Below are 144,179 nucleotides of genomic sequence, written 5' to 3'. Positions count from 1 at the left end.
TTATATATTGAAAAAACCCGACAAGTTTTTATCTCACATTTCAGAAATCAGATTTTTCCGTATACAAAGCACATGTCAGAAATTAGTATCTAAACAACATGCCAGTTGGCTTCTCCATGTGGCAGCTTGTAAACAAAAATATTCGGGGACTGCGCATTTGTGACATGACGAAATGTAATGCAGTGTACAAACACCAGTTATTTGGAACTATTCTGTTCCCCTACAATGAAAATAAAAAGATAAATCATGCTTGCATTGCTGTATCACAATTCAGCTGGTGGAACTTTCCAAATTCAGGTGGTACTGTTGTTTTTTTCCAAATAGGTGTACTGAAAGGTTAAGTATTTTATTAGGGACCTATCTTTGCATCAGAGCGATACCTCAGAACAGATGTGGTGTTTTGTGCATTTACCTGTAGGCTATTCGGAATTTTTTTCCCCCTATATTAATTGTGTTTCAATCAGAGACAAATTCTGGTTGTACTGAAATCAGTGAAACATTTTCCACTAGCTTCAGTGGGATCAGGAATCAGCCGTCAGAGGACAGGGGAAGAACACCGCTGCCTGCTGAAGCTGACCTGCACCCGTGCTGTTGCCAAAAGGGGAAGTCATGTTCTTGCTTCCACCGATGGCCATATTTCTGGTAGCATCTTTCATGCAGGCCTAGCAATCGTGTGGCTGTGCAAAAAGCAAGATCCGCTTGCTGATCCACCTGAAAAGTATCACAGGAAAGAAAAAAATGATTCCTGTTGTGATAATTGCTAGGGCAAACGGTGTCAGCTGTTGTTCACATAGGACAGGTTCCAAGCTGTGAATCAACATCCGTGAGATACTTAAATTCAATATGATAAGAACTGAGAACGCAAAATGCACTACTGCTAAGGTATTTTATTTCATGAAAACCAAAACAAACAGGCCAAGTCTTGTGGAGAAGATGTAAAGGCACATTATTACATTTTTCCAATGTAAGTGCAGCTGGAAAAGGCTAAAGAAAATCGTGTTTAAAGCACAAAAGGTTGAGCAGGATATAGGAAGAAAACTAGAATTAACTAAAAGTAGTTGTTATATGACCGAATGGCTATTTAAATAAGCATTGCAGCGCAGAAGCTTTCAAGCAGGGCTGAGGATCATCAACAGGCCTAACACATCATAAAGTACAGTGCATAAAAGTAATTTTAAAACCCCAAGCATTTTTATTATTACTTAGTCAATGATGTAGATTCTTTTAACATTTTATCCATTTTTTGTTTGTTGTCAAGCCTGCAAATATACTAAACATTTATAGGATCCTCTATAAAATTACTTCTTCTTGTTCTTTTGCAACTGCATCTAGTAAAATAGTCTCACATTTATGCTTATGTGTCTTGTTATTTCTTGTGCCACATCCATTTTTGTGAAATCAAGAAATACCAAATAAGAAAAATAATATTAATGAACTGTGCAAAAAAAAAAAGCTGGGTTTATTCCCCAGATATTCCCGTAAGTCAAAGTACTCGTGGAAATATCTGAACCTTATATCCTTAATTTGTTTTCATAGGTTTCAAAATCTGTTACTTTCAGCCAAGTGTAAACTAATAATGGTTCCAAATGCCTATATCTTATTTAATTAAAAAAGAGTAAGTTCTTTCTGCTATTTCAACTAAGTGATAAAAAACAGACTTTGTGGGGTGAAGGCCAGACTGCAGATTCTGATGTTCCTGAAACGTCATTATTTCAAGAATTTTAATAAATTCTTTATTGTTTCCTTCTTACCGTATTAACACACTCTTTGGTGTTTCCTCTTTACAGTAGATGTCCAGAATCCCAAATTCTGTTTCTGTCTAAGTTGTTTTTTGTAGGTGAAATGTTCTTTTGCTGCTTTTTTAGGTCTGGCTATCTTCCTAGTGTCTTTCTGTGGACTTTTTGTAGTTCAGACTTATTTGTTTAATTGATAAATAGTTTTGCATACAATTTTGTATTCCCAGTTATGCGTCCTTTGCATAGCTAGTTTTGTAATTATTTCAAAAGAAGAAAACAAACTTGAAAAACTCAGTAAACCTATCCAGTTACATGACTACTGAATAGAGAAACACAGGATTAGTTAGTGAAGTGAATGTGGCAAGTATAACATAACTGGGACTTCAGTGGAACATTTGACAATGTGTCATTCAGTTTTACATGGATTAAGTAAGGGTTACATGGAATGCAAGCACTCTCCTAATCCAAGGATGAGGATAAATGTCTTAGGCTGGAAGGAACACTGGGAGACATGGAGCGCTGTTATGTCCTATTTGGTATCTTGAGAAGTCATTGAGAAAAAAAGGAAGGAAGTTGATTATTATCAATTAGCATGAATTCTCGCATGCAGACACCAGAGAGGAATGCAATAATGCAAATGCAGGACTGAAAACAACAAATGGCAGAACTCTTGGCCAACTGCGACTTAGTGCTGCTAAAGCAATGCGATCAAGAACAACGCTGTTCCAGGGGAGGGACAAACCTGGATGACAGAAACACTGAATGGAACCTAGAAGCAGCATCGGGCCAATATATACAGCAAAAGAGCAATGCAATTCTGAGTAGCAAAGATACGACGTAAGAGACCAATGTGTATTGCCTTCTTTTCACAAGGTTTTTGCGATCACATTTGAAACGCTGATTTCAGTTTCATCTCGGTAGCAGAAAAATAACTAGGGGATTTACAAAAGAACAGAAAACTGACAGGGAGATTAAAAGTTATGATTTAAACAGCAAGATATAAAAAAACCCTAACACGTGAAACTGTTACCGATTATCCTAATTAACAATCTCTTGAGTGGACTGGGGTTAGTAAGCTGCCTAAGGTTTGGATCCCAAGGTTTGATGTTATGTGTTTACAGTTTCAGAGACTAAAATTGTCTGCAAAAAACAGCATATTGACCATATTTATTGTGCTTCCTGGTTATCCCATTCTCAAAATTTGCCAGGTGCTTGTGTGTTCTTCTAAAACAGGTTTAAATATTCAGGATTGGATATACAATTGAAATACAAAAGCTGAGGAAGCCCGACAGCATCAAGAAGGGAACTAGAGTGCAACTCATTAAATAAAACGAAAGAACATAGATTAAATTTAAAAATATAAGATTCAGGCTAATTATTAGCAAACATTTAGTTACTGGTGTCTACATGGGAGCATGAACCATTGCTTTGAACACTTAAAACTAGATAGGAAAAGACATGGAAAAGTCAGTGATTAATTCTGTATTGGTTGGATGTATTCGGATGACTAATAAAATAGGGTTTTAATATCTAAAATCTGTACTGCATCCAGGAAATTGAAACTGCATATACATGCATGCAAGGGATACCAGAATTTGATCCTATAATTGGTAAAATCCAATGACTTCAATTTGGCAAGACAATCCCAAAGTATTCTGTGCTGCATGAGAATGAAGACTATAAATAAGTAATGTATTTATGTTTAAATAAATGGGAAAGAGTAAATTTTCCCATATTCCTAAATGCTCATAAATCATTGTGATTTACTGTGTCAGTCTTATTTTTCAGTTCTGCCATCTATTTCAGTTCAGTTTAAAGGCTGTACATATGGAGAACTGACTACAAGATTTTCAATCTCTGGAAATCCAAATCTGCCAGAAAACATTTTCTGGAGGCCGAGCTTACCCCTTTACCTACAAGAAGAAGTGGCAGCACTTGTAATTAGGCATTGTCCCAATCAAGACTGTATTCTGTTTATTAATTCAGGGTCTACGGGATATAGCTATACCTTTGTATAAAGATGCATGTTGAGGATTCACTGGAAGGAAAGCAAATAACAGGGATCAATAGTAACATTTTACATAGTTTTGATGCTGTGGAGACGGGTGGCTCAGTTGGAGGTTACCCTGTTGTAAGAAGGGACCAAGAAGCACACAGAACCGGTCATCGGTTAGTATTTCTGCTGACCGGAGTGCTGGGAGTGAATAGGGAGACCGGAGCAGAGTTTCAGCTTTATAGCGTGTTTTCTATAAAAAGCTCCCTTTTGATGTCTCTCTCAGTTTCATTCTGCTCATTTTTCATATCAAAGCTAAAACTTCCTTTCCCTGCCTCCATTTCACATCAGTTTGCAGCAGAGTGAATTAACTCTTCCAAACCAGGAGTCGATAACGTCTTGCTTCAGGAGATGCCTAATCACTGTGATGAATTGTCCTAAAAAATCACAGACCTTTACAGATGACATTTTCATTTGCAGTAAGTTGGAGATGGGTTTAGCAAACAGCTGCTTTCCACAACAGCCAGGATTAGTCATCTTATTCTTACATCAAGCATAAAGTAGTTATTTTATATGGGGAATTATGAAAGAGCCAAATAATTCTCGATTATTGATCTATTTGTCTGCTGGGAGGTTGTGAGTGAAAAATCTTTTGCTCTGTTGTTCTTAATTCAGATGCCATTAGTGTAGAGCTTACTGTAGGATCGCTGTGAAAGAAATTGATATAATGCCCACAGTGCTGAAAAAATGTTTCTTTTCCAAATAAAAATAAATGGAAGTTAACATAGGAAAAAAATGTGGTGTTTGGTAACTTAGAAACCACAATGTTTTACAGTAGCGACATCAATCAAAAGCTGCTATAAAACATGGCTTAAGACCTTGTAGAATTGTACTTAATACTTTAGACATAAACAGCCTAACTACAGTGTAATCAGTAATTATTACCCCTGTCTTCTACAGGATCTGTTTCCACTTATTTTCCTTGACTATCATCATAAAAGATAGACTAGCTCAATTTTATGTGTGGTATAAATATGCTTTTTCTGATTTCACCATAATTGCCTATGGTCGTTTAATTTGTCACTGTGATTGAGATCTTTCCTCATTTACACTTCCAAAGTCCTATTGACTTGATGTAACAGTAATGTATTGTGTAACTATGAAAATTAGTGCAGGGTATGACGCAGTAAATAGCATTTGCAATAAAAAGTGGAACATAATTTGACCTTATTTATACCCAAGTAGCCGAGAGTGCTTTGTAGCAATTTCTACAGCCTGTTTTTCTATATTTAGAAAAACAACAATGTATCTTTTATAATAATGAATAAGAAACTGCAGAAATCTTCCAGCTCAGCGCAGGGTTTTTTTACAGCTTTTCGCCTCTCTCCTGACTTAGGTGGTGCCCGTTTGCGTAAGGGAGGAGCGGCCCTCCCACACGCACCTTTCGGGGGTGCCCAGCGGAAGCCCTCGAATGCACCCGCCTCCCTGGGTCACGCCACGCTCCCGCTACATCCCCTTTCTCGCTCCTCTACTCTACTTTGCTGCCTGTTTTAATTTTTTTCACCTGAAGAGCAGAAGCAATTTAGCTTTTTAATTTTACTACTTTTTTAAAGAATTCGTCATGTTTTTCTTTTTGGCTGAGTAGTTCTAAATGTCAGTTCAAAACCAGGCCAGAAAGTGTTTTGGCCTGATGGGAGCAGCCAGCAGTAGGGCCCCACGCTTTATTTCCCAACCAGCTCCGCGCAGCCGTGCTCACAGGTGACCGCTGGGACAGAGCATCGCTCCCGACCGGGCGGTCCTTCGTCAGGTTAGATGAAGTTGGTTCAGTGTCAGTTAGAAGCAATTTGTTTTCAAAATCCCCCTTTATTGGTACGTACGTCTGTATTTAAAACCAGGAACGGGAAGAGAGGGACTGCTGAGTAGTGGTCACAGCCAGCCAGGAGAGTCTCTGCCGAAGGCAGGTGTGCGTGCAGGCCTGTGCCCTGGGGAGCCGTGCAAATTTGGGAGCCAGGAGGGGGAATGGGACTGAATCTGTATCGCCCATCGAAGGGGGAAGAGGCGCACCAGGCTGCTAGACTCAGAAAGGAGGGCAACTCACTAGAGAGATAATCCTAGAGGCCCATCAAAAAGTGGGTCTTGGGACTTGTGGGTAGAGGAGAGGGTAGAGACTTCTGGGAGACAGAAACGTGAGCAGGTACAATGATTTGTGTTGGAGAAAAGGGCTTGACAAGACCTCACAGACGCGCGTGGGGTTTTTGTGTGTGTTTGGGGTGTCTTTCTCTAAGTGCTCTGGATATCTCAAATGGTCGAAGAGAGGACTTAAGAGCCATCTCAGGCCACTGGAGGTACCTTCTGAGATCAAATGTTCACACCCTTCAGTTTCTCCACAACAGATCTTTATTTACATACCTACGATGGACAACCTGCAGTCTATTCAAACTGTGCTCTCTTCTAGCACCTGCTTTGAGCAGTCCCCTGCATGGAAGCTGCTTACGTGTTTTACCTACGTCCACGTGGTCCCGAGTGTGAAATGATGACCCTTCATTTCTCTCTGAAGTTCAATGATGTGCTTGCATTCCTTATTTCAATATTGTTATTGCTTGAGCAACTTTCATCACAGTCTAGTGCTAGATAGAGACCTCAGCACTGCACAGGAATCTCAGTTAAGAATTTAAAGAGTTTTTACAAAGTACTATTAAAATTCTTTTGATGTCAGCATAAATTAATATGCAGAAGTGAAAAGGCATGATGCTATATGTTAAACACTGTTTGTACAAGACTGCCCTTTAGCAAAAACAGTTACTCAGAGCAGACTGCTCCATGTGAAAGGTACCAAAGGACTTTTTTACTGACTTTGTTGGAAAGAAATAAAAATTCATCTCATTTTTTCTTTATTCTGTGGAAGATGCCATTTATTTTGTGAACAGAAAGCAGCTGTTGGCAGCACTAGACATTAAACTAGGAACTCTATCTGTTAACTAAGAGACTTTAATAAGTTCACAATGTGAGTGCTAATGAATGAGTTGATTTTAATATGTATCACATTTCACTGTAGAAACATCCTTATGTTCTGTCTACCCACAGTTTAATTTTATCCTCATTTGACATTTCCAGTAGACAAGGCCAAAAGTAAACTGGGCTAGCCAGTATTACTGATCCGGATAAAAAAAGGAAGGAGAACCCTGGGATAAATCTGAGCCACCTGAGAGGACAGATTGATGCCTGAACCCGAAGCAGCGCTCCCCAGCTGGCAAGGATGAAGCGCAGGATCGCCTACCCCACCCCAAAAGTACAACAGAGTGGTCACGGTAGGCACTTGCTGGAAACAAGCACAGTGAGTTTCAGGCTCAGAAAGGGAGACGTGGGAGTAAAAAACACGGAAGGAGAATGGGGATCAGTTTTTCATCAGATTTTCTGACCTCTTGGATTTGCCAGTCCTCCTGCTTGCCAACTGGGGAAGTCCCCTGTTCCCTGCTTCTTTATGCTCATTCCCAGCCTGGCTTTGTGTGGCAAGGCAGCAACATTCATTGAGGGACAAATTTGAATTCTTTGATCTTAGTATCCTAACTTTGCATTTGCCGGGTAATTAAAAACAGACAAACATGCACACACACGTTAAAATACAGCAATGTATTTATAAGTGTAATTGAGCTGCGATTAATTCCTCACATTTCATTACAAACTAATAAAAATCCATTACAGAGCAATGAATGGATCCTGCTAGGAGCAGGCCCGTATCTCCTCTGTTCCGCATAATCTGTAGCCACGTGAAACTTTGCGAAGAATGAGCAAATGGTAACAGGACGATTTGGCAGTATTTCATATCTGCGTTGCACACGTGAAAGCGACAGTGTGCAAGCTGTGAGAACATTTAGCATCAGAATACCAGCAGATCTTTTAAGTCTTACGTGCACTTCTGCCTCTGTGTAGGATGAGATAAAGAGATAAAGAGAAACTTGTTTTTCTCTCCTTTCCTTCAAAACAGATGCTATAGGGACAGAGGGATATTATCGTCTTGCTAGTGGCATGAAGGCAGCATCTCGGATATGGATTACCTCAGAATTATCCTTCTTGACAAATGGGTTGTGAAACCATCGCTTAGTCTCTTGGCAGGTCCCAACCCTGCCTTCACCCACGGAACCCTGAGCAGCTGCTGCCTTCTCTCTACCGCTGACTATATGTACGCATTTTCCTTTCCCTTTGTTATCCTGTGCATTTCAGGGGGTTTTAATCCATCTGGTGCAAGGTGTGTAACTGCATAGAGCACGCACAGTTAGAGGGCTTTAGCTGCTCCTTGTTCGGGTAGCTCAGTTAAACACAGAAGCACCTGCCAGCTATTCCACCAGAGCCACAACCCATCTGCATGTAGCTCTAGCTAAGAAGTTCTTCTGAAATACCCCTTCTGTGCTAAATATACCGATTCCCTGATGGCATCTTGCACCATTTGCTCCTGCCCCCAAATTCGTGCAACGGTAGCATCCAGTTTTGCTCCTCTAACATTTGGGGAGGCAGGGAAAGGCACAAAGAGGAAAAAAACATGTATTTTTAGTTCTTTTTATTGCATTTCAGTATGATCACTTTCTCGTTTTAAAGGAAATGTAACTGAAACCCAGTGTGGTTATGGAATAAGAAAAATGTTAGATAAAAATTAACATTTTAAATCAGGGAAATGATTTGTGAATTAAAATACTTTCTTCTTGTGGCTTTGCAGAATCACATTCCCTTTGCTTTCAGGGTAGACAGAACCATTTTCCGGCCAAACCAATATTTGAATTCTTGATCTTCCCAAAGAAAACTAGTGGGTGAGTTTCTGTCTGGGAGCTAAACCAGAAATTTGCCCTCAGGTTTAGCTGCAGTTCAGCTTTGGGGAGGCCACCATCCTGTCCGTCCTGCTGGCTTCCACCAGTGACCGGCACGGGGTGCCATGTAGCAGACATAGGGATAGCGTTATACCAAAGTGGCTACTGTACCTGCTTTCGCTCTGATCATGCTAGAAACATGGTCTCCAGCAAACACAACTTCATTTTCATAAAGGAGTAATCCGCTGCTTTAGACTAACAACGCTTAGCAGTGTCTCCAGTTGGCTCTTCTGGCTAGTACAACCCGAAAGGAAACAGTGGGAATATTCAACAAGAGAATAGCCTGCAACAAGCTCAATGTTGCTTTTTTTTTTTTTAAAGTTGCTTGTCTTTTTGCTATGACACAGCCAACTAAGGGAGAGGTTTCTGTTCTTTGGTTTGATTAACAAATATGAACAACATTATAGTCACTTCCCGTCTTTCAGGCAACTGGAGCTGGCAATGTTAGTGTGCCATACCAAGCCAAGCAAGTAAGATAGGCTGTAGATATGCCTGGTGGAAAAAAAAGAGAAAAATTGCTGTGTCTTTTCTTGATACGTTTCCCTGCACTAAACCCCTTTTTGGGGCAGAATGGCTTTCAGTTCCGATCCCTTCTGTGGCCCGCTGGCAGCGTGGCAATGCAGGCTGCAGCGCTGGCATGAGGAAGGGCCGGGAAGCTCCAGCGAAGGGTCGGGAGGAAGGGGCTGCTCGGGGGGGGGGGGCAGGCACCACGCAGGCGGGCTTCCCTGCTGGAAGCGCAGCCTTGCCAGGCTGTGTCCCAGGTTCCCGTCCTCATCTCCCTGGGAGCATGGAGACCCGTGACTTTGGTCCTCTGGGGATGGAGGTTTCCAGTCAGATGTCTGCAGTGCCCTGCGGTGGCGGTGTGAGAGTACCCCAACGTGGCACTTTACCATAACGAACCTGGATCAAAACCAATGCAAAGCCGGGAATACAACTTCCCATTCCTCAGTCAACAACCATGACAGAGTTCTTAATTCACACTGCCTTTTGAACCCCATGCTACGATCATATGATATCGCAAAAGTCAATGATCAGCAAAAGATATTTCTGCAGGCCAGGAAACATGGAGCAGGAATTCCCACAAAGGAATCCTTCAGAAAAAATTACCCATTATTATTTTGTTCATCTAAGGTATCTAGCTAGCCCTGATCGCTATGGATTTGAGTTTTTCATTCTTTAAATTATTTATCCTGTTAAATTCTTTGTGAGATATATTGCAGCTAAGGCATAGAGACCCCCACCTAACATGATGTAGGAGGTCTGAGACAAAATAACACCTGAACTCAAATCCCAGGCTGTGGCCCAGTTGACTGCCAGGCCAACTTCCTCTATAATCTTGCTGGATTATGGAGAAAAATGAACAGTTCATTTCACCAATAATCTAATAATATAGATTTTACATTATATCTATATTTATATACACAGACACACAAAATAGAAATGCATGTACATTTATTTTAGGTAATATTTATAACCTAATGGCATTTATATAATACATGCATGGTTTATGTAACACTTAAATTATATATATGTTTTCAAAGTGCATTAGTATGACATTTAGTATGGCATATTGTCTCTCACTGCGGAATTAGTATTTTCTACTTTTCCCCCCCGTTCATTTCTTACTGCAATCCACAAGAAAGCAGCTTCATCAGTAACTTATTTTGGCTGACATGCACCTATAAATGTGTAGCGTTTATTTGCCATATTGCTGCTTACAAAAATGTTGCCATGCAATTGCACTCCTTTGTTTAAAGTTCTCCTCTAAAAGGCTCTCTGAAAGGGCTGTGTAGGAGGCTTTGCAGCAGGGAGGTTTGAAATTGTTTTTCTGAAAATTATTCTGAAAAGTCTGTCCTTTTCAAGGTCTTGGCCAGCTGCACAGCTGTTTTCCTCTTTTCATTTGCTTTACTTCTGCGGTACTGAATAATAGTCCCTATCTAATATTTTATATATAAAATATATAGTTGAATCTCTACCATATACTTCCCTCTTCAGCAACTTCTACTAAGCGCTGAGGCGCTTCCAGTGATTCTCCTTTTGCCAGTGTACTATTCAGTCCCTTAGAGACCAGCCAATTTAGGGACTAATTTTACCACCATTATGCTCATCGCACATTCCTTATATTGCATGTAGTCCCCCAGATGACAACAGGTCTCTCATATTTATGGAGTAAAGTGATACCATCTATGCCAAAACCTAGTCTTCAGCAGTTGTCTCTTGCTCACCTGCGATGCCAAAAACAGCCTCACAACGTATTTCCAGGAATCCTGACCAGCCGGCACCAGTACAGCCGCCAGTCTCCTGGCGGGAAATTGCCTCCAGTTTTGACCATGGCCATGGAAAGGACAACCAAACTCCCAGCACCGGTAATCTGCATGGGGTCTGACACTCAGCTCGTCCCAGCAGAGAAAAAGCACTAGACGTTGACTTATAGCCAACCTTTTTCACCAAATGTTTTAAAGTAGGTGTTTCACTGGATTGGCAGTTTGGTCCTAGGCTTCTAGCGGATAGAAGCGAAATGGTCCACAAATTAAAATCCTCGTCTGCTTCAAACTGTGCCGGTTCCTTTATTCACGGAGGTCACAAGCATCCTACACAAAACTCAGCACTGATCTGGTTCCTGCACACCCCCCGAGGCGATTCAGCCGTCTGAGCAGTGACACCTTCCTCAGCCTGTTCACCCAGGAAACCTACCGATGTTCAACAGTCCTTGTGGGATCCGTCCCCGGTTATGCTGTGGCGCAATGCATTTCACGTGAAGACAGGAGCAGCCTTAAGGTTTTTGCATACATTGACATATACATAAAAAAGTGGGTATTTTCTCTCGTTCCAGGCACTTGGACTATAAATCCATAGAGAACTTGAGTAAACAACTTTCTTAGTATGTTAAAAAGTTCAGACTGTGGAAGGAAGACATTTCGGAGAAACAGATTTTAGTCTTTGAAATAATTAGACTGAGCTGAACAGATTTTTGGCATTATTTGTAAGCCAGTCATTGTTCAGCCTCTGTACTTAGAAGAGCAATTATGACTCCTTTGGAAACATCCTTAGTTGAACTCTTAAAATAATAAAAACACTCCTCCATAAGACCACATCAACATATGGTTTTCGTAACGACAGCACAAACAAATCACCCACTCATCAAACACATTTAGGAAGAAGACAGGAACAAACAGAAAAAAACAAATTTTCTAAAGATTATATACTGGTCCTGATCAATCAGGAAAAAAAAAAACCAAACTAAACTGAATTCAGGAACCACCTATGGGATATAGAATACACATAAAATATGCAAAATACAAATAAGCAAAAACATAAATACTACCAAACACTGTAAAGCAAAGTTTATAGATAATATGCTGCGCGGTTGTATTTCAAAAATGCCGATGCCCAGCTTTATGATCCACTCACTAGTTTACTTTTTAACTTTGGTGATATGTCATGAGTAAGCAAGAAAGAGATAAAAGTATGTCTACACTAGTGATCGTTATCAGAACACCCTCCCTGGTTTCACCACCTTCCTGGTAACTCCCGGGTGAGGGGCTCAGCTGGGGCTGAACAAGAGCTGGTGGGTGATGTGCATCCCTGCTGTAGTTCCCTCTGGTAGATGCTGCTGCATGGTGACTACACGGGTGTTAACTATTTCAAGATTCACGGACCCCTGTCACCTTTCTGCGGCTCCAGCCAGCCTGGCGTAGCTCTGTGGTGCATGCTGACGAGTTAGTATCACTTCAGAGAAGCGGAGTCCCAAAGCACATTTATCTAGGCCTCTGGGGCTTAACGCTAACACAGAGAATACCCTGGCAACATAAGCATCCACGCTTCCCAGGAGCCCGGTCTTGGGGCAGTCCCAAAAGCATCCACATCTTTAGGAATGTGGAAGTTGAGGTAAATGGACACAGAAAGGTTTTGAACTATAATTCACTCCTGATCTTACCTCATGTAATATATAGAAATGTACGTGCACACACACATACAGAAAGCCTGTACCTTTTCATAGCTTCAATTTTCTCACCACTTTTGAGCACCTTTTGGGTACTAGTCAGGTTTTCCCGGAGCCTGGAAGGACTCCCCTTCTCCTTTGGGTCACGACATCTGTCTCTCTGCTTACTGCATCTTTTTATGCATATGCTGGAGACCGTGCCCAACAGCTGCTTCTCTGTAACCTCTTCCTCTGCCAGATGACATGCAGATCAATCCTCCTGCATGACCTATGTCTGTGCAGCACACATATGCCTTCCTGGAGCTAAGCACTGAGAAAAACCTTGGCTGCCAGCAGTGGCCAGTGCAGCTTCCACACAACTCCCTGTGAAAACTTCAGCCAAACCTCGGTGCACAAGAAAAAGGGAGCAAACAAGCCCCACATTCAAAATGGGGTTTGCCATCTGACAAATACCAAGAGACCGCCCTCGGTATGAAACAGAATTTAAAAAATTAACATAAGCAGATTCCTCCAAGAAGCGATCCTACCTGCACGTAGGTCTGTTGTTCTTGCTTGCCATCTTCCAAGTGAGTATGTGTTTTCTGAATAGAATATACTAGAAAACTCTACATGCTAGTTTTGATTCCAGTTGGAACATGGACCAAGCAAATCTCTCACACTTGTCATCCTCCTCCGAGTAACTCCAGATGAGAGTGAATGAGAACAGCATTAAAACACTGATGGCTGAACTGGAGTCCTTGCTACCACGCTCTCGCTGTTGCTGCAGCCTGTAGGACTGGGCAGATAGTGCCAGGAAATACATGGCAACCAAAACTTCTGCAGATAGAGCCAGAGTGTCTTGCTCGTTGTCAATGCAATGAGTTAACACCAGGCAGAGAAACTGGGTTTCCTGCTGTAGTCCCTACCCATGCCATTTTCAGGTTCCATCAAACTCAGGATTGCTGCTGCTACAGATGTTTAGCTCAGAATTACGTCTCAAATAGCTACAGCAGACGGCACTGCCTCTCTCCTGTCACGTGCTGAAAGCGCTGCATAGTAGTGCTTGGTCTTCTCTAGGGGGGCGTAGCTCTCACTCTGCAAAAATCATTGTCGAGTCCTTGGAGAGAGCAGAAGTGCTGAAGATGATCAGTGGTGATGAGTCACAGTGGGTGGAATACTTCCACGGAAACAAATATTAATGAAAATCAGGCAGAAAAGGTGAACATTATCTGTCTTTGAACAGCTTTATCAGAGGCGATGTCTGCTTTCAATTTTTGTCAAACTGTGTTACTATTTTATCAGAGATCAAGATTTGAGTATTTAAAAACTGGAAAATTAACAGTGCTACTGGAAACAATGCTGTGATATAGTCTACTTTATTATTATTGAGCTTTGAAAGGTAACTAAATGACAGTCTGATCCTTTGGGGAATTTTTCGAGACTTAATCTTTGTTATAAAGAAATTATTTAAATTTTATTTGACATTGCTGTTGTGAAGTTAGGAAAAGTCTTGGTGATGAAGTACCGTTACTCTCTAGGAGAGCAATAAGGAATGCCTCTCTAATTTGTCAGTCTGTCTCCCTAGTTGCCAGGGGCCTCAATCTTTGCAGGAAAATTTCCCTTGAAAAACAAATCCAGTTCACCTAATCTCAGGGCTGCTAAAGTCAGCTGGTCCTTTGGGCAGAGAAATGTTATTTTGAGATCTGCATCTAGGAAGGGGATACAGCCACAGGGAATGGGGCAGCTGGCAGCAGTCCTGTACTCTGGGAGTCTCGTGTTTGACTGTGTTGGCCATGTGCATGTTTTTGGTTATCTGGGGGAAATTTATTTAGTTTTATTTCAGGCAAAACCAGGAAGCACTGAAGAAGCTTTAGGAGGACTCTTCATAAGCTTGAGGTGGGCTGAGAGCAGCCAGGTGTTTCAGTGAATGTTACCTATGACTAGCAGAGCAGTATCTGACTGAAAGTTTTTCCTTGCCAGCAGTGATGACTCACATGAATTATCTTTCCTTTTTGTATACTGTCTAGTGTTTACTCATTACAGTTCTGTATTATTATTACCACATTTCCCTTCAGTTTAGAACTTTTAACCTTTTCTTGGTGTGGGGCTTCATGAATAGAAAAGTCTGAAATTCTTTGGGCTTGGCGCTGCTCAGATGGCGTTTTTGGAGGGTCCTCAACTTTTTAATTGTGGATTGTTTCTAAATCTGCCCTGCCCAGTTATTATCCTATTACTGTTAGCTTTGTGAAAAGCTATGCAAAAGAGTTTTATTTTTCTCTCAATTGTTTATATGCACTTACACTACAGAAATTTAATAGGAACACCTGTTAATTGTGGAAGTGGTATGTGTGATTGATTCATCATCATAGCTTCGCTAAAAAAGTAATTCCTTATATTTTCTCTCCATTGGTTTGTCCGAGTACTTGAGTGACAGTGGCAGGGAACTCCAGAATACCTACAAGATGTAACAAGGGAATCGGGTATTTGCCTCCAAGGAACAACTTAAAAATAAAATACATCACTATATTCATGATCAGGGCTAAGAGCTGTTTAAATAATTTATCTAAAATAATACAGTACTACAGTCAGTACCCTTTTCTGAAATTTTATAATATGGATATACAGTAGATGAAAGGTTACCTCCAGAAAGTTAAAAACCTTTTATTTTTTTACTTATAACAAAACTAAAAAATTAAGAACACAAACTTTGCAGAACCCTTTAAAAAAAAAAAAAAAGTCACTTCACATGTACATGAGAAAAAGTTTTTAACAAGAATATGACAGGAACTGCATCTCGTTGAGACCTGTATCACATTAAAGACAACCTTCCAGTGCCTTGCAAGACTTTCTGCTTTTTTAAGACTCTCGGTTCCCCTCCCCGCCCTCTATTTGCCTAGGTAATCACAAGAAGACTCAAATTTAGCTCAACACTCCAGTCTTTATTAAGCATTTTGACTGTGCAAGATTAACCTTCATGAGTCACAGTAGTCGTCTCCTGCAGTCTGCTCCCACCGCTTAAGTATTAGCTACCTCCCAGAGAGATCCTAAAGCAATAATGAGCTCAACTTCACCAGACGTGCACTTTACCGCAAAGCCCAGCTCCCCTCTCGCCACGGTCTCAGCATTGGCCGCAAGCATGGCATACAGACCGTCCAAACGCGTTGATGGGATTTATACAATAGCGTGAGGTCATGGTCAAAGCTCTGTGTTGCAGTCCAAGTCTAGTAACAGATCAGAGGTGAGATCAAAAGATTAATGGATAATCAGCTTGCATTATTAACAATGTTGTAAAGAAAACGAAGTGGAAAGATCAATCTTCCCCCTTAGCTTTTTATTTTTATTTCCTCACTTTTCCAGTTTAGGGTCATGGGAACGTATCCTGCCGCAGCCTTACCTGACACTAACCATCGTTTTTGTTTAATAATTAAAATGCAGGTGCTGTGAATCCGGTGCATCTTGCTTTGGAGATGCCTTTCATTCTTGCCTGTTCAAAAACCTCTCACAGCACACTAAACTTCAAGTTTTTCTTTTTGTACTTATTAGTTTAACCCTTCAGCAAGAGGCAATTTAAACTCCTGTGAGTTAATCTAGACAACAGACATCCCTTTCTCCACCCTTTCCTCCTCTCCTCATACATGGATTGTGGTGGGAATTTCTAACTGAAATTTCATTAGGATAAACAAATTAAGATGAAAGAGATTGTTATAGGATTAGAGGACTACAAAATGGAAAAGCAGAATTCATATGATGATCACAAAACAGAAAAAAATTCTCATAACTAAAGAACGTTTTACAAAGTTAAGAAAAGCAACACAGGAAGGTTGAAGACAACCAATACAAGCAAGCCATCAAAAGTCTCATCTGGAGACAGCACAAAACAGAAGGATATGTATCTCTTACGAGAGGGAGGAGGATCTTCATTTTAACATCTTCCTAGTGCAACACAGTTCAGATTATGGCCCCTCTCTGCCAGCCAAGCAAGAAAGAGCTGGGGTAACTCCTGGTGCAAGATTTCACTCCTGCTCCAAAAACAATCTGTTGCAGGAGGGTCATAACCTCCAAGAGTCAGAGTCTGCTGCCTTCCCCCAACAGCCCTTGCCCGGGATCTCGATGGACTGAGAACCCAAATCGCTTCCCATACCTGAGAAGACATTTCTCTGCCTTTTGCCAGCCTATCGAGCTTTGAATAAGAGCAAGTCCAGGTTTTTGAAAAGGAATCATCCACGCCTTCCAATATGTTTATTGCCAGGTTATTCAAACTGTATTTACTAGGTTAAATCTGCCGAGAATGTAAGTTTCACTCACATATATGGCCTAGTGAAGATGGCCTGCAGTGTGTGTTGCCTTTAGTTTTTAGAATTAGCCACACAAGATGGTTAAAAATTCAAGCATGTGTGTCCCAGCTTGGAAGTCTGGGCAGCAGCACAAAGGAGCTGTTAGGATTGGAGTCATGCAGGCGTTTGAAGTTTAGGGGACTCTACTCTGCTTTTTTGGGGGGTTGCTTATTGTGGGTTTTTTTAGTATTTGCAAGGTAAGCATGCCGTGTATGTTCTCTTGCAAGCCGTGGTAGTGAACTAGCCTGTCACAGGTACGTGGTCAGATGGTGGATGCACAGTCTGGACTTGTAGCCAGGAATTCTAGAGCAAAGAGAGAAATTTTTTTGTACCGTCCTGATGCTACAGGGAAACTCTTTGTTTCTAAAGAGCCTTTAAGGGTGAAGCCAAAATGTGGCCTGAGTTTAAACTGCCTACCTTTCCTTGAAAAATTTGTCCCCATGGATAGCTTGAAGAAGGCACCTGTGTGCACTTAGTTTGAATGGGCCTGGGTTTTTTTTATACCGCTGCAGAGCTTGAATAACATGTGGTCTCCTCAGTAAGGTCTGTCACAATTATGCCAAAGATGACAGTGGGGCTGGTCAAAAGCCCTGTAAAATATTCTGGATCTCTGGAGCCATTAGGTTTGCTGTCTCTGCACAGGCTGTGAAGTTCGCAGGAAGCAAGAGCAATCCTGACGGCGTTTTCTGTGCTGGCATCAAGCCGGTCCCGCGGGCAGTGTCCGCAGAGCCCGTGCAGCCGTCAGGCATGATCAGCAGCCACCCAGGAGCAGCTGAGGACCTGCCTGAACTACCCACCGTGGCTGCGGTCGCCAGAGACCTACTGCACCCTACACCACTGGCACGCCATTGGGAAATGTCTTGTGTTAGGAAGTGGGTGCGTCCTGATCCCAGAAGAGAGATACCAGGGTCCCGCAACCTGCTGAAAGGTCTTTCGCTGGCTCTTCCCCAAACTTCTTCCTTTCAGCTTGTCACACTGCCCTGACTCGGCGAGAGGGGTGCAGAAGGAGGCAGGGCTGCCTGGTGTAGTTGTGTGCCACACCCAGGCGGGATCCAAAACAAGTGCAAGGACGGTTTTGCCAAAAGTGCTGCAAAGGCTTGTGGACCGGGCGATGTGTAGTGCGAACGCCCTTGATGAGACGTGTGGGTATCCTGAGAGCGCAGCACCGTGGGCCATGGCCGAGAGAAGACATAGCAGGCGTAGCCATTTGTACCAATGAGGAGAGTGAGCCCCGAGATCAGAGGCACCTCAAGACAGTGGCATTAAGTTTGGAGTAGTAGTTGGACCGCTAATTGCGTGCGAGATGCAGACACAGCCCATGAGATAAGTCAAAAGACAACACTTAAAACTTCAGACCAAATTCAGTCCCCAGCATTTTGTCAATGCACACCTAAGTATTTAAGATAAACTCCGTTCAACAAACACACCACCGTTTTCTAGTTTCAGTTTCCAAGTTGATGCAAAACAGAAGTTGCATGTAGATTATAATGCAGTTTCTAATATTAATCTTTAAAAAGTATCGATCATATAAATCTCTCCATTTTGAAGGGAAGTTTATATAATTGTTTGCACAGACATGAGAAAAATCATCTAAGAAGTGCTGCTGCACGATCAGGTAAAAATAGTGAAAACAAATATTAAAGAATTTGAGCAACAGAAAGCAGAAAAACATCTCAACCAGCAGGCTCATACAATCCCAGCACAACTTTCTAGTTGCCTCCCTTACCTTGTTGGCACCTGACTTGGAAATCTTGCACAGACTTAAGACTGTCTCTTTCAGGTATGGGATAAGAAATTTCAGAGCACTGACTGAGATGATACGAAACAAGGTGGCTATAACCACCGTCCTGAAAATCCTTTCTCTCTATTGCCTCTTCTCCAGTCTCGTCTACACACTGAACAAGAGAAGCGAAAGGTTGCAGGAGCTCCGCAGGGATGCACTCAGCCAGAAGAGTAAACAGTAGTAAAAAATTATCTTCTGGGATCTCCCCGAGAGATAGAAATAGAGGTGAAAGCCAGCCATACAAACTGCTGTAGCATTTGCAACTGCATTACCAGTTGTGAAACTGAAAACAGCCAACAGGTCTGGCTGCATTAGTCAAAGCACTTTCCCTGTTCTCCTGGCCAGGAGATCATCTGCTACAGCAACCAACATCGTGCACGCATACGCTCAGGTATAAACCCAGAGTGACGATAATCAGGAAGACCCAAAATACCTAGATGATGAGAACCTTTTCGAGAGATACCATGGATGAGTAGGCTGGGTTGCCTTTTGTGCAGCCTTGGCATTGTGAAGGAAGCCAGGAAAGCAGAGGTTTTAGTTTTGTTAGCCTGCTGCCTTCTACTTTATAAGGACTGCGTAACACACTCCAAACTCTTTTTTTTTTTTTTTGACAAACTGCTAGTGTTAGAAAAAAGATTGTAATTCATTTAGCAACAACAGTCAACAAGCTTTTCATTACTGATTGGGAAATGAATACCAAAAAAAAAAAAATTATGCTTAAACATGAAAAGTCCAAAGATGTTAGGTGTTTGTCAAAACAAATTGTAAGAGACAAATTTGTGTTCCATACAGAAATAGATTTATTGAAAATCTTAAGGAAAACAATATATTACCTAGTTCTGTCTTGCCTGCTATCACCTGATTATCATGATGGCAAATGTTTGTAATAAAAATCAGGTAATAAGCAAGCTACTATTTTATACAGTAAGTTCAAATTTTATAGGCTAACTTCAATCTCAGAGCTGATTTAAGTAGTACCTTCAGGTAGAACATTTTTTTTTTTTAGCATGTCTGTTAAGGCTGGGGTGAATAAAGGGTTAATTAGAATCTTTTGCTTAGTTCGCATGTTGTGAGATACATCTCACTTCATAAAAATAGCTTTATGACATGGGAAAAAGCACCGGCTTTTTCATTATAATTGCCCGTCTTGGGTATTGGCAGCATGAGAGTCTAAATGAGAGACTGTAGACATTTTTAAATAATCCAATTTTATTTTATTATTTATAATAATTGAACTCTCTTGCTTTCTTGATGTTCATATTGCCACAGTGTTCCTGAAGCTGTACTTACTGTGTCAGCTGTCTCTGCACTATGGCTATAAAGGCTGTACGGAGCTGCACGCAATCAACGCAAAATAAATGCAGTGAAATAAAATCGTGTGCCTTGTAGCCCACCACAGCAACGCCAACAGCACCCACCTTTGCATTGGAGGGAGTAAACTGGGGTCAAGCGATTCCGAATTTCACTTTTTTTTTAATGTTTCACGGCTCACAACATGGACTTTAACCTCTGTTCTTGGAGGGGCCATGCATTTTGTTTTCTGGTTATTAATTTTTTATGGGACGCTTGATGCCCATGGCAACGCGACGCGCGCTTTCAGACGTCCCCGCTGCGCGCGGTGCGCTGCGGCTACGTGCGGCCCGCTGTCCAGCGACGCCCGCTGCCACCCCTTTACTCCTCATCCACAGAGGTAAAGTTACTCTGAGGCTTTTTGAGGACCTGGCACGTATCACCGGGGTGGAGAAGCCTCCCACTGCACCGGCAAGAAGCCCCAGGCTGCCACAGCGACTTGGCGGGGGAGGCGCGCCTCGGGCCTGCAGCCTTGAGCCTTCCAGGGCAGAGGGGCCGGGCCCCGCCGCTGAGGCGCTGACCGCAGAGAAACCGGGCCCGGCGCTGAGGGAGGCGGCGGGCCCGCCCCCGCCCAAATGGCCGCCCGCCCCGGGGAACTACAGCCCCCACAATCCTCCGCGGCGCCGGGGCCGCCGCCTCGGGGGGAGCCCCGCTGGGGGAGGGGGAGGGCGGTGGGCGCATGCGCGCTGCCGCCCCGCGGCCGCAGAGGGGGCGGCGCCGCGGCGCAGGGGGGAGAGCATAGAGCGGCGCGGCCGCGGGCAGCCCAGAGCGGCCCTCTGGGGGCGGGGCGAAGGCGGCCGCAGGCCCGGCTCCGCTGTCAACACCAGCCAAGATGGCGGCGCGGAGGCCCCGCACCGCCTCAGGTCAGTGGGCTCCCGGTGGCCTCGGGCGCGCCCGCAGCGACGCGTCCGGTCCGGTCCCCCTACGGGAAAGGGTAGGAGGCGTGGCGGCCGCCCTTCCTCCCGGGGGCGGGGGGCAGCCCGGTGCCCCTGCCGGTGCCGGCGCCCGGGGGCGGGGGAGGGATGGCCCGGGCTCTGCCCCTCCCCCGTCCGGCCCCCCCGTCCGCGCGGCCGGTGGGGGCGGGGCGCCTGCGCGTCGCCGTCGGCCCGTCCCCGGGCGGGCCGTAGCCGCGGCCCGGCGCCCCCCTCCCGCCCTTGCCCGGGCGCCGCGGAGGCGTCCCGCGGTGCGGCTGCCGGAGCCCCTTCCCGGCGGGAGTCCCGGCGTGACGGGGGCCGGGAGGACGCGGCAGCCCCTCAGGTGAAAGCCGCCCTGAAGGCGAGGTGCCGGCAGAGTCCTCACGGCGGCGGCGGGGCCTCGCCGGAGGCCGCGGGGCTGAACCTGCAGGGCGCGCTGGGGAAACGGGCAGCGCTTTCCCCGGCCGCCGCCGTCTCCACAGCTCGTAACGCACCGACCTTTAAGCGCATCGGTACAGCCGCACGGTGTGACGCCTTTTGGTGCAGGCACAGTTTTACGTGCGTGAAGAGTATGCCTAACATTGTCCTGCAAGGAGGGGAATATTTTTTTATCCATAGAAAATGCTCTAGCATTATTATTTTCCATGCAATGTGTTATACTTGTGTGAGTTTTGCTTTGAATAATATTAATTTAGGGGCAGAATTAACAGATCTAACAGTCTGACAGCGGTTTTATGTTCTCCGCCATTTAAAGGTGTTAAACAGTTTGCAGTCAATACCTCAAAGCTGGAAAGAAAGAAGATTCCGTAGCAACTTTTTAGCATTATGGGTCTTGCTATTTATGTTTTAGTACTCAGGAACACTTAGGTGACAAAAGGATTTCATACCTACATGTGTGTTTCTTGCATTCTCTAACCTTTCACCCATGCTTGTAGTAAGAGTTAAAAAAAGTTGCTGACATTCTTAATAGAATGTTTACATCCACGGTCTTTCTTTGTAATTCTAGCTAGTAACTTAACTTCTCTTCCTCTTTGGAATGTCCCAGCATCATTGCTGAATGTGTATTTCACCTTAAATGTACTTAACTGAAGTGGACTTTAATTTGTGTATGTATGTCCATAGAACTATGAGATGGTTTTAAAATACTTTTTAAAAAAAAAGATTTAACCATCTCCTCCCTTTGATGTTTGAGTACACAGGGTATTTAGGATCTCTAATTTGTAGTTGTAGGAGGCCTATTTTGAAAATGTTGGTGGAGTTGTACAGCAAGCATAGAACTTAAGTCCCAGCTTCATCCATTTCATCTGTTGTGGAAAAGGAACAGAACTGTCTGTTCTTGGCTTGTTAGCATATGCTAACGTCTAGCCCTCTGAGGAAAACACTAGGCCAGAAGTTCTCGATCTTTCAAAGTTTTGGTCTATCCAGAAGAGATGTGTGTGCTTTCTCTTCAGTTAAATGTGTTTCACATCGCTTAAGATTATAAAAGCAATTGTAGTAGGTCAGAGGAAAGGCCAGCATCCTGTGTCTGAAAGTCATCAGCTGCAGGATGAACTAAGAATGATTTAACGGGGCAAGCATGTAGTGATACTTTTCTCAGAATGTTTTTAATGGTTTTCAGCCCAGGACCTCATTAGCCATGGTTGTTGTCTTTGTGTCTGACAGCCTTTGATGGATTCCACCCCCCCTCCTTTAATTTGTTCTGTTGTTATTTGGAGTCCACATCAGCTTTTGGTATCTAAAGCATCCTGCAGGGAGCTGTTCCACAGGTTAACCGTGGCTTCTGGGGGTGGGGGGTGAAGGAGGGGAGAGGAAGACTTCCTTTTTTTGTGTTGAGCCAGCTGCCTTCCAGTTTCAGCTGATACCTCTTGGTTTCTGTACTTGAACAGGTAGGAGATTCCTGTTCACCTTTTCCATGCCAGTCATGGATTTTATAGATGATACCTTCCCTGTCGTCTTCTCTTCTTTACCTTGAAGATTATGGCATAAAATCTCAAAATCTTTTGTTCTGTGAGGTGCTGGACCATAGGTAGAATCATAGAATCATTTAGATTGGAAAAGACCTTTAAGATCATCGAGTCCAACCATTAACCGAGCACTGCCAACTCCACCGCTAAACCATGTCTCTAAGCACCACGTCTACCTGTCTTCTAAATACCTCCAGGGATGGAGACTCAACCACTTCCCTGTGCAGCCTGTTCCAGTGCCTGACTGCCCTTTCAGTGAAGAAATTTTTCCCAATATCCAACCTAAACCTCCCCTGGTGCAACTTGAGGCCATTTTCTCTTGTCCTATCGCTTGTTACTTGGGAGAAGAGACTGACCCCCACCTTGTTACAGCCTCCTTTCAGGTAGCCTGTATGCTGCAATTTAAACCATTGGATTAGCCAGTTAATACCAAAAACTGTTCTGTTAATGTTTGGGATTTTTACTTAGATTGTTAATTTACTGTATAACTGAGAAAATAACTTTTTTCTTTTTTTTCTTTTTAAGAACATGAAAGTGACGATGATTCCTATGAAGTGTTGGATTTAACAGAATATGCACGGCGTCACCACTGGTGGAATCGTGTGTTTGGCCGGAATTCAGGACCAATTGTAGAAAAATACTCTGTAGCTACCCAGATTGTGATGGGCGGCGTGACTGGCTGGTGAGGGAGCATCGCTTTTCATAACTGTGCTAGACCTTTTACTGTTCTTAGAAGATCCCTTTCCAAGGCTATTTGAAGCAGATAAATGTATCCTCTCTAATGGGATTTCCTTTATCATTGATCAACATTATTCATGCGTGAACAATTTCTTAACTCGTTACTCTGACTCATCGTTCTAAAGTGTTTTGTAGTATTGGTAAAACACCAGTTAGCGAAGGGAACTCGTCCCAGTTATTCTGAAAAGGATTTGGGGAAATGTCAGAACTCTAAAAATACAAGGAATAAATGGAAAATTACTGCATGTAACTTTTGTTTGTATGGAAAAGCATATTTCCTTACTGGTATAGATTTATAAACCTAGTTATGATATTATGGCTAAGACATATTTTCTAGGTAAAAGAAATGAAGAAAAAAAAAATTGTGGCAGAATATACTTTTTAATTAAGACCCCCATTTTATAGAGACTTTTTTCCCCTCTAAATTCAGCTGGAGCCATTTTGAACAAATTAATAGTCTGCTCTCCCGTTAACTGAAGAGAGATACCCCGCATAATTACACTAAAATAATTCATGGTGAAAGCTAGACAGTAAAGTGAGAACTTAAGCTGGAAAATGTGGCCACAGTCTTAGCAGCTACATCAAGGTATTTGTTATTTGTCAAAGGTACTTGTCTATTCCAGTATTCTAAAATATTAAGTTCAGTGAAAAACAACGTTATGGTAGCACAGTAACTTTTAAAAGAGAATTATGCAAGATTTGGAAGATGAAATAGACTAAAAATGAAGTTGTCATGTCCAGGCTCAGTATGGCTTTGGGGAGTGTAGGCTTAGCTTTCAGTCTAATTTGTTTGCCTCTGTAGCCTTAAAATTATTTTTAAAAGTTAGATGTGTATACATAAACTCTGAAGCTTCTAGGGAATAGTTCATCTGGCATATATAAAAACTGGCTTGTTGAAAGATCTGGGAACTGCATATTTCAGTATCTGTAGATGTATATACCTCTGTGTGTGTATTCATGTATACAAATATGAATTCACTCTTCATATGCGGGGCGGGGGGGGGGGGGGGCGGAATTCCCCTATGTGTGTGGGCTGGTGGGGGGCGTGGGTCAGACACCGGCAGAGTTGCCCAGAGAAGTTACGGAACCATCAGCCTTGGACACATTCAGCACTGGCCTGAGTCAGGACCCCGAGCAACCTGACGGAGCTTGGAGGTTGGATCGGATTTTGCAGCTGGCCCCATTCTGGGAAGGTGGCTGCACCAGATGACCTCCAGAGGTCCCTTCCCGCCCAAACTATTCTATGATATCGATATGTGTGCTGTTCTCTGTTTGATGTGGGAGTGTTTGGAGACTGCGAACAAGATACTAATTTTCTGGTTGCTTTGATCCATTAAAAATAGAGTAAGGCCGTTTCCCAGTAGAGGGGCCCTGCTGATTTTAACTCTTGTGGTAGGGAGTTTTTACTGGAGATATTTAAGTTACAGGTTTTGTAGTTAATATAAGTGATGGTATAGTATGTTTACCTTCCATTTGGGAACAGTTACAATGGCACTTTTATATTATTACATTGTGCTTTATTAACATGCTACATTTAATAGCAGTATACAGACAGCCATGAACTAGCAACCATTACTCATGTTGTCTTGTGTTAGATATTATTAATTAAATATCGTTTGTATTAAATATTCTGATTTTAAAATTTATAAATGTGAAATGATACATTTGCTTTTTTAAATGAAAAACTAGTAATAGTTGTAGTCAGAAATTTTGAAGTGTGATATCGTTCAGCAGACAACTTCATTGGACTGGGTTTTTTTGTTTTGTTCTCCTAAGGTGTGCGGGATTTTTGTTCCAGAAAGTCGGAAAGCTTGCAGCAACTGCAGTAGGTGGTGGCTTTCTTCTGCTTCAAGTACGTAGCATTTCATGCTTTATAAGTTGGCAAATGTTATTTACTAAACAATAGGAAAAACACAGCTGTTGGGTAAAATTTAATTAGGAAGGCTTCTTATCTACTTTCTCTTTTTAGTCTTATCAATCCAAAACTTAACATTTCAGCTGGAATACTGTGTACAAAAGAGACATTTCTAAAAATCAGTGGTAAATCAGAATCTACTCTATCCTGTAAAATAGTTTGTAGTAAGCCAAAAGAAACCTCTCTGCAGAAACTTGAGATGCTGTATGTGCTTCAGTATTGTCAGATTAGAGGAACTGCCTGTAAACCTATGGTTATGGAGATCAAGGAATTTAAGCTGTATTTATTTTAAATAGGTTTCAGAATTTTACCAGTGCTTTAGAAGAAGTAGGCTTCTTTGGCAGTTCCTTGGAGGGTGTGCTCTGGTTCCATTATGAAGCCATGTTTTTCTCTCTTCTCCCCGTGCTGTATTTACTAGTTATATCTGTTGAACCTCTGAAGCTTTGCTGACTTCTGATAGCTTCATTGCATTCCTCTGTTCAATTGGATTTCAAGTCCAAAATTTTTTAATTATGTTATCTGGCATGACCATTTGCATTTTTCATCAGATACTGTGGTTAGGGGAGGGCATATTTCCAAAAAGCCTTTAAATTAGATGAAGAAACTTTAAGTGAAGGAGAATTTCACATATTCTTCTGTAAGAGGCTAAGTAATTCTTAATTCTTTCACTGGCATTTTTCATGTCTTACTACCTGTGAGCTTTTCATTTTTCCTCAAATCAGTCTAGAGGAAATAGACTGGTGCCTGCTTAGGTTCATACAAATAATATACCATTTTTTTGAGGCAGGATGTTCAAGATATTTTTTTTATTATTATTCTTTCCAACATCACCCTGGAGGGTTTCTGAAAAGCATATCCCACTTTTAGTTATTTCTTTGATTGTAATGGCTGTTGCAGTCAACCATTGATCAGGAAGGCTTGGGTAGTACCTCTGATTGCTGCTGTGTAAGGTATCCAAATGTCACGGTTGTGTGAAGTACTCTTACTTCCTTGGTGATCATGTTCTCTACTGTTTTGGGGTTTGGTTTTGTTGTGTTGTTTTGTTTTTAACCCCTGGTTGAACATACAACTGAACTGCAGCACTTACATGAGAATGTATGCTCTTGGAACTATTTGGTGTAAGTTATTTTCAACAAATATAAAGTGTATTTTATTTTGAATGACTCAAAAGCAAGCATCAACAACAATATAAAAAGTCAAAGAGAAATAGTTTTGATGTGAAGCTTTATAGTATTAGCATTCATTCCACTTCACCATTGTGATGACCTTTTTAAATCTCCTGGAAATCACTGGTTATTGGGCTTGTACCTAAACATAGGGATGAATTTTACAAGGGTGTTGAATCTGAAATGGTTTAGAATCATCCAGATGTAAATTTTTGGCAAAATGTGGTATGCTAGCAAATGCTTCAGTTTCACGGAGTACTCTGGACTTCTTTAGCCCATAATGTATATTTCTGGATCATGAAGGAAGAATTAAATCTTTTTTTATACTTTATATATATATATGCGCGCAGTGGATCTTGAAGTACTCATCATGCTTTTCATCTAGTTGACTTAAAGATCAGAATCTTTCTTCCCATATTGTATGCCATTGGTCTTAATTCTTCTAATGACAATTCTTACGTAAATATGACTGAAGAGCCTACAGAACAGAGGCCTGGCATCCAGGGGCAGCAGGCAGAATGTTGCCTGCAAGTGCCTTCATTAGTACTTCTGACTACCGGAAGCTGAAAAGTTGAAACTAAGACCTATAGTCAAAGGAAAACAGAAATTGCTTAAAACACATTACTTGTGCAGTATTCTTGCTTGTTGAGCTGTGAAGTTTGGGGAGCTTTCCTGTACATAAAATAGATGCTGTGTGTTTTAGTGTCTGATTTCTTAGCTGATCTCATTTACAGTGTATGTGAAAAGGAATATTATCCAAGAGGAAAAATGAGTTGCATATTTTGATTGAGTTGTCTGTATCTTTAATTAAGTAAGATCAGATTCTCTTGGAAAGGAATGAAGTAAATGCCTTGGTCTTTCATTTTAATTCAAAACGTTTTGCATTTTAAAGCTGAGTCATAAATTCTATAGTGTAATTACATTTCTGTAGCCTTTAATTTTTTCATTTAAAGATCACACGTCGTGATTTTAATTTCCCTATGAATACATGCTCAGCGCTTCCCCTGAGTGGGCAGAGGAGCATTTCAGCACATGACTAGAAACTTCCTTTTTATCTGTAAATTTCTCTGAAGTTGCAGATTTCATTTCAACTCCTGATTGCAATATTGACATCGTAATTACCTGCTAAAACAAGAAGAACTACAGAAGGCAAGATTCTTGGGTAAAGCCCATTCAGTGAAACATTTCAATCCTGAAACTAAAAAAAATGCATTTTTTTCTTCAGCATGTGATGACTTCATCTCGAGAAATCGAATAGGAAACCGAAAGCAATACATTTTTGGAGTGTCAGTTTGTACAAGAAACAAAAAAGATTTTTCAGATTTTTGTAAGTGATCTAGAAATTTTTCAGTCTTAATATGGATTAAATGAAAAGTAGTCTGAGGAACAGAATAAAAATTACATTAAGGAATTTGCATAGTTTTTCAGAATTAAGATCTGTTATCACGTCTTTGTGCTGGTTATGCCAACAGCTTAATTTGATCAATTAACTATCCTTTTTATTGAAATAGATGTAGCTCTTCACATATGCTGGTATAAGACCAATACCCATGCGCTATATTAAGGAAAATATAATTAATTTCTCACAGCAAGCAAGGGATTTTCCTTGTATAACTTTTAGTTTATACAGCACAGAGTTTGGTGAAATCCTGCAGGGTAGGGAAGTATGAACTCATGTGGTTCTGCTATAATGAATTAGTTAAAAACAATTGTTCTTAATGAGCGCCTGTTCTCTCTGTGTTTTTAAACTCCTGTATCTTTAATAATGGTTTCGCTGCTTTTTGCTCTGCAGTCAACATACAAATTGTAGGTTTTTCCATTGTGTGTTGACTATTATTTAATCATAAAATTGTTTTTTTTGTTCGGTTATTTTTGCTTTCACTAATATATTTTGCCTCATTCCATTAGCATGCCGTTGAGTTCAATTCAGTTCTTCATTAAATTATTTTCTAACTTAAGGGAAGTAAATCTTTGAAAACAACACAAGAAGCAAAATAAACTCGTAAGATATCCTTGGCTATATATTGTACGGGGTTTGTTGATACCGTGCCATGATGATGCTGTGGCATCTCAGTGAAGTGGGGAGAGAACAACATGGCTCTGGGGGTGGGGACTTAATAAGAAAGAGTTGTATTCAGTTTTGCCTTGAATATCCCACTTCGCAGTTGATGTCTGCAGACTCTGAGGGAACATGCAGTGGAACAGCCAAAGCAAATGGTAGTTGCAAGTTAGCCTTTTAAAGAAATACCGTATTTCTGGCAGATCTTGACATGAAATGGAGGGGCATCGTTTCTCTGCTTTTGTAGACTGGAGTAGTTTCACTGGTTACAGTGGAGCTGTGCCAGCACATGGTGGCTGAAGATACAGCCTCTGCAGTTTAACTCTTACAAAAAATGTTGTATCATTTCTCAGTCCCTTCTTATTTGTGTATTGAAGTTAGAGACTTGTCAGATCTGTTCTGGAAACTGGTTGAGTGTGATAGGGGTTGCTACCTATCTAAATACCAGAAAATATGTAGAAGTATACATGGCTTCCGTATGCTGCACAAGCAGCTGAACACAGGGAGCTTGCCTGTACCTTCCGGGCTTGGTTGGGCTTTTTTTGGTAAGAGAGATTTTGACTTTGAGGAAATTAAAACTCTTTTGTCCCATCTTGCCATATAAATTTTTGCTCCTAAGTGGTTTTTGCTCGTTACTCTTAATAATGTATCACAGTAACAAAGTACTTGCATGCCTCTCTGGTATCACCCCCAAAATGAAGTCTTCCCTCTAAGTCTCTGTTTTCTTTGATTAGCGTAGAGAATGATGCACGTATTTTTAGTATTCTTGAATGGATGTATTTTTTCAATTGCCTTTTTGGAAGAAATCCATTATTTTTTCAACAGTTCTGGGAGATCTCAAACAAAAATAAATTTTACTAATGTGATATATGAGAGAGAGAGATGTATATAATATATATATTATTCCATTATCATATATACATACATACATTTCTTTATATATAGATATACACACACCCCTATATGGCTCTTTTAAGAATCTATATATAACCATATGTATAGACCTATATGACTCTCTTATATATATATGTATGGAACTGTTAATGGAATGTTATTATTTTAGTTTCTCTGTTATTGTAGGGGCTGGGTTTAAAAGTACTAATGAACTTTAAGAATTTGTGTTTATGTAAATTTACTGCTGTGAGCGAATCGGTTTTTTATGATGTATTAGGATCTCAAAGTCAAAGTCTATCTCACCAACATTTTGAGTTCAGTGGGATTATTTCTGCGCTTACATACAAAGTTATGTAATTAGTAGGACTGCAGCCAAAGTAGATGTGACACAGGCTCTGACTATCACTGCAGTGAAGTACAGTTTTGGGCTTTTTTTTTCCTTCTCCGTTATAATTTTTATATTCAAAACATTGTCTTCTCTTGCTTATTTCATAGATGTGTAGAAAAACTCAAAAGCAGAACTTAAGATTTCTGCTACTAAGTTCAGGGAGAAAAGTAGTATAATTTTTATTGTGTAAACTGGAGTTTTGATACAAATGTAAGTTGTAAATACTGGAGAGCTAAACAGAACTTAATAAAAAACTGCTGCCTCATCCTTGTACTGTATGGATAACTGAGCCAATTAAAGTAGTCTTAATGAAATGTTTCTTTTAAAGTCCCATTTGTTTATATTTTTTTTACAACTTTCAAGAAAGCAAATACATTAGTGTTTCTTACATAGTGTTGGACTGGGTGGATCAGTCCATATTTAGTTTTCAATTTTAGGAGTTACAAGGCAGCAATTCAACACTTGGGCCTTTTTGAAATTCTTGTGGTAATGTTAAATTTATAATATAAAAATTACCCCCAACACACAACTTTTTTTTTTTTTTTTTCTCCCCCCCCGGTATGTTATCCAGTGACTTGTTCATCTTTTCATACTGTATGGACAGTCCCTAATTAACTGTCCTTGCCTAACACTAGTGCCAGTGTGGATAAGTGGTTTTACAATAGACAGGCAAGGTCAATAAATTTGTTATATTCTGAGGTATGAAGTAAAGGGGAGTATAATATTTAATAAGTTCATTTGCATTTGTCCAGTGAATTGTTTACAAACTGAAGTATACTTTCTTATATAGGTGGCCTTTTAGGAGATTCGTTTAGGAACTTTAATTTAGAAAAAATCTGTTTGACACTTGCTTCATTTTAGTGTTTTTTTTATTTCAGGATCATGAAATTCTTATTTGTGGTAAAATATGTTGCTTAATGTGGCTGTTTTAAAACAAGTTAGATGGTCTAATTTTAGTTATTTGTTAGAAAGAACTATGTGAAAAATAAAATTCAGTGCCTGTAAGCAATGTCAAACATTTCATTTTATGCCATACCAAGTAAGTTGTATATTTAAATACCTGTTCCACAAAACTTCATTTTCTGTGAATTTTATTTGCTAATTGTACCATTTGCATAGAATGCTCTCACATAAGTTATATGAATTTGCCAAACATGACCCTAAGAAACATCTGAGAAATATTATTTTTCATAAACTGTTTTTCGATAACAGTCATTTACCTTTAAATTTAGTGGTCTGTATCTATTTGTTTTAGCCATAAAAAAAAAAGTAGTAATCCTTACTTTTGATTTTTCCTCTTTTTTTCCAATTAATGAGTTGTTTGTTTTAACTGTTCTCTACAGGATGCAGTAATTGCCCCCTTTTTTTTTTTTAAGCTATGATCTTAAATACATTTAAATGTGTATTTCTTTTGTGAATTGTCTTAAGGAAATTGGTGGGACTGTCAGTGTTGGTCAAGTAACAGAACATCTTACTTTTTTTCCAGGGTAAAATCTTAGTAAGAGAAAGAAGGCAAAGGGTTGGGATGACGGTTAAATGTGCTAAAAATGTTGTGGATGTTGTTTAAGTATTTCTGGGAGTCTAAGTGTAAATTGGTGTGAACAATCCCCCACAACTTATCCATTTTGCTGATGTTGCACAACTTGTGCTGTACACAGGCCATGTTATTTTTCTACTTATTGGTTTTGTAAAAAGTATGGGAATTCTCTTGTATTAAATACTTTTTTTCTTGGACAGTTCAAATGATGTGGGATAAAATAATACTTTTCAATATTTCTAGGGATGATTCTGATTAGTCCCAAATACCCTGTCACAAATCAGAATTCCACAATTCTGAAAGAAGCTGAAATGAAACGTTTTTTTCATTGTTGTCCCACAAATGTGCTTTTCTCTTTCCTTTTCCTACAAGTAAAGTTATAGTAAATGCTGAAGGAAAAATATTGTTATTTGAAGCTTTTATAACTAAACAATAGAGAAGTGGTAAAATTAACAGTAGTCTACTGAACTTTGTCATTGCTTGTTCTAATTTGAATTGTTATTGTGGAAAATACTAGTGTTTGAAGCCAAGTACCTGCTGTATTTGGCACAACGCCTTTTCCTATATCTGTAATTAAAAAAGAAAAAATTAATAAATGTGTAGACACTAAGATACTGTATTTTGACTCATAAAATGCTAACTACAACTGTACTAAATATCCTTTATTTTCCCAGATTGCTAGTCATAGTGGATATGTACAAGTTGACTGGAAGAGAGTTGAAAAAGATGTAAACAAAGCAAAAAAACAGTTAAAAAAGCGTGCAAATAAGGCAGCGCCTGAAATCAATACTCTAATTGAAGAGGTAAGTCTAAGGTGATAAACTGTTTTCTACCAGCCCGTTTTTCTTACCTTCCACACTGCAGGTGATGATTAGTTGAAAATGCAGTTGCAAAACTGGAAGGCATCAGAAATGGACTGGCTGTATATTTTATTAAAAGTTATCAGATTGTCCGTTCTTTCATTTATTCAGCTTTCTGTTTTGTTCACTCTCAAAGATGACACACAAACTTCAAAGTTAATGTGTTTCTACAGCTGATACAGCTTAGGGACTGCCATTGGCTGTGCCATTTAGGCTGCGCAGATTCTTGGCTAGTGAGAAAGCAGTAAGGTCATGACACGGTGAAAGGTCGAGGGTGTTGTGGTTAAAACATGGTAGCTACAAAGACAAAGCCCAAATCTTCTTTGTCTGCCGATAACAAAATTACTTGGTTGGGAAAGACCTTTATTTCTGGAGAAAAGCTATAACCACTTTGTAACTAGAGTGGTAGTTTTTGTCTCGTTTTTATACAGTTTGAAGAATATCTGTCTTCAGGATCTGTCAGTTACATACTATGTTGAAAAGAGGTAGCCTATGATACTGATCAGTGTCACTGGGGCTATTTCGTTCTGTCATTTGAAGTCTCTTATTTAATTGTTTTATCTTTCTTAAAAAAAAAAAAGTATGTTTAGCCTGTTTTTGCATATTTTCAAACTCCATACAGACAATCCAAGTTTCTTTCTCTGTAACTGTGAATCTTGACTTGGAATATGTTGCAGACAATGTAACAGCAGCCACACTAGCGCTCTGTAATTAAGAGACGCCTCAGATTTAATCTGTATGGAGTTGCATGTAGGTTGATAAAAATTACCTTAAATTTTAATGTGAATGTGAGGTGGAAGTTCAAGAGAGATGGTTTTCTAGCTTCTTCTATACCCCAAATAGCTTAACATGTCCTTCTCCGTCACCCTGCAGAAATGTGTGGGACACAAGATGGGGTTTTTGGTTGTTTTTCCTTTTTTCCTTCCTTCCTTCCTTCCTTTTTTCCTTCCTTCCTTCCTTCCTTCCTTCCTTTTTTCCTTCCTTCCTTCCTTCCTTTTTTCCTTCCTTCCTTCCTTCCTTTTTTCCTTCCTTCCTTCCTTCCTTTTTTCCTTCCATCTGATGTTACTTTCTTCTAATTGTGCACTACTAGCCAATCTGAAGTGTTTGAAGTGGAGGATTTATGAAATGGCACATGTTTGATACAACTATACCCTGTGCTATTACTTAATGAAATATTGTATACAAATGTCATCATACGTAAGTGTGTTTTGTAGCATTAAGTTGTTAGGAAACTGGTGCCTAATAGAGTGAAGTGTATTTCTTTTTCAATGATCTAGTCGTGCAAAACCCAGTATTTTTTAAAACCCTTTCCATGTGATTAAAATTTCAAGTGATGGTAGCGCTCATGATTTTTTTGCCAAGGGAGTTTGTAAAACATCTGTCTTGTTTTAATCAAAACAAGAGTGGTATTGGCATGAAATGGCTAGGACAATTCCTCTGTACTTTGACTTTTAAAATCGTAACTTTATTTTAAATACATTGTTAAAGACAGCTGAGAGCCAGTTTTCACTCCATTGGTGCCAGCAGTTGCGACCTAGCGTTACAGGTTTTTAAACGCGTTGCTTCCCCTCCCTCCATAATTTTAGTATTCTTGTTTCCAGGCAGTTGTGAGAAGTATTAAATGTTACAATTGGACACAACTGACTCGGTTCTTTACAAATATCATTTTTCTTCTCAGTCAACAGAATTTATCAAACAGAACATCGTGGTGTCCAGTGGATTTGTTGGAGGCTTTTTGTTAGGCCTGGCATCATAAGGACCTGGATCGTCTCTTCCCGATGGCATTCATGTCAGCGAAGAACAGTTGTGGTGACACGCTGTCTTTAAGCAGTGTGGGTCACTGGGCCTTCCAGAGCAGGACGAGTGGACTAGCTAGACAATTTGGAAGCTTTCACATTTCAGGCTTTTGCCTCTTGAAGCTTGGCAAAACTAGGATTTGCTGAAAAACTGTGCAGTCTGCTCATTATAGCATTTCTGGGCAAAACTGGTTCATCTTCATCATGACTCTTTTTATCTATGACCTTTCAAGATCTAGCATTTTTTTAAAATGTTATTCTTGGAATATAGATATGTAACCATACTGTAAGAGAGAAAGCTCCATTTCTATGTTTTCAGTTAAATACTGTTTATTTTAAAAGTATTTTTCTTCATGCTGTAGTAGATAATATCAATGACTACATAATGTATATGATATTGTAGTTTCAGCCTCCTGGCTGTCCATGTTCTTTAGAAGTCACTGCAATAATCTATCAATCTGTAATACCTTTTTACAGAGTATTAAATAACAAAGAATCATGAGCTTATTAAAAGTGAAAATTAACTTTGACTCTGGCCTTTGTGTACATAGAAAATAAGAAAGTCTCATGTTCATAGCCTGCAGGCATCTGGTACAAGTATTTGCAGAGATACTTGTGATATTTGTGTGCTAAGTAAACGTATATATTTTATTTTTCCCAGATGTGTAGCCATGCATAAACTCATTCTAAAACTGTAGTACACAGACAGCCGTTGCAAGCGCAGACTCCACAGTGATCTGATGCTTCGTTGTTTTATGCTCAGTAAACCGCAGAGGTTGTTTCAGACTTTGGTAGCTGGTGAGATGAAGAGAGGAGGCTTCTGTCTGAGCACTTTGCAAGGGCCACTACTCTGTAGGGCTTGGTAGCCCGTCAGTACGACGGGCCTTGAATGAACCAAAGGCTGCTCTTGCAGTCCATTTTAGCTGGAAGTGATGCTCACTTTCATATTCACCGCTCTCGCCACTATGTTCTTCCCCAGCTCAGACGTAATTTTTTTTTTTTTTTTTACAGTTGTCACTGAATTTGACTTTCACTATCTAGGGTGTCAGCTGTGGAAAAAGGAGGGTACAGATTGGCTTCAGTTACCTAGTTGGAAGAGTGCCTCTTTCTGCCAAAGTCTGGGGAAGCAAACGGGACTGAATCCGCTCGATGGGTTTGCTGCCTCCGCCTTTGATAGATCAAAGCAGGAAGCGGATTCTAAAGGAGATGGGAGGCATAACTGTGGATGGGCTGGGAAATGTATTCTCAAGTGGGTTTTTAAGGTGGTTTTGGTAATTTGTTACGAGGTTATTCTAAAGAAGTTGAGAATCTAAACAAATGCGTAATGCGTTTTTCTGCATGTCAAACTTGGGAACCTTTTAGAAATTTCTACCCAAGAAGGACTGCTCTGCCCCGATTTCTCTGTTTTTTATCGTACCAGCAAGTTAATGTGAAAGGAGTCTCTCGCACACAGGTTCCGTTGGGTTCTTGCTCACGCGTCTCAGCAGCGATAGTGAGTCATTCGCGTCGGATGGATGGGTGCGAGCTTCTGATGCACAGGACGTGGGATGAGCATCCATCCGCTGGGCTGTACCTGAAAGGCGTTGGACATAATAACCTAGTGTATATATTTAGATTAGCACATCTGTGGACTTCAGAGATCTGTGTTACAGGTTGGCTTCACATATGCGTGCTTCTGGCCAAGGTGAGTAAGTTACAAAGCACGTCATGCGTGTCTGTGAGGTTCAAGGGTTTAGTTAAGCTAAAGCCTGTTTCAGACTTTTGAAAATAAAACTTGACACACCCTCCTCCAACCAAACCCCCCAAACCAAGGAACATAAATGGCCGCAAATAACATGTTAGCATCCTCAATAGTTTGTTTTAAGGTGAACATCTAAAGCTACGTAAACACAAATCATTGCAGTTTATTGGAAATGGGAAGCCCAAGGAGAAATATGCATGCTGGGTCATCTGGGATTTAAAGAAAAGTTATGAAAGATGAAAATGTTAAAACGTGAACATTTCTTTGCCTTAGTGTTCAGTCCAAAGGATAATGGGAAGGTAACCAGTCAGCTCTTTTCTGCTGATGAAGCTAATGGATTTTTGGCATGTCAAAAGAGTTGCTGCAGCCAGCTGACGTGAGTCACCCGCCCTCACGGGAATGAACTCGGGCGTTCGGAAGGGCTTTGGGAATGAAGTGACCACCTCAGCACCGAGAACCCGTAAACTTGCATTTTCAAAAAGGGTCTGCTCCGTGAAAGGATTCCAAGGGAGCATCTTTTAGTGTGCTTGCTAAAAAGGCTGCTCATGTGAGCACGGAGTAGACTCCAGAGTTAAAAGCAGAACAAAAAAAAAAAAACCAACAACTTACATAGTAGTATGCAACACCGATTTTTTCAGAGGAAAGTTGTTCTGCTATTCTGTTACCATTATCTGACATTTTCGGTAAGGCAACGAATAAAGAACTATTGAATTAAATATATTTGGGGGGTTTATTATGATTTTATTTTTTGAAGCCTTTGGAATAAGAAGTGTAATGTTGTGGCAGGTGTAAAACTGTCTGAGGGACCAAAAAACAAGGAGAAAGGGTATAAAGTGAAAAGGTGAACGCTGGTGGTTTGTATTGGGATTGACCTTGCATAATGCATTCGTGACTTGAGAAGAAGAAGGGCTGCTGGCACAGCAACATTGGCTACGTTTTCTGATATAGCTCCTGAGGTTGGTGAGTCAGCGGGGATGCTACCAGGCGCTACAGCTCGAACTGACAGGGTGAGGAGATGATGGAGTGGCAGGCTTGGATAAGCATAAAGCACTGAGACAAATAAATGCAGCTTTTCTTGCAAAAAAATGAGATTTTTTCTATGCGTCGGCTCAGAGCAGAGTCTTGTGTATCACTGTACATAAGGGAATGCTCTATAAAGTTCATGTCAGAAGAATGAATGTTGGTGGGATGACCGAGAATTGAATGGAGCATAACAGAAATACTATGTTTCTGGTGGTAAGTTCTTCTCTGGAATGATTTAAAAGTTACTATAACCTCAGAAAAACTAATGCAGGCTAAGAAGATTCAGAGAAGGGTGAAATAAAGATTGAAGAAAATTTTTATGAAGAGCATTTTTTTGGGGAAAAAAAGGAGAACATCCATTTTAGAAAGCAGATTATTAAGCAGGAAAGTGTTAGAGATAGGTAAATTAATGAAAGGCTGAGCCAGCATTTCTATGCTTTTTATTGTATAGCTGAAGAACTTAACTGGAAGGTGGAAAATATGAAGCACAGGGAAACGCCTTCTCACATACGGCGTAATTGGTCCGTGGAACTCGTTTGCACAGCGTGCTAATGAAACCAGGGAACGGGCTCCACTCAGGGAAGGATGGGGCAAGGTTTAGGTAAATTGCAGGAGTGCTCAGTTGTATCTGAAGATGCAAGAAAAGCAACTGGATGTTTCTCTGGCCATAGCGAATAGTGTGTGGTGAAGTTCATGATAAAACCATTCTAGTGATCAGATTATCCTACCTTTGCCTTCTACAGGCTTGTATATTTTTCCCCTCAAACAGTTGTTATCAGTCGCTTTTCAAAACTGAATACTAAGCTAAATGATTGACTAAGGCAGGCCATGTATCCCTCTGTAGTGAACAGCTGTTCAAAGTTTACTAAATAATGAGTTTTGGGAGAGATTGCTAATAAATCATCTATTTGTTTTGTATTATCTTAATGGGATAATCCATTTTCTGAAATTATTTCTTTGTAGTTAAAAAAAAATTGGGCAAAAAGTTTTAATTTAAGATGACTGGCTGGTCAAAACCAGTGTGATCTTATTACTGAATTTTAAAAGGCCAGAATTTGGCTAAATCTTTGAAGGCTGTTTCTGTTTTAGCAGAAAATTAAAACTGAAAATTAAAATGTTGTAGTTAAAGATACAGCTGCCTCCTAAGTTCAAGTGCGTTTGTCATGAGGCCTTAAGAAGGGGGGATGCATACACAGTAAAATGGAGAAGTCAATACTGTAATTCAAAATTGGTGCCGGTGCACATTTCATAACATACGGTAATGCCAAGAAGCATCAGTAATACCTCCTCCTAACCTTTTTGTTGGAAATCTCAAAGCACTACTTTAAAATCAGGCTTTTGTAAGATGGAGGTGCCTGTGTGTGGTCTGTAGGTGATAGTGGAAAAAGATAACGTTCACTCAAATTCAGCACAACCAGAACTAGGTGACATTTTGGAAGGGAGATTGATCATAAAAAAATGTGGATTTTGGTCACCCTAGGAGTGTGCATGGGGCAGGTGGGTGGTGGGGGAGAAGGACTAGAATCAAACCTGCCAAGAGTAGGAGGTTTCATCCTCCCTTGTCTTTTGTATTACAGTTCAAAAATTAGACAGGAATGATCAGCTTAAAGAGCTGTTTTTCCCTTGTCTGATTGGGAAGCAGGTCTGATGCAACGTGGTGATGTCCCGGTACTGGGACAAATGGAAAAGTTGGCGTTTGTTATTTTGGGGTAATGTGGGAAGCGAGTGGTGGGTTCTTAACTACTGAGACATCTGACATTCATCAGGACCTGTCAGACCAGAAGCCAATTTTAATTAAGATAATTGTGGGGTGGGTTGGCACAAAGCATCCAGTGCTGATCCAGCGCAGCTGGAAACCTTGATTGAGTTTGGCCCCATGTTCAAGCTAAGAGCCCATCTAAACCCTGGAGTGCCGAGGAACATGGTGCAGAGACTTAACATGGGCTTTTGTGCTCGCGCACTGGGCTGGAAACAGCATGACTGGCCCTAGCACAAGTGGTGCCGTGCTTTCGCTAAGAAACCTTGCTGGACCCAAGCTGGCTCTCGTTTATAGCTTGGGTAAACCCATGCAGCGCTAACAGATTTGGCTAGTTCATGGGTTCAGCACCCTGAGGTCCTCAGCCTCCCTCACCCTCTTCTCTTGTCCCCTGACCTCTGTGCCCCCCCGGTTTCTCGGTGCGCTGCGTGTTCCTGCCTCCCTGCTTGTGTTGTGCCTGTCAGCTTTTTTCCACGGCTACCTAGAACGGAGCACCGCAGCACACGCTGTTGCTGACCTCTGAGAAAGAGGAAATGCCGTGCTTGGAAATGGGGTGAAGCTGGGGAATGACTCCCACAGGCCAGTTCAGCTGTCGGACTACCCGCCAGCTAATGCCTCTGGGTTAGAGAGCTCAAGGAATGAGGGACCCATTCTGTTGTGTAGATGTGTCTCAGCAGTCACGGGAGCGAGGACAGAAACTTGAGTTTCATCTCCTCAAAGTTTACATTAAATTATTGCTACATAATTAAATATGCTGCTTGAAGTGGAAATGCTCAGGAAGGGAGGGAGGGAGGGAGGCTACAGCCAGGGTATTTTGCTGCCTGTTTGGAAGGATGCTTACCTGAGAACTGGAATATATTGTTACACATCTCATCCTTGATACAAGAGTTTTTGGCTTCACCATCAACCCCCTCCCCCAAATCAACTGCCCACAGCCTTAAGCTGTAAAAAAACATTTCTGCATACGTGCACTGTATATTTTAAAAATACTTAATAGAAAATGTTAACATCCACAAAGGAAATTAATGAGTATTGAACCCCACAATTCCCATTTAACATAGATGCTTTGAACTTTCATCGCAACAAGAGGCTATCTACATACACTTGCCAATACATACTCGTGGGACCTAGAGAATTAAGAGCCAACATATATCTAGCATGATTTTTAATTAAACATCTTACTTTCTTGAAGTATTAATTGTGAAGTAAATGTTATGCTGTTTTCTCATGTGTTTAGCAGACAACAAACTCATACTGCAGCCAAATATACAGATTTTTATTTTCAGATTTCAAATCCTCTCCAGTGAGACAATAGAAATGCTTTGATAGTTGATGTTGCTCAGGCAGAAACCTAAGCCAAAATACATCTGAACAAATCTGTAAGCCTAAGACAAACCTGCAGATGTATGAAAGGAAAGTATGAAAATCAAATGTTGCCAAATATAGTTTCAGAATCCACTTGGGACAATAAAGAGGAGGAGTGAAAATTAACAGCAATAAGGGAGTCTAGATTTTAATGCTGCTACGTGTCTGATGATTGTTAAAGCTAAAAAATTTTGAGAAATTGCCTTTAGAAAGACTGATAAGATTTTTTTTCTATTTCTACGGCATCAAATATGATACTTAATTTCCAAACTTAAAAGCTTCTTGTGCCAGCTAAACCGCATGCTGGCTCCTGTAGGAGCTTTGTTTTGAGGCTGCTTGTGCAAGTAAAGCTAAGCATATGCTTCAATGACTAAGTGGTTTGTATGTGAAAGCGAAGGCAGAACAAACATTGGAAGTGACATACACATTCTTTCTCTTTTCACATTGCTACAGGAATCTCTAGTTAGGCTTTGAGACCCTCAGGTATTCTGCAGAAAATCAGAAAACCGTGGACTGCACAATGTATAGGAGGTGAAGGGAAGGCACAAGAAGTGGAATTTGTCTGTCTGAATACGGATGTCGAGCTAGGTACGCTATGGCCTGCTTATATAAATGAAAGGAAACAGGCATTTCTGCGGCAAATTTACCTTATTCTAAAACTGACATCTACAGTGGCTCAGATGAATCTGACCTAGAAGGACTCGCTTTTCCTCACCGTTTTTCAAGGCAGCCCAGGCCATGACTTGCTCACCTGTAGGTACAGAAGGTTGGGTGAGATGAATTCCACGAAACACATTTGAACTGCCAAGGGCATGAAGGACGAGAAGGTGATTTACCAAGGGCAAATCATGCTTGCCTGGCCTGTTCTCCTCCTCTGATGAAATGACTGGCTATATAGAGAAGGGGATGCTGGTGGAGCAGGCTCTTACGTGGGCTGAAAACCGCCTGCGCTGCCAGGCCCCAAGGGCAGCGATCAATGTCTTGGTGTCCAGCTGGCAGCGGTAACAAGCGGAGTACATCAGGGACTGCTGCTGCATGAAGATTGTTCAATATCTTCATCAAAGACCTGTGTGATGGGCCAAAATGCAGCCCCTTAACAAATCCGCGGGCGACACCAAATCAGGAGAGGCATTTGGCACACTGAAGCATACAGCTTCGATTCAAAGCCAAAGCTGGGGAAGTTGAGCATTGCACCAAGAGCAGTCTCGCAGAGTTCAGCAAGGAGAAGCAGAAAGTCCGGTGCCTGGGGCAGGTGAACCCCATAGACAGGCACTGGCTGAGTAGCAGCTATGCTGGAAAGGGCGTGGAGGCTACGGGGGACCTCAGACTGAATTTGAATGAACGCTGCAAATGAAGGAAATCACACACTGAGGTACCTTAGGAGGAGCACGGTCAGCGGTTATGGAAAGTTGTGATCTGCCTGTGTGTACTTAGCACTGGTGAGGCCACACCTGGAATACTGTGACCACTTTTGGGCCCTCCAGTTCAAGAGGGATGTGGAGAAATAGGAAAGGGTTCAGAGAAAAACACCTAAGCTGATTAGGGGCCTAAAACATCGGACCTACAAGGGGACCTGGGGTTGTTCAGCCTGGGGAAGAGGAGGCTGAGGGGCAATCTAAGGCAGCCTCCAACTACTTGAAGGGGAGTTACAAAGATGATGGGGCCAAACCCTTGTTGACAAGGGGCAGCAGCCACAAGTTGTGGCTTGGGAGGGTCACGCTGGACGTTAGGAAAAGCTCTTCCACCAGGAGGGTGGTGCAGCGCTGGGACAAGTCACCCAGGGCGGGCGTGGGTTCTCCCTCCTCAGGGGTTACAAGATTTGGCTGAACAAAGCCACAGCTGACCTGACCCAGCGTTGATGACCAACCATCCTGCCGTGAGGAGAAGGCTCCAGTGGTCCCATCCAGGCAGCACGTCTATGGGACGGTGAAAGCAGGTGTTATCCCACTCAGCCCCTCGGTCTTTCTCCTGGGTTTAGCCTTGTGTTCCTGCACATCTCAACATACATCATAAACGCCCTTCTGTGGCTGGTCTCTTCTCACTGTTCACACTGAGCAGGATAAATAGATGCTGAGGGTATGTGGTACTGCAATTAGTTCCAGTTTTTTGCTTTAAAAAAAATAAAAGCAAATTCATTTATTATATCAGCATTGGAAAGGTTGGAGACCTGCCAAATGTTTTTCTGATATGAGATTTGCTTTTAGAAAATTAAGATCCTCTGGTAGGTGACATACAGGACTTTGTGTAAGTGTGTGATTTTCTTGGACTCGTTGCAGCAAATTCTCAAATATGGAACAGCCAGAAAAATGCCTTTTTTTTTTTTTTTTTTTTAAATAGGCACTCCTACACTAATTTAAAAATAGTAAACTGGAGAGAGGTAAGTATCACAGAGCCTGATGTGGAAAAGTACATTGATAGAAAATAAGGAATAGAATATGTGATGAAGATTGACATCGCAAGTGAAAAAGGAAGAGGAAAAAACCCCCACAAAATAACGGAAGATGCAAAGTGATTAGGGAGGACTGAGAGAGAGAAGGGAATGCAAAGTTGGTGACAGATGAGGCTGATAAGGCAAAGGGCCTAAAGGAATTCCTCGCCCCAGTAATCACAGAGGCAGCAGAAGGCAACATCCCAGGAACTTCCTCAGGGAAGGAAGGAAATGTCAAAAGGTTTTACTCTTGCACTGGAGTGGATAATAAGGCAATTAGTACTATTAAAAGTTGTCAGTGCACCCAGACTGGAGTGATAAATCACATCTTAGGATTGTAAGGGGAGAGGGAGATGCTGGAAAGCTTTTGTGGAGCGGTTGTGATAACTTACTGGAAAGGGAATTAGTGAGAAGTTTACACCAAAAAATGAGAGGGAGCACTGCAATCCCGGCATTTACAGATCTGTAAGCTTGACTTCACTTCTGCAGGAGAAACTAAATACTGGTGAGTCCTGGCTGTATACGTTTGTAAGTGGCAAAATGAATATATTGTTTTAACATACATGCCACAGAAGTACATATAATACAAATGATTTGGAGCCTGTTGCACAAAAGATTTATGCAAATAATCTCTATTAATAGGATTTCTCAGTGCAAATCCTTTCTTGTCAATATGAGAAGAGGTCTTGGCAATGTTATGCTCATGATTTACATTTCCAAAGGGTTTCTGATGTTTCTACAGTTTCAAATGTTGTTTTTCTCTACATTACTATATATTATAGAGGAGGTAACTGCTAACCTTTCGCGAAGCTCTGTAAATAAGTGAACTATGCAATTTATCATCTGCAGGTTGAATAAGAAGGGAGAGGAATGCAAATTCTCCATGTGCTATACCTCCACACACTTTCCCTCATCTGGTCGCCACACCTTTTTATTGCTTGATCTATTTTAGATAGGAATGTGATTCCCTTATGAAATAGTTTAACTGCTGCTGGTAAAAATAAAATAAAAATAATGGGCAAACTTCTCCACTTGGTATTGTGGGCTGATTAAATCCTGTTTTGCCCAGGGGAGCAAGATCCCGTTACCTGCATTTATCCCCAGGGACTGGGGCGGCGGGGGGTCACCACGGGAGGGCGGCAGGACAGGGCCTGGACCAGGGCTTATCCCACTGCCCCACCCCGGAGCAGCCGGGGGCAGTGGGACAGCCCCAGCCCCGAGCATCGCGCACCTCCCTGGGTCGGGGACGTGGGCCTGCGGCTGGGGGTCAGGACGAGCAGGGCTCGTGGCCGGGCATGGCTGCACCACAGCTCGGGTAGGGACCAGGATGAGGGTCTGCACCGGGCAGTAGCTCCCCGAAGAGGCTGCCCACAGCTCCTTCTCCCACAGCCCTTTTCCCAGCGCAGGCTCCAGGGTCAGGCGGGGGCTGCTCTCGGGGCCCCGGCCATCAGCCTGCATCTCCAGAGATGAGGAGGGGCTGAAGGAGTGAGACCAGGTAGGAAGAAGGTCGCAAGCTCTGGAGAGTGTTTCATTTACCTTCTCCTAGAGCTGCAGGTGGTACCTTCCTCAGGAAGCACCAGCAGGATCTCTGCTCGAGGGGAAAAAAAGGAGCTAAGGAAATGGGCTGGAAAAATCTGAAGCTCTTGAGGGGAGCGGCCTCTGCAGAGCAGTTGAATAAACCAGTCCGTCTCCAGCTGGCAGGAGGAATCGTCTGCCAGAAGATGTCAGCCAAAGGGTGGCAAAGATGCCTTGCAGAGTGTTTCCACAGTGCCCAGCACCAGCAGCACTGCTCTGACTGGGCTGGCTGAAGGAAATCAGTAAGGCAAGAGCTGTGGGAGCAACAGACTGCGTTAGAAGAACCACCACTGGGAAAATGAGAGGAGCGTTCAGGGACACAAAGGCATCCTTCAGGTCCTCCCCATCTACAGCGACCACCCTGCCCAGTACACTTACATAGCACCTGCCACAAGGGGTTTCTTCTCCAGCACTTGTGCAGGCCCAAATCCTAAGCGGATGCCAACGGGACATGGTCATCACCACAGGGTGGCCGACAGACCCTCATTAGATACCTGCAGTTCTTGTGTGGTTCAGGCACGTGCCCAAGGCTGGGAGACCTCATGGGACCACTGTGCAGCTGCATTGCAGAGGCAAAGGAGCTGCCAAGGCCAACCTTGCCAGGATGCCCGGAGGCACAGCCACCCAGGGCTGGGACCTTGGGCAGTCTCCATGTCATGCTCCCATCTGAGGAGGAGCTCCCCTCCTCCTTAACTCCCTGTGGACACCAGTTCGTCCTCCAACACGGCCTCTGTTCTGCTTGGCAGCTGCTGTGCGGGTTTGGATGTCCAAACTCATCTTTGGGTGAATTTCAGGACTTGGGAAAAATAAAGGTACAACTGAGTTCAACTGGAATTAGCCTGCTGAGGGCCAGAAAATCTGGTAGCGACCCAGCAAGTGGCTCTGCTTGTGTGTGTGTGTCTAGGCAGGCACCATGTTCCTGGGGTTTGTGCACTGGTCCAGCAAGCATGACCCACCTGTGCCCTTGCTTCACCGCGAGGTGTCAAAATTAATACCTGCTTTTCCACACCGTGCTGCTCAGACAGGACATGGAAATACCCCTGATGCTGTTGCAGCAGCATCTCTCCACGCATGGAACAGCACCCCTGAGGCTGGGAGGGACATCTGGGGCTCAAAGCAGGCTCACGCACCTTTACTACAAGGGACAACGGGCATTTCAAAAAGCCGGTTATCCACGTGCAGTGGGAGGTAACACGAACGATGCGACCCGACCATCCCCTAATTTCTGACCAGCCCCCAAACAGCCTCACTTTTTTTTTTTTTTTTAAGGATTCGATATCTTTCCCTGCAGGTGTTTTCCCTCTTGAATTCTTGAGCTCTACAACAAGCCCATCTCAGCATCCCTACCTCTGACTGTAATTTTACCTCTCTTATCTGTGTGCTGACTTTCTCATGGCTCTTTCTCAGCAGCCTGACTCAAGGTTACGCAGCTGTGCCGTATCAGAGCTGGGCCTTGGGTCCTCGATACACAGGCAGCCGAGCTCCCTGGGGGGGAGGTTACAGAGATAGGGTGGTACAGCACTGCCCTGCCCTGCCCATGTTACAGTATGGGTATTTCAGGAATGATGACCAAGCCTTCAAAACCATGCTTTACTCCTCAGGTCACATAATGGTTGGGCATTGCTTCAATTCCTGTTGACTTGGGGGTGACAAGGCAATGCCTACTGCTGTCACCCATCACTTTTGCGCCTCCATGCTATCATGTCACACCACTGAGTTGCTATATAATATGCAAAACATGTTTTCGGAGTGAAACCTGAGCACAAGTATTTCTACAAAAGGCTAAAAGTGATACCATTCCTGTGAAATATGTGTTACTTTCAATTTTGAGTTTGAGTTTCTTCCAGCCTGCGTAGCGCTGGGAGACACGCAGTCTTGTTTGCTCCGTGCTTCTTCCTCAAAACAATCCCCTTCAAGAAAACGAGCAGTGATGGACTTGATCTCCCCAGCTCCATAATCTAAACTGGAACGGTAGTGTGAGGCACCCATAGGTCTTGCATTGCTTTTCAAAGGCTGTCAGCCCTTCTCACAGATGAACAGCAGCAGTGCCAACTGATTCTGGATTTCAGACAGGGCTCCTGTTCCTTGACAAACAGGTTTCATTTTTCAGAAAAGGCAAATCGAGTTTTGTGCAAGAGGTTTCTTTCTGAAGAGAGGAGGAGACGTGGACACGTGCAGCCCGAGGTTCGCACCAGGAGCCAAACACGCGCAGCTGAAGTGGCAGCATCGGTCCTACGGGGCTGAGAAAATGCTCCCGAGTGATTTCTAAAATCAGTGTATTTTGGTTTTGTTGATTATCTATCTATCTGCACTGCTTTTCTTAATCTCCAGCTTTGTAAGAAGTGGGAAGTCTATTGTGTTACTATCCAGATGATTACCTAATATAGCTTTCCTTGGCTCAGCAACTAGTCACTTAGGCCACTGCAAGTTCAATAAAGGATCAGAGGCACCAGTCAGTTAAAGTCTCCAAACATTTTTGTTGGAACAAAATTGCAAACCTTCTTTATCTCACTAGAAGGATTTACAGATTACACATGACACTGATAAATAAGAGTATCAGTTTAATGTCTGACAGGTCGCCTCTCAGAGGACTAAAACCTGCGTTTGCAGAGGGATAGAGGTGGTTATCAAATGATCGTTCCTGTCTCTTTCTTTTATGAAAACTGCCTATTTTGTGGCCAGGTGGTATAAAAGCAAAATAATTTGGAAGAGTTATTTTAAAGCCAAAACCAAGTTCTCAGAAAATCTGTCTCCCAGTCTTCCAGTACGTACAAGGTTGTTATAAAGAGGATTATGATCAACTGCTCATCATGTCCATCAAAAGAAGGACAAGAAGAAATCAGCTTAAACTGAAGTAAAGAAGATTTAGGCTAGGCAATAGAGAAACCTCTCTAATGACAGGAGTCATGCAGCACTGGAAGAGAGAACCCAGGGATGTTTTGTTCAACTTTTCAAAGAGAAGATTAAGGAAACATCCAGAACTGATGGTTCCGAAATGCTTGGCCCTGTCTCAGTGCATGAGGCAGTACGGGTTGGCAGGGTTTCCCTTCCAGCTGTGAATGCCTGGGACTTTGGGATGCGCTAATCTAACGCAGGCAGAGGCTTTTCAGGTAGCCTAGTGTTGCTGAGGGACCACACTCCACATGGAATGATGTTCCTTCCCTTTCCCAGGACTTCAAGTTGATATGATATACGATACGATACGATACGATACGATACGATATGAAAGACAGGTACTATCTGTGCTCAGGTCTTGCTGGCAGCTTGGCCCTGCAAAAATCTTTGTGCTTTAAATTACCAGTGGCACCATAGCCATCCTCACCACGGCTGACCAAGCACTGAAAACGTAGAAAACTGTGGTCAGCTGTAGCACAGGACAGAACACGACCCGTTTTTCTTGGTAATGGGCTGACATCATGCTATGCGTGACTTGTCATTTGATGTGCAGACTGTAAAGTTGTGATTAGATAACCTCCCCTCACCTTCATGTTCTCACCTAACAGAGAAACTTGACAAAAAAATGGAAAATGTGATTGCAAAGCTATATAAATTAGCAGAGGGATCCCAGGATCTGTTAGTTCCTGAATTTATTTAGAATGATTTTTTTTAACTGCCTAATTTCAGTTTGATGGGTCCCTTTGAGAACTAAGCAGGTCATGTAGCTAAACTAAGCAAGAGCTTGTCTTCTTTATGAACTGCTTCTGAGTCATGTTTGTACTCAAAGGGAACAGTGTCATGCATTAATTGAGTCTCACTGGTTTCATTTCTGATTGACAAGTAAATAGCTCTGGTTCTTAAAAAATAACACAACAGAAAAAACTCTCAGTAATACTCTGGTGACAGTCTTCCTAGGTACATATTTTTTTTTCTTTCCAGATCAGCACAAACTGCAAACGCAGTTGATATTGCATCATTCTGTTTCAATGGATGTTATTATAGTTCATTGTATTAATCTGATTATACTGAATTTTGGCTCTTATTTACAATTAAATTAACTTTACTTATTTAATACAGCTGCATGTTTAACACTTGCTAACCATTTCAGTGAATCTGATTTTGTCCCAAAGCAAAATTTATTAAATCTGCCAAACTGCTGGGTGAGGAATCCAGAAGAAAAGCGGTATGGATGCAGTTTAAGGGTCAGCCTTTCCCAGCTGTTTACAGATGCAGAAATGAACCTAGGCCTATTGATCTCTCCACAGGGAACAAGAAAGCTGGAGTGCTTACTTTCCTGATTATAGAAATTACAGAGAAATCAACTTCTCCTTTTGCCAGTTCTGAGACTGTGCTAGGGTGAAAGAATCCTGGTGGGGGAAGACAGGAGGTAAAAGGGGATTGTGGCTGGGATCTTCTATGCATAGATGTCAACACATCACCCTAGATGGGTAGCGCAAACGAGCCCAGGCCACTTTTGCCTCAGTTGCATACTTGCTTCTTGTTAGGAGACTCACAGCGCAGGGGAAATGCGTGAGACGGCAATCGCCTGAACGCAGAATTTTCTCAGAAGGCTGGTAGGTACTTCAGGAACAAAGGTATGTGCAGAGGAACGGGCCTCTCTCTTGGGGTGTTCTGCTCTGGAGATCTGTGGGCCGAGGGAGAAATTCTCCTGCTACTTCCACAGCCCCATCCTCTGCCCACCACAGCTGGGAGAAGACCAACGGGTGGTGGTGGACATATCTGCACCAGGAACACCTGGGGCTCTGCACAAATAAGCCCTTTGCTAGCAAGCATGAGGTCCCATCTGGCACCCAGCTGGCTGTTACTTTATTTCAATATGACACTGCATCTAGGAAAAAGACTGCTTAGCTAATCATTAATTTATTTATATCCCTGGGATAGGAATCTCACTGACTCCTATCAATAGAGTCCAACTATTTGAACAAACTGGAAAGTGGCAATGATCACAATATACAGATCGCTGCTTCCTGACATTTGCCTGTCCTGCTGGAGACAGCTGATGAAGAGAGGTGGCTTTGGAGGGATCTAGCACTCACCTTCCCACACCTACAGGGAGGTCACTGAGGTGAGGGAGATGGGCTCTTCACAGGGGTGCATGGCAAGATGGAGAGAGACAATGGGCATACATTGAAACAAGAGAGGTTCAGACTGGAGATAAGAAGGAACTTGTTCCCCATGAGGACAAGCCTGAGGTGAAGCAGGTTGCCCAGAGAGGTTGTGCAGGCTCCGTCATTGGAGGTTTCCAAGTCCTGTCTTTCTCAAGCCATGAGCGACATGGGTTGATCTCAGAGTTGATTCTCCTCTGAGGCCCCCCAAGGTCCCTTCCAACCTGAGTCATCCTGTGATCCTATGATTACTTTAACACCCACTGTTGGCAATGCATCTCCCACAGGTGGGATCAGCCTGACTGGAGCTCTGCTCCCCAAGCCCCTCTCTGCCTCTCCCTCTGAGAAAACAAGTTATCCCCTGGGCAAGGGTATTTGGTGTTGTGTCACCTGTTGCAAGGTTGCTTGTAGGTTCTAGGGGAGCAGTAACTCACCTAGAACAAGATATGGGGCAAGATCTGAAAGGGGGAAAACATATGGCAGGCTAAATCTGAGCCTTGTAACTTCACCACTGTAATTTCCCCCTTTGGTAAAACACACAAGTGTGCTTCTCCTTCTCTGTTATGGTGTGCCACATTGTGGGGCACATTTTGCAGGCCATCTGTGGAGGTAATTCCCTCATGTCAGTGCAGTTGCGCTACTGAGTATATAGTGGAACTGCTTTTGCAAAAATAACAGAACCGATTATTGGCAAAAATGCCTTTGATTAGGGATATTACTTATTTACTTCACAGTAGCAATGACAGAGTCTTGATACCATTTAGGAATACATAACATTAATCTCAAATTGACTATGTTTTCTTACCTTGTTTTCCTTGACCAGCAGATGATCAAAAAATAAGAATCCATTCCTAAGAAACTGTACATTTACAAAGTATTTTGCTTCACACAGAACACAATTTACTGAGCTGTATGAATTGTGTTCCTGTAAATTACTCAAAACTGTCCAGTATCTGGACTGATCATTGTAGCTTAGCTGTGATGGCTACCAAGCACCACAAATTTTTCCATTTCCAAATCTATGACTACAATGAAGCAAGCACAGAACACAATTAATGTGTTCCTACTTTATTAAAGAAGGCAGCAGTTTCACTCATCTATATATGTCCTAAATGTATAGGTCTTAGAAAGATGAAATATGGCCCCTCTCCCCTCTTTTTCATAAAACAGAAGAAAAAAAAATAAAGTCCAGGAGAGAATCTTCTACTGCATCTCAAAGTCCCTTTTATATTGTCTGTCCAGCCAGCATGGATCAGAAATGGTGCTGCATTTTCTCTGTGCTCACGTAGTGATAGTACATTTACCCAGAGACTGCATCCTTGGTCAGAAAAATAGTCCATCTAGTCCAGAATCTATATTGCCTTCTAAATGAGAAGGGGACCTCTAAATAATCGTCTACATGACTAAAAACCTATATTGCTGTACAGAGGGATTTAGATCACAACTACATAAGAAACTTTAATACTGGCATCTCCTATCTTTGTAACTGGAATGTTTTTTCAGTCTTTTTTTTAGCTCCTATATTAATATGCTAATGAATTGTATGATGAGTGGTATTTGCAGTATCTCTTTGTGATGTAGAAAAGAGGCGGGGGAGCAACATCTGAAGGTGACACAAAGTTATTTAGGTTAGGCTGAGCCAATGGAGAAGAAAGAATTCCCAAAAGTTTTGTCCAGCCTGAGCATGTGGGCAGTGGGATGATAAAGCTATGTTGGTGCTCATTAATGCAAAATCATGTCCAGCGGATGGACTAACCTGAAGCATTCTGCACAGTGCTTGGTCGTAAATCACAGACAACAAAGTCAGGCAAAGACTGGGACATTCACCTGGAAGCTCGGTGTAAACCAGCAGTCAAATCACAAACAAGATGTTGGGGTACGTAAGGAATGGGATGGAAAATATACGCAATATTATGACACTACAGTGCCATTAAGGTTTAGTGATTCACCTGGAATTTAGTTCTGGTCAGCCTTACACTCTACAGAGACCTACTCAGAAGAGCTAATTTAGCTTAAGGAACTTACTCTCCCTCAGATCCCTCTGCAGACAAGAGCGAGCTTTGGGCTCTCTCCTAGGAGGCATTTCAAGCACCCTGTGGTAGGTTACTCTTCTCCACCATCCTTCAGAATAACCTGGTTTTCTCCATTAAAACAGAGGCCAAGGTTAGTGGGTAGTGGGAACCAGAGGGGATCTCATGTTTTGCCTCTGAAAGCCCCTTCCAAGTGTATTTGTGGTAGATCGGCCTGTCAAGTCCCGCCCTTGACCCTCAGCACACACGCACACACACGTACACACAACCATGTGTGTGGCCCATATTGCTTCTCTTGTACCTGCAATGCCTGTTGCCTTGTGATAAAAGGAAATTCGGTGGATTTGGAAAAAGGCAAATCATATCAAGCTGCATCTCCTTTTTATATTTCATGGAATTATAAATCACCTGATTGATTAGTTGTTCTAGTCTTTTCTCAGGAATTACAGGGATGGTGATTCCCTGGCTCCACAATTCCATGCCCCTGCTTTTAACAGAACCACTATGTTTGTCCTCTTCTAGTCTTTAAAAGAGGCACCAAGCTTTCTGAGCTTCTCAGCATCACCTGCCAATTTTCCTACCCATGGAGTAATTCTTCCCTTGGTTTCCCTTTTTGTTACTATCAAAAATGCCCTTAAAATGCCTTATTAGTATAAGCAAAGAATAGGAGAAGTATTTTATTTTGTGCTTTAGATTTTCCGATTTTGTCTCTGTATGCTCACGCTGAGGTTTTTTTTTAACATTCATTTTTAGATATTTGACCTAGTTTCTATGTTCTTCCTTCTTGCACTTGAGATCATTGAAGAGCTTGTGATTTCACAGATATCTCTTATTGCATTTTCTATCCTTTCTACACACTGGGATATTTTGTCATTCTGGTCCTACTGTCTTTCGTTTATTTATTTTTTTATTTAATGACCCATTGTCTCTTTCTGGAGCAATTTCCTTCCATAGATTTGATTCCCAGAGGAATTTACCTGCTAATATCCTCTGTGTTCATTAAAGTCTGCTGCCTTCGAGTCCTTTGCCTTCAGGTTTATGTTATCCTTCCTTCATCCCCTGAGGCTTACAAACCCTGTAATTCTCTCACCAGCGTTGTCCTCTACCTTCACGCTCCCCAGCTGCTCCTCTCCTGTGCTGGGAACTGGCTCCAGGATCGCCACCTGGGAAGCTGCTTTCGGTACTGCTGCATGACAAAGTGCCGGTGACACGCTCGCCGAGCAGGCGGTGCCCTAGTTTATCACATTCTTCATAACCATCAGAGTAGTTAAAGACCCGCCCCCCCCCAAACCAATCAATCAATCAGCCCTGTTTTGTTTTTTTTTAAGTGATGCTGCTAGCTGTTCAAGAAAGAGCCTCATCTATCTGAATTTCTTAGTTAGAGGAAAGAAGATGAGTGTAATGGACATGATTTTTTACCATATTATTTCCTGCTACTATTTAGAGATCAGGCCTATCGCGCTTTACACTCTTTGTCTGAGAAGAAACGTATGTATCTGCTTTTCCCTCGCCAGTTCGTATTTCTCCAGTTCACTGCTTTCCGTTTCTTCCTCATGTACACAGGCTCACGTAGGCTCTGCAGAGCATCCTGGTGGGAGGGGAGGGCAGAGCTCCGGCAGTCGCTGAACCTGCCCTGCTTGCCAGACGTGAGAGTTGCACAGAGAAGTGCCTCTTCACACGCAAGGCCTCTAAGGGAGATTACTTCACCCTTCCAAAAAGTCACATAAATTACGCAGTAAGATTTTGCCCAAACCAGCAGCCATGATTTGACTATGAGGACCACTTTATTCCCCGTTTCTTTAATAGGCAGCTTTTCTAGACGGTTTAAAATTTGGTGCTGAGACCACTCAGTTTGGTCTGATTTGATCTTGTCATCTTCATTATGAACTGACCCTACAATCTGAAACAGAAACATCATAGCTACATTAAATACCAATAAAATTATGTGCAAAGGCAAAGATTAACTCATTCTAACTTGACTTTTCGCTGCATGATCCTGTCCTCCTCATCCACATAAAAATTATTCAGCCGCAAAAGGCCCTTGAGCATAACATGACATTTACAGCATCTCTGAGGATTTCTTGTTTATTTCTCATAAATTTCCTTTGGTAATAACTTAGTCACTCAGCAACACTCTACACTATAGACATACATTACATGATTATCTCATATTTTATACAACACATGTTAAAGTAATTAATTTTCCCAGGCAAATGTCATACCATTTAGTTCATCGTTAGGAGCCAAATATTTGTGGAACCGTTTGTTACAAATATATGCATAACCACAGAACACTTCAGCTCCGTGGTATTTATTAAGTGTAATTTAAAGGGACACTCTCGAGGTCGTTACAGTCTCAACTTCCACATTAGTTTTTGCTCCACTTGAAATTCCCTTAAGGATTCAGCCTCAACTCATTTATTTATTCGTTAACTATCCTTGCTACAGCGTTTAGCACACAAAAATAAATATGGTCTCACTGGTGTGGAACATGCTAGCCACCAGCTCATGTCGTGCCCTGGCATGACAGAAGGGGTTCATCCCTCATTTAAACCTTCTTTATCCTTTCCATTGACCAGATCTGGAGTTTGCCCCATCTTTAAGGCAGAACCATAGCAAATAAGAATAGGCACCTCCTTCATAAAAAGAACTGAGTTTAATCACAAGTTCAAACTGAACTTCAAGTTAAGACATTTCTTTCTGTGCTAACACAGGTTACCTCCAAAGAAACAGACAAAACCCCATCAGGACAGCAGCTCTAATTTCAACAGACGGAAGACAAGTTAGCCGTGCAGCATCAGGACCAGTTGCCTTGAAAAATACATTTTAAGGGCATGAAACCAGCTCTGATAGATAGTGAAGTCTGCTTCTCCCATCCCCTAAATTAGGTCTCCCATCCCCTAAATTAGGTCTCCCATCCCCTAAATTAGGTCTTACCCATACTCCTCACACACTGGTACAAAAGGCCTTCAAAGTACGTTTAGAGGGAGGAAAAGCAGCAGCGGAGCTGTGCAGTAAGAAATTGTGCTCAGAGACTCGACAGGCTGACCCAGCCGGCTCCATTCAAGCTAACAGCCCAATAAATCCTATTCCCTGCAGACCACTTATTCTTCAGCACGTTCAATCAACAGGTTTGGAAAGGGGGACCCGACACTTTTCTCACTTATTTTGGCCTTTGATGAGAAAAGCAGCAGTGAAGAAAAGAAGCAGAACCAAAAGCGGTACAAGTGGGAATGAGAAGGGGTAGGAGGAAGCGCAAACCCAAGAAAGCAGAAAGAGAGGAGAAAGAAATACTGAGAAGACAAGGCAGAGCGACAGCAGAGATGAGAGTGACTGGAACAGTGCAGCACCTTGGTGAGACTTCTTTTAGGTTATTGTGAATAGCTACCTTTATTCAAGAAAGACGCACTCACGCTGGAACAGGCAGAGAGAAAAGCAGACCTGGGTGTTCAGAAGAAAGACAAACTATCACACAAGCGTAGTGCCAAAAAGTCTGATTCGCTAAACTTGGCAAAAAGCTGAAAGGAGATGTGATTGCTATCTGCCATTACGTAAGGAGCAGGCATCGAACGGCAAAAAAGAGACACGTCATTCAAAGGACAATGCCAAAACAAGGATGAAAAGCATATGTTTGCCATGAATGCCTTTAGGCTGGAAGTTAGAATAAAGTCCTAATCAGCAAAGGGATTAGGTTTGTGCTAAACCTCATTTCCTAACTTATTCATAATTGACTGAATTCAGTCAGTTTTGAGAAGCTGGTATTGACCAAGACTTTTGATCCATACAGATGTCCTCACTATCACTAAGACAGAGCTTGATTAATTTAAGAAGCAATTTCTGTTGCGGTGCCTGCAATTGCCAATGTGCAGGTCTCTGTGACGGAGGGGATTACTGTCACTCCCGTTCTGTTATTATTCCGGCAGACTTCACCAGTTTTGAGACCTCTGCTTGGAAACCCAAAATGTACTTGCTGCTTTGATATCTTACACTGCCTTAATTTTTTTCTATGGACAATGCGCTATCATATTTGAAGCAGAATGGATGAGTTCTCAAAGCAGCTTTGATGTGTCCTAGATCCTCAAAGCAGCCTGCAAGGATAGCTTGAAAGCTTTTTATTTAAAATAAGTGGCATTTCCTCCCCTCTCATTTTAATTGAAATAGATGCTGAATGCAGGGCAAATTGTATTGTAAGCTTGATTGCAGAAAGCAAGTATACTTCTAAACCAGCCCTGATCAATAGCAGTTTCTGGTAATTGACTGTAATCTATCTATCTATGTATTGCCATGGGATTTTCAAAAATTGTTGGGGTTTTTTTGTTGTTTTATCCATCAGCTGAAAAGATTAAGCTGGAAAATGGAGGATCAGAGAAGAGGGAGGAATTGATCAGTCATGCAGCCTCAACCGATGGCATATCCTCAAGGCAACTTGCAAGACTTGGAGAAATGCCGACAGAATTTTCCTAGGCAGAAGGAAGCAGACTGGTAAGTCTGGCTGAACAGAGCCAGGGCTGGGGTTTCTGCGTGTCTTGCGGTGCCTCGTTGGCTGGATGGGAGAGCTTTGACAACGGGCATGGAGATTCAGGCTACGGGCAAGTTACACCACTGGTGGAAAGGAGGAAAGATGTGTATGGACCCTTCTGCTGAGCCAACCCCCTCCTTTTTGTCAGCATGCAGCGTGCGAGCAAAAAGAGGAAAGTCGGGAAATGTTCGTGATGTGGATGGGTTCAGCCCCGCTGGCGTCCCAAACAGGTCAGGAGTAAAGGAAGGAAAACCAAATACAGTCAGGAGGGCAATAGCTGCCTCCCTTCTTTATCGCGGCCATGAGTATGACCCACCGTTCCACGGCGTCTGACACTGTCATCGGGCCTCTGGATGCTGAAGTCGAGGCGATGGCGGCATCTCCCTGACTTCCACGGGGCTGTCTGGGGGTGGCTGCCCTTTTGGGCTGCTCCTCTTAGAGAGTCACCGTGCCCCCCTGCCACAGGGGCTTCGCGTTCCCAGGTGATTTGTCCTTGCTCTGAAATAGATGTTACCTGGAGGGAGGGACGCGTGCTTCGCTCTTTGTGCGGGTGACGACATAACTTGGAGGCCTCGACTGCATCCTGACGAATGGTTACGTTGCGGCCGAGTGCTGTATTTGTACTTTCCTCCTGTCGGTTTGTTAGGTGCGTTACTTATCATGGGTTTTTCTTACTCTTCCCAGCAACTACTGCGTGCTGTATTAAACGTTTGTCTATGGTCTAATTGCAAAAAAAAATCTGCATTCCGCTTCTGAATTAAATTAGAGGCTTTTCTGTCAGGTTTGTTTTACTAGCGTGGCTGCATCTCAGATCAGCCCACATAAGGAGGGTGAAGAGGAACCTAACAGCTACTCCGTACTGCAGATCTCACTGAATATATGCAGCGGGGGCAATTCAAAGGTAGCTATCTACCAGGCCCAGAATATTTCTTTTTCGTGTACTTTCAGATGTGTGGGGGACTTCTTAGGAAAGCAGCCCCTCATATTCTCACGGACTTCAATGACAGGAAAATCAAGCTGATTGATTGCAAACATCCCTGAAAAGCTCACACCTTATGTAAAAGAGCCGGGTATCAGATGAGTAGGAACTTCAAAATGCTTTAAACAGGCACGGCAAAGTGAAACACGCCCTCCGAGCTTGTTCTGTGAGACAGCGAACTTCTTCCATCGAGTTTCCAGAGGCTGATGAATTTGTGAGGTGGTGTGATGGGGTGGGGACGGGGGGGGAGGAAAACCAGCCTGCTGCACGGCCTCCAGCACAGAGGCTGCACCAGGGAGGCAGCACCAAGGGGGGTACCGCAGCTCCCACCCTCCTCCCTGCCCGACGCCTCGCTTCCCCGAAGGGCCTGGCAGATCTGAGCAAGGTGACTCATGTGCAAACGTGCCTTATTAGGACATGCTGAATTGGAGCAATTAGCCGTGGAAAGGTCATTCTGGCTAAGGAAACCTTCCAGTGAGGCCAGGCTGGATGTCACTGCTTTTCTGTTCTCCTATCCCCCGCAGCATCGCCAGGAGAAAAAGGTTACGGGCCATGAGCTGTGGAAATTCATGCTTAATACCTTGCCTTCTTGGGGCAGCGGGCAGCTGCAGCAATAACGCGCCAAGCGCCCGTGCGGTACATGGCGCGCACAGGCCCGCGGCCGCAAAAATGCCCGTTTTTCCCTGTGCGGGTTGTCTGGATCGCTCCACGGCTGCAGCCAAAAATGATGGTCTTGAGCGTTGTTTTCTGGCCACTGAAGAAGTATCTTCATATGCTACACGTTCATTGACCGGTGAAAATAAAATGACGGAGGTAATAAAAGACATGGGAAAACAAAAGGAATCGACATTTCTAAGGATCGTTCATTGATGGTATCAGTTGACCCACGCTGCACCGCAGTGAACAGCCACCTCGGGATTTGCCCTTTTTCCCCCCATGCTAGCTAGCTACAGGTAGGGCTGTAGCTCTCTCGGTGTCTGTATCTGTGCTTGATTCCTCTAATCCTATCCCCTGTGTGATTTCTGCGGTGACTGTTACAGCGTTTGATATTTTTCTAAGACAGGCCTAAGGAAGAAGGTATTAACAGGTAATAATTTTCCATTCTTAATTTCTGGTACCTAATTAAGTGTATGTCAGAGTTCAACTTATGTTCAAGTTTTAGTGTGCTTGCGTGATGATCCACAAAGGGCCATAATTCACTTTAAACTAGGCAGCCTGGGAACAACCTAATTTTAGACAGCCCAGCCTTAACATGGCTTGTAAAACCAGTCCCAGAAAGACGACGAACTAACACGTATGACGGAACCAGAGATAAGTCTTCACAGTGAAGTGACACTAAATTATGCTGATTTTAGTCAAACGTTCCTGGTCTCCTCTTCTTTCTGAACTTTCCTATTCTAAACTGACACAACTTGGAAGTGGAAGACCTGGTCTTCCACTCAGACAAATGGACTAACAAGAGCCTGGAGGCAACGGCATTTGGTCAGGTTAAAAAACAGGGTTTTTTTAAAATTAAGCCTTTTCTGGAAAGTTTTGGGTTGCTCAGAAGTCTACAATTTGAATACCCTTACTGATTTCAAGTTTGCAAGTAAAACTCAATCCCAATACAAAGAGACTAGAATCTCTGTCTTTTTATAACAAAAATAGTATTTTCCATGCTTTCCCCAGCTTTAGCTTCCCTCCTGCTTTCTTCCTCCTTTGAACTGTACAACTAATGCAGTCTTACGTACGTTCACCACCATTATCCATAGAGTATTGTCAGAACATACAGTTAATTTACTACTGCCAACCGCTTGCCTTTGTTGTCATTAACAATCTTCATTTAATAAAAAGCTTTTACCAAAAATGATTTTCCTGTAGTACTCTTATTTTTCCCAGAAAAGGCATGGAAATTAATTTGTTTTCAGTTGGTCTGTATTCTTGAGTGAATACAGTAAGGAACAAAAACGATAAACATGTGAGAGAAACCCCAAAGAGAAGGTAATGTAGAAAGAAACAATTCTGTTCTAAAGTAGACTATATTCTTTTTTTCTTTTCACTTTTGAAAGCAAAAAAATCATTGAAGACTGGTAGAAAACATCACACTGCAACCGTGCTTTTGGCGTACAAGGCAGACGCTCCCCTTTTCCACAGCTCCCTGCAGCTTCGTTACTGGGTGAGGCAGAAGGTAATCCTGTGCCGAAAGATTTGACCTGAAGGTTAGGGATGATCCATGGGATTTTCTGCTGGAAATGCATTGGACTCTCTACCAATGCTGTGCACTTCATTAACCTTCCTAAAGAAGTGCAGCTGTTTCCCTTGCATGTTTTTCAGACGCAGCCTCTGCCCGTGCTGCCTGCAACCTTGGAGCAACAGTTTATTGTTGAGATCAGAAGAGTATTAAGACATTTCAACGGCACTGCTATCTAACAAGCCACAAAAACTAAACAGGAGATACCAGTTCTGGAGGATAAATGAAGTTTTTCGAGACGCTAACTCCTCACTATTGTGTCTTGACGATGGTTGCTACCCCAAATGAGAAGTTGTGCCATTAGTTGCGAGGGGCCTACGGGGGTTCTGCACGAAGCCGCAGCTGGGCCGGTTCGCCTATCTCAGAGACACACACATTGGCACGTGCACGTTATAAAATGCATTAGAGCCACTTTCTGAAGATCCTCGCTCTCTGATGACAGCTGCCAAAACTGAAAGGCACGTTTTGGGAGCATGCCAGCTGTCCCCCGTGCGATGTTTGTCAGGTACATAAAGACACACCGAAAGGATATCGGGGGATCACATGAACGTGCAAGGAACAACGGGCGATGCTGAAGAGCTTCGCTGCTGAAGTACAGCAGCGTTGCATGCCCTGCAACGACCCTTTCAGAATTTGCACAGCTTGCTTTTTTCTTCCTTCCTTCTCCTTTCCTTCCCTCCCCCTTCCCTTCCCCATTTCAAACTTCCAGCAAAAAATAAAAAAAATGGAAGAATTTTCACTGAAATCACAGTTTTTGAAATCAGAACATTTTGGCCAAATACCAATTCAGCTAGCAAATGCTGCACAAGCGCTCCATGGGAGCTGTATGGGGAGCGCCTCCTAGACTCCTTCAGACTGAACACATCGCCCGTGCTGCTCCATGAGCCTCTGTTTCGGGGAGGAGAGATGGTAACGTTATGGGAATTTCACAGTCTGATGCATCACAGAGCATGAAATATGGCCGGGGAGATCCATTCCATCTATGAGAGTAAGGACATTAAGCAACTGAAGTACAGCTCCTCTGAGACAGCGTGATGGCATATCAGAATTGAAATATTTGGGTTTCAGCTAACTATTTTATCCATAAACTCATTTTTCTGTAAAAAGCAGTTCTAATTAAAAAAATATATTCCTGAACAGCTTTATGTAAAACGGAGGAACATAACGTAGCACGGTTGCTGTTCTCTGGAATAGGCTTTGGAGGCGATCTGGAATGCATCCTCCCTTATTAACAAGGAAAATGTTATTTCCATTAAAGAAAGAAGCAACCCTTCCCCCCAAGCCATCCGTGAGAAACTCTCAGTGTATTTTCTGTTTGTAATTTAAATTTGAGTGTAATACCACCCACTGTACGAAATGAATGTGATTAAAATGGTGGTTCCTTTTATTTTCAATTAAAATACATTTTAAATATTTACCTTTCCGCACTAAATGCAAATGCAGGTGCATAATACCGCACGGGGAAACCCGAAAGTGGAAACCCACTGACCTGGTTTCACCATCTTGGTGGACTAAAATGCAAAAAAAAACCACACAAAAAAAGGTAAAAGCATCCCACCCCCCACCTCTCCCAAGCCCGCCAGGTCCCCGCCGTAAAATGCGCTGTATGGAAGTCACAAAACGAAAAACACGATAAATTTAATTCGTGCAGAAAACAGCCAATGCGGGGGGATACGCCTCTGCCCGTGACCCCGTGTCCAGAGTTATTTTGGGGGGAAACCACGTCCGGACGGGGGTTGCTGCACCCCGGCTGGCGGGAGGGCGGCAGGCGTGCCTGTACCACGCACGGCTTTGGGCCTGAGGTGAATTTTGGGAGATTTCTGAAGAAGACGGCAAGGAATTTTGAAAAATTGAATAACCGGATTCCTATCGGGTTCGACCTCGGCCCCCAAGGCCGCAAACCCTGCGTCGCCCGCCGCTCGGCCCCGCCGCCCTTCGCCCCGCCCCCCCGTGACGTCACCGGGCGGTCTCCAGGCAACGGCGCCCCCAGCGGCGCGGGGCTGCCGGCGGGCCGGGGCCGGGGCGGCCATGGCGCTGCCGCTCCTGCCCGGGGCCTCCCGCGACCCGAACGTGAGTGACGGCGGAGGGGATCACCCTGTTCCCCCCCCGACCCTGACCCGGTGCCGGGGCTGCCGTGGGGGCGGCGCCGGCGTCGGCGTCGGTTACCCCGGCCGCCCCCCTCAGGCCAGGCCGGGGGCGAGGCGGCCGCCATAGGGCGGCCGCCTCGCCCCCGGCCTGGCCTGAGGGGGGCCGAGGGCGGACCACGATGCGCTTTGGCTGTCGGTGGGGCCGGCAGGAGGGGGTGAGGCGCAGGTGCTCCGTACGGAGTCGGCCCCGGGGGTGGCGAGGAAGCGCCGGCGCCACGGCGAGGCCTTGCCCCCCTCCCCTGACCCGGCGGGTGGAAAGCCAGACGCTGTTAGGTGTACAAACCTCCTCCGGTTTTACCTTGGGAGTGGGAATGCCTTGCAGCCGGGCAGGGACTGAGGGGTCTGGCAGCTGCTGTGGGGCAGTTTGAGCTCTTGTTTGCGTCTCTTAAAACGGGGAGAGGCAACTACCCTCTAATTAACCCAAAAAGTCTTTGCAGAGGAGAGGAAAAATGCTAGGGATGCTAATGTGATTTTTCAGAGTTGCCGGTACTATTAAATGTCGGTGGCAGTCTGAATATACAAGAATGTATTTTTATCATGAGCTACAATAGCAAACAACAGAGAAGGCTGCCATCACTACTTCAGACTCATTCATCAAGGATAGCTAGAAATTTGCTGAATACAATCATCTGTACTGTGAAAGGGTGCAGGAGGTAAGGAACGATTCGGGCATGGCACTGTAGCTGGTACCTTCAAGGAGGCAGATGAAACAGTATAGATTTTCTTAATAATGGTAAAATATCTGGAAGGGAATCTGTCGTTTTTCACGCTGTGAACATGTTGTGGCCATTAGAGCCCTTGTTTCTGCAGCCTGACTGCTGGGGTGCTTTGCGAGCTCCTGAGTCTAATCCACCCTATGAGGGAGAGTGTAGAAGGTGATAATGTATTTTAGGGAAAATTTGCAAATGATTTGTCAAGACGCACGTATTAATGCCAATGATACCATGAGCATCAGTACCCCTTCAATACGAGACTTGTCCACGCTGGTAGCATATCTGGGAGCCCACTTTATGAGCTATGGATCAGTTTGCATTAAGTGTGGTCCAGTGTAACACCTCTGGCAGCTCTTTAAAAAAAACAAGACAGGTAGCTGCCTCGGTGCTGGTACAGGGAACATGAAATTGTGTAGAAATATGTGGGCTCCCCAGCCTCGCTTGGTGTGTCGGCATTGCATCGGTGTGTGTGCACACGGGACCTTTTGCAGAAAGAGCCTGGCTTACAAGCAGTGAGGATCTTTCAGGCAACTTCTTCCCCACCAACAGCATGCTGGGTGCCATTGTTTTAGAAGGAAAAACAAAAAAAAAACGGCCTGGTGGTGAATACTCAGTCTCTCTTGCTGAATTCAAATTTGTATTGTAGAGAGTTGTTTGTGTATATAATGCTTCACGTAGCTGCTGAGTGGGCATATCAACAACATTGAAATAGGTGTGTACCGTTGGTATCTGCTGGGTGGAAGCAGAATAGCTCAGCTCAGTGTTATCTGAGACTTTATTGTTCTCCAAATTTCATGTTGAATTAATTGATAGGGATTGTTGGTTTTGGAGTATGATGGAGTGAGTTGTCTCCAGAACACCCCATGCTGAAGTACATATAGTGCGTATATGTGTTACGAGAACTAAAGGTGTGAAAACCGAGTCAGAATTGCCACAAGAGAGCATTGTAAAACCATGGTTACGCCATTGTCAGGGCTCCAAATTGCTCCTTTTGACAGTCCTTGAGATAGTGGAGTTAATACTGATAGCTCGCCTTTCTTGCAAAGCATTTCTGATCTCTGCTTAGTTGGTGGCTATTAGATTTAATTTTATTTTCATCTAGTTCCACAAATGAGAGGCCAAGAAGAGCATATTTAAAGGAAAAAAGGTGTCACTGCTATAGATAAATTGAAAAGGAAAAAAGTATTTCCACCCATCAGTACTCTGAGCGTTTCCATCAACGCCTCTTACCGCACAGAAACAACAGTAGCAAAGCATGCCCTGAAGAAGGACGGGCAGGGGACAGGGGATTGCTGTTCCTGTCAGCCCTTGGTTTATAATTATGGGTATTAATTCCGCTTTTATCACTGTTAAAGCTACTGCTGCAATCCTCTTTTCTCTGCCCCTAATGCTTCCACCTGCCTCATGTATAGGCCCACAAAAGGCAGTGGAAAAGGAGTACATAAGCATTTTGTCTGCCTTGGATGTGTTTAATAAAGCAGCTGGGCTGTCTCCAGAAAATCAGGGCTTTAGGGTAGTTGGGGACGCAGAGTCTAACTTCAGGGCAGCAGGGACTGCATTGGCAAATGGGAAGGAAGAAATCTTTTCGCAGTGCTTAGGTCTCTGGATCTAAGAGCCACTAGCCCTTGTATTACTCCTCTGTTATGATTATTATTAATTCTAGCTAGCTCTACAGGGAATGCTTACTTCCTCTGCAGCCAGGAGCAGAAATGCTTCATCTCCAGCCCCAAGCAAGGGCAGCGAGGCCGGGCAGCTCGCAGTCGACCCTGCGAAAGGCAGCAGCTGTTGGCTGCTTTTTACTGTGTTTCCCTCACTTAACTGTACCTGACTGGTGCCCGATTCAGCAGCTTCCCAGAGAGCGATGCTGCTGCTGCGGTCCTGCATAGCTGGGACAAAATCCTGCTGCTCAGGCATCACTGCTGATGAGGCTGGAGGGAAATATAGGGAGGTGATAGCACTTTTTAAACAGCCGGAGTGGTTCCTACGGTAACGTAAGGTAATGTTTCCTTTGTGCTAAATGAAGAGCAGGGATGAAAGGGACAAGCATAGCACAAGCAGTGCCGTGTTTGATGTTTGATTTGCTGGTGTGGAGAAGAAGGATGGCTAGCAGAAGGCATCAGGAGCATAAAATATTTACTGTCTGCAAAGAGGGTAAAAGGAACCGCCCCTATTTTTTCAAATGTCTTTAAAATCAAAATTACAGTAGTTTATGTACCCACAAGTCCACCCATCAAATAAATCCCCTTCACCTCCTTTAAAACTCCTGTTCCTTGAATGGAAGTCCAAAGATGAGTTGCTCATCAGCAGTGCCTGTCATGTTCACATGTGGGCGATCAGGAGATGTAATGATAGAGCAGGCCGGTATTGTCAGCACGGATCAGCCCATCTCCTGCCCGCTTGCGAGGTCCCTCCCTTCAGGGGGCTGGCTAACGGGCAGAAGTTGGACCTTTCCCCTTCGCGCGGGCTGGGGAGGCCAGGGTCTGCGCTGGGAGTGCTGCTGCCCCTCGGCACGGCTGGTGCTCCTCTGTCCTGACAGCCTCAGCCAAGTGCCCTGCTCTGCCCGGCAGCGGCTGCGTGTGGCACTTGCACAGCATTTACTGTCCTGTTGCGTCACAAGAGTTTATTCATTTCTTTTCACAAACAGTAACTCATGGGTTACCTGTTTGAAAATTTCGCCACCTGTTGCATACCCTTGAAAAGGGGAATTCCTCATTTCTTTTCTTTTGTTCCTGCCACTGAAGCCAATGTTTAAGAGGCGAGGGGAGACCTAGGTACTGCAGCTTCTGTCTGCAGAGCCCAGCTGATATTGAAATTGTGCAGTAGTGAGATTTTCAGCTTTGTCTATACAAGTTACATGTGTGTCGCCTGTTTCAAGACAGAAAATCACAGATCTTGATAACCATATTTAATCCTGCATGTGGTGGAAACGTAGCATATAGTAAATTTACCCTGTTACTTCAGGAGAAAGTTTGTGCATTCAGAGTCTGGACTGTGTTAGGGATGATACTGGTTACAGTGCAAAAGCATCCTTACTTCTTTTGTTAGTGTTACTGGTCCACCTCCCGTTGTCCAAGGCAGCTGTCCCTTCTGATACCAGATTGATGGTCTTGCCTTGTATCAGCAGCTAATGGAGAGGACTGTATATTCGTACGGGTCAGATACACCAGGTGCTAGCTGACTGGTGTATTTTCTTGCGCAAGGTTTGAAATCCCTCTCAGAGAGAAAATTCTGTGTGACAATTCTGCATGGCATTTCTCAGAGAATCGGACAATGAGTTTATAGATCTCAAGGGGAAAATACATCCTTGAGAATATCAGTTGCTGTTGCAAACTATAGTGGCACAGCAGAAATTCCACATCTTCCTTGTTTATTGCAGGAGCTTGGAGTTGCCCTCAACTCTGCTGCTGTTGCTGTCTCTGTGTTTCCTGGCTTGAGTGTTTTCTGCTGCTCTGTAATCATTGGTGCCAAAATGGGACATTAGTTTTTCTTGACAGAGCGCTTGCCAACCTCTTTATAAGTAAGCCCGCCTGCTGTGCCTTCCCTTCTTCTTTCCCTGTCCTTCTTTCCTGAGCCACTTCCACTGCCTCCTGCCCCTCAGCCCCACTCCCCCCGATCTCTGTCTGTTCACAACCCCCAAACCCCAGTCTTCCTATAGCTGCCCATCAGGGCTGCATTTTGGACCCTTTACTTTATATCCATCTGTTGTCTTCTCAGGCTGTACCAGCTCAGGCGGCAAGAGCAAGCTAATAGAATCATTGAACGGTTTGGGTTAGAAGGGACCTTTAAAGGTCGTCTAGTCCAGCCCCCTGCAGTGAGCAGGGACATCTTCAACTCGATCAGGTTGCTCAGAGCCCAGTCCAGCCTGACCTTGAATGTTTCCAGGGATGGGGCATCTACCACCTCTCTGGGCAACCTGGTCCAGTGTTTAACCACCCTCATTGTAAAAAATATCTTCCTTGTATCTAGTCTAAATCTACTCTCCTTCAGTTTAAAACTATTGCCCCGTGTCCTATCGCAACAGGCCCTGCTAAAAAGCCTGTCCCCATCTTTCTTTTAAGCCCCCTTTAAGTACTGGAAGGCCGCAAAAAGGTCTCCCTGCAGCCTTCTCTTCTCCAGGCTGAATAACCCCAATTCTCTCAGCCTTTCCTCATAGGAGAGGTGTTCCAGCCCTCTGATCATTTTTGTGGCCCTTTTCTGGACCCGCTCCAGCAGGTCCATGTCCTTCCTGTGCTGATCCAGGCTGTTAGTGTTGATGCACCTTGTTCTGGGATGTGTTAGGGGGGCACCCCAGTCGCTGGGAACAATATATTAAGGTAGTCCTCCTTTTACAGTACCACTTAACCTCTGAACATACTGAAATCTCTGCAGCAAGCTGGGGATGATAAAAGATATGAAAATTGCTGGCTGAAATATGGCTTTTCACTAAGCAGCGAGTGCTAACGTTGTGAGAGATGCTACTTACAAGTATTGCAGGAACTTCTGCACTTTGTGTCATCTCTGGTGGTGACTGGTGCTTTCCACGGGTTTCCATGAATTTGACTGGCACAGTGTGCAGCATTTGCATTTATTTCCATTGCTTAGCCGAAGCAACCAGCAGACTGTATCAGCATCCTAGAGTAGTTCAGAAACACCATAGTTCATCCTGATATAGGATTTGAGCAGGATCTCCACAGTGCAGCTGCTGGTCTCAAGGTGGGAATTAAAATTGGATACGGGGAAGAGAACCGGACTGCTACCAGTGGCTTCTGCCATAACTCCCTGTGGAACTTGGTTAGAAACACGTAGCTCCTGAGACAGCGTGTGTCACAGGGCTCCCTCATCACTCCAGCTGCTCTGGTGAGAGATTTCCAGTTGTGTTTGGTTCAGCTGAAGTGTGCAGCTCCCTGATGAGTTTGCTGTGACTCTGTACCAGGGTATTAAAGAGCAAGACGGACAGAGCACGAGGCAGTGTTCCCCAAGGACTGCAGCGGCTGAGTTTGCAAAGCCAATAGCTGCAGTCAGAGAATCCTGACCTTTGCATTAGTCACTATTGAATGTCTCCTCAATATTTATTTCAGGCTCACCGCACAGAAAACGGCCAGCTTTGTTCAGCAGATCTACAGCCTGCTCAGCTTAGCTGCATTAGCACAGCAGACACAGTAAAGCTCTTTCCCTGTGCTCTCACAGATTTCTTTTAGAAGTCATTTAATATTAGTGTGGAGGTAACATGATGTTCTGTCACTATTTTAGGCTGGATGTGGTCTTAGTCCATTAGCTGAAATTTCCCAAATTTCATTTTTCACTTTTGTGATCTTCAATTGTAATTACTTTTTTCTTAAACTTTCTTTTGGTTTGGTTTGGGTTTTGTTGTTGTTGTTGTTGTTTTGGTTTGTTATTTTAAGAAATAACTGTAAGGACTTTTAGAAGATATTATTTTGCATATGGATTTAGATGCTTTTCATGGAGAAGGGGCTTATAAGTAATTCTATGATTAGGACATGATGTTGAACCCTAAAAAGTTACAAGAATGCCACAAAAGATTCTTAACAGCATTCCAGCTCTCGGGCCATGTATTTTTCATATCAAATTGTGAACGACGTTGCAATTTCATCCCTAAATTCTGGAAAATTCCCAGCAGGAGCAAACCTGGATTACTTTCATGAACACGTTACCACACTGTAGCTCGCCAAAACCCAGAAACAGATGAACAGCAAATGCTTCTAGAAGCAGCTTTGAAGGCATGAAAAGCTTTCCTTTGCTCAGGAAAACTGCCACCCTCACTGTGTTTTGATAACTATGCCTTTCTCCCTAACTCATGCCTTGGTAATAGGGGGGAAATAATTAAATACTTGATGTGCCAAAAAGTGGATCTGTTCTATAGCATCTTCAGTATAAATCAGATGTTTCTGCCTACAAATTTCCCTTTTAAAACTCAGCTTGACAATAGTTATTCCACATTTGAACTGATAAATGCAGGAAGCTCCCTCCCATTCTGACTTCTCCCCAACTCTTTATCAGCTTACCGAGGAACAAAATTATTAAAAAAAAGAAGGAGAAGAAGAAAGGGCAGCTCAGTAGCGCCCAGAGGAGAGGGAGAAGACCATCCCAAGTGCAGATGTGTTACAAAACGGGTGCCAGACCCCATCAGTGCCTGTCTGTTCCAGAGTCCCGTACCAGGAGAGCGCCTGTGTTCACTTCTTCAGGGAAGGGTGGGATGATCACATGAAGATCTGCTCCCAATGCCTAAAAGTCACTGCTTACGCTGCGCACCGAAGCATGAAATTTTGTATCGCAGCTCACAAAAATGTGCTGATACGAAATATTTTATTTTGGGCATTATTCCTGCAAATATGCAGCTCTTTTTTTAATCTTGTTAAATTCCTGGCTTGAGCAGTGCTATGTGGCAGGGGGGCCCATGGGCTAACTAGTTGTTACACAAACAAGTATTTCCTTTTATTGATTTTCTCTTTTATTCAGTAACTCTTGTTCTTCAGTTATATGGTTCAGGAGTACTTCTTATTTTCCTTTGTATTATTCTTTAAACTGTGATACTTGCCATGTGCCCTTTTATTCACCTCTTTTCAAAACGTTGCTTACCTTTTAAACATCTTCTTTGGGGAAGTGCTTCCATACTCACAATCATTACTGTCCCCAGTATATGAAGCTTATCTCATTTTGCAGTGACCGTTTCAAAGGGTGCTGGCTAGCCCAGCTTTTGGTAACCTAAGCAAGGTATGGCCATTGATTATTATGGTGTTAAAAATAATAATTTGTAAAAATAGCAAGTCATTTATTGTTTTCCATACCACTGTCCTTGCCAAAGGACGCAAAGGATTTTAAGCAAAGGCAGTGATTGAGCTGTTCATGTCAAGGGCAGCTCTCCGTCCTGTGTCACTGGATTTAGAGCACCGCAAGGCAGGTGAACAGTTCAGATTGTAACTTTCAGTGTGCAGTAGTTTGTATCTGTGAGCACTGAATGTTATGAGCCATGAGGCTGGTTAGCTGCCTTTCAAATTCCTCACTCTTTTGTACTGGCCGAATGAAATAACTACGTGGTTACTTGCAGGTTTTGCTGCTTCGCTGCTTGCACTTGTTCCCAGAACCGCTGTGCTGAGCGTGTTACGTTATCTTTGAGCACTTGGACGTTGCCATGATGAAAAACAATGATCTGTTCCTTTTCTTTGTTGTTTTTCTTGGCCATTTTTTTGATTCCTGGTAGTAACTTAGAGTTGTCTACACCTTTTGGGTGGTTTAAATATATATATGCGTGTGATAATTAGTGTTGCTCAGTCTTCCAAATGAGAGGCCATTTTGGCCCTCTGCTACTTTGCTGACATACCTGCTCCAGTGCTACTATGAAAATTTTGCTGTCCAGCCTTTTCCTCTACCCAGGGCCTTCTCTGTGCTCACCCATAACATCAGTTCCCCCCCCTTCAGCCTCCTCTTCCCTCGTGTTCACCCAGCCCCAGGAGGGCACAGCTGAGGTAGTCTCCATCTCCCCTTACTAGGTGCGCCGGGGTGCAGTTACCCCGTGGCCCATCCGCGCCTTCCCAGACAAAGCGTTTCGAGGATTTGAGAGGGTGAGGAAGGGAGGAACAGCAGAGCAAGAGGAGCTGACGAGTCAGAACTCAGGGGAGGAAGGGTTAGTGGAGCTTTCTGTTGGCTTTTCCTATCGGCCTGTCCTCTCGTGTGAGACGGACGTGTGGGGTCGTTAGGGGATTGCTGCCCGAGCGCAGCTCACGCCGGCTGCCTCCGTTGGAGGGAGCGGGCCAGCAAAGCAGGCAGCTCATTAGGAGGGACATTCCCACAGGCAGGACTGATATTCCTGTGAGGCCAGAGGCTTTTCTGCATCGCTTCAAGACTGGCTCCAGCCCCGGCCAAGAAATGCGAGTAGGCAAGATGGGTTTCTTTGCAGTTGGTTGTGCGTATTTTTTTAAGCACTCCATCCTTAATTGCCTGAAAAAAATAGTAATAATATAAAGAAATCACTACAGAGACCTTCTTTTGGAATAAGCCCAGATGGAATGAATATTCTGCCTTTTGATTCAGATCCAACCTCCTAAAATTCAAGTGTATTCACTAGTACAGAGCTATTTATTTTGCACTCGGGGATGCAAGTGTAAATAAGATCTTTGACGTAAGTAATGAGAGCAGGCTGTTCTCTGGGTACTCCTGAACTGTTTCCATTTGTTCTCTGGAGATCTATAGAAAAGGCTTTTTCCCCTCTACCTTTTGCAACAGTTCTCATGGGTGACTTGCTTCTTTCTACCGCACGCCTCAATCTGTGTTGCAGGGAAGGAGTTGGGGAAAAATGGCTAGTATCATCCTGTCTCTCGGCTTGGATAAATTACTGGCATGTTTTCCCATTTTTGTCTATGAGGCTGGCAAATTGACCACTGAAATATATCGCTTCACTTGCAACGTTCTGGTTGTTACAGGTTTTTAGACTCTGTATTAAAAGTAATTATAGAGAAACTTTTACATGATTAATCCCCCTTGCCTAGATAGTTAACTCTTAGGGATTTACAAACAAACACACAGATGTTTTTTCCTCTCTTTTCTTCCAAACTTTTGACAGATAGGGAAAGAAAAGTTCCACAAGTCACAGCACTGGGGTTACTGCAATAATGTTGCTATGCTGGTTGGAGAAGATAAACCCGGAATAGGAGGTGAACCGTTACCTGGGCAGAAGCCGAAACCGAAATACAGTGTGTTTCCTGAAGGGATGGGAAGTGCTGCTCCTGCTTGGGTAGCATTTGACAAGCAGGTATGTAGAAATCTGTATCTGTATGGTTTTTCTGAATAGCTACAATATGACAAACATTATAAAGGTGAAATTCAGTTAGTCAAATACTTCAGAAGATTATTTTGTGCATGCAAAAAAAGCTCCTAGATATACAAAAAGAGCGGTAACATCTATTTTTCCATCATATTGGTATATTGGACAATTAATATAAACATATTTCATGCCATACAGCAACAGATAAAAATATTTCTGTATTGGGGTCCATCTCCTACAGGATACAATAAAAATAAGGGAGTGGTTGATATATTTCTTTTCAGCGAAAATGATGACAATAAAAGAATTATTTGGCAACCTGGTAAGAATGAATGTAAGGTAGGCCCCAGTCCAGGAGAAAATGTGCATGGGCACTTGGGAACCATTAACCACAGTGGAGTGCAATAGGCTCGGAATTCACTTATGCCATCATGTTTGCTTGCTCAAAGTCTTGTTGACTTTTGTGTGACCTGTTAATGTGTAATATAGGTAGGTTGTGTCCGTTATAGACACAGGAAGTTAAAATTAGTATTTTTTTATTTTGTAAGAAGGTAGTGACACCTTTGAAGTTAGAGAGTTATCAAATAACTGTAATCTGTGATGATATGAATTTTGTAGCACACTGTCATTACTTTCCATGTTTAAATTTACATTAAATTCTACTTAGCGATGTTTCATTTCTAAAGCAAAAAGCCTACAATCAGAGAAGAAAAATGATCCAGAAAGGAGATCATTCAGCAGATTGCAGAAATGTTGCATGACTAAATGATTATGGTATTTAAATATTGGGAATATTGGCTAGTCTCAAAATTTTTGCTTGAAAAGAAAAGCCATGCAGGTAATTGCAGTACAATTACGCATTCGTCTCTCTGGCAGACCAGAACTACTACAAGAAAATGTAAGGCTTGAACAGATACACGTGACTTCGGTTAGCATTACCTCAGAAGTCCTTAGTACTGCTCACATAGTTTTCAGCGATGTGCTCACGTGTGAATTGGTCTAACGTGCCAAAGTGTTAAGGCTTCAGCCAGTCCTGCATTTGCTTTATCTGCACCCTTCTTTCAACGAGGAGGTGTGCCTTGGCTTCTCAGGGCCATACATAAGTTAGTAGGACTTGGACCCGCGTTTATGAAGTAAAAGGGTTGGGCAGGACGCAGTGGGGACCTGCCACTGAACGTGGCTGGTGAGGTGAACTAGCTGGCCTTTCTACATTCCGTCTCTGATCAGTGTGTTCCGCCACTGGGCCATACAGGGCAGGAGTTGGCAGGTTCGGAATTGGCCTCTGGAGGGCTCATGTCTTTGTATTAATTGCGGACAGTTAAAGGGTACTACCCAACTAATTTAGCTTCCCCAGTAAAGAGCCTAGAATGCAGCTATGTCCTCCAGTGCTGCGGTTTGTGACTCAGCAAAATCGACTCCATGAAAAATGGTTTGAGTAGGTGTTTATCTTTTTAAATGTAGTCTGCTTTCTTACCATTTTTCTTTGGTTTCTGACTTTCAGCAGTACCGTAGTAGTTGGAGGAAGGACAGGCATAAAACTTATTAAGTAGGTTAAGAAATAGTTTTTGCAATTTCATGTGCTTAATAGGAAGCAGGTGTAAATTTAATTTCTTCTATGATTAAGTACATACACAAGGCCTCCTGGGCTGGAAATAATGTTTATAATTTGACTACCACAGGTGCCAGGGAAATCTTATGCCAACTTTACAAAACACCACAAAGTTTATTCAATATTTGTTACTTGTGGTTTTCATATGTAACATTTAATTTTTTAAAGAGTGGGATGGGAACTTTGCACACAGCAGTGTGCTACAGATGAGACATGAGTTAGGAAGTGTTAACATTTCAAGTATTTTTAAAATTAATAGTTATGTCATTTGGTTATAATTTTAACTTTATTTCTCTAATGGTAGCAGGTCACAGTGCAGGAAAGTTGATGCCAAAAATGTATCTGTCATATTGCTTGATGCATGCTGAAAATCAGTGGGATCTTAGCCTTTGAAATAGTTCGTGGAAACAGAGTTTTTCTCGTCTTGCAGTTACCCTGCCTGAGAGAAGGGAGAGTGGCCTGTTGAGAAGTCTGACTAGGACACGGGGCAGCTTTCCTGTGTGCTCCTCAGCAAGCCACTCTCTCTCCCTTCCCAGATGTAGAAAAAGAGGTTGTGTTTGTCTGTTAGGGTGTTTTAAAATCTCTGTCATTAGTATTCGTGGAGGTACTTTGAGGTTCTCGAAGACACGTGGTAAAGGAATACAGATTATTAACCGGTCTGTTCTGTGTCATATAGGGATCTTGGCTAGCTCACTAGATTTCAAGCATTTTCAAGCCATAGTCTGCCAGATGCTCATTGAAACGTAGGGAACAACTAAGTTATCTTTTTTCCAATGCTTCAGTTTCTGTAATGAATCAAGAATAAAGGTAACTGAATATATTAAATAGAAGCATTGCTAAAAATGAAGTATGGATTAGCACTGATTTGACCCAAATGTGTTGGGGGGGCACGATGGAAACCTTGTTTTAGTTATTGCCGCCTTGCACATACTTACCACAGCAAGCATCCTGGTGGATGATGCACTACTAAGTAGACACTTCTTGCACATTGCCTTAAAATTGGGCTCAGTGATTTAACACCATAAATGATACCAAGAAGTGCAAAATCGTGTAATGGTTTGCCAAGTTAGGGTTGGGATCTCCAGACATAAAGGCCACTGTAGGAAACCACTGAGCACCTCACCTACGGAGGTTTTTTTTCTTGCATTATTGCTATTGCAAGAGACCCTGAAGACCAGTTGGTATACTCTCTGAGATTTCCCCCCTCGCTGAGTTGCAGAGCCAGGTAAGTTTTGAAATGCTAATATTGCACAGCTCTAAATGACTCCTGAAAAATGTCATTTCTCTCTGATAGTCTTCAGTACCATTCATTAGACAGCTTGTAGCATCTGCTTAAAAAGAATTCTCCTTTCCACTTACCTCGATGGTAAAGCCATTACTGTCATAATGCACTTTATTTTCCAGCAATTCATTGAATAGAAGTCTAAAATTTCCTTCAGGACCTAGGTAGCTCATTGTGCTATTAAAAGTTCTTTATTCAGAAGATTTTCCAAGCAGCCTGCTGATAGTTTTATCTTTGATTTATTTCTTTACTTTAGAGTTCCATCTCTGCTTAGATGTTGTGATAATAAAAATGCCAAGCAAAGAATTTTAAATTTATGTGATTTAATGTGGATTTCTATTCTTACATTTCTGAGAAATAAATCTACCTCCTGAAATCCATACATATAGTTACTTTTAATCTATACAAGTTTATTTTATTGACATATTTTGCAAAAGCATTGAGGATTTTACTGCTTTATATTTGTTTATTGTTTTTAATAGGTATTGTCTTTTGATGCCTATTTTGAGGAAGAAGTGCCTGACAAAAATCAAGAGCTATATAGAATCAGACATTGTAAAATATACTTCTACCTTGAAGATGATACAATTCAAGTGATTGAACCCCAAGTGAAAAATAGTGGCATAACTCAAGGTATCTATTTTTAATAGCACCCTGGTGTTTTTTGCCCTTTATATCTTTCTTCAGTACAGTCTTGGTCCATTCTAATGGATATATAACGTGACTTCTTATAGTTAAAATGGGCTGTAAGTGAACAGCTGTAATTGTCTTTTCATGTTGCAGGTCATAATGTGAACTTTTTTATTGGCTTAGTTTCTGAAGATGGAGGTTTTGTAAGGCAGAATCCTCTCCTGCACTCACATGTACTATTTTTTCTCTAATACAGCTGTTTGAAATCATATGATGGTGGGTCTATTGTCAGTGTCGTGTCACTTCTGCAAAAACAATTTGTGTTCTAGATCTCCATTCCTGAGCCTGGTTCCTCCCATCTTGGCACTGACAGTAAGTTCTCTAGCTGCAGCTCTGTAATTGTGTATTAGCTGCTGCAGTAACTCTGCCGTTGTTGAAGGAAAGTGCCTTTCGTGCCTCTGGCTGTTGGTTCTTTTATGATTAAAGGGCCCTCGGCACAGTAATTTTTCCTTGACGCCTCTAAGTTAAGAAGCTGCCTTGCCTCAATGTCACATCACTGCACTTGGGCCAGCCTGAGGACTTTTGGAGGAGGGTTTACTGAGCTGATTTACTGGAGTATTAATGGACTTGGTTTACATTACGAAAATGTGATCTAGAGGTCAACATCCTGTTGCAGAAGGGGAGCACAGCTGCTGTTTCTTGGTGTTTATGGGTCACTGCCAGAATTAAAAAAGTTTTCAAGGGATATAGTCCAGATAAGCAGGATGTCTTGGGATGAGTATCTTGGGATGACTGCGCCTCCCAGTCCCCAAAGATATTTTGTATGTTCTGGTGGATCTTAGCACAGCAATTTTCAAAAATAAGTTAACCATTTAACTACCGCTTTCTTTTCCAAGATGAGCACATGCTATCAATTTCTCTGTCTACAGAGTAGGATAATATTTAAAGGTGTTACGTGCATCATTACTGTTAGACCTGGGATAAAATTACCTGGGAATCTTTTCTTAAACCAGTACTTCAGGCCCTGCGTTGAGTGCTTCTTCTTGCTAGAAATCTTCCTGGCTCTTCAGCAGGAACTGATTTTGAATTCGGAGGAGCCTTGTCCTACTCCTACCTGGGCAAGTGCTTTTTCAAGTCCTGAAGAAAAGCACGTTGGATCACTTCTCCTGGGAACTTACGAGTTACTTACCCCCTCCCTGCACTCATATGTGTGAGGGCAGAGACATCATCGGGTTTAGGTTTTCCTTGACTTGTGTGTCACAGGAGTGGGAGCGGCTATTTCTGCATTTTGTGGCTTAGAACAAATGACCATCGACAAAGGAAGTACAGTTAACCTGAGAGGCAGAGGCGACGTCTTTGAGAGGGAGGGTGGAAGCCAGATTCATTAAAGTAGGATAAAGCAAATTCAAAGCTGATTCCTTTGAATCTAGCTATAGTAATGAGTCATTTTCATTGTCTTTGTAGTATGGGTTGTGCAGGCTGCCCCTTCAGGCCTGATGCTCCTGGAAGTCTAGTCATGATCCTGTGGTGACAGGAAGGCTACAACTTCCCCCTATTTCCTTGCTTGTATCTTATGTTAATGGTTTTGGAGTCACCTTTGGTACTGGATCTAAAATTAACTGGATAGCGTTAGAGAGAAACAAGAATTCTCTCAGTCTTCCATGCAAGGATGTTTTGAAGGCCTCTATGGCTTTGTATGAGTACTTTGTGTGGGATAAATGAGTATACACAACATATTAAACTGATGGATTCAAAAGAAATGTTCCAGGATTTCAGAAGCGCACGTAATTTATTTGTTGCTGGCACCTGGGCTGGTATGGAAGCTCTGTATACTGATTGTGTTTAGGAAGGATGAGATACTGTAGACTTAAAAGGCCCAAGGGCTATTTGGGATGTGTTTGGGCTTCACAGTTGATGAGAAGATCTGGGGCCTATACTTTATCATAAACATCAACATAAATATTATCCTAGAGGTTAATATGATGTAGAGGGAAAAAGGTGGTGGAGATGCCTTTCCATTTACAAAAAACTGGCCCATTGCCTCTTTTATTATAATTATATATATATATACTATTCAGATTCCCTGTCCGGACTGGGAATTTGTAAGCCTGAGAACAACAGAAGCATAACTGTCTGCATTGTGAAGCTGGTAAACTGAAGCACAAAGGAATGAAAATCTTGCCCATGATCACGCAGAAAAGGTTGTTAACAGGATGAGGAACTGAACTGAACTCAACTGAAGTTAGGAATCTCAACCATAGTGCTGTCCTCTGCACCTCCTGCTGAAATGGGACGTTTCAGTTAATTAAAAGGCCAGGTGTTTGTAGAGGAGAGTTCACCTGCGGGAGATCTTGGGTTGTTGAAAGGCAGACTGCACTGAACAAAAGAGCAGAGGTGTGGAGATGTGAGTGAAGAAAGTGTGGGAACATCAGGAGCAGGATGGGCTCAGTCTGTGGACAGTTGGAGAGTTGCAGTGGCAGGACAGGGGTTGTGTAAAGGAGGAACAGCAAAACACAGTCATGGAAAAAGTGGAATTGAACTGTTGAAGGCAGAAGGTGGTGGTGACCTTAACTTGGATGTTTACCCTCGCAGAAGAGATGTAAAATAGACAGCTCAAATGGCTGTTCTCAGGAGTCTTCTTGTAGAGCAGATACAGCAATGGTGGGGTAGATCAAAGGTAGATCTTCTTAGCTTGCCTTGTTAATGCCTTGAGGCCATGGGATTACCAGTGCTTGTGCTCTAACCCACAAATGAGAGCTTGATGGTCTGAATGGGTGTCCCTGGGCATGGTGGGATCAGAGAAATGTAATAGTTTCCCACTGTACTCTCCACTGTGGGTAGCACTTGTGGCTTTGCAGAAAAAAAACTTGGAGAGGCTTATGGACTGCAGGAAGATTTGGTGAAGGAATAGCTGTCAAAGAAGTTAGAAGAATCTCTAACTTTGATTATGATTTTACAAAACTAAAACAAATTGGCTTTGGGGGGAAAAAAGAAAGCCAGAAAAGGTGCTTTTACCATTGATCAAAATCTCAGAGAGACACAGTAAATGATCTGTGGGAAATGTATTTCAGTGACTTTTAAAAAGTGCATTATGGAATTGGCTGCTGTACTTGGACGTGAATTTGGATAGATAAGGTTGCTACCCAATAACTGAAATTTAAACTTCATTTAATTTTGGAAACTGCCTTGCTATAGTTTGAACTTTGGAAAATATTAGAAGCATTAGAAGAAATCTCTACAAACAGAGAAATTCAGTGCAAACACAAAGGAATGCAGAGGCCAACCTGAACTTGAGAAACCAGAATCAAAGCAAAAAATACCAGGACAATCGCAGCGCACAAAAACTAAAGATAAGGGAGTACAAAGTGAAGAGAAGGACAGTAAACTCAACCGCATAACAAACGCCACTGTGTTCTTCCAGAGCCAGAACGCTAATTATTCTTCCCATATAAAAAGAAATTCTCCCATAGAGAGCCAGGCTAGATATGGCAGTGCAAGTGTTTTGTAGATCTAATTCCCAGTTAACAGGACTGCGGCTGGCTGATACTGCCTTATCAAAAGGTCATTTATGTCCCATGGGGTTGACTGTAGCTTCCAGTGCAATCCAGGCCCTGCAAGCCAGAGCAGAGTGGAGCAGCTGGCTGGTTTCCCCAAGGTCAGCCAGCTGAAAAGAGAGTGGAGCTGCCTGCTGGCTGGGTTCCCAAGGCCGGCTGGCTGAAGAGGAAAGCACAAGTGGGAAAGTGAAGTTGCAGTCAGCTCCTCCAATATAACCGATTATCTAAGAGTTTAAGACCTCCCCTGAGGCCTTGAGATAATTGTGATTTTGCGATACTTAAGGGTGGCCAAATCATGACCTTGCTATGTTCCGAGATGGGTGAATAAGTGAATGTAAGAAGCCTCCTTGTTTATTGGGGTGAACTCTTTGTGCTGTGGGAATAGTAGCGGTTGCTTCTTCTCCTTTCTGTGCAAGCAGTCAAAGAGTGTACAAAGTCCAGGTGTTACCCATTCCTCTCCTCTCCCTAATGCACTCTTGAGTAGTGCAGAGGGAGTCAGAAAGCTGTGCTGAGGAAATTCTTGGTACCACTTTATTTCTTCTGCAGAGCAGTGTAGCAGCAGAGACCAAATAATTTGCTGTCCCAGCTTCATGAGCTGCCCCATAGTCAAAAGGCCTTCACTGCTATTAAGGTCTCCTTAAGCTGCTGCTGTAGTTGCCAAATAATCAGAAGCCCTGAGAGAAAAGAAGATATGCTACAAATTATGGTATGGGAACTCGATGCCACCACCACTTTCAGAGAAAAGCAGTACCCCAGCTCCCTTTACAAGAGCACAGTAGAGGAGAGCTTTAGCCTGACCAGATGCGAATATTTAAAATAATGCTTGGTGGTGCAGTAGGATAGCCTGCTCAATAAACTGACAAAAGACAAAAGAAACATCAAGAATAGCCATCCATCCTGAGCAACCTGAGTGTTGCACATGCCCAGATCCTCCTTTAACAACTTGCAGCAAATTTCTGGAAGTAGCAATGTAATTATTTTCCAGAAGGAAGGACAGTTTAAAAAATGCTGAGACCTAACCTCAGCTGATCAGGTTTTATTGAATTCAAATTCAACAATATAAAATGTATCCTCTACATCTGTAGATCAGGCACAGTGATACCTAATAAAAGCAAAGGATTGCTACAGATACTATCTTTACAAGACATTTTCCATTAGGAAAGAAATTCTTATCCCTCAGAACAAAATGGGCGTGTGTATTATACTTTGAAGAGTGATATGAAAAACTAGCTGATGGCTTATTCACCAGTTCTGAGGTGAATATACCCTCAGAAAACACCTCATATTAGAAAATTGGCAGCCATTATATTTTCACTAAAATGATGATTCAACAGGATTTGCATTTATGTGGAGGACTGTTCTGAATTAGCACATTATCTGTTGATTTTTGTAGGAGTGACCCAAGGATTAGCCAGAATCAGGTAACATATTTTAAAGTATGTGGTTTTGTTAATGGTAATGTGATGTGGTTTTGCATCATGTTAAAGTGTGCTAATTGCCATGTTTTCTTACTAATATTTCCATAAGGATGCATCTTAAATACATGTATAAGTATGTTTAAGCAGACAGAGGTTCAAATCTATTTTATAGTCAGTAACCAGAATGTCAGATTTGGTACATGTGAAACATCAGGATGCTGAATGGGTCTTAAATACTTATTTTAATGGGAACGTAAAGTAAATCTGCTTTGTTGCTTTATTCCCCTGAAAAATTAAGGGTATGTTTTCATTGTAGGAGTTAGAATTTAACAAAAAACTCTGATAATGTAGTAGTGGAAGGTATGTCATCCAGATTAGTCCTTAGGGAAATAAAGCAAACAATAAAGGATTTCCATGGACTAACTCAGAAATAAGGCCCTTCAAACACCAAACAAAACCACACAACGATATCTTTCACCCTCTTCCTCTGCCTTTCTTCCTCTCCGCAGGCCCCCTCCACCCCCACCTGCCCCCAAAACATAATAGCAGTGCTGGAAAATTATCAAACGGAACTCGGTGGGAAGCACTACCAGATGCACAGCTGAAGGGCACTGGAAAGAGATCCAGTTCTGTAGTGAGAGATAATGAGACAGACCTTTTAGATAATTGTGTCTAGTAAACTATTATTGTGGTAGCAGGTTAGTACTGGAACTATTTTTAGGTTTGGAATTTTTGTGTGTTTACTGTAGTTGTCTTAAAGTTGCACCTCTTATAATTACTGTAATTTTAAAGTTGTTGGGAACCTATGGTGGCAAGGGATTGTTATAATAGTATGGGTTGCTGGTTCCTGTCTGGTCTTAGCCAGTGGGTATCCGCATTATAAAGCTGGTGTTACAGAGGTCTCTGGGTTGGTAAGCACAGCAAAAAGCCTGAGGTTGAAGACTGGACTATCTTTTTATTCTCTGCAGGGTACTGTCACACAACTGTACTAAGGTATGGATGTGGCAAAACTTTCACTGTTGTCCTTTTTGTTCTCTTGTAATGTTGAAAAAAAGAGTTTAGTCCTGGCTTTGCCAATCTGCTGTTCTTTGTGAACTCTAACTTCACTCAGAATAAATCATAGCTTGTCATACATGCAGCTGCATACCTTCCTTTAATGTATGCATTACATATTTGTTTAACCTCCTGAGGCTGTAGCTTGTAAGTTGTATCTAAAATACTTGTAGTATCACAGAATCATTGAGGTTGGAAGGGATATCTTAAGATCGCCTAGTCCAATCCCCCTACTCAAAGCAGGATCAGTTAGAGCCAGATGCCCAGGGCCTTGTCCAGTTGGGTTTTAAGTATCTCCAAGCATGGAGACTCTACAACCTTTTTGGACAGCCTGTTCCAGTGTTTCATCACCCTCACAGTAAAAAAGTATTTTCTTGTGTTCAGATGGAATTTTGCATCTTTTAATTTGTGCCCATTGCTTCATGGTCCTATCAGTGGGCACCACCAAGAAGAGCCTGGCTTCGTCCTCTTCATTCCCTCCCATCAGGTATTTATAAACATTGGGAAGATTCTCCCTCCTGAGCTGTCTCTGCTCCAGGCTGAACAGACCCAGCCCTCTCAACCTTTTCATATGAGAGATGGTCTCTTAATCATCAGCAGTGAGTACTTTTGAAGCATTACCCAATTCATCAATGTATTTGTGAGTTTTCAGCTGATAGATCAATAACAGATTCCTTCTCTTTTAATGTGGTAAATGTAAAAAAATACAGTGCTCCCAGAATAAGTCCTTTCATTTACAGACTATCAAGAAGAAAACTTAAACGTGTACTTACTTTAACAAAGTTAAAATGCCTCTCTTTTTCCTTTGTTCTTTTTCTTTTCCCTTGCTTTTGGATAGTATTCCTGTTTGTTAGACTATGGGTTATGAGTTCCTGACTCTGTATTTCTAAGATGGATCAATATTTACGTTTCTCTACTGCAGCCCAGCAATCAGCCCAACTCATCTCAGTTGTCTCTACTCCCAGTTTCCTCCTTTAGGAAGCTGAGTTGAATGCACCTGCTCCCATCCTTGATAAATCACACTTCTTTTCCTTTGTAGGGCAGTTTTTTTCTCTAACCTCAGCTATATATGGCTCTCCTCACCCTGCCGAGCATAGACAAATCTATTCCCTCCTATACACCCCTGCCACGTGGTTTTTTTGCACAGCTTTTTGTGTTTGTTTTTTTTTTTTTTTTTAAAGAAAAAATAATTATACTAATGAGTACTGGAGACTGCTTTGCTTCTCAGAAAAAGTGGAAAACACATCTCTTTTCTAAATAAGAGCAATGTCTTTGCTATTCTTGTTGAAAAAATACCAACCTGTTACATTTGCAGCCACACATGGGGATTTATGTCAGTGTTTTCCTGTGTGCTCCAAAAGGTGGTAATTTTCTGTATTAATTTAAGCCGAATACTAGAACTTGAGGTTCTAGATGATGATTAGCGTAAAGTATTATTGTTAATAAAAAGGATCCTCTTACCTAATAGTTCTTTTGCTGAATGAAGGATAATTTTGTTTGTCCCATATGGCTTCGTCTGTTTTGGTCATATCAGCATAGAAAATTAGCAAGTCTGTGAAGTGATCCTTAGAGCAAAGGATATTCACTCTATGAATTTATTCTCATTCTTTTACAGGAACTATCGTTCGACGGCATCGGATTCCACTGCCACCTCCTCATGAAGATGAGTTCTATACTATAGATCATTTCAATATTAACATAGAAGTAATCCTTTATGCCCGAAGATATAAGATCATAGATTGTGACCAATTTACAAAAAATTTCCTGAGGAAGATGGGAGTTAGATTAAATCCTCCCGCAGGTCGTCCAGATGACCCGTACACCAAGGAGCGGCAAAAGGTCAGATGAGGCAGTAATAGTGAAAACTTGATTTTGATAAAAGTGCCATTGCTATTAGTAATATGCATTATATAAACTATTTCTCTAATAGCAAATAGAGTGTATGTAGGCGTAGCTATTTCAACATAGTGGATCACAAGAGAAAACTTGCTTGTCAAAATTTTGTTATATGGCTCATTGTACGAACATAGCGGAGTCGCAAATATAACTGGTTTTCTCCTGATGTGTTCACACACCTTTTGAAACAGAACCAAATTAGTTGGTAATAATAACATAAACCTTTTCGTATTAAACTGAAAAGAGAAAAAACGGACCCATTATCTGGTCTACTTAAGATTTTGCTTGAGCTAATTTAATGATAAAAACCACTTTTAAAATGTTTAAAGGAAGATCTAATTGGAATTGTGGTTCAAGCACGTTCATGGCTTCCTGCAGACTCACTTACTTGGTCTATTCATGTATCATCCTTCATCTCTACCCCACATGTTATTAACAGCTCTTTGCATGTGTAAAGCAAATTCTGCTGCCACAAAGAGCCCAGCACTCTGCAGTTTTAAGACTTGTGAGATTTTCTTTGAACGCAGTTCCCTCTTTTATGAGTATATGGGAACACATACCTCCTCCAAAAATCTCCCTCGCAGCTCCTAGAAGCTACGTGGATTCCTCTCTGCAGGATTTGGGGTCTCTGGGAATAGGAGTGGGAATGATGTTTTCTGTAGGGGATAATGACAGTTTCTTTCACTTCTGTTTTTCTTGATTAATTTGAGTGCAGATGGCACTGTATTTTTCTCTTGACCTGACTGTTAGGACTGTTGGCCCACAATATGCAGCCTGTTGTGATAGATCCAGCCTAGTGCTCTGAAAGCAACAAACACTACACGTGTCTGTTGCATTCAACTTAATCTTCCTATTGAGAAAGCTGCTGCAGCTCTCAGCAGCAAAAATGGAAGGTAATTATGACTGAGATGTGTAGGACCATTTGCCTGTCTTTGAGGCACTCTCAGGCCAACGTGTTGGTTTCACTTCATTCATGCTTTCAGGCTTTTTGCAGTCCCCCAGTGAAAAGTAGTATTTGTAGAACGTCTCCTGGTTCTGCGTAGCGGTGACTCAGGCTGGCCGTGGGTTGCTTTTCCCTTACTCAGGCCTTGTAGGTAACAAGTGTGTATTAACACATGCCAAGTTGTCTTGATATTGCCAGACTGTGTCAACATTATATATGGTACTGCATAAACTGCTTAGATTTTTTTTTTTTTTGTAAAAACAACAAACAAAACATTCAAGTATTGTGCGTATGTGTGCCTAAAGAGAATGGAGACGGGGAAAAAGACGTTTGAGAAATAAGAGCATCAGAAGACCAAAAATTACTGAAATCTATGTCTTAATATTCTCAGTTGTGGAGAAATTACAGAAAAGTTATCTGGCAAATTCTGGCTGCTTTATGCTCTCACTTTCCTGTGACTAATTTGTGGAAGGTATTTTTTTTAATTTATTAAGGATAGATTGCTTTGGCCTGCTTTGATCAAAATTAAATTGGCTTGCACCAGACTGCTAGTAGTGCAAATGGCCAGAAAATGAAGGTAAAAAAGAAAGGAAGGAATACGATGAGAGAGAAAATGGAACCAATGAAAAATATAGCAAGACCCCTGAATTCGTATTTCTCTAGTGTTGGAGATGATATCCCATGGATGGTGATGTTATCTGGCTCTGTGGCTGTATTTGGTTGCTCACTGCATCTTCAAGGCTCAGGAAGGAGGAAAGATAGTACTGGGATGGTAAATACCATGCATATGAGCACGATGATGCCTGAAATGGAAAGGGTGCTGCAGATCAGCAAGGACATTGGCAGGCAAAACTTAGTTCTGCTCTCCTTATTTTAAGATTTGATGCTCTGAAAGAATGGGCCTTTTCCCTTTCAGATTTTTAAGGCCAGAAGACGTATCAGTGGATAAATAGAAATGTATCCATAGTCAACAGTTCTTTCTGTTCAGACAGCTCAGCTTACATTATGTCATTGATGTCTGTCACCATTCTCCTTTGGAAGCAGTTGTGTATAATTTTGCAGGTTAGAAGGACTGTCTTGCCCCTTTAACCCACCTTGGGCATGATGGGTTTTGACTTAGAAGAAACACCTTGTTCAGAACAACGTTTATATATGTGACTGTAACTAACGGTATGTAAATGCAGTCCTCGGATTGAATGATCGTCATGGGATCCGATTTAATGCAGTGCTACTGGTTTTGCAGCAGCCATGACTGTAGGTAGCATCTTGTCATAGATCACATCAGCTGGAATATGTTTTTAGTTGGAAATTTGCTATACCTTTTCAGCCCTGTGGGTGTATACTGAGAGGAGAACATATACCAGCCAACTGTGTGACATGAATCAAAAATTAATTAACTATGTTTTAAAGTGAAAGGAAAGAAAAGCCAAAGGGAAAAGAAAGAATTAAATCTTTATACCACATCATCTATAAAAATAATTTTGGAGGAAGTAAATCAGGAAGGGTGATGCTATTTGGAGTTGTAGTCATCTGATTACCATGGGCAATTTGTTGAAAATGTGCGCTGTACTATAAATAATTTAACAATTTTCTGATCTGAAGGACCTTATTGCAAGAAAAACAAGGATCAAAACCAATCCAAAATTGCCTTCTTATATTTTCTGACGGCACAGCAACCCTGTTAGTTCTTTGGTAATGGCATAAATAGTGTTTCATATATTAGAGTTGTGTGGTGTTATTTAAAAATCCTAAAAGCGTGTTCTAAGATTAGATGGTATCCTGTTTTTAAAAACAAATAATTAAAAAGGTGTTTCTCTTAATTTCTCCTTTATCTGCAGATGCTGGATAGCATGAAGCCATTGCGCCCTTATGAGCGCATTGACACTTTGAAACAATTTCTGGAGCATAATGGACATGTTTTACGTTTTTTCTGTGTGTGGGATGACCCAGAATCCATGTTTCATGACCCACGGGAACTTGTTCTGCACTATTATTTGTCTGATGATACTATTGATATAAAAGAAATTACACCAGTAAACTCAGGCCGGGATGCAGTTCCACTTTTCCTCAGAAGAGATAAGCTTCCAAAGGTGAGGAATAGAAATTTCATCTTATTTTGAATTCTTCCGCTAATTAAGAAATATTAAATGCCTTGTTTTGAAAATCCTGTGTTAGGATTGTAATGATATTTAGAAAGTGTTATCAGAGTATTAATCATAATTGCATGATTTAGGTTTTGCACACATATTCATATAATAATAAGTGATGGAAAAAAATAAGTTTAGGCTTGTCATGCTTAAATTAAAAGGAGAGGGAATTCAGGCAGAAAGATATCCTATGATTTCGTTTCTCCCATAGTAGTGTATTAAGGTAAATATTAATAAAGCTGTGCAGTAATGGAAGTCCAGAAAATTAATTAATATTGATAGATGAACGAATAAACTAAATAAACTAATGTAAAACTGAGGTGCATTCAGATTTGAGCCATATGATTTGTATTTAGAACCTTTGGAAAAGTCCAGTTTTAGTATTCCATAACATTACTTCTTTGTAGCAAATCTAAAGTGATTTCTTAAAATTGAGTTCCTAGATTTGGGACCTTGTGCAAAGCCAGTTAAAATCAACAGGAATCCATGAATAACATTTGTCAGGCATTAATCAGGTGCTTATTTGAGAAGGCTCCTCTCAGAGAAATCTTCAAGGGGTTTGAGTCCTCTGCAACCTATTATGATTACAAAATTAACGAGGTGGATACACTTCTGATCACTCCAGACAGATCCTGATGATAGAATAAAGTCAACCCACAGATGGAGTAAAACACTGGGGAATCTTTTCCTTCCTTTCCTTCTAACACTGGTAATTTATTTGTGATGCCATACATGTACATGAGATTTTATAGTAAAAACCTAACAGCAAAATATTGCACTTTTCTCACCTTGTGCATCCTGTGTTCTGAGATGCTGATTCAGCAGTGGCTCTATGCTGACAGACCCCTTCTACCATTGAAGTGCATGTTGCAATTTTAAGGGCTGGCTTCTTCCTTTGAATTCAGTGGAAATTTTGAGAAGAACAGCAGAGGAGAGCAGTCAAAAGTTCAGGTGTCAGGGACGGTGGTATGACAAAATAACCCAGTTTGGTTACCCTGCATCAGCAGTTTGTTCATGATTTTAAAAAAATGTAATGTGTTGGCATATTAAGTTTGATATTACTGGGATAAATTACTACTGTAATTTTGAAACTTATAATAGAAACAAAAATACTAACATTTTTGCGAATAGAATCATGCTGACTTGAATCCCCTGTATTTGTGCAGTGGTTAGCCCAGTAGGACCAACCCTGAGTGGTTCTTTTGCATGTCTTTATAATTGCTACCAATCAAAATAATAGCCTGTAGAGCAGATTTGACAAGGATGCGCTACTTTGGGTGTGCTAGCCTTTGCTTTCTGTTTGCTTCCAAGGAAAAGGAGACTTTACTCTTGGATACACAGTAAGATTATGAATGCTTCTTCTGGCATACATACTGGCTTTTGACACTGGCTTTTTAGGTTCAGTGGTGTAATCTTACCTTAGAATTTACTAAAACTTCTCACAAGAAAATACTGCAGTAACAGTCAGTCTGTAAAAAAGCCTGCTAGTTCTAAGGTAACTGAGTTCTCTTTCTTCACTGTTAGCTGTATTTCTTAAGAGTTGGTCTCTTTTCTTGCAGTATGCTCCCACCGGGCTCTATCAGCCGGGCACAATCACCAGTCGCACTGTCCTCAATGTGTTTGGAAAGTTAGTAGGAAACAGAGGCCGTTACATTCTGGACAATCGTAAGGTCGGATATTATTGAATGCCTCCAGCTGTTGAATGTCTTTATAGTAGTTTTTGTAATTTCTGTGGTTGTTATCCTCTATAACAAAGAGAGCTATTTATAAAATTGTCTTGCCACTGGGGAATAGCTCAAATGAAAACTCCTGAGATGTATTGTATGTAAATTCCACATTTGTGAAAGTGAGGTAGCTTGGCATGGGGTGAAAAATACTTGCAAATGGGCTACGAAGGTTGTATTTTAAATCACACACACTAAATGACCTAGATTTTAAGAAAGGCTGTGGGATTCTGAGATTTATAGAGCTGCTGTTCCCTCTTTCATTAGACAGGAGCAGTGCATCAGGAATTTTACAGAGACAGTGACTTGAAAATAGGGGCAGTAATTAATGTTTGGGGAAGGAAGATAATACTATGTGATTGTGATGAATTCACTAAAGAATATTACAGGACAAAGTATGGAATCGGTAAGTAGTGATAATTATCCTTTCCTTATGAGCATTTTTATATTTCTGAGTTTGACAGAGCTGTCTTCGAATTTTATTACCGACAAAACATGTTCATTAAAACCTTTAGCAATAACAATCTGTTGTAGGTTGTTAAACAGCAAAGCAGTAATTTTGTAGATGATCCAGAAGGGCTTTCTTATATGTTACTCCATTGAAAACTAACACATAACGTGCATGTTCTGTTCCTAACTGCTTCTATTTTAAAACTAGAATGACAAAATAGTCATATGGATAGACTGCCAATTCTTCTCTCCTTCCCCCTCCCATTCCAATAGCTGTGTTTGCAGTCAGAAAATAATAAAGAGCATGTAGTCAGTGGGTAAATAGAATGAGCTGAATTATTCCCTATTAAACTATGTTTCATTTTGTATGGATGTCAGAATCCTCATATAATAAGATTTTCTGACACAACGGTAGTAGTCTATCACATCATTGGTTTTTACAATCCAGTTTTGTGTATTCTGGACCATTAGAGTATGTATTCTGTGAAGTTTCAGCACTGAATTCTGGAAACATTTAGCAACTATGTCCATAATGGAAAAGCATTTTGGAAATGTATGACAATAGGGGCTTTCGTTTATCTTTCTCTGAATTCCCTCAGTCAGACTTGCTAATGGTTCTATTATGGACATCTTCCTGCAAAATCAACTTAGTTAATTTCTGGCAGTTTATTCATTCAATAAACATAGCTAAGTGTCTGACTGTTCAGAGGTGGTTGGAAGAATCTTACTATGGCCTTTGTCTGACATTGTGAAACAAAATACCTGGATAGGCTATTTCTTTCAGCCTGACTCGTGAGCTGATGGAGTGTAGTGTTTGGATCAAAGCTTGTCTGCTGCATTGGGGGAATTAAATGACATAGTGCTGCCATTACAACACTGAATTTCTTAATTGGCAAAACATGTCTCATTAGGACTTTTTTAATAATAGTTTGGCATGTGTGTACCAAAATAAATCTTTTCTTGTAGTAGTCAGTGTGTGAGGAAGCCATATTCAATAACCATAGTATTATCTATAATAACAGTGAGTCTAACTCCAGAGATGCAAAACAGGGGGTTCTTCCCTGACAATTTTTTCAGCCAAGACTGCTGCTGCTGTTTGGCAGCAATATCCTCTGTTTGAGCAAAATATCCTGGAACAGTGAATGGGGATTTCTTACTCACAGCAGGCAATAAATGAAATGCAGCTGACCATTCTGTATCAACCAAGCCATGCAACCAAGCGTTACACAAACGCAGTTCCCCTCCTGTAGTGCTGGCTCAGTAATCGCTGGTTATGTCTCTGGATGTTCAAGTTAGGTGCTTTGCAAGTTAGGAGAAGTCAGAAGCTGCTGATGTGTAGAGTTCTAGAAAATTGGGACCACAGATAATCTAGTCCATTGCCATTGTTCTGAGGCAGGATACTGTATATGTACAGACTGTCACTAACTGATGTTTGTATAGCCTTTTATCAGCATCCTCCAGTAAAGGAGATTTCTTTGCCTCCTGAGGTATCTTGTCCTAATCTCATAGTTAGAAATGCTGCTTAATAGCTGCTCTGAAGCTGGTTTGTGTAAAGTGAGAGAGTAACTTTTTTGTCTTACCTTTGTTGGACATGGAGAACAACTTCTCAGGATCCGCTTTTCATAACAACCTTGTACATATTTAAGCACTATTCCAATATACTATCTTACCCCCTCTGCCCCCCCCGGGCCATTTGCTGCCAGGGGAAACCTTTCGGTCTTTCTCCATAGTCCATTCTTTTATATCTGTGATAATTTTTCTGGTTTTTCTCAGTGCTCTCTCCAGTTTGTCTACGCCTTAACCCAAGACACACAAAGATGTGCTCTAGGTGAGACCTTCAGGAAACTGGGAAGTGGTTTGCACGTGACTTTAAGGATAAATGATGGCAGAGACTCTGGCTAACACGAAAAAACCATCCATCTTGATGCTGCCTGTCTTGTTCACAGAAAATATACACTTTCTTAGAGCTAAGAGATTCTCATGATTTGCCGGGAAATTCTTTCCTGTTTTCCCCATCAGGATTTAAAAAATGTAGGTATCACTTTTTAGATAGAAGGGGCTAAGAGTAGAACCAGGGTAGTTTTTGGCTTAGAAGCAGGTTTTGCGAGGGGAAGTGTTAGTGTTCACCTTTCATTCTTAGCGAGTTACAAATCTTTTTTTGTGTCTGGTGGACATACAAGGTACTCTCAGTGGGCTCAGTCCCACAAAGTGCCTGGCATTCTGCTCCCATCCAATTAAACACTGAAACATGCTTAATTGCAGTTTGAGTCCGGGGAGACCATTTACTTGAGTAAGAGTAAGCAAGTGGATAAATTAGTTCTTACATCAAGCCACAGTGCTCAGCACCTCACGGCATCAATCCAGCTGTTTGTTATTGTGTTTTCACATTACTCCCCTTCAATTTCTACTCTTCTGCCAAAGCCATTAAAGAGGCCGACGTTTATTTTTGACTCTGCAGTTTCAGCATAAGTTGCTTGCCGATGGAATTTGCCCTTTAGGAGAATTAAGGGCAGTTTAGATTTCCCTTGAAGTGCATGATTATGATATCTGAAATATCATCCAGTGTTGGTTTTGCCTGTTTCGCTCTTTATACTGTTTGTGAAAAGTAAAGGAGAGCTTTTCCGTGGGTAAACAATAGCTAGTGCCCTTCAATAGCAAGCTAATGGCATTACTGTCATCTAGCAGTGCTATGAATGCAAGCGAAAAAGCCTTAATGTGTGACAGTATCTGCTCAGACTTGCTAGTGCAGCCTCAGAGAAGGAGAAAAATATTTTATAGCCATGTAGGTGTTGCGCTCACCCAGCTGAAACGTGAAATACGCTGATGTGCAGTGGGGGGAAGCCGGTGCTCAGTTTTTCTCACTAAATACAGTATCTCAGCACAGAGTTAAGTACAAAGTGTAGAGTTGAGCATAGTGTGTTCTTTCCTAAATAACAGATTGTTCCTGAAGGAACAAAACCAGTAAAATCTGGTTTACTACTGATTTTTATTCAGTGTCCCAGCACCTCCCAAGCCTGCCTGTTACGCCTTTTCGCAGCACCCTGCGATCCCTCTCCTGTCCCAGCTCTCCTCGCCCTCCCACCCCCTCATTTCTCAGGCTCCCTCTCTGACCTGCTGCCTGGGCAGAGCAGCGTGCGGGGTGATCGGCTGGCCAGTACATGTGTGCTTTTGGCCAGGCAGCTGCTGCTGGATAACAGCTGACTTCTTGCTTTTCCCTCAGTGGGGGCATTAAAGCCTGCTGCCAATTTTCACTAGACTCGTCAGAGATCAGAGTCTCTCTGGCGTCTAACCTCTCTGCTACATGTGGTGGAGACTGAGCAGCGGCTTCTAAATATAGTGGTGCACTTATTGCCTTTTTTCCTCAGGTAACTGGAATGGTCATGAAGTTAAGACTCTGTAAAAGGAGATTTTCTTTGAATCAGAATAAACACTGTCATGTTTTAGCTGCACAGACGGTTCTGTGAGGACTAGATTTTCTTTAATCCTGCATGTAAAAGTTGTGAAAATGGTGGTATCGCCTTCTTATTCTTACCTAAATTGTGAAACAGACTCTCACAAAAAACAGGTCTCAGCTGTTTGCTGTACATCTCCTCTTACGTATAGAGAACATCATGTTAACAATGTTATCCCTCCAGGTTATCGCCACCTCTTATATTGTGCAAGGCTAGTGGGATTTCTCTCTTCTGTTCTTGGCTATAATGCTCAGAGGTGTCTGTCCTCTTCCTCTGAAGGTAGAATTTCTTGCCTGCCTGCTATATACTGATGTTCAGTATGGTTATCACTCTAATATGTAGCACTTGACTCTTCCTTGAAATCTGGTTTTATCTAACACATGAGGGTTTTCCTACAGTTCTTCAACTGAGGGCAGAAGGTAATCTCACAATGTAGACCAAAATCTTACAGTGTATACTGAAACTGAAAGCAGACAAGCTCTTTGAAGCTGATTTAATGCTGCCTCTGTGGCAACAAATTCCTCTTGAGGAATTTAGTTTTTCTTACTAGAAGGCTATGCTATCTTCAAATTGTTTATATGCTAAAGATGTGGCTGGAGCTGCTTTGTTTCTTGCTGTTCCCAGTGCTTGTTCAAATCTCACTCAAGTTTTGATGTCGTGAGAAAAAGTTACTAGTATGTGGTACACGTTTGATATACTAGGTGGAATAAACCCCCTGGTGCCAGCCCATCTCCTGCTGGGCATCAATTGATGCAGTAACAAGGAGTGAAACTGTCCACGGGGAAAATTTCTGGGCTATTATTTGTGGAAGTAGACATTTGTAATCCCAGACTTTCAATTTACCCTCTACCCACTGAAAATGTTACAGCCTGGAAGAAGAGAGCATTGATTCCTTTTCCAGACTGGACAGAGGTAATTTTCTTAAGAAACAGTGATAAGCTTGAGAGGAGCACATTTTATGTGTAAGTGCAAGTTGTCTCTCTGATTCTACCCTAATGATGTGTGGCAGAGCAAAGATGAAACGAGTTTTGAGCTTGGGTATGGCTATTAGCCTCCTGCACCTAGCAGGCTGTTCAAAAATTGCAGAAATGAGTTTTTTAACTAGTTTCGGCAACTGTATTTCTCCATTTCTTTCTGAATTTCCTCATTCAGAGGAGAGAATCTGAATACATAATCCTTCAAAATCCTGGAAACTGTAGGTGGCACGAGGCCGGCTGTTTGTGTTCAGTGAATCTGAATGAAGCAAGGTCATTTTACACCAGGGAAAGGATGGGAACCAAAGCGCTGAACTTCTCTTTGGGCTTCCTTTACCCCATGCTTGGGTTATGAGGGATTCAATATACTCGCTGGGGCTAACACAATATTCCTCTTAATTTGTAGTTTCCTTTTAGTTTATAAATCTAATTTTCATCCGTATGTGCTAAAGTACCTAAAAAGGGAAATGCTTTAGCATTTCCTAACGAATGCCTTATGCGTGCATGTTAATGTGCATACACTGTGACCTGCATGTAAATACATCAGCTTGCCTTTTGAGTTTTTCCGTTCAACTGAACGTCCTGGCTTCCCAAACTCTTTGGGGCAGGAGGTGTATCATTTGCAACCGTGCAAAGAGAAGGGGTTTGTTTCTGCTAAAATACGCTGTTACAGACCTCCGGACTTCGAGGGAGAACATATCAGCGCAGACCGACACAGTGCATAATTAAAAAAAAAAAAAAAAAATAACGCTGAGGTTCATAAGCAGCATCAGGACCCTGATGAGAAGAAGCCGGGTTCCGGACGGCCGCGCCGGGCGCTGAGGGGAGCGGCGCGAGCCGCCGCCTGCCGCCGCGCGGGCGCTGGGTGGCGCTGTGGGAGCGCGGGAAGCCCGCGCGGCGGCAGCGGTGGGCGCGTGGGCACCGGCCGCGCGGGCGGCGGCTGGGCGCCTGTGGGTGCGGGGTTTTCCTTCAGCCTCCCCGCGTGTCCCTCGGCGTACGCCGGGTGTCTGGTCACAGGAATCGCATGTATAGAACGTGGCACACCGAAAACGTCTCGAGAGGCAATTTTGTCACAAACAGTATTTAGAAAATAGTATTTTGCTGCTTGTCTACGTGCACGCGTACCCTTTCATGGTGAAGGTTGCTTTGCAAATTTCCGGATGGACTTTCTTTTGCATATGAGCTTGGCCTTTCTACTTCTGAATCATGGAAAGGGCATAGTAGTTTTTACGGAAAAAAATGTTGGCGTGGTTTTGCAAAACCCCTTTTTGACTGATTCAGGTGAACGTATTAGCTTTTTGAGTCAGACCATATTCTTCTAAGAGGTAAAGGCCAAAGGAGATCTCACTGTGTTTTCAAGTTAAAGAAAAACTCTGATATCTAAATGCTTTCTAGATTTTTAGACTTAATACTGCTGCTAGTGAAGTCAGATTTTAAGAGAGTATCTTGCTTTGATCTTCTGATATAGCCACGCTTGGAACGTTTTAATCACAAACCAATTCAGGAAATGTTCCAAGTGACAGCAGTCTTGTCATTCTCTATTTGCACTGAAGCCCATGCTACAAGTTTAGGTTATTCATCTCTCTTCAGTTCTGGGTAGAAAAGTTAAGTTTTAAAGAAAAAACCTTTATTTCATGGGATCCATTTTTATACACTGATCACTTATATCACTCTTTGCCCCCCCCCAGGCTGCGGTTTGTGATCCATCTTCTTCCAGTTTGCCTCACGTGTTTGTCTTTCACTTACTAGCCCAGCCAGCTCTCCCTTCTTCAGGGCAGCATCTGCAGGCCACCCGGGTGTGGAGGGGACGCCGCTCCACGTGGGCTCTGGCCTTCCTATTGCACCCGTGTTGGTGCAGGAAGGGCTCTGCGGGTTGGGGGTCAGCAAGCTGGGCTTGGGGCCGCAGCAAGGGGGGCCAGCTGCAGCCTGGGCTGCCGAAACATCGAGGAAAGTGACTGTCCCCTTCAGCACTCACTAGACCTCATCAAGGTACCGTGTCCCCTTTTGGGTCTGCCAGGACAGGAAAGGCATGGAGCAGCCAAGGCCAGTTCAGGGGAGGCTCCAGGACGGTCAGGGCTGAGGAGCACCCTGGGGGAGGAGGGCTTGCTCAGCCCGGGAAGGGCCCCGAGCGGCCGCCTGCACCCACCCATGGGGAGGTTGCTGATACCAGGCAGCCTGGCTCTTCACAGGGGTACGTAGCAGGAGGGCATGAGACAGCATGCCTAAGTGGAAACAAGAGGCTCAGAGTTGGATATTAGGAAGAACTTTCCTCCCTGGGGCAGGCTGCCGGGGCAGGCTGTGCAGGCTCCGTCCTGGGGGGTGTCAAGCCCTGACTGGACACAGCCCTGAGCAGCCTGGTCTGGCCTGGGGCTGACCCTGTCCTGAGCAGGAGACCATGCTAGAGACCTCCCGAGGTCCCATCCAACCTGAATTATCCTGTGTTCCTATGGTTTATGTCTTCATTTGCCTCAGGTCTGCCGATTTACTTTCTCCTATATGCAGGTTACTTTTTTCCTTTCACCTTTTCCATTTCCCATTAACCTTATTTAACCATCAGACTGTATTACTGTGTTGAAATTTTATGTGAACTCCACTGGCAGCTGGAAGCTGTGTTGCAGAGAAAGAGCAGTGGAGGGAAGCAACAAGGGGCCAAATGGTACAGCAAGATTTTCACCAAGAGAGGAGTAAGAAGGGACCGTAGCGCAGCAGGGCTTTTCAGAGCAACCCCTATGGGAAGTGAGTGCAGGTCCCTGACCAGACATGTCTCTGCTGAGTCAGGAGAGCTCCTGCTGTGTATCTGATGTAGGCAGGAGCATTGATCACTGCAAGGAAAGACTTGAGACTGGGGAAAATAAGGAAAAACAAAGTTTCCGAAACTCTGGATAAAATGAGATGTGGACTGAAGCTATTGGCTTCAATGTACCAAATTTTTCTCATATATGTATGATTTAAATGATGAATAAAATTTTATTTATTTATGTATTTATTTTCCTCTGGCAAAAAGCAGAGTGCAGGAAGCTCATAAGCCAAGTATTTACTTAATCGTGTTGTCTCAAAGGATAAAACTGAAAAATTAATTTAGAACTGTTAATTTATTATTTTATCCCATTTTGAAACTATATTTGTCTTTTCTTTTGCCTGTGTATCTTAATGGTATTTGTCAAACATTTTAAGATTATAGATGAAATTCTGAAACCCTTGAAGAAACAATAATTTCACTGTTGGCTTCTATGGAGTCTTTTTCTACTCTGTAAGAGTAGGAGGGATCCAGGTTTGACTTTGATCAGTGCTCTGTTACAGAAATAGTCTAATAAGTATTCATATTGGAAGTTTAAATTCTTAGTAGAATGGCTTCATCAGAACAGTAATAAATGAGTCTTGCTGTCTTTGTTGTAGAGGATTTCACCCCAGTTCCATATAAGGCTCCACCACCTCCAAAACCAGAAAAAACGTTTCCTCCTTATACTGGATTTGGTTCTGAAGAGGATTCTCTGTGCTCCTGTATGGGTCTGCTTCCCAAGCCTCCCCAAAAAGATTTCAAGAAATTCATGGAGAAAGACAGGTATTTCAGTGAAAAATAATTCCAACTTTTTAAATTATGTCTTTTTGTGAAGGAGATAAATGTTAAGTAGGGATGTCATTTTTTTCAGCGAAATAGGCAGCTCATCAGACTTTTAAGGGACAGGTGCATGAGGACTGGTTTAGTGACCTGTTACTCCAATTTTCTCTGAACTCGGCAAAATTTCTCTTTTGAGAACACAAATATTCTGACCCTCCCATCCCCTACCTCCTTCCCTTCTGCTGTCTTCAGTGGGAGTTTGATGGAAGTCTTAGTCCAGGACTTAGTCAGGAATTTTGTATGCTTCAGCAGTCCAACACTGATTTGTTTTTCTGTTTGACTTTCTGGCATTTACTTTTTTTGTCTGCTGAGTTTCGTGCAGTTTACCGTAGCAATATTAAAGCATTAACCCTTTACTTTCCATTATGAAATGGTTTGTCAGGCAGTGGTTGTTGAAGCCTAAGCAGAAAGCAAAGTCACATGCTAGAGATTCACATGTAGAACCTCTGTAAAAGAAGAAAGCTATTAGAAAGAGGCTTGGGAATGTATTGGTAGTGCATGTAGCAGTACTGTAAATCATTTAAAACACAATCATTTAACAAATATCCAACTAGTAAGATCATCTGGTGGGCCTGATTTTGTGGAGATAATCCTAGTATGTATTGCTATTCAGAATTTGATTTGAAAATATACATACCAAAATGTGTTCTTCCTTTATAAATTTCCTGGAAAGAAACTTGGAGTTTGATTTGCAACTGAATTTGAATACAAATTCATTCCAGACGTGGCAGAGAAGTAATTTTCCCCTGAAAATTATTCCTTTCTATCTGGCCGACTCTAGCTGGTTCTGTTAATTTAAGCTGAAAATTGTTTTTGACAAAGTAGGGAATCTTATGCCGTTTCCCTTCTTGGTCCAGGAATAACACAATTAATGTATGTTACAGAACTCAGGAGAATGCATCTCTTAATGATGAAAACTTTTCTCATAGTCTGTTTTTGATATCTTACCTCTTCCTTTGCTTTTTAGACATGGCATGGAAAGTAACGTACTGCGCTTTCTTGCAAAACTCATCACAGATAGTCCTATTGACAAGGATCGGAAATTCATTATTTCCTACTTCCTGAGTGATGACACCATTTCAGTTTTTGAACATACACAGCGAAACACAGGTAAAATGTAGTAATGTCTCGCAATCAGTTCCAGTTGCCCTGCTCATTTCATTAGAGTTTGCAGTAAACAGTGTGGCAAGACTCAGCACTAGCAGAAGCAGGGATGTGGACTTTTAAATGCAATGGGAATTACATCAGCAGGTCTACTGTGTTATCTTGCATAGCTGTATGTCATAGTAATTTATAATCTTCATTACTCAGAATAACGCTGTTCATTGTATGACAGTACTTCACAATATCCTTTGGGAACTGGAAGTGTAATGCATTAGAGCTTTCATTACATTTTAATTTGCCAATTTGGCCTTTAAACATTTGCTTTTGTTGTGGACAACATACAGGAATTGTATTGTAATTGATGATAAATAGGGACAGGAAATGTAAGACATCAAGAATGAAGGAGTAAATCCGTTGTTTTGCAAGTTTGTGCTATGGTGTTATGAAACCTATATAGCATCCATTGTATAGAAGTAGCACATGAAAGCAAAACAGCTGTGATATTTTTTAACATACTTTATCATTAATCATGTAGTGTTGAGCATATAAAGAGTGAAGATTGCCCTGTGCTAGTGTCTGTATGTGTGTATAATACTGAACTGAATTTCAAGAGACAGACTACCAGCGTTTAGGTGACAAATGCTTTGTTACTTCTCAGTTGCTTGATCACATTTGTCCTGTTGCTGGAGCATGATCACCCAGTGTTGTCATGGTTAAATTATTTTGACCACTGCTGTCTGTTGTAGGCTGCCTCCAACTGAGGATATGAAAGGTTTTGTGATTTTCAAGCATCTTTTTATTTCCTTGGAGTGTCTTGCGCACGGATGGAAGGACACAGCACTGGCAAGGATGTCAGGAAGTCATTCTGTAACTCAGAGAGATAGGGAAGCCTTGGCTAAGCATGACCCTGTTGGAGTGATTAGTGTATTTCTGTGAAGCCCACAAAACACCTGCAGCAACAGTTTCAGAGCAGTTAACATCCAGAAGTGCTCTGGCACCTCTCAACATGTGCAGTCGAAGGGCTGACTCTTAAAAGCTGCAGTCAGCCTCTGATAAAACCATAGAGAGAAAAAAATCAGGAAATCACATTCTCTCAAAGACAAGGGAAAAAGAGTAATAGAAGGTTTCCTTAGTTACCATGTTAGGCTCTTGTGGGACCTCATGACTAGCTCTTTTAGTACTGCTTGAATTGCCCGATATCAGCTTCTTGGCACAGAGCGCCTTAGTATGGTATTTCAGGTACACCCTGCAATGGTGAGCAGCTCACTGTGCTCAGTACTGACCTGTTTGGTACTCCCAGCTCACTGTCTAGAGCAGAGGCTGTCCTAGGGAGGACTGTTCAATCCCCTTTGCTTCAGGCTCTGGTGCCAGCAGTTGACTTTCTGAAGTCCAGTTATTCAGTTTACGGTTAAGGACTAAGTATTCTTGTGTCCCTACGCTTAAGCCTTTACTAAAAAAAAGATTTCTGATGTTAATCCTTTTCAGACCTATGATAAACATCACATCCATAAAAGAATGAAGGTGTGGTGAATATCTAGACCCGTCTGTATTCCTAGAGAACTCTTTTGGTGCCAGTGGTGCTACTAAGCCATTTTGAGTGCCCTACACGAGTAGGTTTTTGGGAAGGCCTGACCCTTTTCAATGCAAAGAACTTCTAATGGCATCTCTGCTTGTATCCAACTATATTATGAATGCATAAAGACCTCATCCCCAACTAAAATACAAGCAATTCTCTGAGAAATGTTTTGAAAATGTGTAGTGTATCTGCCTAGGCTTCAATGAGCATTCCCAGTTAGCCCTGCTCCACTGCAACGTCAGGATTTAGCACTGCTTATGGCAGCAGTGTCCTGTCATCATTATTTTACTAGTTTCCTGCCATCCAGTGACCTGTAATTTATGCAACTTCTTTTATTACAGCTAAAGACACATAAACTTTTGTATATATTTATTATGTAATGCTGCTGTGAGGCTCAAGAGCTGCTCAGTTCTCCACTAGTGAATGACATATTTGATTGGCATTTTATATGTCTGGAGACATAAAGGATGCTAAGGGGACAGCTGCACTGTTAAAGAAGTCCAGGGAACAGTTTGAATCTTGGACCCCAATCATACGTATTGCCTGTTTGGTCACTCCCGGTTCTCCTTTGCACCATTCCAACTAGATAAGGCCCCAGAGAGCCTGGGGCCCCTCCTGGAGGATCCTTAACTCCAGAAAATTCTCCTGCAAGGCAGTAAGGACAAGGCTGCACCAGGTTTGGCATGCTCTGCCCTTATCAGTCATCTAACACTATCCCAGGAGGTTTTGCACGCTCAAAAATCCAGGTCCTTCTGCCACACCCAGGCTGCAATACATACCCTCAGTTTTATGCTGTAAAATACCACTCTGTTGGACTGAAGCATAGCCCTCACATGCCTTCAAACAGTTTGAACACACAAAAATAATAGCTGTGTCTTAAGACCCGTGATTTATCACATAGCACCCAGAGCAGAGCCAGAGCCACACACTGTGCAGTGCAGATGGGGTCAGTTGGTCAGGCTCTCAACAGCATGGGTGCCAGGCCAGAGATTGCTTCCTTTTATTTTGGAATGAGAATATATGCTGGGATTGCAGCTGGGAGCCCATTGAACATCACCAGTCAAACGAAATGTGAAACAATAAATGGGCAAGTTTGCATACCAACAATAACAAATGCTTTAAGACATGTATGAAAGGCAAGTATCTGTAAATGGGTTTTCAGCTTCCCTGGGATGTTAAAGTGGATGGAGTAGCTGACTTTCAGAGGTGGTACAAAGGTGGAAGGATGTGGCTAAGAACTGGCCATTGGAGAGTCTAGAGAGAACAGCCTCGAAGAGGCAGGATAAGAAGTAGGGATGGTGGGGGGAGAGGTAGAGCGGCAGTCGGAAAGAGGCCTTGGGACTGCAGAAATTTCTTTGTTCCCACCTTCTTTCTTCTCTTTCTTCTCCCTTTCTCTTCTCTCTCTCTCTCCCTCCCTCATTTTAGTCATGTCTGAAGGAAAAGTGAGCAGGTTTCTTCAAGGTTGAGAATGAGAAGGCTTTGCAGAGGTCAGATAAGAGCAGCTAGGAAAAAGGAATAAGGCATGCCAAACAGGAGCGAGAATAATATTTGTGTGTGAGAAGGAAAAGTGTTGAAATGGATGGGGTGGGAGAAGAGTAACTTTGAGCACATCTTGGAGAGGGGATGATTTAAAACAGTAAATGACTCCCAAAATAACAACTTGACCATCCCTTTTGTGCACAGGTTTAAAGGGCTATTTTTGCCTTTTTCTTTGCATGAATTGATACAGATTGGCAATGAAAAATGTTTCAAATCACAGTCCTAAGATGGAAGTAATAAGTTGCTCTTACTTTTCTCAGTCCAGCAACCTGAAGGTTGCAGAGAAATACTTCATACTACTAGTAACACCGTGAAACTGTATTTGAAATGCACAGGGCTGGACATCTTGAAGCACTTGTTGAGATGGGGGTCAAAGCATGAGAACTTTGGCTCCCCATGCAGAAAATCACAACCCTTTTTTACTCAGTGTAAGACCAAGCCAACAGCTGTACAAACACCTGCAAAGTCTGATCTGATCTTAATGGAAGAGGGTCTTTGGTTGTGGTGTTTATTTTGTGCTTTGAGCCTGGCTCTTGTAGATTTCCATCAAAATTTCTCATCAGGTTTCAGTGTAAAATCTCTAACTTAACAAGATATTTTCGGCTGTTTTCCTTTATACCTCTTGAAATACACTAACCCATCATGTTTAAAAAACAATTATGGGACAGAGGTATTAAGGTAAGTTTCCAATCTAAGCACACAACTGCAGGGAAATAGACAGGAGTGAAGTTCCAATCTTACAGAGACCAGTTCTGTTTAAATATTACAAACCGTTGCCAGGACTATATAACCTAAAATTTCGTATTTGTTTTAATAGCTAGGTGGAAAGGAATGTGTTAAGATTAGAGTTACATTAGCGATTTGAATTGTTTTTTGATTCAAGCTAGATCTGACGATTACCATAGTGTATTTTTGGTCTTCTGCTTTTATGGTGCAATTAAGACAGACATCTGATCCAAACTCTGGTTTAGTAAGTAATTTGGGTTTCATGTTCATTTGTAATTTTGACTATAAAAGGCATTTTATTACACTGTTCATCAGCCTTTTATTGGACTTGCATCACTACCTGATATGTAAGACATCATTAAACGTTACTAAAGTATGCTTTTTGGCTTTTGGCTTGGAAGCTCAAATATAAACAGGAAATGAATCCCAGGCACTCCCCAGTTGGTGTAGGGCACATATCCTGATGAAATGAAACATGTGACAGAACGTTTTCTAGAAAGCTTTGTATGTGCAATGCAATTTTGTGGTGCACCAGAAGGTGTTACTGGAAAGCAAAATGTTCCTTTTAGTATCTTACATACCCTTGAGCACCGCGTGCAGTTTCCAGTGGCACGAATAAAATCATTGTAATGTGAAAAGAAATAATGTGACATACCCAGCTCACAAAGGAAATAACAGATCACAATTAAATTGCGCTGGCAGAACAGTACGTGGAAGATAGTGTCATGTCACTCCTACTTTTTTTTTACATTCAAAAGCCCTTAGAAACCAGTTAGAATTACAGTGCACCAGATTTCATAATCTTTGTAGGACTGTGCTATCCTAAGTTGTGAATTTTTTTTTTCTTTTTTGCTTTGACAGTTCAAGGATAATTGCCTGCATCTTACATTTTGCATCTTACGTTTCTCAAGGGTCGGTCCCAACGCTGGCGACAGGGTTATGGGAACGATTTGAAGAGGAGTCCCAACGCTGGCGACAGGGTTATGGGAACGATTTGAAGAGGCACATTTCTGTCCCATTTTAAAGAAAAGAAAAAAAGGGAAGGTGTTTGGCAGGCATTCAAATGAGACATGTCACAGAATATGCACAATGTAACTGTTGCTGTGGACACTGGCAGAGACAGTTCTTTTAGCAATGAGAGGGAGCGGGAGAGTATATTATGAGACAAGAAACTCAAGGATGAAAACTAATATTTAAATACAAACCAGCTGGTTTGGGGTGTCTTTGGGGTTTTCTTTTCTGTTTTTTTTTCCCAAGTAAAGCCACAGTTAATTATTTACAATTCTGTTCTTGTAGGGATACTTGGTGGGAAGTTCTTGGAAAGAGGTCGCATTAAGAAGCCTGGGCAGGAGCTCTTTAAGAGTGAGCCATCTGAATACTTCAAGGCTCAGGATCTGTTTGTTGGCGCCAGAGTTTGTTTCCATGGTCACAACTTTCTTTTGGTGGATGCTGATGAGTACACATTCAACTACATGGAGAAGCATGCAAATGAGGTGAAGCAGGCTCTTGTTATTTTCAATTATCTTTAAGGACTGTACCTTATCTGTATATTTTTCAGAATTATTTATACCTAGTTTCTTCACCCAAAGTTCACGGCCCAGTGCTCTCTGTCGAGCAATGGATTTAGGAGATCTTACCTAAGGAGTGCATGCAAACCTGGCCACTCTTTACTGTCCGTTCCCCTTCTACGTTCTCAGCATCCACTCTTATTGTATTAGGGGTTGTTAGAAGGTATATCCCTGCCAATTCCTTCTTGAGACTGTTCGTGGCCCTCTTGTCTTGTGAATTGATCTAACCCTTGTTGAACCTACAGATACTGTCTGCTTCCACAGCTTTCTGTGGCAGTAAGTTGCAAAGTTCACTGCCTACTATGTAAAAAAATATATGATAAAAGAAGTAAGTATTTTTTATCTGTTTTAAAACAACGTCTTGCTAGTTTCAATGCCAGTTCTAGCATTCTGGGGTTTGGTGAAGATCCCCATTCACCTTATGCACCACCTTCATAATTTTGTAAATGTCAGCCATTCTTCCCCCTCAGCCTAATCCTATCCAGTTAAGAGTCTCACCCTTTTAGTCTGTCCTTGCAAGGCAACTGGGAGATGTGGAGACTGGAACAGTGCACAGTACTCAAGATGTGGGCACATCTAATTTAGAGCCTTACCAATGAGGCTACTTTATTCCTTGATTTGATTTTTTGAGTTCATACATATTTATCTGCCAAAACATTTCCCTTGTAATATTAGAAATTCATATCACAGTCAGGAATTCAAGCTTACGGTTTGTACTCAGTTTCACTATCTTTTGGTGTTGCCTTCAGAGGGGAGAGCAACAATAAACAGAGAGCTGCAGTGCCTCTGCTGATGTATACTTTATGCTAGCAGTCATTACACAAATGGCTGGTAAAGAAGCCCTCATTCACCAAAGCCAGAAATGTATGCAATAGGAGGAAATTGATTGTCCTATAGCAATTGTCACAGGGGTCAAAAAAAGAAAGTATACAGGGATGGAGAACCACAGAAGAGTCACAGAGCATTTTGTGGGATTTTATGTTGGTTTGGTGAGAAAAGTAGATTACTATTTTTTTTTTTTTACAATGAAGTTTGTGCGGCAATATTTGAATAAATTTACCCTGATATACTTGGAAATTCCTGTTATGTGTAGCTCTGACCCAGTCGCTCTGAGATGCGTCTTAAGAGTGCATCAGCTCAGGAGCCAAGGCATTTCTGCATCCCAGTCCCTCTTCTGGATTGTTGCTTCATCACAGTGTGATCTTGAACGTCAGCCTTTGGACTCGACTGTGCTGTGAGGACTTTGGGGTAGTGTGTATGCTTCATGGTGGGACAGCAGCATGAATTGTGCCTTTAGCAGACCTTCTCCAGAGCTGCCCTTTTGCATAGGCTTGTTGAGAGTACCCCTAGGGAAATATCCAGGAAGGTTTATCAAGCTATGGTCCTCTGCCCATTTGTCCAGACCTTTTGTGGATGGAGAAGGGAGAAGGTTCTTAGTGCAAGTTTTAATTGTTCCCTGGCTGCTGGCTCACCAAAGTGAGTGAACCTGCAGGAGTCCCAAGGTGCCAGTAGGCCTAGCGCAGTCTTGGGGACTGCGAGTCTTGATGCCATCGTGCTGCTGAGGCAGAGGTAGATGCAGCCTGACCCTGTGCTGCCTTTGGGCCACATGCACTGTTCTCGCTCAAATGAAAATAGCAGAACGCTGTGATTTCTTTGTAAATTAATGTGGAGTTAGCACCACCTGCCTTCCCTGGAATAATGAGGAAGGTCTGCAAAACGCTTGTTGATGTAAAATGCTACAACTGCTAAATGCTTTAAGCAGTAAAATACAAAGCTATACACATTATGTTTTCTTACTGCTGGACTGTTTCTCCTTCTAGCAGAATCAAAACCAAAGCTGTTCTCCAAAATGCAGAGCACATCATTAGACCGTAAATGTTCTTTGGAGCTGCTGTTTGCATTGATTATCTTAGATCAAACAGATGAGGTCTTAGTTTTCCAGACTGAATGATTGTATATTATCAAAATAAAATCTGCAAAATGGGAAGAAGCAACACTAAAAATACTTCTTTAAAGTGAATTTTGAAATGTTCTTTACACAGTTAAGATTTTAAAACAGCTGGTAGAAAAAAAGGTTTATTCTCCCAATGATAGATGCTTTATTCACATCCTTTGAATAGAGCTCCAGAAGTAAGGACACGCCTTGTTTGCCTCAGTTCATGAGAGGATTGCATACTCAAATCACAAGAACTTCAGCAATTATTAGAGAAGAGCAGAACTGGAAGATGGTTTGAAGAAAGGGAAACGATTTTAAGAATACTATTTGTCAGTTATTTCTAAAATTAGAAAATAAATAATTTTCCTTCTGAATAGACAGAGGTTTCCTTTCAGCAGAACACATCAGTATGTTTTCTGAAAACTGGTGAAAGAAATCCAGATGGAATGTTTTTCTTCTGGAAAATGCCATTTTGACCACATTTCTATAGGCATATGTTGATTTAGATGAAGTTTTGCTTGGTAATCATAGTGCAGGGGGGGATTGATTTTGCTATCATTGAAACATTTGTTTGACGCCATATGGGATATTTGGAAAGTTTTAATTTTCTATTTCAAAATTGTATTTATTGTATTGTTTTTAAGTTATGGGGAAAGACAAATCATTGAGTCGTGTCATTTTGATTGCCACCTGTACTGAAAGTAACTTTAAGGATCTAATTCTCAAAATGTTTCAACACTTTTAGTTTCTTGTCCCATTTGAGGAAAAAAGATGTATTTAGAAAGGATAAATCTGCTTGCAAAGCAGAACATGTGTGTTGTGTGCAATCCTGCCAGTATTATCGAGGTTTGAGGAAGACTCTTTCAAACAAGGCATCACTGTGCCTCCTTGGAAATGAATTCATCATCTCTGAAACAGTCTCAACTGTTCAAGCTTTGTGGTCTTCTGCAGCACAAGCATGGAGGTTGATTTTACTTCCATTGAATTAAACATAATGACCTCTGACTTAAGCAAGACAATCAACCAAAACTAGATTGTGACTACTAGCGTGTCAGCAATTACATGAGAAGTGGGGGAAGCGGGTAAAGAGTTACTGCCATGCTGCTCGGATACTCAATGTCTATGTAGGTGTTTGGAATATGTAGTTTAGAAAAAAGATGTAAAAATAACTGCTTTGATAATGTAGAGAAGGCAGGTTTTTAAATAGACAGAAGACTTTGTCCATCTTTAAATATTCTGCTGATTGATTCCTTCTGCCCAGGCTTTTCTCAGTCTTTGTTCCTTGCTTTTTCAGCAAAAAGCTGTGTGCTTATGGCCCAAACAATAACAGCTTGGGGAGGGGATTGAAAAAGTTGCTGTCTCTAAAACTTTTTGATTGCTGGTCCAGCTGCTCCACACCACTGCCTTATGTGGCATTGCATGCCAGGGTTGTACCTGGACCAGTTCTGGCATATGCAGCAACTGTTTTCTCTAAGTCCAAGCATGTTACCTGCAACCACTGATGTATTTATTAAACTTGGATCACTTTATACTGCTCTAGCAGTGTCATAGGGACTTTAAATACCCTTTTCTAGATCCCTTTGAACTGATAGAATGCTGTAGACAGACTTCAGCATAAGCGAGAGTGAGGCTGTTGTGATTAGGTCCTTAATAGCAGTCATGCCAAATTTCAAATAATTGCTAGTTAGAACAACATTGCTTACTGGAAGAAATGAGAGGAAACTATTTTCGGACAGTTCATTGTGCTTTCTAAGTTAGGGAGAGCATGACAGATGTAAGGGCATATCAGATATTCATGCGTAGACTCAACCCCTATTTAATGACTAAATACAGAGATGTTTTATGTTAAAAATGAGTATAGCAAATCAATCTTTGGTAGAGCTCTAACGACAATCTGAATATAGGGTGGAAGCTTAAGTGCTCTAGTTCTGCTTATGTAAATTTAATTTTATTTTAATGGCCTATATTTAGAAGAAATAAGCATTCTGACAGGAAAAATTGGTTCCTCGCAAATTTCCGATCTGCTAATTCTGAGTATGTAAACCAGCATACTCAGTCTAATATGAATGAGAATATCTGTTCAACAGTTCATCAGAGCCAATGGTGAAAAGATTAGTTTTAACATGGTGAATTTTATTAATTGAGAGTTAAGTGAGATGTACCAACATAAAACGAGGACCAAGTTCTTAGAACTGTAAAGGTTTCTGCTTCTGCTTTAACAATTCAATGTTTGAAGCAAAAGTGGATGTCCTTTTATGTAGCTGGAATACGCTTTCTGAGAGTGCATGATCTGATGATTTTTGTTTGTTTTTTTATATTCTCAGTAGGAGGCAATTTTTTTCAGTAGCAAACTTCCCCCCAAACTTAACACAGTGCTGATTTATTCATTTGAAGTGAGACAATGAAGAAACTAATAATACTTAGCAGTTCAACATTGCCCTGCATCTTGACAACTCTTGCTGGTACATGCATCACTGGTTGCATAGTGCCTCTCTCTCTAATCTTTGTCTTGCTTTCCTGTGTTAAGTTCTCTGTGGCTGACATTGGTGTCATCCTCAAGAAACTGAAAGACATAGCCGAACCTCGTTCCCGAGAAATCAGACAGGTGTTTGCAGCCGCTGACCCTGAGCATACCAAGGTGATTGAGTATGACCCTTTCAGGTAAGACAGTGGATTTTGTTTTTTAATGTTTAATGAAGGCACGTTCCCCAAAAATGTATAGAGCATGACTGTTTCTTGATGCATTCTGCACGTGTTAGCTGACACATTTGCTTTGCAGTTACTTGGAGACTGTATGTGAAAAAGAAGGTGAATCCATGCCCCAAAAAAAAGAGAAATACAGTAGTTTCAAGTAAGCTGAAAAGCACGACTAAAATCTGTCTACTTTTTATGGAGCTGGCACAGGGTGTTGGGAAGAAGGGCAAGTCAGCAGTAATATATATACTGAAGGATAAAGAAAAGCCTATCCTGAGAGAGTCAAACAGATTAATTAGTAGTTTTGAAATTCAAGAAGGAATGTTTGAATTGGCCTTCTGAAAATGCTGTTATTTGGGTTTTGAATCATTGATAAAGAAGAGAGTCTTCGCAGAACCATGGTGTATTGAATTCATAGGATGCAGTGATAAGCATCTCTAAAAAAGACTGGAAAGCAGTAGTGAGAGCAATGATTAATGCTTGGATAGTAATTTCAGCAGAGACAGGGTGAGCAGATACCTGGATTCTGGCAGTGATCCAGATATGGCAATGGGCAAATGTATAGATACTTGAAAGAGGAAATCATGTTCAAATGCAAGCTGATTTTCAGTTTGTCCCACAGCCAGAATACTTGAGCATATGAACTGTGTTGGGTATTGGTGAAGTTAATGATGTGGAACAGGGGAGGAGATTTTACCTAGAAGCATTTTGGTTTTCACAGTGGTAATATACTATGTATTTAGGAACTGTCATAATAACTAAAGCATATAGGTAGATGTATATTGTGTGGAATGTCATCCATATAGGAATGTTAACCAAGGCAGAAATTGCTTCTGAAATATCTCAGAAAATATATAGATCAGCAGAAGGTTCTTCCAGCGATTCAAAGTGAAAGTAGTGAGAAATGAAAACAAGCTGGTATTCAGAAATGAAAAATAAGTGATTAAAAGGTAGGATTCAAACTAAGAAAGGCCACAGCTATTGGCAGTTTTTGGTGAAAATATTTCTAGACTCAGATGTTTTACTCAACAGAAGCAAGATTCTGAATTGTTAACTGCATTAAGAAGGACAATTTTATTACTAGAAGAAGAAGTGGAGAAAATTGAAAGTTAATGTGTATCTGGAGAAACTTTACAGCACTTGGAAAAGGGTTTTAATTTATATACGGAATAACTTTTTAAAATCAAATAATTATGGTCTTGGTTCAAATTATGAAATAATCATTTGCAAAACTTTGTCTTCTTACTTGCAGTAAGAGCAGGTCAATGTTTCAGAACATTTGCATGATGAAATTGGTGGAGCACACTTTTAGAAGGGATGATAGTGCTTCTAAATGGCAGGGAAAGATTTTTATTTTATCAAGAGGAGGCTCGGTTGAGTGTAAATTTAATCACAGTCATACTCTGTGCAGCTGTGAACTGCCCAGCTGTTTAATTTAGGCTAGTGCTGTTCCGTGGCATGGAGTAAGATATGCCTAGTTATATGGTATTGAGGCACTTGGTTTCAGCAACAAAAATGTAGCCCTCTGTACGAGTAAGAGAAAGCAGGGGAGTCCACGCAATACTGTTGTTTTGGCCTCAGTGCTCGCCTGGGCCTGTCTGAGCACCTACTACTGGTCTACATCTCTCCTGCGGCGGGACAGCAGGGGCTCCAAGAGGAAGCATTCACACTGCCAGAGGAAGAATTTGCCTCTAAGGAGCAATTAACTTTTGTGCTTTATAGTGATTGTAGATTTTGTTTCTGTTCATTCATATTATATCCAGTAATCTAAAGGCTCTCTTCTTTTTATTATCCATGTATCTTATTTTAGAACGAAAGAAATATTTTTAATGACAAAGATGAGAGCACTTTTTTGCATCTATGAAAAGTCAAAGATATTTTTCTGTGAATAGAATATGTATTTTTCTTTCAGTGTTGTATTTTCTTGTGTACATCACTTTATTTTTAATCTGTCATGGCATTTCATGATTATAACTGACTACAAATGATATTTTTAGTACAGGCAATTATCTGTGTGACAGCTTCAACCAGCATGATAATCCTCTTTTCTTATCTTAGATACAGCTAAAGCTTTACTGTGCTCTGAATTTGGCTGTTCAGATTTCTTCCTTTCTACCTATGTAATTTAATATGAGCTGCATTTAAAAATACACCTATAAATATGATGTAGTGAAGCAGCATTGTAATTATACAATTTACTTTAACTACTTTCAGAACCCAAATCTACAGCACAGCATCCAGGAAATAAATACATGGCGTACATTGAAGCTATCTCCTAAGCTATTGTTAAAACTATTGAAAGCTTTGTTAAAAAGAGAAGAAAAAAAACCCTAAAACTTAGATGCCTGTGCATCACATGGTCCTATCCAGACTGCTTTTTCTCATAAGCTGCTGGCAAGACTGTTCGCTGTCAGAGACAAAGAACCATGTGGGTTTAAGAAAGATGCCTATCTTCAATTCAGCTTGAGAAACAGCTCTCTTGAGCATTTAATTATTATTTCTTCTTTCTCTACCAAATTCAGATTGCAATCTGTCTTATTCTTCTAGAACAGGAAAAAAAAAAGTAAAACAAAAGATAAATAAGCTGTGGGAACAATTGTTGCAGCTATTCCATTTTGTCAGGAAGAGTTTAGATGTTTGCGAATCTTGGGCCTCACTCATTAGTCCCTAGCAATCACTAGAATATTCCCGAATTCCCAAACGAGACAATAATTTTATCTGGGCGTTTTGGTGACTTGATTGTCACTGACTGGCTTGAGAAAATAAAAGGCCTTTAAAATCCTGACACTGGAAAAATCTGTGCCATGTGTGGAAATCCAGTCTGTGGAAATATTCAAATGGGTGATGTTATCTACCTGCTTTCAGCTTCGCCAGCCCAACCATTTAGAGCACCAGGCTTATCAGCCAGTATTGTCCTCCTCTTTGTGTTTGCAGTAGTATTACTGCAGCCTCCAGGAAAGAGGCTGCAGTTTTGACTGGATCTCTGACTGGTGCTACAATATAAATAATAATATTCAGTAAGTGGAATAATAATACTGACAAGATAATGATAATATTAATAGATGGACCAAGTTTTGGTCACTGAGTTTGCATAATCTCAAATAAAGTTTGCTACTGTCAACAACTTGTCTTCTCCTTGTATTTATCTCCTGCCACTGCAAATAAAGGATCTTTCTGATTTATTTAATATGAAAAAACCAGCAGTTGAATCAAAGTACACACTATACAGTGTTTGGCATCCTTTTTTGAATAGCTGTGTAAGTGCAATCATATTCTGTGAGGAGATATCTTAATTTGAACAGGACCACACAAGCCTCTGAGAAGAAGCAAGTGAAAAAATTATGTTTGTTGATAGAATTTTGCAGTTTGGAAGGGTATGAAATGTCTGTGCTTTCAGTTCACATGTGGATGTTAAGAGACTCATTATCAGATTCATTCAAGAATTTAACTGTTCTCCAGCCAGAAGTTTGAGTCTTGTGTCAGAACTTTGTGCATCACTAATAATCTTGCATTTGTTTTCAAAGATTGGTATATAATCACAGTGATGCCGTACTCTCAAGGGTACCACAAGGTACAGCTCTAATTGCATCAGCAATTATGGTGAAGTTTATTCTTAGTGCAGTTTATCCAGAAGTATTATATATAATTAATCTAATTTTGATTGAGGCACATGGGCCTATGTTGATGCTTTCTGTTAAATAAAATCCTGTTGAACGTGAATTCACCAGAGGCAGATGTTTGGGTTCATAACACCAATGTATAGTTACACTAAGCCAGGTTTGGCAAGAGGCCTTGTAGCAGCTGAAGTAACCTACAATTCAGGCCAGTTTTTTCCAGGAGAGCAGGAAGCCTCCTAGGTTTCCTTGCATACCTCACTACTGGTGTTTTTCTTCCCTTATGCTGTGTCAGCATCCAGGACATAGGAAGAACTCTGTAATCACTGAAGGCAACAAAATCGCTACTACAAAGACAATGTAGTCTTTAAAATTAGTCCTTCTCCTCCCCTTCACCAACAATATAAAGCAGAGGGAGAGTCTTCTGAACTGTAATTACTAGTCCTGTTTCTTAAGCTCCCAAGCTTGTGTCCATTTGCTGATATACTACAAGCGCCTTCAGGAGCTTACCCACAAACAACTCCAGCTCTATTACCAGCAACAAATTCTTGATATTAACAGTAACGACTAGTCATTCAGTGCCCACGCTGCCCCATCAGATGGATCTCAGGAACATTTCTTCTTCCTTGGGTTGGGCTGATTCATCTAAGCAGCACAAGCAATCTTGGGAGAGCACATCTCAGGCTCTTCCCTGCATGGGATCTGACTCTCCGCCGACAGTGTCCAAGCATAAACTGGTCTTGCTACTGCCTCCTGTCTTCCGTTCTTGCCAGGAGGACTTGTGATTACAAGTTGGGTGTAATTTTCTGCCCTCTCTCTGTGTCCAGTTTCTCCTTCCCTTCCCCCAGCTTTTTCCTGAAAGCTACCCAACAGGGCCAGCTTTCACAATGCTGCTAATATTGCCTGCCAGTATGGCATCTCCAGTAACAGGCTTCAGTCATGATTATTATGGGGTTTTGTATGTATAGCCAACTTCTGAGCAAATGTGGACATCCTGCAAAAGTTTAAGAGTTCAGGTAATTTCCATTATACCTCCTTGAACAGATCTGGCTTTCAAATTTAAGTAGATACATTCTTCAAAGATCTAAATACAGCATTTTATAATGAGTACACTTTAATCCTTTTTTCTCCTGAAATTTAGTGATTATTAATTGTTTTTAACTCCTTTACTTAAAACTCATGTAAGTTGTTTTTGTGAACAGAAATTTGATAGTCAGTATCACCGATGGAGCATTTTCAGAACATGAAATTATGACTCTCGGGCGCTGTTACGGTGTGAGAGATGAATATGAAATGGACCTCCACTTCCTCCTTGCAGTGGCTCAAGAACAACTGAAGAAAAATAACTTTGAGAATTTTGAACAACTGTCTGCGGTGCTTATATACAACGACCGTGAAAAGTAAGTTTCCTCTATTTATCCTAAGCTGTTGTTTGGGAAGCTCTGCTTGTAAACCTACCGACTTTCTGTTTGTTGCAGAGCAAATGACGTATTGTGGCCAAAGAATATTATTTGTAATGTTAAGCCCCTCTCAGCATTTGACAGTAGACGAGAAAAGGATAGCCTTTTTGTCTCTTTTTCATTTTGTTTGTGGACTTTTTATTTTAGCTGTTCTACTGAACATTCTGTGACATAATCAGATGCCCGTTCAAAGGCAAAACGTAGTATTTTAAATCAAAGAGGAGAAACAGTGATTTAAGGAAAAAAAGAAGGGATTTGTAGCTGATTCTTTATATGACTCATTTGCCCTTTTTGTTCTCTGATGTCGCAAATAAAGAATCATAGAGAATTGCTAAGGACCTCAGTGTGTGGGAGACAGGCCACCCCATGCACTGTAAGTTTCTCGGCTTTGCAATAGCAAAATTTCATAAAACCTTGTTTTCTTTACCTCTACCCCAATATTCCTCATGTGTTTTCCTATTCACAACAACATTCGCTTGAGGTAAATCTGGAAAATACCTAATGTACACTTCTCCCTCCTCTTTCTGTTTGTGTAGATGTGGAGTGCTGCCCCATGAGATGTGCAGGACTATTTGCAAGTCCTTTAAGTTGCCAGTGGCTGATGATGATCTGCAAGCTTTACTGACCATGTAAGTTAAGGGCAGATGGATGCATGTGTGGGTACAAATCAATGCTAAATATCTACTGCAGACACAGTTCTTAAGAATTTGTCATTTATACTATATTAATCATTTCATGATGCTGATTTTGTCCCTATACACATGTGGACTTTCCTATTTATAGAATATTTATAATCAACTAAGGTGCATCCATGTTAGCAACTTCTCTTCATTTTGTCTGGCATGGTAGATCATCTGGGTTTTGCCAGAATTCTATGGAATGAGTCTTATGGGAATCAGCTACTGATACTTATCATTATCAATGAGATCCACTTTTTTTGCATTAGTTGTTCCTGTGTATATGTAAGGTAAAAACAATAATCTTATGAAAGCACATTATGTGAGTTTTAAGAAACATACCAAGGTGAATACAATGAAATGTCCTTGAATGAAGTAGACAGCATCAGTAGTAAAAAAAAGTGATGCTGCTCCTATTAATCTCACCTGAAACTTATTTTATTATGATTTTCAAAAAGGAAAAGGAGTGTTGGCATGGGTTTAGTATTTTTTCCATAGCACATTTAATTATTTTGAGACAGATTGCTTGGCTAGCTGTATTAATGAGAACAGAAGTGAAAAGAACTAGTATTCAGCACACTTGTATGAAAAGCTGGAGTTCAGAGTAACCTGTGGTGTTTTGAACACTCATGTCATGTTGAGTTTGGTTTTCATGGCCAGATTTTCTGGTAATAGGTTTAAATGCATGCTCATTGGTCTCTTCTTTTCCTTGCGGGAAACCCTTAAATGTTTTGTCTTTACCTTCATACTGTGTTAAAAGCAGGAGCAGGTCTTGTCTTCTGTCATGTTTAGATGCTTTCAGGTAGATATGCTTCTTGATTTCAGGAGGAATTGCAAACTAAGTATTTGGATTTATCAAATAATGAAGGGACTCTTGTCAGACAGAAACGTGGAATCCGTTTTAATAAAGCATCTTCGTACTGCAAGCAAGGCTTCCTACTTACATCAGTATCAACAAGACTGCTTTAAGAAGCCTAAGGGGCTATTTTTCACAAATCCCCCATTTCCAGACCAAAACCATTCAGAACAGTTCCCTGCAGTAGCCAGATAGATGACTTTGGCAATTTGTTTGCTGTTCGTCACTCCTGACAGTTAGGTTACAAGCATTAGTCATCAGAAGCATGTCTGAATTTTAGCATTAATCTAAATTAATTTTTTAGGACTCCCACTAAGCTGCCTAAAACAAAAAGTGTTGGAGGACAATTGACATCCTGTACTAGACAAGGGGTTCTCACAGTTTCCACTTCCTAAAGGCTGAAATTGAATAGATGCACAGACAAGGGACTGGAGGTTTTCCTTTATGTACTAACTCAGTGCTGATGAAAAACAGACAAGCCTGACACGTCATAAGCTCCAGAGACGTGTTTATTGTTTGTGAATTTATACCAGGGAAAGCTTTTGTGAGATGAACATCTCTCTTAAAGAGTCTCAGTGTAGGCAGTTAAAAAGAAAAAGCCCAGTACACTATAATAAAAATTAGAGATAAGCTTAGAAGACAAGGAGGAGACTAAGGGTTGGATTTCGCCCAGCTTTAGGCAGGTACCCATGACAGCTGAATTAGGATTCAGTCTCTGTAGGTTCTTTCTGTAGGTGATGGAGAAGGAGAGAGTTATCTCCTCAGCCTGTGTAGGAGCTGGATTTCTAAATTACCATCCATTTTCCTTTGTTTCTAAAGGGGCTGTGGCCACCCTGTATTGCAGATTTGTGTATGAGAAAGGTAAATGGTGTGAAGCTGGGCCTCAGAAATCAGTGTGAGAAGTACTTCATATGATAGAGTGCTATGTGTAATGCCAGTTCTTAAGTTACAGTATCGGCTGCTTCAAAAAAGCACAGTTTATGTGGTGAGTCACTGCATTGCAGATAAGAAGGAAGATGATTGTCACATTCTTAATAATGTGTGCAGTTGGCACTGCTTGGTGAGTTTATTGTTTCATGAGAGTGCAGAGTCAGGGAAAGATTTTTTTTGAAGTCTATTTAATAGGAGTTAATTTCCAGTAATCTGGAAGAGTAGAGTTGGCTGAATGAGATTTAGACTTTTCTCTTCCTTTCCTCCTGCTTTCTGTAGTTTTCTTTGAGACTGAAGAATCATGAAACAGGCAGGTTTATTGTTAATGAAGAACAGTCTCACTCCTGGGGAGTATGCGGTTCAGTGTAGGCAAAGTTTGTCAACAATATTCTTTCCTTGTTTTTTTTTTTGGATGAGGAAGTGTGGAATTTTGTGTCCATTGATGTTTCTGAAGCAAGCAGTGGTGGTGTTCCTACTGTGTGTATCTGTATTTATGAAGGAAGAAAGAGGTACAATAAAAGTTCTTGGACTGATTCCCACAAAATCAGTATGTATAGCTAATGCATTAGCTGGACCCTGTTCAGCTATAAAATGATGCTATGTGATCAGATAATAGTTGAAGACTGAAGCTATATGTTTATTCAACTTTGCTATCTGAGATCAAGTGGCAAAGACTTTCTGTAGGACTTAATGGTTCTATTTTTCCATTTTGAAAGGCAATACTCTTAAAGTATTTATTATTTACATTTGTAAATTATACTGCAATGATCTGTCACTTATTAAAAGCATGAGATGGGACTAGAAGTTACTGTCTAATTTTGTGGTCACCTCCAGATGACCCAAGACTTTGTTTACTGTACCCAAAGACCATTCAGTTTCCACAGAGTGCAGAGAGAATTAGCACAAAGACTGTGAGGTTTCGTAAGACCCTTTCAAATTGTCTGTCTAGAGTAAATTTATATTTTTAATTGTGGGATGGTGGAATAGTAGGATTTAGGTACCCAATAATGTGTCCGTTTTTCCAATTTACCTGAGCTGGCTTATTAAAAAGTATTTCCTTTTTTCCATCAGCATTTTCTCACTTTTAGTTTTTTAATCACAGGGCAATACAGACTTTTAATCACAATGTATTAAGCAATGCAGATGGTACACAATTGTTTCTGCCAGAAAACTGCAGTACTCATTATAAGCATTTCTTTAAATTTATGCAGGCATAATGAACAATTTTAGTTTGTTTAATAAATAAATGTTGCTAAAGTGCTCAAGTAATGAATTTAGGGTTTTTTTTTCTGTTATTTTTATTTACTGCAATGCTAAATGTATGTTAACAAGGACTTAAAAAGATGCAGTCCTTCCCCAGAGGGTACATAAACAGCTGGCAGATAAGGAAAGAAAAAAAGGAGGGAAGAAAGAATGGATTACAAGTATTACATGTTGATCATTCCGCACGAGTTTAGTTGTTAAGCGTATGTCTCTATTCTTTAAAATCGGTCTTTTAATTTCTGTTAAAAGTGGCAGTGTAGTTCTTCACCTCTCCACAGTACCAGGGTGAGACTGCTGGACTCTGGAGGGGGGCTTGCTGTATTGAAAAAGTTAATCCCTGGTGTCTCAGGTAGCAGCGTCTGGTAACAATGGGCCTCCTACATGGTCATCCCAGTTCTCGAGTCGCTAATAGGCCAGGCCAGGCCACTCCTGCCTGCTCAGCTTTTCCCTGGTTTGTGGCTGGGTAATAATTTTTTACGTAGCTGCCTATGTGTAATGTTTTTTTAGGGATGACCTATTTCTTTCAGGAAGCAAACCTTCTTTTCCTGCTGCAGCAAGTGTCCTGGTAGCAGGAGCAAGGTTGGAAATGGTCACAAGATCTTTGTCCTGCACTCTGTCTTCTGCTCGTTACCTTTGATGTCTGAGACTCCCTTAGCCATTTGTGATGAAGAGACTCTCCAGCATTAATATTTGTATCGCTTAAAAGAAATTATTTCTCTTACTCGGTATGCTGAGGAACTGATGGTTCAATTTATAGTTGTTCAAGATGTGAATAAATGTATACACAAGATGGTAGCCATTACTTAATTCATACTGATCAGCTGCATGGACTTGTCCGTGCTTGCTGTTTTAAATCTTTTCATATGAGCAGTTTATGACAATTTAGGTGTATACCTGTGTTACACAGAGACTTATCAAACAGGCTGAAGAATCCCAACATTTTCTCTAAGGTTAAAGCAGCACGATGCTTCTCCTCTATTATTATCAGATTAACTTCTTAATAAATGTTATTCAAAACTAAGGAATTAAAAAAACTCTGCATGTACATTAACTTTTCACATAAATGCTTGGGTTACGGATTTCTTGATGGGAAAGAAAAAATATTTGTAAGTAGCCTTTACTCACCAAAGCATCCTCAGGAATGGACATAATGTGATTTAACCAGATTTTTCACATATCTGGAGTATTTCATTATGAATATATTTTTAGAAGCAAAAATGTTCAATTATTTCTGTAATATAAAAGAAAAAAAAAGCTCTGCAAACTATGATAGGGATGGGGGAGTGACTTTCGTAGTCTAAAATCACATGCACTGGTGAAGTCATAGGGAAAAACTGAAGAGAAGCGTGGTTTCAAGAGATCTTCGTTGCATCTTCTTGATAAGACAAATCTAATTTCCTTTCCTGAAGAGCACTGTCGGTTTCAGTCATATTACCTCCAGCCACCGAAATGTATGACATCTCTGTCCTAATAATGCACAAATTGATAACATCTCCTCAGTCCATCTGGATACTCTGTGCCAAATTGCAAGTGTGTGCTTTTAGTAGATTGATACTATAAGTCACAGCAGGAAAGAGATCTAAAGAGTAGATTTTTTTTTTTTTCTAGATTATTCTAGGGTAATATTTTAAACTGCTTTCTGTAGCTATTTAAATATGGGATTTAGGAATCCCATTTCCTCTGCCCATGTTAAAATATTTGGTTATAGTTAACTTCATGCCCGTGTTGTCATCTCAGTTTGCTAGTGCTGTCACATTAAAGGACTTTTCTCCATGTTAATGTTTGTTGAAAGCAGAAGCAATGCTTTCCTTGACTTCATTGCCTCAACATAAGGTTTAAGTAGTTACACGCCTTCACTTGTTCTTTACTTAAAAATCCTGCTTATACAGCTCTGCATCTTGGCAGTAGACTTAATCTTTTGACTTTTCGCAATGAACAAAAGATAAATACAAATATAGTAAAAAAAAAAAAAAATTGTCCTGATAGTTCTCAAATTCAAAATCTGTGTGCTATAGTTTTTTTCCAAGAGGCATAGGCTTTTTTTATTGTCTTGTTACTTCTAATGCAAAACTCCTTTCTTTTCCCAATTGCCACCTGCAAAGAACCTGAATCAAACAAGAACCCCCTAGAAGTAGGAATGATAATTTTCTTGTATATTGGATATATTCCCCGAAAGCAACGCTTTATGAAAATGTTAACTTGTGTGTGAGCTATTATAAAGAAGCAAACTATCATAGGACGGTTTCTCACGGCAATGTTTCAGGCTCCTCTTTAATACAGTAGCATTCTTTTCTGACTTTGCTTTCATCTTCAGCATAACTCACTGTACTTAACATTCCAGTTTATCGCTAGCATCTCTTTTTATGGCTCTCAGTATATTTTATTATTATCTCTCCTGCTGACTATTAAATGAAAGGTGTGGGGGGAGGAGAAGGAGAGGATGAGTTGAGGTTTATTGCATTTTTTTTTTGTTACTAGATTTATTTCTCCTCTTCTCCAGTGTTGTTTTCCAAGTTTGTGCTGTAAATTCCCCCTTAAAGTACCTTCATGCTTAATTTTTACCAAACCCTCTGCAGTGGTTGGAGGGTTTTGAGGCCCATGTTTTATGCGGTGCTATTTCTTTAAGAACAAGAGAAAACGATTTTCTAAAAGACTTGTTTCCTGGAGATGATCTTGCTCCTGTGCAGTAGTATTTGTCTCACCAGATTACAGGGCAGAATTGTTTAACCTGGTATTTCCCACCAAAGAATAGGTGTTGAGTCTTGCTAGTTGTATATGTCTCTCCATGGACCCCAGTGAAGCACAGACACTGCCAGGGTGTGCTTATATGCCTAAACCAGGTCCCTTTTATATGTAGGTGTCCTGGTTTCAGCTGGGATAGAGTTAATTTTCATCTTGGTAGCCGGTATGGGGCTGTGTTTTGGGTTTAGGATGAGAACAATGTCGAGGATACACTGACGTTTTGTTCTTGCTAAGTAGTTGCTAAGTGGCGCTCACAGTGGTAAAGGACTTTTCAGCTTCCCCTGCTCTGCCGGGTGCACAAGAAGCTGGGAGGGGGCACAGCCGGGGGGAGGGCTGACCCAGACTGGCCCAAGGGCTATTCCATACCATATGACGTCATGCTCAGTATATAAGCTGGGGGAAGAAGAAGGAAGGGGGGGACATTAGGCGCGATGGCATTTGTCTTCCCAAGTAACCATTACGCGTGATGGAGCCCTGCTTTCCTGGAGATGGCTGAACACCTGCCTGCCGATGGGAAGTAGTGAATGAATTCCTTGTTCTGTTTTGTTTGCGTGCACGGTTTTTTGCTTTGCCTATTTAACTGTTCTAATTTATTTTACTTCAATTATTAAACTGTTCTTATCTCAACCCACGAGTTTTCTCCCTTTTACCCTTCTGATTCTCTCCCCCATCCCACTGGGGGGAGTGAGCGAGCGGCTGCGTGGTGCTTAGTTGCTGGCTGGGGTTAAACCACGACAGTAGGTAGTGTTAGGTGAGACAGATGTCATTCACAGAAGCTGCTAGTACAGTATTTATAGCAGAGCAGTTAAGCTGTTCATTTCAAGAACGATTTGCATGGTAGCTTCAGCTTGCGGATATCTTTCAAGCGTTTGACTAGTCCCACTGAAATAACAGTGGTTCCCAAGTGCCTTAGTCACCTAAGTGTTTTGCCGAATTGGACTTTTTTTCTGAAGCTGCTTCATCCAAATCAATGGCAGAAGGATGAGGTGGCTTACAGATCTGCTCCCATGGGGTTTATTAGTGCAGGGTAATGATTTTAGAAATTTGAGGGAGGGAGATAGCGTGTTCCACTTGTACCTGTAGACCTTAGCTGGCAGCATATATATCTATATTTATCATATATATATATATATAGTTAGGCGACCCTCATAACTAACACAAATACATATTTATTCCATAGAAATAAAGAACGATGCCATAAAACCAACTACCAAATGATAAGGCTTGTGATTTTTACATCTGGCTATTATTTGATAGGTTAAAGAGCTGTGTGTTTGTCAATTGTAAAGTGATCCCAAGGTATGTGCAAATAGCATTTTTGAAGGATTGCTTATTTTCAGGAAATGATTGTAGAAGCCATATGAAACAGGTCAATTGTGTTACAGCACAGCTCTCTTGTATCATTCCACCTGTTTCTTTTCTACACAAAGGAGTCATACACTGATCATCCCAACTCTATGTTTGTCACCAGTTGTCAGATCCCAGTGTTGGAAAAGGTTGGGCAATGCTTCAAAGGTAGAATGAAATTAGTTGAAACGTAATAAACCTTAAAGAAGTTGAATTTTATTATGAGAGACAATAATAAGGTGTAAGAATATGGAATAGAATGTATGATATAGAAGTCCTGACTGCTTGGTAGTGTTTTTCTGGACTCCTGACAGTGTTTGGCAATAAAGGAGTAAAAAATTGTTATCCAAAAGGTAATGTATTAGTATGCTGTAGATAACACGATACAACTTTGTTAAAAATGTCCTTTAACCTTGAGTCATCTTATGGATATTCTGCTTAGGTTTGAAGATGACCATAAGCAAGTGGAATATAAGAAGTTTGTGGATGGGCTGAACTGGAGAGAGAATCGAATCCCTGCTTTCCAGACAATAAAGGTTCCTTTCAAGGTAAAACCAGTGTATTCGAGCAAAGGAACAGTACAGTACATTGGTATAATTTGTCCAACTTTAACGTGAGTGCTTTATCCAGTGGAGACCACAACAGTTTTCATATTTGTGTGTTTGTGCCTATTTTCTTCAAGTAATTAATTTTTACTGGGAGGTTTAGAATGAAGCAGACAAGTCAAACAGGGACAAGGAGCCCTGTAACACCCCTGTGTCTAATAGGTGTCACATCTCTGTGACATTTTTCTAGAAGGTAAAAAAAAAAAGAGAAACAGGTGTATTTGTCCATGAACAATGGGCGTGAATACCGCTTCACCCACAAATATTGTTGTCACATGTCAAATGATCTGTTCGCTTGCTGAGATAGTCAGGAAATACTTTAAACTCCACTGACACTGCAGAAAATAGCTATGTATTTTTTATAACTCCACAAAAACTTGTACATAATACACTACATCACTGGTAGGCGTACAGCAAGAGCAGTATTGATGGATCAACTTTGTATATCTCCACCAGCCTGCTACTTAGGGTAGATAAAAATGCGGTATCAATAAAGTGCAGAGATTAATCTGATCTTGCCATCTTGTGCTGAATGTAATATTTAAAAATAGATGGTGCAAAAGGCAATTATGCTGATTTTTAAAAACTTCGTAACAGATAAATCTGAAGCCCTTCTGCCAACATGTAGTTTTGCTGTTCTGACGTAGCCAATGTGTTGCTATGCTTGTACAGAATGTGTTTCATTGTATTCAGACCATTTAGAAACATAGCATTCCTTTAAATTCAAGTTCAACGGTGACATAGTTTAAACCAATACTCCTCAAGTACTGTGCTATTAACCTGACTCCACTCTCTTATGTGGCTTACCAGCCCTTCTGTAGCATCTCAAACTGTCAGTGATGTCTGACGAGGGCCCAGTGCTGCTCTGCTTTCCATGGTGGTTTATTTTTCACTTTGTTATTGAGAAGAATTTTTCCATCATGTACAGATAAAATCAGAGCCCTTCCACGTGTTTTATACAGCAGTCCTGTGGTTCAAAGTGTGCATTAGGTTTTGTTCAGTAGGTATTCTTTTTTTTACAGGAGAATTCTGTGCTTAAGTTATAACTCAATATTTAAACAGTGACTGCTCTCAGGAGATTGTGTCAGGATAAGGGGCCTTGTGAGCCTCAGTACCACAGAAACAAAAAGAAGGTCAGAGCCTGTGCCCAGAGGATTTTTGTCTTGAAGATGGTGCTAAGCTCTGTACCAAAAAGCAAGGGTGAAAGAAGCAGAAGCACAGATACACTTGCTGTTGCGTGTATTTGACCGTTTTTTTCCCCTCACAGGATGGCTTACCTAGCCATTGAGCGTGACCTGATTTCGGTCGGGTGAGGGAAGGAGATGGCTCCTTATGGGGTGAAGGTGGGATGCAAGTGGCAGTGGAACCAGGAGGCAGCCTTCACAAGGTGAAGGTGTGGAGGAAAAGGTGCTTGTGAAAGAAGCAGGAGGTTGAAGTGGACATTTGTGGTGAAACGTATGTTCTGATCAGCATAAGAGATGAGGTTTTGTCTGGGTATGAAGAAGATGTTATCTTTGCTTGGAGGACAGCCAGTGGATGGGCTTTCCGGGAGTGGCTGATGGCTAAGAGCCCCAGTTGAGAACGGTACATGGAGTTACGGCAGGAAGGTTACAGCTGAAATCAAAAAGGAAGAAAGAGCATTAATAGAAATTATAATCAGTCATCATCATGCTGGGGTAACAGGTTCCTCATCAGCTCCAAAGCCTTACTGTAACTGTCATATTGACACATAGCACTGTTTTTAATGAACTGTGCCCAAATTGGTGCCAGTATAGTTTATTGAGTTTTATTGACTTTATTATTTTGTTAGTTAGCTGCAATACCTAGGCTATCGTGGTACAGTACAAGAATAATTAATGAAGAGATCAATATGAAATGGAAAAAATCAGAGAAAGGAAGGGATTTAAATCTTGTTCAACTTTAGAGTCCAATTATCATTCTGTTCATGACTTACCTTGAATTCACAGCAATATTTTGGGGCTACAGTACCTGTATTTGACAGACAGATTTCAGCAACAGAGTTGTGCTTGTTTAGCTGACTTTTTGCTTTTTTCTCTCTGTCTCATAATTCTGTATGATTTTGGGTGTTGAGACATAGATGACTTGCAAGACTTCCAAGTATAAGCATCTTAAGGAAAAAAATATAGCATTATTTTATTTGCAAATACCTGCAAAAGGGCTAATGATAGAAAATATTTCTAATAAAATATTCTGCAAGATTGATAAAAATGTGCATGTAATAATCTTTTAAGAGGATGTGCTATATAAAGGTCCACTTTTTCACAGATTTGTATGTGGAAGTCAAGCAGCTCATTCAATCTTATGTTGACTGGCTTTTAATTATTCTTGTTTTCAATATTCTATTCTAAGATATTCTCTGGGTTACTAATTTCAGAATGAAGATGACTGGAGCAGAGAACCACCATCCCTTCCTGTGAAAGGGATCAAATACTTACCTCTTCTGGATGATCTGTTTGGCAAAGAAGAATAATCTGATCTGTGCAAGACACTGCTTTTGGATTAGTGTTTCAGCTCTAAAGCTTACTTAGATACTGAAAACATTTCTTGTAAAACAAAAAAATAAGATATAGGTTTTATTGCATTTAATTTCTTATTCCAACATAAATGTATGCTTTGTGTGTTTTTCTAACTCCTTCTAAATCAACAGTACACTCTCATACTTTTACAAGCATAATTAAAACTGTATCCTCTAATCTTGGTGTCTGGTTATATGGAGAATTCACAAGTATTGAGAAATCTTTGAGTCAAACAGAAGAAAATTGGACTGGCCCTGCTTTGTTCTGCGAACAAAAGAGGTTGTTGGATGACCTCTTAAAATATTAGGTCAGACTATATTAGCACAATAAGGTAATTCAATTCAAATTTCCTCTCTTGCTCTTCACCTTGTATCTGTGTTTTTGCTATGTCCCTGTTGTGATGCTTAAGTACTGTTTGTGTCAAAGTTTGTTATTTTATGGAGGAAATACTAGCAAGGTTTTAGCACAGTATAAAGTTGCTCTGGTATCAGAGATAATTATAGCCTTCCAATGTGGAAGTAAATATTTTGCAGGCACAGCACGGAAGCTATCAGTTCTTGCTTTTTGTTTTAAATGTGACTCAGATTAGTAGCCACCCAAGTTTACTTGGGTGAGACGTGTGAAGAGAAGGTGTTTCAGTACAATTTTAGTGTGCAGCTTTCTTGCAGTAGCGCTGTACTTGCCCTTTGCAAATTAATTGATGCCTTTCTCTTTGCTCAAAATCGCGATAACTAAATGGAGTTCCTGTTACCATTTTTGTATCTTTTTAAGCTTATGCCAGCTCAAAGCCGTGATTAGATCCGAATTTACTGCATGCTTTTTTGAGAGAAGTAATTACCCCAGTGTAAAGAATGGAAGAGCTGAGGTGAAGGGGGGAGCTGACTCATCCACGGCAGTTCCACAGGGGAAGAGGTGTGAGGCAGCGCACCTCTGCTGGTGGCTGGGAAACTCACACATTCAGTAGACTGAGAATCCTGCGCTTTCTCTAATCTGAAATTACAATTCGGGGAGGAAGTGTTTGATTTAGAAGGATGAGAATTCAACATGTCTAAATCCCCAAACTGAGGGAAGGACAATAGTTCAAAGAATAACTTAATTCAGTAAATTTGTATCTTTCTGGAGACTTGGAGATCCCTTTTAGAATTATGATTCCATTTAGAAATACCTTGCTGCACTTTTGCATGATAGTATAAATGAAATTTTTAATGCTGTGTCTTCTCTCTAGTCCCCCCAGCTCCTGAGAAGAAATTCTTTTCCCTCCATATGGCAAAATATGAAGTCTTTGGCAGCTTTTTACCTTTGCTGTCAGCAAAAAAGGGCTTGGGGCAAGGCATAATTATGTGCGTTGCTGCTACTGAGGTAGATGTTTGCAATAAAATAGGTAAGTGATGGTCTGTGTCTAGGGGGTTAAAAAGAAAATTGTGAAAACTTGTTTAAGTGCTTCAAGTTGTAGACAAGACCATGTACTGCTTTTTGATCCAAAAAAGGGAAATGGTTTCTTGCATGACAAGAAAAATATCTGACCATGGCAATAGTGTCAGGAGCCGAAACAATAATAATGTGTTTGAAGCCACTTTGATGAAAGCTGAAGATTTTTAAAACATGCCACCAGGACTGAGCTTGACACTGTAAATGAATGCAGTTGCCCTTGTAAATTTTTAATGTTCCCTAGACTTCAGAAGGATATGTTTCAGTTGTGGAAATCTTGTACAGCCGAGGGTTTCCAAGACAGATTGACTCTGAGCATTTAGAACTTCCCAAGTAGCTTTTAGAGATCGGAAATTCACTTTAGTTTGTTTTCCTTTAGGTGTATAGGACAAAGAGGAGCCTCTTTTCAGAAAAAAAAAAAAAATAGTACAAGAAATGTAATTTCAGGTGGAACCCTATGTATAGGTCTGGTCAATCATGGTCTGGTGTGATCATGGTCAAGAAAGGTGACTTAAAACTGGAACCAGTGCAGAGAAGAGCTAGAAAGGTGACCAAGAGAATGGAGATGAGAAAGGAGACTAAAGGAGCTTGGCCTGTTTAGTGAAATAAAATGAAGTCTCAGAGAGAATATGGCTGCTCTCTTTAAATACATTATGGCCAGGCAAGGAAAATAATCTGTTTCAGTTAAAAACATTGGTAGTCTAAGAACAAGTGGGTATAATTTGCCACAAATAAATTTAAACTGGACAACAAAAGGTGTCTCACTTCTAAAACAACGAGGGCCTCAAACAGCCTTCCAAGACTAAAGTACTCAGTTTTAAGGTTGACATGGGTCATCTGATGACAGTAATTTTAGGATGTTTACTAATACCCTTCTGAATTATTATTCTCACTTCTCTTTCTCCTCTTTTCCCATGCGTCTTGCATAACCCTGGCGAGCACAAAAGGATCTTCTAGAAGCAGGGCAGACAGGGCCTGAAAAATATTTTCAGTGCTTGTCACTGTGCTCACAACGTGTCATATGCTGTGGTCTGATGTGTTATAAACACTTTTCACCAGGTTTTCTTTTTTACAAGCAGCAATGCTTCCAGAAGGGAAAGCCCTAGCCAATGAGCAATCCAGTAATACCCTTTGTATAATGTGACTTGCAGCATATGCTGCCCAGAATATTTCAACCTCTCCTCTAATCCTGCCACCAGCTTCTTCTCTCTTTTCACATTGCTGATGAGGGGCCTGAATGAAGACAATACCACAAGATTATGTTTCAAGATGGCAGGAGGCCACAGCTTTAAAGCATGCATCGCATAAAGGGGAAGGCAGCCCTCACAGTTGCCATTAATCTCAGCTCTCGATCTGTGTAGGGGAGCCAAAGATATCTTCTTTCCACAAGTATCTGTGCTGTCCACAGCAGGAGCAAAGAGATTCACATTACAGTACTGGCTCCCCATCTCACTGCTGGGGTCTGCTGCGTGTTCAGTGTTAATTTTTATTTCCTCGACTTGGCATTTGAGAATAAGAGGCTTCAAGTTCTCTGGAATAGCTGCTGCTGCAAGCAAATGGCAGGCTGCAAATGGCAAAGAGGACCAGTCCTCGTGTGCAGGTGGTGCGCTGGTTAGCTCATGGCTCGCATCAGCTTCTGCTCCTGTCCAGTTCAGCGTGCCTGCTCTGGTCACCAGCAGATGGGCCCCCCAAACATGGTACCCACAAGCAGCCGTAGACAATCTGTGGACAAAAATGAAGTTCCTCACCAGGCAATTCCCTGTGTCCTGCCCATCCTACAGGCATCTACTGTATTTTTCTAGGCAGAGCCATTTGTACCAATGTCGGACAGATGTTAATCTACATAAATGAAAAGTCCTCCTGCATTTGTCCCTCATGTGCTGATGTGAGTTGATCCCATTTCATGGCAGGAAAGCTCTTCACAGAAAAAGTTCGGGCCCAGTTGACTCCTATGGCTGCTCTGTCTTGTCCTTTTACCCCAGGAGGCAGAAATGTCTCCCAAAGGCAAACTTTCTGTGGGAAAACTGCAGGGATCCTGATTCCACAATAACCAAAATATTGGATGTTTTCAGTCACTTGACAGCATTCCGAGAACAGCAGTCCATATATCACTAATAGTAATTCATTGGTCTCTTGCTTGCTGGACCCTTCTGTGTGTTCCTGTGGTTTGAGACATGGAACTAATCATTAGAAGAATTTTCCAGGTTTTAACATCTTGTAGTCATATGTAGGTTATTCAGTGACATGGAGGGAAACGTTGGTTCTTTAAGCAATAATGTCCTGTACCCTCAGTAACTTACTGTTGCATATTTACTCGCAGCATTTCTTCCTCTTCGAGGTGGCTTAGCCAGCAAGCCCCAGTACAATGAGAAAGACAAAACAGCAGCATGTTTATGAAGAAGTTACAATATGAGGAGGAAAAAATACCACAATCTGAGCTCAGTCAGATTTTTAAAATTAGTTTTAGGTTTTAGAGGGCAGTATAGATAACATCTGAGAGAAAACTATCTTGAAAGAAGAATTTTTTAAGTTACTGTTTACTCTGAACTAATTTCTTGTTGTTGTTTGTTTAGGGTGGTGACCCAGACCCAGTCAGAAGCAGGACTCATGTTTTAGGCAATGGTCAAACAAGCCAGATAGTGGGGTGGGGGGAAGTCCGTGTCCCTACCAGTTTCCAAAGTAAAGGTTAAAACCATTGAGGGTCCATAACCAAGATGAGGAAGGAAGTTAATATAGATATAATATATTAAGGTTATAGATTGATTATATGAACTCTTTCTCTGCACAATTGGTCATTTCTGAATCATCTGGAAGTTTCTTTTGGTATGTATTACACACAAATAAACTAGCTATCCTCATCTGCCCTTCACCCTAGCCATCTGTCCTCTTTGCTCTCCTCTTTCGTCAGGCTAGTTTCATATTAAGAACTACGAACAAAAAGAGAAGTAAAGGAGCTGATTCACAAACTTCTCCAAAATCTGATGCAGATCCCTGCCAAGCAGCATGGTGGGATGATCTGTAACAGCAAAAATTCATTGTATCACCTAACAGTGCTTGAGAGAGCTCCCACTTTCAAAGGCAAATCTGTCAGAAGAATGGCATTGTCTTGAAAGAAAAGAGGAAGACCTTTTGCAGAGCTGCTGTGGCGCAAGTGGGATGCAGCCTCCTCTAAATTAATATGAGGTTTATGGCTGAGACTTGCGTCCCTTGCCTTCAGGTGTCTACACTGCAGATGTCTGCATCTGCACTTGCTCTCTGGATCCCTGACTTGCCGATGGAAGGGCGATGGGCATCTCTGGGGAGCGACTAGCCTACAGGAATATCTACAGGAGGCCTGTTACCTGTACATTGCCCCTCCCTCTGTGCTGACTGTGAAGGGTTTTAAAACAACCAGCTAAATGTAGATGTTTGCATTGCTGTCGGGTGAGATGAATCCCACCCTCGGGGTCCATCAGCATTGCCAGAGGAGCACTGAGGTCAAGCATGGTGACCGCTTGGCTGCTCCCGACCCTTGCTGCAGGTTGCGGCCACACTGCAGTAAGTACAGTTCATGTAGGAAGGGCTGAGCTTCAGCCAGCTGTGGGTAGTCGGGGTTGAGCTGGGCAGACCAGGCAGAGGAGAGCGTGAGCCCACGCTACCTGCTGAAGGTGTATATGATCCCTCTCATGGGGTATTCTGGAGCTTAGGCTGAGCAGAGACTCGGCGCCATGCTTAGCAGGTGGACTTGACTGTCCTCAGTGAGCTTGACTCAGGCTCTGGCCCATAGGTCTTGGAGAAATTTCACTCCAGCTAGGTAAACAGGAACACCTGGGTTGATTTAAATGGAAGTACGGTTTCTCTTGTTAGAGCTCTCTGAGAATCTACTTTAGCAAAGTATTTAAGCGTATGCATCAGGCTGTCCCTTTTGCACAAAGCCACTTGAGTGTGTGCAGGCAGCTTGCTAAAATTGGTCAAATGAAGCACTGGTGGAAATGCTTTCCTGACAAAGAGGAATTCCTAATTTGAGGCATTTAGGAATTAAATAATTGTAATAAAAAACCCCACCGTACAAGAAGGTAGCAGTGAAAGGAGGCAATATAGAATTGTCTGGACATGTTTATACAGGCTATATATTGTGTGTTGTTACTGTAGTTCTTCTGCAATATAAGCTAGCAATTAGCAATTAAATTCCCATTATGGGATCATGTTGGTAATTGAGATAAACTGTAAGTGTGTAACTGTTTAAAACCTTTCTTTTAACTAACCCAAATACTGTAGTACTTATATAATTTAGAGATAATAATCCCATTAGTAGAGTTTATGACTCAATAAACAGCTCCCACAAGTTCATAAAAGCCAAAACCGTAAACACCAGGACTATTAATGCAATAGAAATTCTGTGCCTCCCTCTTTTCTTGGTGGTCTAGATAGAGCAAAGGGAAATGCTGTCTCAGAAAAAAAACATTTATTCTGGCTATATAAATATAAATGAATTGTCTTAAAACCCATCTGGAAATTTCCTCTCCTCCCCATGTCCCAGGTGGTCTGGCAATAGTGATGCATTCTGCTTTTGTCTGCAGGCAAGAGCAAGAGCTCCCATTTGAAATCATTTACATGAAAGGATTGCATGTAAGAGTGCTGGTGGTATCCTCACCCTGCCTCTCCCTTCTGGAGAAATGGGAACAAAATCTTCCCTAGAGTTGGGTTTCTATTATTATTTTTATTATTTTTAAAGGAAAAGGCTCATTGAAGTGCCTGGACTTCACAGTTTTTGAACCTCTCTGCTGCTGACGTTTTTTCCCCATTTTGACAGCTAAATGAATTTTAGGAAATAGTCTGCTTGCCTGGAGGTTAACACAAGCAGAGCTTTTGTAGCTCAAGCCTCTTTCCATTTGGAGCTGAGGGAAGTGATTAATTAAGGCATTTGCAACAAAAAAATGAACCTTTCCTTTGTCTGAAAGAGCTTTGTTTCGCAGTGTGGTAGGGTGTCGTTCTGCTTAGTAAATCATATTGCGCAATGAACCTCCTCTATCTGGTCACTTGCTTTGCTGCTGAAGGAATTTCTTTCCTGTGTTGTTAAAATCTCATTGTTCGAGTTCATCAACATGCAGGAAGTCTTTGTCATCGCTAGCCAGCTGGGTTCAAATGGATGTGAAAATCTGGAGGTACACAACAGAGCCACTGCTCCTTCCCTCCCTCTCTCAGTAGGTAACTCATCCTGGGACAAAGCACACGGTTTTCATTTGTTTTGCCGTTGCATCATGTCTCCTGTTTTTGCCACTTTTATGTGAGAGTTTGTTTCCAGAGTAAGCATCTCAAGTGGCTGTTGGGATCTGTGTCTATCACCTCGCCGCTGCTGGATTCCTGACCTTTACGCCTACGGAGTTTGGCCTTTAGGACCCCAGGAAAGCTTATTTTCACAAAAGGCAGAAACTCAGACATTTTGTTCTGCAGAAGCGTGGTAAGTAGTGAGCAAATACAGTCTCTCTTGGGCTTCGTGCCATTTGCATTTCACTGGCCTTCCCAGTTTATCCTGAAGTTTTAAGTTTCCGTAACAATGCTATTGCTCCCTCAGGAATGTGCCTGCCCACTCGCTCTCACCCCACACCTAACACTAACACTTGCTCGGTAAAGTTTCGCGGCCTCGTAGCAGGTTCAGAGATGCCCCTTTTAATTCCCTGTTGGCAGCCACATAATGACACAACCCAAGACCCGAAGCTAATCAAATATTCAAATTAGAAAGACTCAGCATCTCAATGAAGCAAAATTCCTTTTAGGAGGCAAAAAATCACAAAGGACCTCAACCGTCACTGCTGAGGTCCCAGCAGTTTCGCCATTGATTTCTGTGGGAACAGGGTTTGGCTTTACTTTCTGGGAAAAGGCAATTGCTTTGCTGCCTTCCTACCCTTGCACACAAAATCCTCAACTTGTCTCAGGGTAGTCCACATGCTTTCAGCTGCAGCAACCAGGTCCTAGGACTGGGTCAGATCCTGGCAGATCCCAGCTCAAAATGCAGTATTGCAGATATGCAGGTATGGGGGTCCGTGATGGATGCACTCGACTCCTTAACCAAGATAGCGGTAGTTTGGTACAGGCTCCAAAGGAGGTAAAGGCCTAAGCCGTAACCCGGCCGAGAACTTTTCTAGTTCCAATCTGTTCTCTGAAAACCCACAAAGGAGCAGAGTGACACAGCGAGCGTCGATGCATATGAGCTTGGAACACCGATCATGCGATTAACACACGAATAGCGGGTGGCTTTTCCAAGACGGATTTATCAAGGAACAAAGTAAGTTGTGGGTACAAGGAGTCTCCTGCATACCTTTTCCATCTCATGTAATTTGACTCCAAGCCAACCACTTTATTGCATAAATATGAGAGCCTCAGTGAGCCTTCTTCGAGCTCTCCCTGCTAAGCAGCCTGGCTGTATGGCCGTGATCTCCCCTTGAGCTGGGACGCCTCTCAAGGTTGCTCCTCAAGGCAGAGAGACCTTTCACCAACGGCAGATCTTTGGTAAGCGACCAATATCGCGCATAACCTTGTATTATGGTAACTTTTCATTTGTGTCTTGGTAACTTTGATTTTGTCTTGGTAACTTTGACTCTGCTTTTGGTAGTTTTGAATCATTGTTCAAGTCTCACTTTTACAACATGATATTTCAATAAAACCACTTTTGCTGATACCTTTGACAGTGGTTCTTTAAGTGATCTAAATCACCCATTCGCAACAGGGTCGCACGACCTCCTCCGTGGCCACAGCATTAGCGGCTCTGGCTCCCGGCACCTGGTGGGACGGAGAGCCAGGAGGAGCCGTGCTCTGGCTCCTAGCAAGGCGAGAGGCTGGGTCAAAGCCTCGTGCAGACAGGAAAGACAGATGGTGACTCCAGTGCCAGCTCCAACCTGTGAGTCGGGAGGTTTTGCAAGTAATGCTAGCGAGACTGCACAGGGATGGGAAAAGGAGTAATTCCTGGGTATGAGATAACATTTGTGATACCATGTAAGTATGTTGATGAGCGGGACAGGATCTGAGATTCTGCATCACAGAAAAACATCCATAATGTTGTCTGCCTGATCTACTACATCTCTGTCATCCTGTGTCAATGAAGGGGATTGATGGAGTAACAGAGAAATTTTCATAAGAAACTCTTGTAAGAAGAGAATTAATGACTTTTCGTGATCCTAAAGTACACCTTAATCTAAGTATGTGGGTGGGCTGTTACTTGAATTATAGAGAAGAAAACTGGACTTCTCAGGCTTTGACTCCATTGTATGCAGTTATGAAATGCTCCAGAGCCTCCTGAGAGGCTCCTGGTCATTTAGAGGGAGTGGGAGCAGGCTCTTCTCTCAGGTTCGAAACTCATCATTTGAAGTCTGCGGTGATTGCGGGTCTCATGGGTTGCCCAAGTCCCTGCGTGTAGCTCAGGAGGCGATGGGGGGGCTGTTTTCCCAAAGCAGGCACAGCAGCTGCAGGATTGCCTCCTCGCTGAGGAGAGGTTTCAGCTGCTTTGATCGTTCTTTTCCCTCCTGGATTGCTCTGCTCAGTTGCACAAACCTACCACGTTCCCTGGGTAAGAAGCAACACTCCCTTTCTTGTGGGTTAGGGTGATTGCATAGTCTTCCTCCTGCTTCATCAGCTGAGGCTTTCAGATACTCTGAGACTGTTTAGCCCTGCCCTGCAGAGCCCCTGGCCAAGCTTTTCCTCCTGATGGCGTGTGGAGAGCTATAGAAAGAACGAATGGCGTGAGTATTAACACCCGACAAGCAGGAGGAAGAGCTGCACAACTAATGCGTGGATGTTGATGAACGCTTCCCTCCCCTCGCATTCTTTTTATAAAAATGTCCCGTTGGTGGCATTTGAGGCATCTCTGCCTCAGTGTGCCAAAGGCCTCTCGTATTGCACAAGGTAAACCGTAAATCACAGTGCGAGACACAATTTTTTTGATTTAATATTGCTAATTTAATCCATGTTAGTGATGCTGAGCGTGCATCAGCTAAGGAAAGCAATTGCTTAGCCACCTCTGAGGAGCATTTTCAGAGTGTTTTCAGGTCCAAAAGGTGGAACCCAAGTTTATGGAAGAGGATGTTGCCAGCACAGGTGAGTGGAAATCGTTCTCGGGGTGATACGGTATAATGTTGCATTTATCTCAGGAGTACAACTAATAGATAATGTACCAGTGCAAATAGATTTTACAGTATGATGTCGTATCAGCCTTTTGTCTGTGTGCCTAAATATTCAAACCAGAATAGCATCCTTGAGGGAAATGGTTACTGTCCTTCTGGAAGATAATAATGCAGGATTCAGCATAAAAAGTTGGCCTCGTGCAGTAGACTGGACTACATCAGTTAAAATGATGGCAGTAATGTAAACAAAAGATAGGTGAGTTTATTAGGATAGTAATGGGACTGTCGCCTCTTCCCTCCCCCTATTTGCATCCCTCACTGTATCTGCTCTGAGTAATATGGTGGAGAGGAAATGTGCACCTCTGAGTCTGCCAGGAAAGAAAGGGTGGCTTGCACCAGGGCACACTGTTTCCAAAAGTCAGGCCATTTTAGGAAGGATGAGCAAGAAGGACTAGGAAAGACTTGCTGTACAGAGATGATTACAAGTAGGTGAGTAAGCCTTGCTTTGCTCACTGGGAACTTAGGGCTTTTGTTTCAAATAAGCCAATGTGTGTCAGATGGCTGAAAGTGACTCGTTAAACAGCAGATGCTAAAATTACACTAGTGTTGTAGTGAGAAGGATCAGGAATGGAAGGAGGAAGAGATAATCAACATTTATTTTCTTTTAACAATACTGAAATTAAGCTTTTTTTATTTTCAGGGCCAGCTCCTGAGGTTGCTACGCTCCCTGAACCAATGTTCATGGCTGTTGCTGTTCCGTATCTGGAGCGGTCTTCCAGATAAGGTGAAAGCCAGTGTTATGGGTTGGGTATTGGCGGTGTGACCAGGGAAGGCTGTGTCTCTGCCAGGCTGCACTTGTGATTTAAGTGGTAAAGATTTCAATCTGTATTTTTATCAATTCGAAGTGTGATGCTGTAATGTTGGACTGGTGGGAACACTGCTGCACACAGTTGCTAGGGAAACATCTTCAAGTTCATTTTCCTTTGAGTTTTGTCATTCAACTCACAGCATGTCCGTAATTGTTCTTTTAAAAGTGGGACGTGTGAGCCATGAAGGGGTGCCAGTCACTGATGTAAGAGCTGGCATTGACCAAGTGCTCTGGCTTGAATCTCACCAAGGGTCTTAGGGTCAGCAGAGAGGTTTCTGCAGGTGCTGGAGGGGGGTGGGAAGCAAAACAGCATCAACATGGATTTGAATAGAAACCCCTTCAATTATACTTGCAGCAATGATGCAAGTACAAGCTTATATGCTTGAGATGTTTTGCTAGACTTTGCATTTATGTTTGAGTAGCCTTTTCTTCTGGCAGTGATGCCCCTTGTTTTGTTAATGAGTCCGTTAGCAGTGTAGTGGTAGGCTCAGTAATGAAAGAAAACATGACAGGAGTTATTGACACAATCCTCAAAACAGATCAGAAAATTCTCCTCTAAAGACGAAGTGAAATGACAAGCCTTTTTCTATTAGTCAACCTTGAACGTCATTAGAATCATCCCTCATCAGCATGCCACAGAGGCAGTGATGGAGGTTGTAAACACCAACCTGTGTGGAAGAAGGGGCCTCTCAAAATAGGTGCGTCTCTCAAACATTTGTATGTCTAAACTCTCCCTTGAAGAGATAGTCAGGCACAAAATCACTCACCCCTCTGTAGCGACTGAGCTGGGGACTAATTTTCTAATGGACAATTCTAGGAATTGCTGTGTAAGCAGAGGCAGAGCAGATATTTTGGAAAAACAGTTGCAGTTTTGTCATCATGTCTCTGTAATGCCTGTATGTCAGCAAAGTTGTGCGTGGAGCCTCGTCTCATTTCACAGACACAGCAGGAGTCGGCTTGTGATCCAGAGATATCGCCCTTGAAGTAGGTCACACAAAAGTCGGAAAGGGGTCCCGAGAAGTGAGATGAAGTGGCACATCCAAGATTAGCACGGCAGATCTGAGGCAAAATCCTGACCTTCTGAAACCCTAAGTAGAACCTTCTCCAGCAGGCTTCATCTTTCCTTTTTTCTTTTTGGGTCTACAGCTCAGGTAACGTCTTCAGAGGATGGCTGGTCTCACCCAGAACTTGCCGGCTGAACCAGGATGGGGTCTTCTGTGGATTTTGCCTTCCCTGGGGGTCCAGTGTCCTGTGCTGGGTGACGATGTGCATCACGCAGAGAGGGGGACACAAGGGAGGCCCCCACAACCTCCGAGGCTGCGCAGGAGGGTGACCCCTTCCAGGCCATGAGCCGCTCCCAGCAGGCTGGAACTGCTTCTCCTGCTCCTGTCCTTGGTCTCCTTCACAGCCACAAGCTACCAAGAACAAGGAGGCTTTTTTGGAGTGAGATGGGATCCTGGGCGTCGGTAGGGAAGAAGAATGATCCCATACCAGCTCTCTCATCCCCGTCCCCCGCTTTGACAGAAAGTTGGGTCAGTGCTGTTTTTGTTTCTGCTTCTTTCTCCCTTGCCAAAGAAATCATTGTGACTAACTCCTCATCATACATGTTCGACAGTGTTTCTGGGATCAGGTCCTTCTCATGAAAACAAAAATAATCCCTCTTGCCTCTCCTCCCAGCTATCCCGTAACATACGTAAGTGTTCAAGGAAGCCAGGAATGTATTTTAATTCAGACCATTATTAATAAGTTCAGGAGCTATGAGTTTTCCCCTCTTCATTCAAAATGAATTATGTTTTGGAGAAAAATATATCCATCTTACAAAGTTTTAATCCAAAGGGACACCTCTTAATTAAATTAACTAGCAAAAAGGAAATACTTGTAATAAGGGTGCAAGATAAATATTTGTACCGTGCACATTCTAATTTATCACAGCCTTAAAAGAGTCCATAAGGTTTGTTTTTCTTCACTGAAATGTGACACATTCAGATATCATTCTCATTTATAAATTAGTGTATGCCACATGGGATATCCCCCTATGGGTTAAGGCTATTGGCCTATGAGTGATATACTGCAGCTGAGAGAGCTGCGAAGTGAAGATGAGTAGTCCTGAAACACAAGCCCTAAATTTATCATTACCCAGAGGCAAACACAGCCCTGAACTGACTCGAGGGTGGAGGCAAGGCTGCGCAGCCCTGATGTATGATCATGTGGGAATGCACAGTGCGGCAGTGCTGCTAAGTTTGAGGGAGAGAGGTGAAAGCACCCACGCTCCCTCCATTAATCTGCATTATTTACCTAGGTGGCACCGTGATGATACCCGCTGAAGCCCTGGGTAGGCAAAATATTTAAGTGGGAGCCTATTTTTAGAGCACCTGGTAGGTTGCTTTAAGTTCACAGACAGTGCTTTCATATTTGTAATTATGTTCATGATTAAATACTTGATGTCTTCACTGCTATAGGTAACTTCTATCTTTTGGGGTTTTATTTAGCATTTTTTGAAATAAGACGCAATTCCTGTCCACATACCTTTGTTTACGCATTTACCTTCTCTAATGTCTGCATGAATGCTTATGCGGTGTTAATGCACACACACGCACATGCACGCACTCAGGTGTGTAAGACAGGTAAGTCAAATACAGACTTGCATATTTTTACCCTATGTTATACACTTGACTACATTTTAAAAGTATGCATATTTCTACTTTGTAAAACGGGGGGTAATCATGCTGAAGGAAACTATGCTAAAACATCAACAAATATGCACAATTATTCCAGGAAAGGAGTATGCACAGGGAAAGCTCTGATTTAGAATAGAATAGAATAGAATAGAATAGAATAGAATAGAATAGAATAGAATAGAATAGAATAGAATAGAATAGAATAGAATAGAATAGTTGGGAATATAGTTCCAACTATTTCAGTTGGAAGGGACCTACAACGATCATCTAGTCCAACTGCCTGACCACTTCAGGGCCGACCGAAATGTAAAGCATGTTGTTAATGGCATTGTCCAAATGCCTCTTAAACGCTGACAGGCTTGGGGCATCAACCACTGTACCAATATAAATGAAATTATAGAGCCAAAATGATGCTAGTCCATTTCCCAGTGTAGGAGGGCTCTAATTAATTGTGAACTCCGATCTCAGCATTAATTGCAGATGCCAAATTATATGACAATTTCTGAATGTTCAGTTGATGCCTTATGTTTGACCCTCAAGAGACTATAGGAGCAAAATTGTGAATACAAAATGGAGTTTATGGGGGAAAAAATTGCCAGTGCATTTTGTGGTGCAAAAACTAAATCAACTCTTTATTCAAGGAACAAGGGCAACTTTCCAAATATTTTAATTGTGGGCATACTTTGGCCCAGTTTGTGGAAGAAGTTACGCTTTTAACAGGGAAACTAGCACAGACAACTGAACTTGTCTACAAGGAATATTTGTTGTCCTTCTAATTATTAACAAAACCTCACATTTGAACCTTTTATTCCAGATATATTAACTATAGCTAGAAATAATTCAAGACTGAACCTGGGAACTGCAAACTAACATGCTGGCCTTCTATACCAGGCAAGGTACTGAAAATTATATCACAGACTAGAACTGACAGATATGGATGGATCCCATGTGTGTGAGATAGATGGTGAAAGGAAAGAAATGTTGCTTCTGTGGGGGAGAGTCAGGCTTCGCAAATCTGTTGGCAGTCTGCAGAGGTTAGTAAGTATGTGACTAAGCAAGGCATCATCGATAAAGCGTATCCAGCTTTCCAAAAATGGTACTTTGCCCCAGGCACATTGGAAAGCCAAGCTGCGGAGGGAAAAAGGCCCAAGTCCTCTCGCAGAGCTGCTCTAGTCTAGAAAACAGCGTAGATGTATGTGGTATACTCTGATGTATTAATCAAAGATCTGGAAGAAAGGATAAATAGCGAGTTAACCACATTTGCAGATGCCGCAGAACTCTGCAGAAGAGCCAACAGCAAACAGTTGCAGGAGGATCTCACACTGCTGAGTGACTGGGAGATAAAAAGTCAGGAGAAAGTCAGCGCAAAGTAGTGAAATAGAGGGAAAGCAACAAAATGACCACTGCTTACCCAACAATTGGCTCTCAGAAAGATGCTGCCGTTTAGAAGGAAGTTTGGGATAATGATGGAAAATTCTCCAATAGCATTGTCTGCTACTCACCAATGGAGGAAAAAAGTAGGCGAATTAAGTGCTAGATAGTACCAGGAAAGGAAGTTGTTGTTTCAGTCATAAGTCCAAGCCATGCCATGCTTCAGCCCCCCTAAAATGGATACAGGAATGCCAGAGATACGGAGAGAAGAAAAACAAGAATGAGGAGGGCTATGACCAAGCTTGCACGAGGGGAGTGATGAAACAGCTCATGAAAAAAGGCCTATTCACAGAAAGAGCCTATTCAGTGTTTCTCGTAATGTAAGAACTAAGAGTCTTCCAAGGACATTATCAGGTTTAAAAAGAGGGCAGGGAACTATTAATTTCACATGCAGCCTCGTGCCTGTGTCTTTACCACAGGAAACTGCAAAGGCCAAGAGGGTAGAGGGGCTCAAAAGCAGATTAGGCAAATTTGGAGAAGACCAGGCCGTTGGTGACTGTCAAAGGCAGCAGCCCAGCTGCAGCTCCAGCTCGGGAAGCCCTGAGACCACTGAGTGCTGGGAGCGCAGCGGGGACACCAGCAAGGGCCCCTGGGCTCTGGTCCTGTTTCTTCTGTGCTTTGCTCTGAGCATCTGCTACTGGCCGCCGTCGGAGGCAGGGTACGGGGTTGGACCGACCCTTGGTCTGACCTCGCAGAGCAGTTCTTATGTTCCTGCGTCTCACTGAGAAATACAGATGTGCTGTGCTGACATCTAAATAAAATAAAATAATCTAACTCTAAATAAACTGAATGTTCTCCTTGAACTAAAAAAAAACAAAACAAACCAACAAAAAACCCAAAATAAAACCAAGATAATGTTTATACTGGGAAATGTGCATTTTTTTTCTTCCTGGATAATTCAAAAACAGCTGTAGGGGTTTTATTCAGACTCCCCCCCTCCAAAGTTCACTTTTAGGTTGAGACAAATGTTTTCAGTGCCAAAGACGACATTTTAAGAAGGCTGTAAATGAGAGAAAACAGAGTTAAGATGCAAATTGCATTTTGCTGCAACCTTAGCCAGTAATCTCATGATTTACAGTAATTTTGCTAGCATTTGCTTATCTTCAAGGAGAGAATGGCTCTGGCTTAGCAGAAGCTGTGTTTTACCAGGAGGATAAACAATGGTCTTACTGACTAATCAGGATTTCCCAGTGTTGTCTCATGAAGATTTTAGGAAAAACCTCAGAATAATGCTCTTGATACTAGGGCTGGGAGATTTGAAAGAGAGCATTAGAGCCGATAGTGCTTAGCAGCTGCTGGGACAGGCCCTGTGCATGTCACAGAACCTAAGGAAATCTGGAATTAATCTTGGTGGCAGACGCAGTGGGGGATTTTGCCTTCAGTAAAGACAGGATTGCCCAACACTTCCCATTATAAGCTCTTGCTTATGCTTTCTCATAACATTGGCAAACTTTAGGTCTTCAGGCTAGAATTATGCACATCGGATATCTTTCCCTAGCTTATAAGTTTGGGAAAATGTCAATGCAAATGGAAACTTCTGAGGAGGAGGTGAGAATGGAGACAGAAATGGGGGCTTACAGCCCACCTGCCAGCTCGTTCCCGTAAAGGTTGCTAAGTCCCTCTGGAGGTGCAGCAAAGACTTAAAACCTGGCAAAGGAGCTGGTGTCAAGAAAGTGTGTTTTCTTGCTGTCACCACAAAAACTAGCTGCCAGTTAGTTATGTGACGCTCTAAAGTCCCATTTTTACATGCTCAGAGATGAGCAGAGAGGCTGCTAGCGCATCAGCAGTACTGGGAATGCTCCTATCCCATTATACAATTCCTGTTTGGTGGGCACCATCCCAGAGAAGAGGAATTACCCTGAACAATGTTTTGTGGGGTAGGAAGAATTACGCGTTCTCGTTTTGGCTCTTCCCCTTGCAGGTAACTAGAAGCTGATTTTATAAGAGCACCAGCGGTGTGACTTCAGGCCCTGCTGCATTAGGGAGTGCTGGAACTGAATGTGCAACCTTGGCAAGGCTGGACTTCAAGGACAAGGTCCCAAAACTTCAAGGAGAACTCCCAGAACCCTCCCATCTTCCAGGTGGGGTCAACCTGGTGCTCCAGTGGTAACGTCAGAGGCATGGTTGTGTGTTAGCAGCCACGGTTCTCCCCCTCTGAAGGGGAGATGAGAAATGACCAAGGGTGATAAGTACCAAAAAGCTGTTGACGTACATTCAGGACTCTGGGAAGGCACGTAGGAAATTTGTGTTTCCTGTTCTGCCAGAGGCACATTTGATGAAACTACCATAATATATATGTGCAAAAGGTTTGAATGAAGGGTCATTATATGTTAAATTAACTGTATTACAAGAGCATTAAAGAAAACAAGAACAGGAGAAACTCTTCAATCCGTGAGAGGATTTGTGTGATGCCTCAGAAAAATAGATCTTCTTGTTAGCAGGAGGCCTATCATTCTTGCCGGGTCATTGGAAGAGACCCAGGGCCTTTTGCACTCTGCATGTGCAGCGCAAAATAGCTTTGCATTTGCTTGATCTTTTTCATTATATTATACAACCTTGAGGAAAGAAAAGCAAGCATCAAATTTGTGATTTATGGCTTGATATTTACTTGCCGTATCCGGGTGCGAGACCTAGTCCAAGAAACAAAAAGAGACTGTGAGCCCAGAACAAAAGCTACACGCTTAAGGACTAAATGTATTTTTCTTGGAGCGCTGTCACCACTAGCTCTGCTTGGAAAGCTGACTGCCTGCTCACCCTGCGAGGGTTTCCAAGCTCGTGTGCTTCCATGTTGAAGTCTCTCTCTCTCTCTCTCTCCCTCTCCACTCTTCGCACTTGGCTCAGTGGACCTTAACCCCCACCCTCACGACTCCTTGCAGAGGAGATTCCTGCACCCCATGGCTTGGCTGAGAAAACCCCTTTTTAATAAATTAACACAGTATGATGGGATGCGGGAGCATCTGGTGCTCCCAGTTCTGATTTATTTCTGCAGCAACACACAAAACATCGAGTGATAAATTATTGAAAGTCAATGGGCCCTTGGAGAATAGGGCCATGATGAATAGTGAGCAGTTGGCGTCCCACATAACCGCGTGTCCCGGAGGGCTACCTACGGAGACGGTAAGGGGAAAGAAAAGGCCAAAGCCTTTGAAGGGTACAGCTGTTAGGAATGTCTTCCTTTCAGTGAGAGATTACTTTGATTTTTAACGCCTTATTTCAGCAATGGGAAATGGGATTAGTAGTCGGCTGGGAATAAATAGTAACCACTAAACTCACTTTCACCTGCAGCCCATTCTGATATAGGATGACAATGAAGCTGAATATTGATTTACCCTAAATGAATTTTTCATTAAGGACACCAGGGGCTCCCTTAAAAGATGTTGCAGATACCAGAGCTGTCTTCTGCAACTTCCAAGGCAGGGAAATTCACAGTCTGTGCCTCACCAATAAAGAAGCCACAATGTGCTTGTTTGGTATGGAAATCAGAATTATTTTGGAGTCAGTGTTTAAAGATACCGGAACAAAGGCCAGATAGTGTAAACATTTCCTGATTGCTCTGGTTGTGTAGGATTTTCACAAGAAGTGGTAGAGAAACCACTGAGAAATGCCTTTCGTTAATGATCCTGGAGCTTGCGGTCATGGGGAAAAAATGTCCAGGCAAGGGGATGTGGTGACTGGGATGACTGCAGGGGCTGCTGGCTGGGGCTGGGATGACTGCAGGGGCTGCTGGCTGGGGCTGCTGCGTAATCGCTCTCTGTGCCTCCATCCCGTAACTTGGGAGCTGGGTGCAGAACATGCACCCTCGGTCATGAAAGACTAGTTGACAGAAGGTTTGTTGTACATCGGATTGTTACAGTGGCCTTTTCCAAGCCTGCATGTACCATGAGCTTCACCACATCCTCTGAAGCAAAATATGCCCATATCTTGCATACATAGGTGTGAGAGTTAAAATGAGCCCTGTGCCCAGAGGTGAAAAATTGGAGCCAGGATGAGAGCAAGAGAGGACAGTGCTCTGGGCTCCGACCACCCCAGCCTGACTCCAGCTTTTCTTGCTGGATTTCCTTTCAGGAGGGCATGCAGGTAGCTGTGCATGAACATCTAGAGCACGCTTGTGAAAGCACTTTGAAAATCTTGAGCTGGTGCTTCAGATTGTTATGCTTTTTGGATGATATGACTATCAGTATTACAACTGACTATTCCATAGTCTTATTTGGGAGCACTCTCATTTGCAAAGATTGTATCTGGCAGCTAGTGATAACTTCACTTTGGCTCCAAACTTTTCATTTCAGTTGCGACAGAAGCCATCAAATGCTACATCTTACTGTCTGCTTCTGCTTCAGACAGCTGTGCTTTTCTATACATGAGTTTGGGGGAGACGTTCACATGCATATCTACCTCAATGAGAAAAAAGTCAGTACAATGTTTTCATGTTTGTTTTCTCTTGTCTGCCTCCATCTTCTATTGTAACGGGTATTTATATTTATTAGTTATTATTTAGTAACTGGGGAATTCCTTACTGGTAGTGTTTTTTCTGCTTTGCTTTTGGCTGAACTACAGGTTTTGGAAGTCCCTAAAAATTGTTAGTTAGATGATCCTCATAAACCACTATGAGTTACTCTAAACAGAAAGGCAGAAACACCAAAACACCAGTGTAATTTATAATTGCTCGTTGGAAACCTCTGTGTGGGTTTTCGTTGTAACTGTGAATTGCTCAATGGGCCAGTTGAGCTGTTTGTTTTAAAACATCGCAGGCAGTTGCAAAACTGGAGGTGTGGAGCCGGGCGGGCGCCCGCAGGGTGGACGGGTGCGGGAGCAGCCGGTCACATAAACCCCGCGTACATCAGCAGCATCCCTGGCTCTCCCTGCCCAGCCCGGGCTGCGACGGCGTGTCGGCTGAGGAAAGCTAACTCTGACTGCGCTAACTTGGGAGTCACCGGGTATGGCGTGGAGTCTGGAGTAGACAGACTTGTACCACTTGTCTTGGAGGGCTTCACAGCCCAGGCTAGGCTCGGGGTTGGCAGGGGTCGGTTCAGGCTGCCTCCAGTGTTTCAGGCGTTATCCACTTCTCTTTACAGCCTTAGCACTGTCTTACTGCAGCTATCACGACAATGGCTACTGAGTTGCCCCTATGAAGGTCCTTATAACACAGCCATGTCAGGATATTTTGGTGCCCATTTAAAACCTTCCTCCTTGCCTCTTCCTCTCCCTAACAGTCTCTATTTCCAGCCTCTCCTTCTTCCACAGTGACACTGGCGCAGGTTGTTGGTGCTGCATCGCCTCCCTTCCCCTCCATCCTTGCTGCCAGCCCGTGTTTAAAGCTCCAGCAAAGAGACCATGGTCAGAGGGGACATTAGAGACTGAATTACTTCTGACAACCTATTCTCTTTGCCAGGCCTCTGAATGCACCCAGCAGCACCGACTCTGCCTCCTGAGCTGAGAGACACCATTGGGGTGCAGTGGGTACCTACTCTGCTCACACAGGACTTTTTGGGTTTTCTGTAGCTAAACCAGTGGTTTTCATTAGTGCACTGCATGCAAGAAAAATACAGCACAGTACCTTAATTAGAATAAATCCACCACTGATGATATCAACATTGTCCTTCTTAAAGCATGAAAATAAAACATTTATTCTTTTTAACAGAGCTTTTTTCCCTCTGCTTCTCACATGAACAGGGGCTTAGTACCACCATTTCCACTCCTATATTCCATATGTGACTCCAAATCAAATCCTGAGTTATTTCATCTCTTGCCTGGAAGGGTCAGTTTAACATATCAAAATCAGCCTCACTTACATCTGCTTTGCAGATCATCACTGGCATACTTTTAAAATTGTTATATGTCTATAATGACGCCTTCCTCCCCTCCCCCAATGCTCCAGTAATGTCAAGATTTATTGAAACTGAAGGTCCAGTTGTGACCTTGGCTCCCACTCTTTCTAAATATGAACCTCTGGGGTCTATAAATCTTTGTGCGCTGTTCAATTTATAGAAGTGAACATCTGCTTATCATACAGTATTTAAGTTGCAGGTGTATTCTACCAGTAAAATAAACACAGGGGTTCATGATTGCCTAGGCTATAGGACATTAGGCAGATGTTGACAAGATGGCGATGGTTTCGCCTGTTGGGAGAGCCCTCAGCAGGAGCACTCACCATTGGCATTGCTGCTGGATGGCGAGGTGGCTCTTAGGGCTCTGCGTCACCAAGAAGTGAAGGCGGCATAGCTTTACCCCAAAACATCAGCCTAATTATCTTGCCGTGCAGAGAGCAATATCTGGCTGAGATGCACACAAATCACGTAAGGAAAAAAATCTCATCTTCCTGCCTCTCCTATGTCTGGTGGGAAAGACATCAGCCCACGTAAGGACGGTTAGCTTTCTCCACAACCTGGGGAATGAGAGGTAGAGCGGTGACTCTGTTTCTTCACTCACATGATGAAAAATATGGTGCACAAGAGAACATGATCTCAGAGCATGCATGGAGAGGGAAAGACCTACAAACACCTGAATGTGATGAGAAAGGCTGAAGAGTCCTGCTCCACAGTGTAAGGAAAGCATTGCTGACCACAAATCATTGGAAAGAGAAAACAAAAGGAGCAGAAAGTATCCACTGTGAGTGGAAAGGAGGAAAGAAGAGGTGACCAAGCAAATATAATCAGAGGCAGTGACAGCTAAGCTGGGAAACAGAAAGGCAGCACAAAACCGAGATGACTTAGTAGAACCCATAGGAGATGACCAGGACAGAGGATTTTTGACAACAGCTGAGGAAGCCAGTTTCACTAACAAAAGAAGGAGGAGATAAAATGAATGACTAAAATGACTGAAAATCTTCCTTGTTTGGAAGGAAAATGCTGAGCTTTAAAGACTGCTTATATTTTAAGGCTATCTCACACCAAAGCTCTTCAGTCCAAGCAAGCATCCCAGCTAGATCCTAACTCCCTGTTGGGACCTTCTCCTCCTCCCTGTCTCCTTGCCCTCTGGGAAGGCAATGTGGCCATGGGGGCCAGCTGGGAGCTGTGGTGTGCCCGGGACCTCCTTGGGCGTGTAGCCTGATGCCCCGCAGGGATGAAGGAAGCTGGTATAGCCATCCGGGACAGTGGGATCACTCCACCCGGCTCCTCTGCTCTCCCCATGGCTTGGGGCCGGTCACACCATACGCAGAAGTACCACTCCAAACAGTGCCTGGAGAGTAACTGAACTCAGAGCTGTGCTGAGCATGCACAG

At 42.0% G+C, this 144,179-nt stretch overlaps 2 protein-coding genes and 1 long non-coding RNA gene across 8 annotated transcripts in view; all 3 read left to right on the top strand.

Annotated features, from left to right (window-relative positions):
* The window catches only part of LOC309587129, a 16,045-nt gene extending 15,796 nt beyond the window's left edge, over nt 1–249 (top strand). Inside the window, exon 2 of the long non-coding RNA XR_014227499.1 lies at nt 1–249. This exon is cut by the window's left edge and continues 6,246 nt beyond it. This is a non-coding gene — a long non-coding RNA (uncharacterized lncRNA).
* Nucleotides 250–20,719: 20,470 nt separating this feature from the next.
* Nucleotides 20,720–36,819, top strand: FUNDC1 (FUN14 domain containing 1). 6 transcript variants are annotated; one of them, XM_082305027.1, is made up of 6 exons: nt 20,720–20,840; nt 23,381–23,537; nt 25,370–25,445; nt 32,227–32,355; nt 35,662–35,892; nt 36,223–36,819. In XM_082305027.1, the coding sequence occupies exons 1-6, from the start codon at nt 20,810–20,812 to the stop codon at nt 36,250–36,252; spliced, it is 654 nt and encodes a 217-aa protein (XP_082161153.1). In that variant the 5' UTR covers nt 20,720–20,809; the 3' UTR covers nt 36,253–36,819. The 6 variants fall into 6 exon arrangements, with proteins under 6 accessions (XP_082161153.1, XP_082161152.1, XP_082161157.1 ...); XM_082305028.1 differs by lacking the exon at nt 20,720–20,840 and adding exons at nt 21,274–21,449; nt 23,053–23,238 and having other exon boundaries at nt 35,662–36,819; XM_082305026.1 differs by having other exon boundaries at nt 35,662–36,819.
* Nucleotides 36,820–60,945: 24,126 nt separating this feature from the next.
* On the top strand, nt 60,946–122,414 carry EFHC2 (EF-hand domain containing 2; the record flags this gene model as incomplete). Its single annotated transcript, XM_082333705.1, has 15 exons — nt 60,946–60,987; nt 70,335–70,523; nt 73,909–74,059; nt 81,697–81,920; nt 84,759–85,010; nt 86,627–86,737; nt 87,059–87,197; nt 95,064–95,229; nt 96,254–96,396; nt 101,528–101,724; nt 106,263–106,396; nt 111,246–111,443; nt 112,040–112,132; nt 119,761–119,866; nt 122,319–122,414. 15 exons carry the CDS (start codon nt 60,946–60,948, stop codon nt 122,412–122,414), a joined length of 2,241 nt encoding a protein of 746 aa, XP_082189831.1.
* Between the last annotated feature and the right edge of the window lie 21,765 nt (nt 122,415–144,179).

The sequence above is a fragment of the Platalea leucorodia genome (genome assembly GCF_965183815.1).
Source record: "Platalea leucorodia genome assembly, chromosome: 2".
NCBI classification, from domain to species: Eukaryota; Metazoa; Chordata; class Aves; order Pelecaniformes; family Threskiornithidae; genus Platalea; species Platalea leucorodia.
The sequence above is the reverse complement of the archived record's forward strand: the minus strand, read 5'-3'. Positions and strand labels throughout refer to the sequence as shown.

Bases quoted from the DNA above. Each gene is read 5' to 3' on its own strand.
- FUNDC1 (XM_082305026.1), top strand. From the start codon at position 20,810: ATGGCGGCGCGGAGGCCCCGCACCGCCTCAG. The intron at 25,446-32,226 runs GTACGTAGCATT...TTATTTTCCCAG, and splicing joins GTGGCTTTCTTCTGCTTCAA to ATTGCTAGTCATAGTGGATA. The intron at 32,356-35,661 runs GTAAGTCTAAGG...TCTCGCACACAG, and splicing joins TCAATACTCTAATTGAAGAG to GTTCCGTTGGGTTCTTGCTC.